This window comes from Drosophila bipectinata, chromosome XL (genome assembly GCF_030179905.1).
Source record: "Drosophila bipectinata strain 14024-0381.07 chromosome XL, DbipHiC1v2, whole genome shotgun sequence".
NCBI lineage: Eukaryota > Metazoa > Arthropoda > Insecta > Diptera > Drosophilidae > Drosophila > Drosophila bipectinata.
In genome coordinates this window covers 10,029,124-10,168,233 of record NC_091734.1, presented here as the reverse complement: position 1 = coordinate 10,168,233, position 139,110 = coordinate 10,029,124, and the positions used below count along the sequence as shown (strand labels likewise).

At 39.3% G+C, this 139,110-nt stretch overlaps 15 protein-coding genes and 2 long non-coding RNA genes across 35 annotated transcripts; 8 read left to right on the top strand and 9 right to left on the bottom strand.

Moving 5' to 3' along the window:
- Positions 1-7,355: 7,355 nt before the first annotated feature.
- Bcat (Branched chain amino acid transaminase) lies at positions 7,356-15,068 on the top strand. Of its 2 annotated transcripts, none has more exons than XM_070279931.1 (6): positions 7,356-7,573; positions 12,508-12,924; positions 13,198-13,428; positions 13,493-13,799; positions 13,861-14,015; positions 14,076-15,068. In XM_070279931.1, the coding sequence occupies exons 1-6, from the start codon at positions 7,523-7,525 to the stop codon at positions 14,262-14,264; spliced, it is 1,350 nt and encodes a 449-aa protein (XP_070136032.1). In that variant the 5' UTR covers positions 7,356-7,522; the 3' UTR covers positions 14,265-15,068. The 2 variants fall into 2 exon arrangements, with proteins under 2 accessions (XP_070136032.1, XP_017089156.2); XM_017233667.3 differs by lacking the exon at positions 7,356-7,573 and adding an exon at positions 9,955-10,331.
- Positions 15,069-15,302: 234 nt separating this feature from the next.
- On the bottom strand, positions 15,303-17,490 carry LOC108120126 (cilia- and flagella-associated protein 58). Its single transcript, XM_017233643.3, has one exon. It carries the CDS (start codon positions 17,261-17,263, stop codon positions 15,545-15,547), a length of 1,719 nt encoding a protein of 572 aa, XP_017089132.2. The 5' UTR covers positions 17,264-17,490; the 3' UTR covers positions 15,303-15,544.
- Positions 17,491-27,200: 9,710 nt separating this feature from the next.
- Positions 27,201-34,688, bottom strand: LOC108120129 (NCK-interacting protein with SH3 domain). Of its 3 annotated transcripts, none has more exons than XM_070282116.1 (9): positions 33,794-34,688; positions 31,761-32,065; positions 31,557-31,706; positions 30,357-31,496; positions 30,104-30,301; positions 29,933-30,041; positions 29,669-29,878; positions 29,427-29,599; positions 27,201-29,366 (listed from the first exon to the last, which is right to left on the bottom strand). In XM_070282116.1, the coding sequence occupies exons 1-9, from the start codon at positions 33,795-33,797 to the stop codon at positions 29,175-29,177; spliced, it is 2,481 nt and encodes an 826-aa protein (XP_070138217.1). In that variant the 5' UTR covers positions 33,798-34,688; the 3' UTR covers positions 27,201-29,174. The 3 variants fall into 3 exon arrangements, with proteins under 3 accessions (XP_070138217.1, XP_070138218.1, XP_070138220.1); XM_070282117.1 differs by having other exon boundaries at positions 31,761-32,062; XM_070282119.1 differs by lacking the exon at positions 33,794-34,688 and adding an exon at positions 32,564-32,583.
- Positions 34,689-35,354: 666 nt separating this feature from the next.
- Gclc (glutamate--cysteine ligase) lies at positions 35,355-42,932 on the bottom strand. The gene is made up of 5 exons (XM_043210135.2): positions 42,772-42,932; positions 38,145-38,784; positions 36,882-38,071; positions 36,639-36,820; positions 35,355-36,571 (listed from the first exon to the last, which is right to left on the bottom strand). Exons 2-5 carry the CDS (start codon positions 38,767-38,769, stop codon positions 36,382-36,384), a joined length of 2,187 nt encoding a protein of 728 aa, XP_043066070.1. The 5' UTR covers positions 38,770-38,784; positions 42,772-42,932; the 3' UTR covers positions 35,355-36,381.
- An 11,772-nt stretch (positions 42,933-54,704) lies between these two features.
- LOC108120120 (nudC domain-containing protein 1) lies at positions 54,705-56,937 on the bottom strand. The gene is made up of 2 exons (XM_017233637.3): positions 55,544-56,937; positions 54,705-55,483 (listed from the first exon to the last, which is right to left on the bottom strand). The coding sequence occupies exons 1-2, from the start codon at positions 56,817-56,819 to the stop codon at positions 54,999-55,001; spliced, it is 1,761 nt and encodes a 586-aa protein (XP_017089126.2). The 5' UTR covers positions 56,820-56,937; the 3' UTR covers positions 54,705-54,998.
- Positions 56,938-57,033: 96 nt separating this feature from the next.
- p24-1 (transmembrane emp24 domain-containing protein) lies at positions 57,034-58,409 on the top strand. Its single transcript, XM_017233640.3, has 2 exons — positions 57,034-57,171; positions 57,254-58,409. Exon 2 carries the CDS (start codon positions 57,411-57,413, stop codon positions 58,089-58,091), a length of 681 nt encoding a protein of 226 aa, XP_017089129.1. The 5' UTR covers positions 57,034-57,171; positions 57,254-57,410; the 3' UTR covers positions 58,092-58,409.
- A 5,008-nt stretch (positions 58,410-63,417) lies between these two features.
- LOC138927176 (uncharacterized) lies at positions 63,418-66,445 on the top strand. The gene is made up of 3 exons (XR_011443712.1): positions 63,418-63,499; positions 65,959-66,147; positions 66,218-66,445. It is a non-coding gene; the product is annotated as an uncharacterized lncRNA (long non-coding RNA).
- Positions 66,446-67,227: 782 nt separating this feature from the next.
- On the top strand, positions 67,228-70,345 carry LOC108120139 (uncharacterized). Its single transcript, XM_070277396.1, has 3 exons — positions 67,228-67,383; positions 67,571-68,296; positions 68,363-70,345. Exons 1-3 carry the CDS (start codon positions 67,228-67,230, stop codon positions 70,343-70,345), a joined length of 2,865 nt encoding a protein of 954 aa, XP_070133497.1.
- A 121-nt stretch (positions 70,346-70,466) lies between these two features.
- Cyp28c1 (Cytochrome P450 28c1) lies at positions 70,467-74,917 on the bottom strand. Of its 2 annotated transcripts, XM_017233638.3 has the most exons (5): positions 74,701-74,909; positions 74,297-74,642; positions 73,826-74,236; positions 73,049-73,172; positions 72,357-72,991 (listed from the first exon to the last, which is right to left on the bottom strand). In XM_017233638.3, exons 1-5 carry the CDS (start codon positions 74,886-74,888, stop codon positions 72,546-72,548), a joined length of 1,515 nt encoding a protein of 504 aa, XP_017089127.2. In that variant the 5' UTR covers positions 74,889-74,909; the 3' UTR covers positions 72,357-72,545. The 2 variants fall into 2 exon arrangements, with proteins under 2 accessions (XP_070134963.1, XP_017089127.2); XM_070278862.1 differs by lacking the exons at positions 72,357-72,991; positions 73,049-73,172 and adding an exon at positions 70,467-70,602 and having other exon boundaries at positions 74,701-74,917.
- A 184-nt stretch (positions 74,918-75,101) lies between these two features.
- LOC138926692 (uncharacterized) lies at positions 75,102-77,920 on the top strand. Its single transcript, XR_011443302.1, has 3 exons — positions 75,102-75,336; positions 77,042-77,240; positions 77,302-77,920. It is a non-coding gene; the product is annotated as an uncharacterized lncRNA (long non-coding RNA).
- On the bottom strand, positions 75,462-76,240 carry LOC108120123 (probable cytochrome P450 28c1). Its single transcript, XM_017233639.3, has 2 exons — positions 75,944-76,240; positions 75,462-75,883 (listed from the first exon to the last, which is right to left on the bottom strand). Exons 1-2 carry the CDS (start codon positions 76,077-76,079, stop codon positions 75,597-75,599), a joined length of 423 nt encoding a protein of 140 aa, XP_017089128.2. The 5' UTR covers positions 76,080-76,240; the 3' UTR covers positions 75,462-75,596.
- Positions 77,921-79,053: 1,133 nt separating the features above from the next.
- Positions 79,054-79,534, top strand: LOC108120117 (protein new-glue 3). The gene has a single exon (XM_017233633.2). It carries the CDS (start codon positions 79,106-79,108, stop codon positions 79,532-79,534), a length of 429 nt encoding a protein of 142 aa, XP_017089122.2. The 5' UTR covers positions 79,054-79,105.
- A 3,805-nt stretch (positions 79,535-83,339) lies between these two features.
- Positions 83,340-103,163, bottom strand: rudhira. Of its 2 annotated transcripts, none has more exons than XM_017233646.3 (8): positions 101,997-103,160; positions 95,272-96,465; positions 94,903-95,206; positions 93,903-94,845; positions 93,529-93,835; positions 93,189-93,466; positions 92,966-93,118; positions 83,340-84,325 (listed from the first exon to the last, which is right to left on the bottom strand). In XM_017233646.3, exons 2-8 carry the CDS (start codon positions 96,105-96,107, stop codon positions 83,805-83,807), a joined length of 3,342 nt encoding a protein of 1,113 aa, XP_017089135.2. In that variant the 5' UTR covers positions 96,108-96,465; positions 101,997-103,160; the 3' UTR covers positions 83,340-83,804. The 2 variants fall into 2 exon arrangements, with proteins under 2 accessions (XP_017089135.2, XP_070137749.1); XM_070281648.1 differs by lacking the exon at positions 83,340-84,325 and adding an exon at positions 86,318-90,746 and having other exon boundaries at positions 101,997-103,163.
- LOC108120131 (uncharacterized) lies at positions 100,680-113,990 on the top strand. Of its 4 annotated transcripts, none has more exons than XM_070281660.1 (8): positions 100,680-100,883; positions 105,857-106,310; positions 106,458-106,642; positions 109,373-109,552; positions 111,282-112,197; positions 112,266-112,678; positions 112,739-113,066; positions 113,128-113,990. In XM_070281660.1, exons 2-8 carry the CDS (start codon positions 106,196-106,198, stop codon positions 113,652-113,654), a joined length of 2,664 nt encoding a protein of 887 aa, XP_070137761.1. In that variant the 5' UTR covers positions 100,680-100,883; positions 105,857-106,195; the 3' UTR covers positions 113,655-113,990. The 4 variants fall into 4 exon arrangements, with proteins under 4 accessions (XP_070137761.1, XP_070137754.1, XP_070137759.1 ...); XM_070281653.1 differs by lacking the exon at positions 100,680-100,883 and adding an exon at positions 104,819-104,921; XM_070281658.1 differs by lacking the exon at positions 100,680-100,883 and adding an exon at positions 104,928-105,029.
- A 2,874-nt stretch (positions 113,991-116,864) lies between these two features.
- On the top strand, positions 116,865-122,226 carry Hsc70-3 (heat shock protein 70 cognate 3). 4 transcript variants are annotated; one of them, XM_017253667.3, is made up of 3 exons: positions 116,865-117,150; positions 119,211-119,361; positions 119,456-122,226. In XM_017253667.3, exons 2-3 carry the CDS (start codon positions 119,237-119,239, stop codon positions 121,299-121,301), a joined length of 1,971 nt encoding a protein of 656 aa, XP_017109156.1. In that variant the 5' UTR covers positions 116,865-117,150; positions 119,211-119,236; the 3' UTR covers positions 121,302-122,226. The 4 variants fall into 4 exon arrangements, with proteins under 4 accessions (XP_017109156.1, XP_017109154.1, XP_070137770.1 ...); XM_017253665.3 differs by lacking the exon at positions 116,865-117,150 and adding an exon at positions 117,425-117,558; XM_070281669.1 differs by lacking the exon at positions 116,865-117,150 and adding an exon at positions 117,515-117,643.
- A 1,449-nt stretch (positions 122,227-123,675) lies between these two features.
- Positions 123,676-132,424, bottom strand: CkIIbeta (casein kinase II subunit beta). Of its 8 annotated transcripts, none has more exons than XM_043209736.2 (7): positions 132,297-132,424; positions 131,350-131,425; positions 130,932-131,034; positions 130,675-130,866; positions 129,975-130,164; positions 129,773-129,854; positions 123,676-124,939 (listed from the first exon to the last, which is right to left on the bottom strand). In XM_043209736.2, the coding sequence occupies exons 2-7, from the start codon at positions 131,419-131,421 to the stop codon at positions 124,871-124,873; spliced, it is 708 nt and encodes a 235-aa protein (XP_043065671.1). In that variant the 5' UTR covers positions 131,422-131,425; positions 132,297-132,424; the 3' UTR covers positions 123,676-124,870. The 8 variants fall into 8 exon arrangements, with proteins under 8 accessions (XP_043065671.1, XP_043065670.1, XP_070133466.1 ...); XM_043209735.2 differs by lacking the exon at positions 123,676-124,939 and adding an exon at positions 126,578-127,980; XM_070277365.1 differs by lacking the exon at positions 123,676-124,939 and adding an exon at positions 126,578-127,977.
- Positions 132,425-132,846: 422 nt separating this feature from the next.
- Karl (lipocalin/cytosolic fatty acid-binding protein Karl) lies at positions 132,847-135,965 on the bottom strand. The gene is made up of 4 exons (XM_017241766.3): positions 135,652-135,965; positions 133,659-133,796; positions 133,469-133,592; positions 132,847-133,263 (listed from the first exon to the last, which is right to left on the bottom strand). The coding sequence occupies exons 1-4, from the start codon at positions 135,802-135,804 to the stop codon at positions 132,947-132,949; spliced, it is 732 nt and encodes a 243-aa protein (XP_017097255.1). The 5' UTR covers positions 135,805-135,965; the 3' UTR covers positions 132,847-132,946.
- Positions 135,966-139,110: the final 3,145 nt, after the last annotated feature.

Genomic DNA, 139,110 nt, shown 5'->3' with positions numbered 1-139,110 from the left:
CCTGCTGATCGAGAAGAGAAGACCAGTCGAGACCTTTTCGAACCAGTTTTGCTTTTTTTTTGGCCAAGAAGATTAATATTCAGAATCGAAAGGCTACCTGGCAACTCAATCTTGTTGGAGGGCGAGTCCCTCTATAAAAAATATAAGATTAAATTTAATAAAAAAGGCTTACTTTTAATGGATGAGAACTTTTATTTTATAAATCCATCTTTCAAAATATCTTTTTTGAAGTCTGGTAGAAGCTGGGCTTTATTTTATTCAAAGTAGTATAATTATAGCTCGAAAACTCGTTGTTTGGCTTTGAAACAAAATTAAACCAAGTCTTATAAACCAAAAAAAAAACATTTAAAAATATGCTTTTGATTTTTTCTGATTTATTTTCTGATTTTTAATAATTATTTTTCTCAAACATAATTCTTGAAATCGGGGTAGTGTTTGTAATTCATTCAATTAATGCAACAAAAAAAATAATTTAAAATAATATTGAATATTTTTTAAAGGCATTTTAAAGGAACCACTAATTCTTCAGGGATCTATAAGTATTTTAGTTTCAAATTAATTCATTTCAACTGAGTTCAGAAGTCTATATAGAAGTCTAAGTGCAAAGTCTTTTTAAACCTGAAATGTTTTCACTTTTTTGTGACTTTCCTTAAAAAAACAAATAATCTTTCTAATTTATATTTTTAGATCTAAACTAAACCTATTTTTCTAGCCCAAAATTAAGCCCACAGAAGCTTAACAGCCATGGCATTACAACTTGTAAAGCAAACAGGGCGTATACGTAATGTGCATTTTGGGATTAAAGAAGACACTTGAGATGATAGTTTAATAGGCTTTTTAGTTTATAAAGGCCAGATTAAACTGGTTACACTACATATATATATATTTGCGATTCTGTTTTGGATCAATATATATATATTTGGGGGAAAAACATACTTTTGCTGACGCACTGCGTCATCTGTCATGCATTGAAATGCGTGAGATAATCCCCTCGCGTCGGATTGGTTGAATTTCTGGGCTCGTCTGCGTCCGTGTTTGCCTTTGCGCTTGAGACAATATTGTTTTTTATTTTAAATACAAATGCATTAATATGTTTTTTATGCTTCTTGTTCTGTTTTTTTTTTTCTTTTAGTTATATAAAGCAGAGACTGAAAGAGCAACACACGCGCAGACAGCCAGGTTTTTACAAACAAAAAAGTGAAAAAAAAGAGCGGCGTCGACCAAAGAGCGCTAATAATTTACGCAACTCACAAAAAAAAAAACCAAGCAAACAGGTGCCACAGATACAGATACAACGATACATAGATACTCCCATACTAAGATACTATTACTCAGATACATTGTTAATGGGCTATGGGTATCTATCTATGTATAGCATTTAAATTGGACACTCGACGACGTCCGACGATCTGACTTTTCGACTTTCTGGCTTTTCGTTGATTTGACGGATTTATTTTGCCAACTAGGCACATTTTTACATTTTTTGTCTGCTTTGTGTTTCTGGCAGTTCGGATCGGGTTTTTTTTTACACTTTTTTTTACTATACTTTTTTATGCCATATATTTTTTTGTTTCTGAATTTTGAGAGCCACGCGCAAGTAACTCAAAAATACATTTAGACACTCTAGGTGGGTGTTTCTTACAGTGTGTGTGTGCACAACTCTTTAGCGTTATTTGATCAAAAAAAAAGTTGAAGAAATATGATAAACTAAGAATGCTTTCTAGTTCTCTGGGGATATGGGTCTTGATGATAGAGTCTCTAAGAAGTATGCTGTGGTTTTTGTTTTTAAAAATCAAAGGACATTTTTTGGAAGGGATATTAACTAAAATTTACACAATAAAATAGGTAATACTTCTCTTTAATATCAAAGGATATTTTTTGGAGATATATTAACTAATATCTACACAATAAAATAGGTAATATGGTTCTTCTCGAGGTGTTAGTATTCTTATAATCCACCATTTATAGTCTACTATAGTACTTTTTAAAAGTTATACTATAGTTATGTTGTATAAAGTTGTATAAACCTATATATTAATAGTAACATAGTATAAAAAAAAACCAAAATTATAAAAACAATATATTTTACTTAAAAAACATAAACAAAAATTATAGTTCCTATTGCCTAGCTTTAAAAATAGAAATCATATTTAGCAATACATAGTAAGTATTCATACATTATTCATTTTAGAAACTTTAAAAAAAATATATTTAACAAAATAGTAACCATTTAAACTTTTTAGAATAATTTTTCTTAAGCAATAATAGAATAAACCTTAACACTTCTTTTTAATATACCAAAACCTCTCCTAGTCTTTTACTGATTTCCTGGTCTAATACTCCCTTGATACCCTATAAGTTTTGGATGTTCCAACCTTTGTGTACACTACAACTTTGTGGGTACACAGTACACACATGGGGCACAAATTTCGAACACATTCTCGTATATTCTTTAGCCTTTTTTTTTTGCGGAGAGCCGCACGTGTCGCTGACAAATCGGAAAATCAGACCACCACTTGATCGGTTCCATATATTCTACCATATATAATATACTCAATATAGTACCATTTAACTCCTTTTCTGAAAAGGGGGGCTTGTCTCAAGGCACGCGACTTGGCCACGATTGTGTTTTTTTTTTGGCCATAAACCGGCAAACGTTAAAAAGATCGTAAAAAAGCGTTATAATCGAGCTCTTTCTTGGCTTCTTTTTTTATGAACATTTTTGTTCCTTTTGCCCCCAACCTTGAAAAATAATATCTGCCTGGAGAGTGGTAGGTGAGGCGGGTGTGGGTGTGAAGGGGCGATTCGTTGGCGAAAAGAATCAATTAGAGAGATAGTCCCGGCAGCTGGTAAACACCAGAAATTCTGTTTTTTCCTTCCAATCTTTTAGATTTTTTTATTTCTCTTTTTTTTTTGTGCTATTTTTGAATGCCAAAGATCGACAGTGAAAATTAGTGGACAGAGGGGTGTGGGAGGAGGTGGGGGCTGCACAACTGGAGGGCGGGGGTGGGTGTTGGTCGGTACAAAGACCTTGAGCAGCAAAAAATGTATTCGGAGATATACAGACAAGAATATAAAGAAAGCCCGCGTAAGCAAATAAATCACTTGGCAGCGCCTACGATTTCTGGCCATCATAAATATCTATTTAATATATATATGTATGTATATATACGTGTATATATTTGTATATACTTTTAATATAGATTCGAAGAAATCAGTTGACCAGAAGTTAAGCCTTTCCATGTGGAAAAAGGAAATTGATTCGTTGGCTTAAGTTGGAAAGAATTCTTTATTAAAATAACAAGTAGGTGCAAGTGTAAGAATTATAAAACACAAATAAATGGTTAAATAAGTAAAAAAAAATAACCATAATACACAAATTGTATATTTTAATAAGTCTTCTTTGAAATACTTACTCCAAAGTCGTTACTTATACTTTAAAAGAGTTACTGAAAAGTGTTTCTTATTTTTTTTCCAAAAAGGGACCTCAAAATTCTAAGCGTGATTAATTTTAATTAAATAGTTCCATCTTAAACCTATTAAACTTAAGAATTTGGTGTTTTTTCGCATTTTCCAAAAGTCCTTAAAGACTTAAGTCCTTAAGTCCTAAGAATACTTTAAATTCAATTGCAAGGCTTGTTATTTAGAATACTGTTAATAACACAAACTAAAACTAAGAAAATAAATAAAACTAAAGACAAAAAATGTAAGGGGTAATGTATATAAAAATAAAGGTTTATATTAAAAGTTTAGCAAAAAGTTTTCACGATAATTTCATAACAATAAGATAAGAAAGTTGAGATGAGGAAAAAAAATAGGAATTCAATAAGATATTTAAGATTTTTGTTACTTGAAAAAAAAAACAATAAATAAACCACGAAAAGGTACAAGTTTTTCAATTGACTTTTGTTAATTAAGAATATCTATTACAAAACAAAATATTAAGTCTATTAAGTCTTTTTGTTAATTAAGAGTTTCTCTATTGAGAAGCCCACAAAAATCAAATATTATACTTATTTTTTTAATAAAAATTCCAAGTCAGAATGAATACATTAAAATGATAAAAATAAATACCTGCCAAATAAATGTCTGAATTAATGGGCGATGCGTAAAAAAATACTGCTAACGAGAATGGGAAAATAAATCAGAATGATGGAGATCGGGAACGGGAACGGAATCGGGCCCTGACATCCGAACTCTCATATCCCCGGATGACTTGCCGATTCCCTAATCGGTACGGTTGACTAAAATAATAGATAATGCTACCGAGGAGGGGAGGAGAGGTGAGCGGGGGAGGAGGAGTGGCAATGATAAAGCCACATTCATCAACTTGGCCGAACGATCGCGATCATGTGGCTCACAGCGGTTGTCTTTTAAAATATATATCATCCGTTTCCACTTGCCTCTGGAAATGTATCTGTATCGGTATATGTATCTTTTGGTTTTTCGGTTTTTTTGGATTGTTTATCTCTACCGCTTCAGTGACAGCCAAAGCCCCGGAAACGGGTATCTTGTGATCATACTGGAGGGGTTTTAAAGGGCGGGGCAGAGCTGGACTGATAACGAGAGTCCCGTGTTTTGTTTTTTTTTTTTTTTTTTGGGAGGAGGCGTGTGCCTTTCCTGATGACGTCAATGGATCGATAAGCCCCCCAAGATCAGGAAGATGAGCTAACTAACAAGGTTGATTCTCCAAAAATGCTACAGTTTGGGTCAAGATACTCCAATAAAATAAAATTCTAGAATAAATAACACTTTACTTTTAATCTGAAAAGCATTTTCCTTAAACAGGGAGGAAACCCCTCATACAGAATCTATATAACCCATAGATTTAATGTATATACACCCATAAAAATTAATCCTTTATACTAATTATATACGTAACACCCATTAAAATACGTAAATTCGTGGGTATTTATCGAAAAACTGGTCATCCGATCGGAACTGCGTCGTTTTGGAGACCCTTTAGCCCCGAGAATCGTGAATTGTGGAATCGAGAATGTTTTGAATTTGTGACTTGATTTGTTAGTCGATTCCCTGGAAGAAAATCATTCGAGTAGCAATACCCATTTTTAATTCCAATTACCTCGACACAGTTGGGCGCGATTAGGTTTGATTTTGAATCGATTTTGTATTGATTTGACGTCACTGCTACCACAACAGTGCGTAATTGGAAGAATTTGCAATGATTATGATACGATTTTAGAGTCATTAGCATTATAATAGCAAAGACGCCACTGCAGAGGCCTTACTGGAAAAGTAATACAGGGCCTGTCCACCCCAAAAGGGCGAATAATATTTGCAATCACTTCTAGAGGGAAAACCGCAGAAAACAACAAGAATCTCGAATGACGTTGTAAACTGGTGGCGGGCTGTTGTCGTTGTCAAGGTAACAATAACAAAATCTCCTAGAAAGTCATCAACAACAATAAAAACAAAAAAATAACCGAACGATTGTAAAGTCAGTGCGAAAAACAAGTCAATTCAATGGGGTAATATTGTGAGCATATTGCGCATACGCCATGTATTCCGATATGTATCTGTATCTCTTCACTGTATTTGTATCTCTGTTTCTGTGTGTGTGTGTGTGTTGAAAAAGTGGGCCCGTTTCAGACGAACGGGCCTCCAAAACACACACTCATACAAAAATGCCAAGAGAGCGAGATACGACACACCCCTCCATCTCACAGATACAAAAAATTGTGTAGCTGTATTTGTATATTTATGCCAATGTATCGCGTCCTTGATCGTAAAAAGTATTGTAAAGTCAGTGCAAGATCTCATTGAGTCATTTTTTTGTGGAATATTTGGTTTTATTTTAGGACATGTGGTCTTCGAAGCCACGTCTTCGATCAGGTGATACTTGTTTTTCTCCGCTCCATGACACCTCCGACTTGTTTGTGTATCTTTCGGTTAGTTACGTGCCCCCCGAAGGGAAATCGTTTATCAACTTGTTGTTTTTTTCGCCAGCCTTTTTTTTAACCCGCTGTTTGTTTTCGCTGCCAATGCCCGGCCAGAACAACAGAAACGTCCAGAAAGCCCCAAATCTGCAGCTGCAGGTTTTCGAATTTCACAATCAATAGTTTTGAAGTTTAAACTTTAAAGGCATAATGGGCATAAAGGGGTATAGGAGGACAATTATAATAAAATACAAAAGATCCTATACATTTTATAATGATCTTTTCTTTAAATTACATTTTTATGGCCATCTTTTGTCTTTCAAACCTTGTAGTGTTTGTAAAGTCCAAGTATTGGAAGCCCTGGAAGCCAGGATCTAAAATCGATAAACGATAGCCTGACAAGGCCAATTTTTTGAACGATTGCCAACACTAGATGATATTTAATAGATTTAGATAAGCCTGTAATAATACATTATGTCTAATTTTTTATAATTTATAATACGTAGATAATTACAAAATATTTTAATATGAATATAATATAAACTGAAACATATTTTATAAACTAGTATCTAAGTTAAAGGACCTTGAAAACTAATTTTTTATAAAAAAGGATCTTAAAAAGGAGGATTTGAGATCCAAAATAATAAGATTAATAATAATAATAATATAATAAGAGTTTTGTTTTATTTAAAAGTCAATGAAATCTAGTTTTTGGAAATAATATTTTCCATACCTTTAAAATATCCCCGAAAAACTTCCATTTACTTGAAGGCCCTTCTCCTTGAAAGCCCCCTCGGCCTGAAGGTCGCCCACAAATTCAAGTCAACGCCAACCGCGTGACCCACTGAACCAGGGACCCCGACCATGGCCAGGAAGGAGGCACAGCCAGAGAGAGGGAGAGAGATATGTACAAAGCCAGAGCGACACACATATTACAAGTGGGCACCGGGCCACTCTCCATCCATTGACCCTCTCGCTCTGGCCCGTACATTGACATTGAACTGCTCCCCGGCATTGATTGAACAACAAAAGCAACCAATTCAAGAAGACGGCTCGCTAATTTATTTGTTTATCAACCAGTTCAGCAGCCCAAGAAGAAGAGCCAGAGAGCGGCCAGAAAGGGGGTCGCGAGAGCGAGCCATGTAATGTAACCAGGAGAGCCTAGCTCTTACGCAGATCTCTCACTCTATTTCTCTTAAGTTACAAGACGCCTGGTCCGGGCCAAGTGGGTGGGCAGAGAGGCAGAGAGGGTGCATACACCGTGCACCTACTGGAATTCTCTTATCAGCCGTCGATCGTGATGCAGCTAATTTAGATATTGCATCAGCCAGGATTAGCGAGGGTCTTCACTCACTCTTCTAGTTGTTGTTGTTGTTTTCGCATCTAGTTACATATGTATGTATGTATTTGTTTTGAACAATCTGTCACAAACACACACACAGACGCTGGGAAATTTTGGCTTATCAGTCCGGCACGGGAAAGTACGACCAGGAAAAACAGGAAAATAAAAAACCAAATACAAAATAAAAAAAAAACATGCGCGTCACATTGCCAGAGGAACACAAGATGAAAATATTCCCCTCAATGATTATCAACTATATCCTTCAAAAACTTCATTTACTCCCATGTTGTATGAAAAAAAGGACATCCATAAGAAGAAACTAAGGAGTAGTCAGGTAAGAAACAAAAAGTGCTCGGAAGGAAGTCCTTCTAGTCCTAGTTGATAGCACGTGTGCGTCTCCTTAATGGATATTTATTCTTATCCTTATCTTCCTTTTTTTTCAATAAATCTGTATGTAACGAAGAGTTGTTATGTTTTATATGTAAATATATTTGGAAAAGTTGATTTTTAGAGTTCATTTACATGTAAATATGAAATTTTTGATACATGATTTATAAGTATTTGATACTTAATATTAAATTAAAGAAAATCCAACAAAACAACATTAAAATTAAGTCTTTAAAGATACTCTTTTATTAATATTGTACTATTTATCGTTGACTTAAGAAGATACTTATTAAATATTTAAGGTATTTCACTAAATTTTAGTTTGAAAATAACACAATTTTCAAAAAGTATTAAGAGGCACTGTATTAAAAAGTATTTTAAACATATTTTTAGCGTTTTGGTAAAGTTTTTAAACCAATAAAAATTGTAAGATAGTTAAAAAACACATCTTATATTCCAATTTTGTAGTTAAGTTTTATGATATTTATAGTTCTGTAACTAAAAAGGCATAACATAATTATATAGTTTGGAAAAAAACCAAAACCATAATTAAAATTTCAATGAATTTTTCCAATAAAAAAGTTAACTACCTACCTAGGCATGATATAAAGTTGTAGGCATGATAGGCATGATATAAAGTTGTATATAAAGTTTAAGTCAAGAAAAAAACTCTTTAATTATATAGTAAGTATGAATGTACGCTACGTACCGCTTGTTCCATTATGTACTTACCTTTAATGGAAACCACACAAGCTCCAAGCAGTACAAACAAGAAACTAGAACCAGAAGACAAGCCGTCAACCAAAAAATCAACTCTTAGCAAATATGTCAAAAAAGCACAAAAAAAAATCCGAAATTCTACAGAAAATAATTCGAAATTGTCGAGGCAAAAACACAAAAAAGTTGCCAAAAAAAAAAGCAAAACGAAAGAAATAAAAAACAAAACTCGGGTCGCCGAAATTGCCGATTGCTGCGCCCAAATAAGTACGCAGCCCATGGGGGGTACACAGCCCGCCACCCTGCCTCCCCCCACTTTTGGGGCAGCAACACAACCCGAAGAACAAGAATCGAAAGCCGAAGATCGATCGGCAAAAGGCCGAAAGAGCGCCAAACTTGAGCAAGAGAGCCGTTAAGGAAACAAAAGATCATTCGATTTTCGGCAATCTACATTTTGGCTACACTGCCCAAAAAATAATAGTAACTGGAAATAATAGTAACTTGACTAAAAATTAAATGATTTAAAAACAAGCAGGAAATATCAACTATTAAATAAATAAATTAAACTAAATTTATATTTAGTTAATCATTTGAGCTCGACGGGGTAACAAATTGTACTTTTTGGTCAAAAAATAAAAAGTATTTTAAAACTTGTGTGGCAAGTACATAAAAAAGCTGTCGGACATAAAGGAAAAAGATTTTTATAGTTGGTCAGTAAGCTCTGAACCTGTAATGATGATGACTATTGATAAAGTTGAGGTGGTCCTCGAAGGCTAGGAAGAAACCTGATGAAAAAGCTGTGGATAATAACTTAACCTTTGGGAGAAAAGTTACGAATCTTTCACTGTCACCAAAGAAAAACGGTAAGAAAGTATTATATCTCTATGTAGACGTTGAAGTTGATGAAAAAATGGGCCACGTTGGCAGCTTTAACTTCTGCAAAGAGATATAATACTTTCTTACCCCTTTTCTTTGGTCTTTTTATTTTTATTTTTTATATTTTTTAGAGCATCTTCTACAATGAATCCAACTAGGTTGACAAAAGTGAGTAATATTAATTACATATATTAATAAACATTTTAATAACTCACATATATTTTTAGGATTATCAGCCACCTAGCCAATTAAAATGAGTGATTCTTAATATTTACAGTTGATGTTGGGAAAACTCATTAATTAAGTAGGTTGTTTTTATAAATTTTCCTTATAACTAGTGCACAAAATCCTGTCACATATTAATATGTATTTCAAAAAGGTTGATTCTACAAGTCAGAAAAAATTGTTGACATTTATTATTTAAACAGGTGATGACTTATTGGTTCAATATATTTGCCAGTCATTCCCTTGTTTATTATATGTATTTTTCAATTTAATTTATAAAAAAACGTATGATGTTTTTCACCATTTTTTTTGTTTGTGTGGCGCAGTGTATGAGAGTGTTCTCGTCCTCTCCCCCGTTAGTTCTCTTAGCGGCCATTGGTGCGCTCTTAAAATGGCGATCAGAGGTAGGCGGGCCAGGTATGAGAGCGGGCTGGGAAGAGAAAGATTACCTGACAGATATTGCAGAGAGCGGCGACTATATAAGGTCGTGCAACCGTTCAGTTCGGTTGAAAAAAGCATAATTATCGTTATTCCTAGTGCGATCTGAAACACATCACCTCGCCAAACAGAGACCACCAACCATTTGCGGACTAAACAATTTATTTTTTTTTGCTGTGATCGAGTGATTCCGAGTCGAGTCTAGTGTGGCAAAGTGCATTTCTGTCAGTAGTTCCCTCCACACGAGCCACCCAACAAATAACTAAAATAACAAAGAAAATAAAGCCAAGAATAAAAGGTGATCGCGCAAGTGCGGCAAAGTGCAAGTGCAGAAAAAAAAAAAGAGAGCTGCACCTCCCCACCCTCCCAAAAAGAAAGAAAGAGTAACGAAAGAAAGTTCAACCGTTACAAGCGACAAAATGACGACCAAAATGGCCATTAACGCAAAGGTTTGTAATCGAAATCGAAATCGGGAACATTTGTAGCCACGCGCGCGCTCACCCGCCACCCGCCATCAACGCCATCAGCGCCACCGCCATCAGCGGCTGCCGAAAATAAATATTAATTTTAACAAGTTGGCAACAGACTCCCCGAATTGGGAATATTCGCGGCTCCGGCTATAGCTTGTATGTTAAATATATGCAAATCATGGAACGCGGCTCTCTATACAATTTTGTTTATCAGTTTTGAAAAAAAAATTAAATAAAAAAGGCAATAATAAAACTGATACAAGCCATAGCTGGAACTTAAATTCAAATAAAAATTAGACTTTTGTTACTTGGTTTTTTTACAAAATTAATATAAATATTTTATAGAAAACATTTGAAAAATCTTTAACAAAACCGTTTTTTTTCAAGAAACAAATTTTCTAAAAACAACTCTAAAAAAGTTTAAAGTTTACTTTAAAGTTTAAACCATATTAATAGTTTCTAACTATATTTCTAAAAATTTCTTTCACATTGAACTTGAAACAAAAAGACCAAAAAAAAAACTAGAAATAATTTTCAAAAAAAATCTTTTTGAAAGGCATACATATAGTAGCTTCTTCTACCCTCGAGAGGCAATCGCTCTTATTTCCAGACAAAACTATAAATAGAAGCCATTAATGTTTTATTTTGGACATTAATGACCGCCAACAGTCTTATCGCCCCCGAACATCGCCCGATAAGCGCCACAGGCAGACATATAGACGACATTAACTATATCTCCCTCTATAATAGACTTCTCATAATGAATTCTGTGTGCCACAGTCTACAAATATTTTGAACCAGTTTTTGGGATCGTGCTCTTCTGGTGGTTATTTGGAATATTTCGATTGGGTTTTTTTTTTTGGTTTATGGCTGATGCAATGACGACCACTACTGACAGCAGTTTTTGTTAGTTTTCTTGGCTTTTTAGTTTTTTTTTGTAGCTTAGCCTATAGTTTGGGCGATTTCATCAGCCAGTGCGCCATCAAGGAAATTCTGTCATCTTTGCATCAGCAATACCTGATTGTGTCTGGTTTTGAAACCGAGTTGGAATCTAAACTGCTGACTCTCGTCTGACCCCCGGTATTATATACATACATATAGTCGAATCTGAATTTGAATCTGAATTCGCAATATCCCCCCCCTTGTATGGAGGGGTTACATCAGTCCAATCTATTCGGCAGTCCGGCCGTAAACAAGATCGTCTGCCTTGCAAATTGGAAATTAATGAATGTGCAAATCAGTTTTCGGGAGTTGGCATTTTTTTTCGGGTCTAGAACTCAAAATTAGCATACTTCACAGGTTTTTTTTTTTTTTTTTGGAATTTTTTCAATTGCGGAAGCTTTATAAATATCATTAAAGTTCAATTCCCTTATGAGATTTTATTAAGAGGAGTTTAATAATTGAAATAAATAGGGTTTTTGGGTGGAGTTGTTATTAAAACTTGGATTTAAGGTTGCCATTTTACTATGGATGGCAGTCTAAGTAGGTTATAAGCCACATGCCTGTAATAAAATATAATATAATAAAAAAAATATAAGGATTCTAGTAGAATTCTATTACAACTTTAGTTCTGTTTTAATATTCTTGGAATAAGTCAAATATTTAGGTTTTTTGGAGCAGTTATGGTAGGCAGTATGGTAGGTGGCGAGGCACATGCCTGAGGAATTCGAGGGTTCTCTAGAATTCTATTTAAACTTTAGTTCTGTGTCATTGTTAGAGTTTATATAGACTGTTTTTAGGTTTATAAAAATAAAAAAAATTGAAAAATATTAGATAAATATTAGTATACTATATAAGACTAAAGAACCCTTAAGGTTTTAAACCCTAAAGTTAGAAGCAAGTATTATACGAAAATTCTTAATTCTTGAAAAAAAATCCAAGAAAACCTTTTAAAATTTTATTAAATTAAAAATTATTTACTTATTTAGCTTGTAGCCTTTGTTTTTATAGTTTTTTAAGTAAAATATTTAAAGAATAATAGAAAATGAATACATTTTTATATAAAAGAACCCTGACAACTTAGTTTTTAAGAAGAGAATCTATGTTTGGAGAAGACTAGTTCTTCCTTTACAAAATACTATAAATATTTTAGAATATAACTATTAAAATTAATAAGATCTTAATAATTAATAAATCTCTTTTCATATTTTTTCAGGATATTTTCCGCAACCAACACCGCCTTATCCGCTTCATCGAACAGTCCATCCGGCTGTGCAGCAACCAATCCCTGAAGGCGGCCCAGCAGCAACGCGAGCAGAAGACCTCGGCCGACTTCCAGATCACCGCCCAGGTGGACGCCCAATACACCAGCGCCCCGGAGCCGATCAAGCACGACCAGAACGTGGGCGACCAGTTCCGTGCCTCCCAGCTCTCCGTCCGGCTGGCCGCCCCGGAGCAGCTCCAGATGAAACCGGACAGCGACGAGGAGCTGGGCTTCGGCCGGCTCTTCACCGACCATATGCTGAAGATCTACTACCACAGGAACCTGGGCGGATGGCAGCGACCGGAGATCACGCCACTGGAGAATCTAGTCATGCATCCGGCCGCCAAAGTCCTCCACTACGCCGTAGAGGTAGGTTTCCACGGTTGTTTCCAAGCAATCGGTGTTGCTAGGGAAGGCAATGCCTTCCCCGCGAAATCGTGACTCTTTACTCCGGCTCGTGCCTGCACTTCCAGCCGTAATCCGGCAATCCCGTAATCCGACGATCTTTGCAAACAAGTGGCACGTGTGGACTGCTGGGGCTGACGTCAGAACCAGATCGTAGTTGCCATCGGCAGTGGCCTGATGATAATCCAATCAGTGATCTGATCTCTAATCCGTACCTCCCATCGGCTTTAATTGCAGCTCTTCGAGGGCATGAAGGCCTATAGGGGCGTCGATGGCAAGATCCGCATCTTCCGGCCGGATATGAACATGAACCGCATGAATCTGGCCGCCCAGCGCTCCGGCCTGCCCACCTTCGAGGGCAAGGAGTTCGTCCAGTGCCTCTCCCGCCTGCTTTCCATCGACTCCGAGTGGGTTCCACACACAGATACCGCCAGCCTGTACATCCGTCCCACCCTGATCGGCATTGATGTGAGTATTTTGTGGACTGGAACTGGAACTGGAACTTGGAACTAATCCTTACTCCCACTTACAGCCCACCTTGGGAGTAGCCTCCTCGGACTCCGCCCTGCTCTACACAATCCTCAGCCCTGTGGGTAGCTACTTCAAGACAGGATCTTCCGGCGCCGTATCCCTTCTGGCCGATCCCAGCTACGTGAGGGCGTGGCCGGGAGGCGTGGGCAACCGCAAAATGGGCTCCAACTACGCACCCACCATCAATGTCCAGAAGGAGGCCGCCGCCAAAGGACTGCAGCAGGTCCTATGGCTGTACGGCGAGGACCACCAGCTCACCGAAGTGGGCACCATGAACATCTTCATGTTCTACGTGAACGATCAAGGAGGTAAGTGATGAGGATGTGCCTTTAGATCCTTTAGATCTCAACATTCGCATCCCTTTTGCAGAACAAGAACTGGTTACCCCGCCACTGAGTGGCCTGATCCTGCCGGGCATCACTCGGGACTCCATCCTGCGCATGACCCGCCAGTGGGGCAAGTTCAAGGTGAGCGAGGCCAACATCACCATGCCACAGGTCTGCGAGCTGCTCAACCAGGGACGGGTAAGTCAAGGATCACCCTCGTTATCCTGTTTTGTGTTAATTTTTTGTTATCCTTTCCAGCTGCTGGAACTGTTTGGCGCCGGCACTGCCTGTGTGGTTAGTCCCGTTAACAGGATCAACTACCTCGGCCAGGACCTCTACATACCCACCATGGAACAGGAGAAGCCAGTCCACGAGCTCATCCGCGAAACGCTGACGGACATCCAGTACGGCAAGGTGGACCATCCCTGGTCGGTTGTGATCGACTAGGGATTCCACATCCTCCTTCTCTGTTCTTCCTGGTCCCACCTTCCTTCCCACTACACACACACACCCCCCCTAAGCAACCGCTCCCGCTCTCCCCCCCCTTCTAGTATTGTGTATTAGTAGGACCGTAGTTGGTTGCTAAACAGCTCGAATTTCGATTAATTATCGGGCGATATCATCATTTAATATATATATCCAATCTGTATCCTGTAAGTTGAGGATCGGGCCATGTAGACCATTAGCCGATCCGACTAAGTTGCATTTAACTGTATATTTATTATTTATTTATGACAGGAATTTAATTGTTTATTGTACATAATTCCAGCTGGTTCAATGTTATATTTATAGTCCTCTATATACCAATTTAATTTTTTTTTTTTTAATATTTGATACATGTTTAGTTTGCAGTAATAGTTATTTGTTTTTTTTTTTCATTTTGCGATTTTACCTTCAAGCAGCATCGACAGAAAAGCAAAAATTACCAACAATATAGATTTAAAAATTTTACAACAAAAATATGCGGATAATCCGCATGTCGGGACATGTCTCGGCATGTCCTGGCAAATCGATAAAAAACCGTACCGGAGACGAAATGCATTTATTAGTGAGTAAGTTATCGAGGCGTTCTTGGAGGTAAAAAGCGGCGCGAGAGTCCGAGCTGTGACTAAAGCTAATCTATACCTGAACCTGTCAGTAGAACCTAGGCCTAGGCTGTAATCCTAATCCGAATCAAGCTGTATACTATATCTTTACTCTTTACCTTAGTTGTTAAGTGAATCAAGCTATGAATAAACGAAGAGAAAACAACCTTAAAGGATTTCTTTTTGGGGATTTTGGTTTTGGGAAAACATTATTAAATTAAGGGTTATAAAATAACATTAAAAAACCTTCAAGATCTATATCAGAGTTAGCTGTCAACCTTAGCTTTTAAGGCATGTGGTTCGTCACCTATGCGAACTGCCTACACTAGGGATGATCCTCAAAGCCCTGAAGAGAAAAATTAGTTATCGATAGTCCCCCAATTTTAAATTTTGGCGCCGATAAGTCTCATAATTTTAATGCAGTTGAAATTTATTGCTTATTTGGTCACACTGATTAGGAGCAAGCTTTTCGGAGTACGCCGCTTCGGAATTTTTCGATTTCCAGCCAAGATGAAGGATATATTGCGGTATGTTGTGTTATTCCTACTAAGAGATCTTTTAAAGTTTCCAAACTAAATCCAACAAGGATCTTCAAAATAACAGTAAATGGATTTGTGGCAAACAAGGTAGAAAGGATACTCTCTACTTGGCCAGATTAAAGGCTTTGATCTCGTCCGGGGTCAGCAGGGAAGAGCGCAGAGCGAGGATCACTGCACGCGGCTGCTTGCTCAGGAGCTCCATTCGCTCCGCGGCCACCATCTTGTCCTCCATCTCCTGGCAGTCGTAGACTCGCTTGTTAATCTGGTGCATCTCCTCGATGTTCTCGGCCCGCCGCTGCTTCCTCTCCTCGATCATGACGGCGATGTCCTTGTACGCCTGAACGTCCAAACGATGGGTATTCTCGGCCTGGGCCACCTGGTTGCGGTACTGGCGCTCTCCGAAGCTGGTGGGTTCCTTCGGCTTCAGCATGCCCTCCTGGATGGCCTTTTCGCGGAAGAACTTCTGCTCATCCCGCTGGCTGAGGAGCTGGTCGCGGATCTCCCGCTTGAGGGCCATCTTCTGGCGGGCCTGCTTCAGGGCCAGCTCGTTGTCCTTGGCCTTGAACTCGCGGATGAGCAGGTTGGTGATCAGCTGCTCCCGGGCCTCGATCTCGTGCTTGATCTGGCTCAGCTGGAAGCCCAAACGGGCGGCGTTCATGTCCCTCGCCTGGATCTCGTCGAGGCGCCGCTTCTTCGCCATGCCCACGTAGGTGGCGGTCACCGGACCCAGTGCATCCAAAATACCTCGCTCCGGTTTGCCCTTCGTAGACTTTGCCGTGGCCACCCGTGCGGCTCGGCTCTGGGCAGCAGACGTTTGCAGGGCATTCATCAGCTCCCGCCGGTTCTTGTCCAACTTTATGGCATCCTTGATTCGGTCCTCCTCCACCTTGGCCAGGAACTCGCGCCGCTCCCGCCGCCCTTCCTCGACCATTGTCTGCTGGTCCTTGTGGCGCTTGTTGCGCGCCTCCGTTATCTGGACTATTAGGTCGCGCCGGAAGTTGGACGCCTTCAGGCCCTTATTCATCTCCTCCGCCTTGCGCTCCAGCTCCAGCTTCCGCTGCTCTGCAATCGCCTTGGCCCGCTCCGTCTGCATCTTGTCCGCCCGCTGCCGCTCGTTCGCCAAGATAGTCTGCCTCACGACCAGGGCTGTATTCGCCTGGTCCACCTCCGCCTTGAGCTGCCGGAAATTAACCACATTCCTGTGCAACTGGATGCGTTTGCTGGCCGCCACCCGCTGGCGACGCATCTCCTCCGCCAGGGCAGCGGTAATGGCGCCGTCGGTCCGCTCCAGCTGCTGCTTGGGATTCATGTGGGTGTGCCGGTCGGCGGCCAGTTCCTCCACCTGGAACTTGATCAGCCGGAAGAGCGAGTTCTCCGCCACCGAGTTCTGCGACTTCATACGGCAGGCCTCCTTGTCGTAATCGCATCCTGTGCCTGGTAACGGTTTCAAGTAGCTCAGCATGTTGGGAATGGGCTCTTGGGAGGCGGTGGCGAAAAGTGAAACTCCCGGATCATCCCAAGCTCCAAAACCTCGTAAAGGAGGCGTCTCATGGTGCGGCTTGCGTGTCCGCAAAGCAGTTCCAGTCAGAGCTGGTGGCCGTGCAGGATCAGGAGCCTCGTCTGATTCTGGTTTGGTTGTCGGTTCTACAGCTGGAGCCTCAGCAGCAGTCGGTTCGGTGTTCGGCTCCCCAGCCGGAGTGGGTGCAGGAGTCACTTTCGAGGCCGATTCAGCCACCGTTACCAGGGAAGGTGCTGGAGCTGGAGCTCCACCCAAAAATGGTTCCGTATCCGGGTCCACGTCGGCCACATCAGTTCCGTTCATTTTGATACTTTTTTGTTTATTTCCTCCTCAGGAAAATATAACTCTTGAGGAAAAGGATCAACTACCGAACGGAAAATACCTAATCCAAGGACTGGATTTTGTCGAGACTTGGTTTTCAACCCGCTGGGAGTCTTTGTTTAAGTTTTTGTGTGTTAACTTAACGCTAGGAGCTACCCCGACTGAATGGAGTGGAAGTTTCTCCACAACTACCAGGATTGCTTGAGATGACAGCTTTTGAAAGGATAGAAGTGATTCGGTAAGAAAACCAAAAAACACAAATTAAGAGATTAGCAAACTATTTAGAAAAATAAATTATTATATACATGATGTAATAGATAGAATAATAGTATTTAACTTAAATTTTAAAAAATAATTCATTTCATACATATAGTATGTCAAATAACTATTTTTACATCTACATTTATAGCGACATCTGTTGTTAAAAATGTTGGGATAAAGCGACATCTTGTAACCAAAACATTTGTCCCCAGATGACACTTTTGTGTTTCTGTAATGTAATATTCTGTAATGTAATGTTTTTTTTTTAAGCACAAAGATATAAATTATTTTTTATATTAGTTTTAACGATTTAAAAAATTAGTTTTTAGTCAGAACAATTAATGCTATAACTTTCACGCTTTGAAAACTTGTAACAAACTGTAGACCCAACTTCTTTACTAAAGCTTATTCTTTAAATAATGATCTAAATAAGTTTATGATCTAAAAAGTATACGCTTATCCATAATACGATATAGTCTTTGTAATAAAAATAGGTATAAAGTGTATACCATAATAGAACAAACATATAGAATATTATAATCAGAAGTTTTAGCTATCCTTTTGAGACTAAATACTGCACTAACTTTTCAGTTTCAAAAAGAAAAACAGATTTTTTTTAGAACAAACCCAAAACATCAAAAACATCTTAAAAAAGCTTCTAAGAAACAATTTTGAACTAATGAAAAATAATAATGTGGAATAATAATAAGGAACTAATGATAATAAAAATAATGCCAACAATGTCTTTCAACTATTACTCTTTTATTTTTAAGAATGTGGTCAATTCTCCATTTTAACTCAGCATTTCATCATTTCAACTAAAAAAAAAAACCTACTAACACTTTTGTTTATTTTCTTGAAAGGGTCATAGCGACCATATTATGTATATTCTTGATCAAGATCACCTCCAGTTGATAGAAGCATGTCAGTCTGCCTGTTTCTACTACATTCTATAGCTGCCATATAACTGATTGGAAATTCCACAACTATGTATCTCTAATAGGGAATTGGGATTTCCTATAGAATTAGGATCTGCCGACTATATCTTATGTATTATGAAAAACTATTCACACGCCTCCAACTTTAAATAAGTTTTAAAATTAAGCCGTTGATTATATTCACTCTAATTTTTATAAAATTATGTATATTGATTTCGAAAACGCTTAATTTTAAAACTTATTTAAAGTTGGAGGCGTGTGAATAGTTTTTCATAATACATAAGATATAGTCGGCAGATCCTAATTCTATAGGAAATCCCAATTCCCTATTAGAGATACATAGTTGTGGAATTTCCTTTTACATTTTATTTTATGTTACTTGAACAAACCCAATATTTTAAATATCGAATACTAATATTTTAAATATCGAATACTAGTATTCGAATAATCGAATACATCATTATGTGCTGTGAAAAAGTTTTAGACTGAACTTTGGCCTTTCTGGAGAATTTTACCAATATATTTAAAATCTGTGGATAAGCATATGTTTGATACTCAACGATTCCCATATTAAATATAACTATTAAGCGCTTAAAATAAAATAATTTGTTGCTTTTAAAAATTAACTAATTAAGAGAAATAAAATTACACCCACAACTACAACAGCGTCATCTGTTGATAATTTCCTTTGTATTTTTTGGCTAATAGATGTCGTCTCGGTCAAAAATTATAACCATAGAGAGCTCCAAATCTTTTATTGGTTCTCTTTCTCGCCGTGTGAGGGCGCTTATAGGAAGCTACAGTTATTTCATTCCCAATACAGCAACCGTTATTTACACATGGTCAGTATGAAGCTATGCTTCTCTAATTGACTTGAATTAGAAAGAGATATGTACGCATATGAGGTCGTTTCTAACCTTGTAATATTAAATTACAACACAAATATTACAACAAATAGGTACACCAAACAAAAAAAAAAAAAAAAAACAAAAAATAAAATATCGGAAATATTTTTTCTGAATTTCAGGCTAGCTTAGGTGCAACCTTTGAGAATCGAGGAGGAGGGCGCTATTTTTAAAATAAATTATTTTTATTTTTTTATTGAATTTCTACTAAATTAAAAACATTTTAGGCAATGTAATAGGTAAAAACGGTTAATTCTTGTCTTCATTGATATTTGATTTCCTGTTGCCCTTAAAATTAGGCAACGGAAATATGAGAAAGTGGCTATATCGCCTCCAATTCTTATCCGATTCTTGCGGGGGATACCTTTAACGATTTGCTGATCGATTTCCCATCAATCTGCATTGAAATCTCGACACAAAATATTTTTTAGATTTTTTTCAAATTTTTCCTGGGGAGACCCCTTCAGAAAGCGGTATTTTGGAATATGCCCCCTTCGAAGACTATATCTTGGCCAATTCTTATCCGATTCTTGCGGGGGATACCTTTAACGATTTGCTGATCGATTTCCCATCAATCTGCATTGAAATCTCGACACAAAATATTTTTTAGATTTTTCTCAAATTTTTCCTGGGGATACCCCTTCAGAAAGCGGTATTTTGGAATATGCCCCCTTGGAAGACTTTATCTTGGCCAATTCTTATCCGATTCTTGCGGGGGATACCTTAAACGATTTGCTGATCGATTTCCCATCAATCTGCATTGAAATCTCGACACAAAATATTTTTTAGATTTTTTTCAAATTTTTCCTGGGGAGACCCCTTCAGAAAGCGGTATTTTGGAATATGCCCCCTTCGAAGACTATATCTCGGCCAATTCTTATCCGATTCTTGCGGGGGATACCTTTAACGATTTGCTGATCGATTTCCCATCAATCTGCATTGAAATCTCGACACAAAATATTTTTTAGATTTTTTTCAAATTTTTCCTGGGGAGACCCCTTCAGAAAGCGGTATTTTGGAATATGCCCCCTTCGAAGACTATATCTCGGCCAATTTTTATCCGATTCTTGCGGGGGATACCTTTAACTATTTGTTGATCGATTTCCATCAATCTGCATTAAAATCTCGACACAAAATATTTTTTAGATTTTTTTCAAATTTTTCCTGGGGAGACCCCTTCAGAAAGCGGTATTTTGGAATATGCCCCCTTGGAAGACTTTATCTTGGCCAATTCTTATCCGATTCTTGCGGGGGATACCTTAAACGATTTGCTGATCGATTTCCCATCAATCTGCATTGAAATCTCGACACAAAATATTTTTTAGATTTTTTTCAAATTTTTCCTGGGGAGACCCCTTCAGAAAGCGGTATTTTGGAATATGCCCCCTTCGAAGACTATATCTCGGCCAATTCTTATCCGATTCTTGCGGGGGATACCTTTAACGATTTGCTGATCGATTTCCCATCAATCTGCATTGAAATCTCGACACAAAATATTTTTTAGATTTTTTTCAAATTTTTCCTGGGGAGACCCCTTCACAAAGCGGTATTTTGGAATATGCCCCCTTGGAAGACTTTATCTTGGCCAATTCTTATCCGATTCTTGCGGGGGATACCTTAAACGATTTGCTGATCGATTTCCCATCAATCTGCATTGAAATCTCGACACAAAATATTTTTTAGATTTTTTTCAAATTTTTCCTGGGGAGACCCCTTCAGAAAGCGGTATTTTGGAATATGCCCCCTTCGAAGACTATATCTCGGCCAATTCTTATCCGATTCTTGCGGGGGATACCTTTAACGATTTGCTGATCGATTTCCCATCAATCTGCATTGAAATCTCGACACAAAATATTTTTTAGATTTTTTTCAAATTTTTCCTGGGGAGACCCCTTCACAAAGCGGTATTTTGGAATATGCCACCTTGGAAGACTTTATCTTGGCCAATTCTTATCCGATTCTTGCGGGGGATACCTTAAACGATTTGCTGATCGATTTCCCATCAATCTGCATTGAAATCTCGACACAAAATATTTTTTAGATTTTTTTCAAATTTTTCCTGGGGAGACCCCTTCAGAAAGCGGTATTTTGGAATATGCCCCCTTCGAAGACTATATCTCGGCCAATTCTTATCCGATTCTTGCGGGGGATACCTTTAACGATTTGCTGATCGATTTCCCATCAATCTGCATTGAAATCTCGACACAAAATATTTTTTAGATTTTTTTCAAATTTTTCCTGGGGAGACCCCTTCAGAAAGCGGTATTTTGGAATATGCCCCCTTCGAAGACTATATCTCGGCCAATTTTTATCCGATTCTTGCGGGGGATACCTTTAACGATTTGTTGATCGATTTTCCATCAATCTGCATTAAAATCTCGACACAAAATATTTTTTAGATTTTTTTCAAATTTTTCCTGGGGAGACCCCTTCAGAAAGCGGTATTTTGGAATATGCCCCCTTGGAAGACTTTATCTTGGCCAATTCTTATCCGATTCTTGCGGGGGATACCTTTAACGATTTGCTGATCGATTTCCCATCAATCTGCATTGAAATCTCGACACAAAATATTTTTTAGATTTTTTTCAAATTTTTCCTGGGGAGACCCCTTCACAAAGCGGTATTTTGGAATATGCCCCCTTGGAAGACTTTATCTTGGCCAATTCTTATCCGATTCTTGCGGGGGATACCTTAAACGATTTGCTGATCGATTTCCCATCAATCTGCATTGAAATCTCGACACAAAATATTTTTTAGATTTTTTTCAAATTTTTCCTGGGGAGACCCCTTCACAAAGCGGTATTTTGGAATATGCCCCCTTGGAAGACTTTATCTTGGCCAATTCTTATCCGATTCTTGCGGGGGATACCTTAAACGATTTGCTGATCGATTTCCCATCAATCTGCATTGAAATCTCGACACAAAATATTTTTTAGATTTTTTTCAAATTTTTCCTGGGGAGACCCCTTCAGAAAGCGGTATTTTGGAATATGCCCCCTTGGAAGACTTTATCTTGGCCAATTCTTATCCGATTCTTGCGGGGGATACCTTTAACGATTTGCTGATCGATTTCCCATCAATCTGCATTGAAATCTCGACACAAAATATTTTTTAGATTTTTTTCAAATTTTTCCTGGGGAGACCCCTTCACAAAGCGGTATTTTGGAATATGCCCCCTTGGAAGACTTTATCTTGGCCAATTCTTATCCGATTCTTGCGGGGGATACCTTAAACGATTTGCTGATCGATTTCCCATCAATCTGCATTGAAATCTCGACACAAAATATTTTTTAGATTTTTTTCAAATTTTTCTGACCCCTTCAGAAAGCGGTATTTTGGAATATGCCCCCTTCGAAGACTATATCTCGGCCAATTCTTATCCGATTCTTGCGGGGGATACCTTTAACGATTTGCTGATCGATTTCCCATCAATCTGCATTGAAATCTCGACACAAAATATTTTTTAGATTTTTTTCAAATTTTTCCTGGGGAGACCCCTTCAGAAAGCGGTATTTTGGAATATGCCCCCTTCGAAGACTATATCTCGGCCAATTTTTATCCGATTCTTGCGGGGGATACCTTTAACGATTTGTTGATCGATTTTCCATCAATCTGCATTAAAATCTCGACACAAAATATTTTTTAGATTTTTTTCAAATTTTTCCTGGGGAGACCCCTTCAGAAAGCGGTATTTTGGAATATGCCCCCTTCGAAGACTATATCTCGGCCAATTCTTATCCGATTCTTGCGGGGGATACCTTTAACGATTTGTTGATCGATTTTCCATCAATCTGCATTAAAATCTCGACACAAAATATTTTTTATATTATTTTCAAATTTTTCCTGGGGAGACCCCTTCAGAAAGCGGTATTTTGGAATATGCCCCCTTCGAAGACTATATCTCGGCCAATTCTTATCCGATTCTTGCGGGGGATACCTTTAACGATTTGCTGATCGATTTCCCATCAATCTGCATTGAAATCTCGACACAAAATATTTTTTAGATTTTTTTCAAATTTTTCCTGGGGAGACCCCTTCAGAAAGCGGTATTTTGGAATATGCCCCCTTGGAAGACTTTATCTTGGCCAATTCTTATCCGATTCTTGCGGGGGATACCTTAAACGATTTGCTGATCGATTTCCCATCAATCTGCATTGAAATCTCGACACAAAATATTTTTTAGATTTTTTTCAAATTTTTCCTGGGGAGACCCCTTCAGAAAGCGGTATTTTGGAATATGCCCCCTTCGAAGACTATATCTCGGCCAATTCTTATCCGATTCTTGCGGGGGATACCTTTAACGATTTGCTGATCGATTTCCCATCAATCTGCATTGAAATCTCGACACAAAATATTTTTTAGATTTTTTTCAAATTTTTCCTGGGGAGACCCCTTCAGAAAGCGGTATTTTGGAATATGCCCCCTTGGAAGACTTTATCTTGGCCAATTCTTATCCGATTCTTGCGGGTGATACCTTAAACGATTTGCTGATCGATTTCCCATCAATCTGCATTGAAATCTCGACACAAAATATTTTTTAGATTTTTTTCAAATTTTTCCTGGGGAGACCCCTTCAGAAAGCGGTATTTTGGAATATGCCCCCTTCGAAGACTATATCTCGGCCAATTCTTATCCGATTCTTGCGGGGGATACCTTTAACGATTTGCTGATCGATTTCCCATCAATCTGCATTGAAATCTCGACACAAAATATTTTTTAGATTTTTTTTAAATTTTTCCTGGGGAGACCCCTTCACAAAGCGGTATTTTGGAATATGCCCCCTTCGAAGACTATATCTCGGCCAATTCTTATCCGATTCTTGCGGGGGATACCTTTAACGATTTGCTGATCGATTTCCCATCAATCTGCATTGAAATCTCGACACAAAATATTTTTTAGATTTTTTTCAAATTTTTCCTGGGGAGACCCCTTCAGAAAGCGGTATTTTGGAATATGCCCCCTTGGAAGACTTTATCTTGGCCAATTCTTATCCGATTCTTGCGGGGGATACCTTAAACGATTTGCTGATCGATTTCCCATCAATCTGCATTGAAATCTCGACACAAAATATTTTTTAGATTTTTTTCAAATTTTTCCTGGGGAGACCCCTTCAGAAAGCGGTATTTTGGAATATGCCCCCTTCGAAGACTATATCTCGGCCAATTCTTATCCGATTCTTGCGGGGGATACCTTTAACGATTTGCTGATCGATTTCCCATCAATCTGCATTGAAATCTCGACACAAAATATTTTTTAGATTTTTTTCAAATTTTTCCTGGGGAGACCCCTTCAGAAAGCGGTATTTTGGAATATGCCCCCTTGGAAGACTTTATCTTGGCCAATTCTTATCCGATTCTTGCGGGTGATACCTTTAACGATTTGCTGATCGATTTCCCATCAATCTGCATTGAAATCTCGACACAAAATATTTTTTAGATTTTTTTCAAATTTTTCCTGGGGAGACCCCTTCAGAAAGCGGTATTTTGGAATATGCCCCCTTCGAAGACTATATCTCGGCCAATTCTTATCCGATTCTTGCGGGGGATACCTTTAACGATTTGCTGATCGATTTCCCATCAATCTGCATTGAAATCTCGACACAAAATATTTTTTAGATTTTTTTTAAATTTTTCCTGGGGAGACCCCTTCACAAAGCGGTATTTTGGAATATGCCCCCTTCGAAGACTATATCTCGGCCAATTCTTATCCGATTCTTGCGGGGGATACCTTTAACGATTTGCTGATCGATTTCCCATCAATCTGCATTGAAATCTCGACACAAAATATTTTTTAGATTTTTTTCAAATTTTTCCTGGGGAGACCCCTTCAGAAAGCGGTATTTTGGAATATGCCCCCTTCGAAGACTATATCTCGGCCAATTCTTATCCGATTCTTGCGGGGGATACCTTTAACGATTTGCTGATCGATTTCCCATCAATCTGCATTGAAATCTCGACACAAAATATTTTTTAGATTTTTTTCAAATTTTTCCTGGGGAGACCCCTTCAGAAAGCGGTATTTTGGAATATGCCCCCTTGGAAGACTTTATCTTGGCCAATTCTTATCCGATTCTTGCGGGTGATACCTTAAACGATTTGCTGATCGATTTCCCATCAATCTGCATTGAAATCTCGACACAAAATATTTTTTAGATTTTTTTCAAATTTTTCCTGGGGAGACCCCTTCAGAAAGCGGTATTTTGGAATATGCCCCCTTCGAAGACTATATCTCGGCCAATTCTTATCCGATTCTTGCGGGGGATACCTTTAACGATTTGCTGATCGATTTCCCATCAATCTGCATTGAAATCTCGACACAAAATATTTTTTAGATTTTTTTTAAATTTTTCCTGGGGAGACCCCTTCACAAAGCGGTATTTTGGAATATGCCCCCTTCGAAGACTATATCTCGGCCAATTCTTATCCGATTCTTGCGGGGGATACCTTTAACGATTTGCTGATCGATTTCCCATCAATCTGCATTGAAATCTCGACACAAAATATTTTTTAGATTTTTTTCAAATTTTTCCTGGGGAGACCCCTTCAGAAAGCGGTATTTTGGAATATGCCCCCTTGGAAGACTATATCTTGGCCAATTCTTATCCGATTATTGCGGGGGATACCTTTAACGATTTGCTGATCGATTTCCCATCAATCTGCATTGAAATCTCGACACAAAATATTTTTTAGATTTTTTTTAAATTTTTCCTGGGGAGACCCCTTCACAAAGCGGTATTTTGGAATATGCCCCCTTCGAAGACTATATCTCGGCCAATTCTTATCCGATTCTTGCGGGGGATAACTTTAACGATTTGTTGATTGATTTCCCTTTAACTTCTGGGAATACAATATTTTTTGTCAAACATTTTTTGCTTTAAAAGTTAAGCAATTTTTTGATATAAAATGACACCTACAAATTCAACAGCGTCATCTGTTGACAATTTCCTTTGTATTTTTTGGCTAAGAGATGTCGCCACGGTCAAAAATTATAACAATGGAGGGCGCCAAAATACCCTTATTGCTTCTGTTTATATCCGTGTGAGGGCGTTTATAGGAAGCTACATTGTTTCTCCCAAGACTGCAACCGTTATTATCTACACACATATCTGCTATTTAATTTGAATTAGAAAGAGATATAAATAGGTAGATATATGAATAAGGGGGATGACCTGAATCGATCTAAGTTTCAGATAAAAAAAAAAAAAATTTTTTTAAATGTAATCCTCAATTTATTAACAGATCCCCAATTACAAAAAAAATACAACACAAATATTACAACAAAAATAAAAGCAAAAAAAATACAAAAAATAAAAAATCGGAAATATATTTTCTGATTTTCAGGCTTGCTTAAGTGCAACCTTTGAGAATCGAGGAGGAGGGCGCTATTTTTAAAATAAATTATTTTTTTATTTTATTAAATTTCTACTAAAATGAAAACATTTTAGGCAATGTAATAGGCAAAAACGGTTAATTCTTGTCGTCATTGCTATTTGACTTCCTGTTGCCCTTAAAATTAGGCAACGGAAATATGAGAAAGTGGCATTTTGAGAATATGCCCCCCGAAAGGCTATATCTCGGCCAATTCTTAGCCGATTCTTGCGGGGTAAAACATACACTCCTAGGGGGACTCTCCAGGATGCGTGTGTCCCCATTCGGATTTGGTATTCAGCCAAAAAATAATCCTTATTTCAAGAAAACATCCTGGACAAGTGGGTTCAAAAAAGACCCAAGAAAGTTAATCAGACAATTATGAAATAAAGTTATCCACCCTAGGGGATTATAATTAGACCAGATTATAAAATATTGTTGGGATAAATATTAGCAAATAGTTAAATTTAATTTTTATTTTGCATTTATTATTTCGTTTCTTACAATTGCAATTTCGATTCGTTACATTTTGAATGCGTTGCTTTAAAACTTGTATTTTTGTTTTGTATTTTGTTTTTAATTGGTTTTTTTTAGGATCTCTGTTTCGTGTTTAAAAAATGAGAAGTTAACAATCCTTAAAATGAACTCTATTTGCTTGACTTAAAACGTGTTTTTGTTGTTACTGTTAACGAAGTTACTATTAAACATTTATTGTTGCTTGTTTTTATTGCTGCTGTGCTTACTGCACTTTGCCTCATTGATTTTATTTTAATTTTTATTTTATTTTTAGTGTTTTTTTGTTTTTCAATTGCCAAGAGTGTTTTTTTTTAATTCAAAATCGAAAGGTACAATTTGTGATTAATATTTAGGCATTGATTCAAAGACAATTGCTTTTCCTTTCCCCCAGTTTTAGTTGTGGGTTTAGATTAGTTAATCCATACATGTTAATATTATTTATATATTTACTTGTAAATATCAGTATTTTTTTTTTGTTATTAAACTTGGCAACCTAAATTCGTTTTGCACCAGCCGTTCTTTATGTTTTTTGTTTTCAGAAAAATAATCAAAGATTTGAAATTGAAAGATGAGAGTGTGTTTTAATATTCTGCTCTTATGTTTTGATTAAAATTTGATTCCTAAACAATTTAACAATGCCTAACAATAAACTTAATAATAGATAAAAGTTTTGACCGATTTTCGATTTTTGAAACGTCTCACAGCTACACTTAACAACACAATAATATATAATCATAATTCAAAAACGTTTTTTTTGGAACAATTTAAAATTGTGAATTCGAAACAAAGTCGAAGGCATAGAGATCTGTATCTTGTGTTTAAAACCGATGTGGGGGGGAGGGGGAGGGTTTATAATATAAACTTTATATAGAGAATAGATTATAACAAACTTGGTTTCGTTATTTAGCTTTGAATAGAGTGAGATAGAGAGATACATAGAGGGAGAGACAGGTATGATGATGCGTTCTGCAGTTCATTTTCTAGATTCATTTTTGTAATTGATGCATTATTTTTTTTTTCAACTTTTCCAATCAATATTGTATATGTATTTGAGCTTTAACAATTGTCAATGGTTTCTTGTTCGGCTTAGTACTCCTCCTCATAGATTATATAAACAAATTCAACATTATATGCTCGTTTTACCTTTGAATTTCGTTTTCGTTTTCGATATCGATTTCGATTCTGCTAGCTGCAAATACTTGTTTTTTATTATTATTTAGTTTATTCTTTTAAGATTGCAATTAACCCTTTCGTTCTTGGATGTATATTTTCGTTATTAGGTGTATAATTAGGCTATAAATATTCAAGTCAAGTCCATCCAACTGACTTGCTTCCTTTAGGCTTTACTCTTACTTGGGTTTTACATATCTCAAAATTGTTGAATTCCAAATAATTTAATTAATTTAATAACTACAAAAAATTTAAAAGTGAGGCTCAGATCATCCTAGTTTCTCGCTTAAAATGTCCCTGACTAAACTAGTCTAAATTAGTGAAATGATCTTGATCTATATAGACCTACGGGTCGATAAATGATCGTAAGACTATACTGGCTACAGCTCCCCCTTGTCTACAGTCCTACCTCCTATCGTTCCATGCAACCTAGTACCTTCTTACAGACTATGTTCATAAGATATATGGTATATATATATATATATGTATGTATATATATATGTTAGTGTCCCTGGGAGGAGGGGCTAGCCAAGACTGACACTGAGAGACTGAGAGGCTGAACAAATGCATAACAATTCGCTGATCAAAGTTGAAGTTAAGACTTTACGGTTGGCTCGCTTTTCCGGCTCGCCTCACTAGCATTACGCTTTATAATTTTGATCATCCCGGTCTGACGGGATCTGGATTTTTGGTTTGATTTCTGGTTTGGATTCGGCTCTGGTTGGCTCTGGTTGGCTTAGGCCTTGAACAGCTGCGGGAACTCGTTGGCTATCTCCCGGACCAGCTGCTGGTCGGAGGCACTGCACTCCGTCTCCTCGCAGAAGATGCGCGTGAAGATCTTCATGAGGTCGTGCTTGCGATGCTGATGCTCCTGGTAGTTGGTGTTCCGCAGAATGCGCCGGCACAGCTCCAGGTAGCAGGGTCGCGTCTGAAAAAGGAACATATCACTTGTGTGCCTTCTAGATGGCCTCTTGTCCTCGATACCTACCGTACTGCCGGCATCCAAGTCGGACAACTGCCGCACCACAATATCGATCAGGACCTTGATGTCGTTCGTGTAGAACATTCCCGCCGTATCCGAATGACTGAAAATGTCGATGAACATGCGGAGCACCGTGTTCATGTGCTCGTTGGGATGCTTCAGCAGGCGTGTGGGGTCATCTGGGAGATCCAAAATCAAACCATTAGCTGAATAATTCATAATCCAATTCACTTAGCAGATGGACTCACCCTCACGGTTGAGCAGGAGCAGTAGTTTCTCGGTGAAGACCTTGGCGGAGGGCAGGTTCTGCATCGCCTCGATGATGACGTTGAATGTGTGCTCGCTGAACTGCTGGTTGAAGGCCAGTATCAGGGCAATGACCATGTCCACCAGCAGCTCCGGGTTGTTGCCTTCCACGATTTCCAGCAGGAAGCTGGCAAAGTGCACGCCCAAGTAGTCTAAGACAAGGATTCATTAGACATCTTCTAGTCATCTAATCCTCATAGACTCACCTTGATGGTTGACTGGCATGGGCTGGCCGAGCGAGAATATAATGGTCAGCATCTTGACAAGCTGCTTGAAGCGATCCAGGTTGGAGAAGTGGGTCTTCATGTCCTCAACCTGGAGCAGGAGAAGGATATGATTAGTGTCCAGTCCAAGGATATGATAGTAATGATAATTACAATTTCCAGAGGCAGCACTGAGGTCAGCAGAATGTCCACGATGATGTAGTCCAGATGACAGGCGGCAGTGAAGGTCTTCAGCAGCAGCTTCTTGATGGACCAGCGCGTCTCCATCTGGTAGTATTGGACCAGGTTGATGAACATCTGGTACTGGTCGCAGGACATCTCGTAGCAGCTTATATTCTCATCAGCATTGTTCTAAAAAAAGGCAAGGATATATCAACCTCCCAGAGGATCCTCCCAGAACACTCACCAGAATCTCGACCAGCTCTTCTAGGAACTGGATGATGTCCTCCTCGTCTTCGTAGAGCATCCAGGTGCGCTGCTCCGTATCGTTCTTGCAGTCGGCCAGCTGGGCGAAGAGGTACTGCAGCCGTTTGGCATCGTGCGTGATGCCGAGCAGCTCCTTGGGCGTGGCCACCTTGCCGGTGACGTGAACCGCCACCGCCTCCAAGTAGGGATTGATGGCGCCATTGTATAGCTGCTCCAGGCTGGTCAGCACCACGCGCAATGCCTCGCAGGAGAGGTCGAAGCTGAGGTTCGTGTTCCGCCGCAGGGCGTCAACGATCTGATACACATCCGAGGACTCCACCTTCAGCTGCCCACCTCCCGCTGCTCCGGCGGCACCCTCCTCGCCGCTCCGGCCGCCCAGACTCCGTTGCCGCGGCATCGACGAACTCTCGATGCTGTCTAGCGCCTGGCTGTTCTCCGCACTGTCTCCGTTCGCCTGGCAGGCGTCACTAACGTCTTCCGACTTGTCCGCCGCCGCCTCGTCCGGCTGCAGGTCGTTGCCCAGGCCACCGTTACTGCCCCTCCGGTTGCCACTGCCGTTCCCGATACTGCCGCTCCGCAGGGCCGAGGCCGAGGCGGACGCGGACACCGAGGCGGAGACAGAGGCAGTACTTCCATTCTGCGCCTTGTGCTGGCTCGTGCTCGGCTGGCTGGTCTCCTTGTAAGTGGTCACCACGTCCTCACTGGTCGTGGTGGTGGTTGTGGTCGTTTCCGAGGGCTCCGACGTGATGCTGTTGTCCTGGGCCACATCGGCGTTGGATTTGCTTGCTGCCGGGACCGCTGGCGGCGGAGCGGGGAGCGGCTGTTGCTGCTGAGGCGTCTGAATGGTGCAGCTGCCGGATACGGAGCTGCTGGCCTGGAACTGGATGCTGCCGGTGCTGGGCGACTCCACCATGCCCACCGCCGGACTGGACATGCTCTTCTTGCTCATATCGAGGCGTTGGGAGCCGCCGCTGCTTTGCGGCGGGGGGCTGTGCTGGCGGCGCTGGGAATGTGATTGCTGGTGGGGATTGGGATGGGGATGCGAGTGCCGGTGGCTGCCCTTGTCGCTGTAGCTGTGCGAGTAGGACAGCGAGGAGTCGCCGTCGCGTTCAGAGCTCTCCTGCAAATGGGAAAATGTCTAGAGGATTGCTGTTTCTGGAGAGGATTATGGATGGAATACCGCATATAGCCGCTCCATGGTGTGCTTCTTCTCGCGCAGTCTGTCCAACAGCTCGTCCTTGGACATGATGCCATTGATCTCGTGCTCCGTGCACTTCTCCAGCGACTCAATGGAGGAGTTGAGGAAACTGATGAGGAAGTCGTGCTCCACCTGGAGGCAGAAAGCGGTTATTGATGGGCCATCCAGATACGCCATGCTACTCACCTTAATCTTCATTACGTAATTCGAGGGCACAAACCCGATGTTGCCCTTCATGCTGACCACCTGCCACCAATTGCGCTGGCGGGCGGAGGTCTGGTAGAGGATGAAGTACTCGCCCTCATCGAAGCTGATGGTCTTCGGGTAGACCGCCTGGAAGTCGTACAGTGCCTTGAGCATTTCGATGCCGTTGTCCGAGCCGTTGTTTCCAATTTCCGTGCACTGGCCGCCACTGGCTTTTAGTCCTGTCCCGGGTCCTGGTCCTATTCCTGCTCCAGAACCGTTACTTCCTGCAGGCGATGTGGGAGCTGCTGCAAGGATATGATGAAAATATTAATTATAAGGATAACTAGGATGGTTAGGATTATAATTTTTGGGCTGAGGGCGTCGGCACTCACACACACACACACACTAACACACACAGAGACAGAGACGTGGAAAATGGGAAAATCGGAAAATGCAGCAGCAAGTAAAGTTCACTGCCGAGGGCCAAATAGCAGACTGCCGACGGTTATCCTTTTCCTTTACCATTTATTTATTTATTTTTTGTTCTTTTACTTGAGGGGGTCCTTTTGCATCAAACCCCACACACACACACACACACACACACACTGCCCACTGCACACACTGCAGGACTCTTCTGTGCACTCTCGGCATACACCAACACTCCCGCAGGACAACAGCAATGCCAAGAGGCAGGTGGAATTTTATAAGAGCGCTCCCCCACACAGGAAGAGGAAAATGCAATTTTCATATTTTCATGCCATCGCACCGCCCAGCACCGCCTCGCCGTGCCTTCCTTTTCTTACATTTCCGTTCCTTTTTCTATTTCTGTTTCGGTTCCTGTCTGTGCTTGCTCTGGTTTCTGGTTTCTGGTTTCTGCTTTTTGGTCCTGCAACAACGCCTTGCGCTTTTGATCCTTTTCAGCTTACATTGTTTTCCTCGCCAACTCACACCCTCACACCCACACATACATGGAGAGAGGCACGTGCCTCTGTGCAGGCTTCTGCGCTCTTCGCTTTCCTTCTTATTATCCTTGTTGTTGTTTTTGTTGTTGCTGCTCACGGACAAAATCTCAACACGGAAAAATCCGTTTCAAAACACTCGCCCCCACTGCCCCGCCCACTCTCTCTCTCTCTCTCGCTGAGTGGCACTATCTTTCCATCTTTTTCCCGCTCTCCACGCGCGCGCGTCCTTATGGGGACACTGGTTCTCTCCCGCTCTAAAGCTGAGCTTTTTTCTTAGGCCTGGAACTAGTTCATGGTTGGACCACTTAATAACGGTTTAAATGCTTAAATATTTAATCTTTTAATGGTAATAGAGAGGAGAAATTGGAATTATTGGTTGGTTTTTGATAAAATATGTTTTCTTTTTTTATTTATATAAGTTTTGGAATAATTTTTTATTTTAAATGTTTTAAAAATGATTGAAGTCAAATAATAATAAAATAAAGTATAGGGATATGTTATTATAAAAAATATTAAGAATTTGTTAGCTTTAAGCAATTTAAATAATAAAAAATGTTTAAAACTACATTTTTATTAAAAATTCTTGCAATTTTCTTTAAAAATTTCTTAGAATCATTAAAAGAACTAGTTCTTTGCAGATCTTTTTAGAAATTAGAAACCTTTTAACAATTTCATTGTATTTATAATTAAAATTAAGAACTAAAAATACATAAAATATCAAAAAAAACTTAACAAAAAAATAGAAACTAATAATTTGTGTGTATCTCAAGGATCTGTCAACTGGAATTCATAATTTCTGAAGCATTCTTGGCCAAATTCCAAGAGCATGTGGGTATTGTCTTTGGTTTTTATCCTTTTCCTCCGTGTCACAGATTCCGGAACTTGTCGAAGCACCTGCTGGACTCTCACCCACACATCCACGCCCACTTCCGCCGCCCATCACGCACACACACACACACACACAGTCTAAACATACTAATCGCATACAAATGTATGCAAATGCGACAAAAGGACACAAACAAGAGCCCTAAAGGACATAAAAGTAAAGAAAAAGAAAGAAAGCCCACTTACCCATCTTTTAAGGCGCACCTTTTACTGAAATTGTGTTTGTCAGTTTTCGATGTTGTTGTTGTTGTTGTTGTCTATCCTTCGCCTACTCCGTTGAACCCCTGCTCCTTCCGCTGCCGTCCAAGGACGTTTGCATATATTGCAAGTCAAGGAAGTTCTCGTCCTTCCGATTCCAAATTCCCCTATTCTTGTTGTTGTTGTTGTTTGGGTTGATGGGCGTGTTTGCTTAGTTGCGCTTTGTGCTCGATTTCCTGTTTCCTTTTGTGTCCTTTTTCCACTACAACTACTAACTGGCAGGACTTGCTGCGTTCAGTGGCATCATTTGTTGTTGTCCGGTCGGCAGCTGCACCCGAATGTGACTCGCCACCCCGTAAATTCACTTGATTAATTCCGATGTGCGATGTTCTGCTCGGCAGATGCACTTGTTTTTATGTTTTTCTTTTTTTTTTTGTCTCTGGTGGGGTGGTGGGTGGTGGTGGTAGGGGAAGTTAAGGAGGAGCCTTCGTGTATCTCTCTCTCGGCAGGCACACACACACACACACACCAAAGGATGAACCGGAAGAGTTGGGTGGACCAAAGTTACTTAAAGCAACGACAAATTATCATTTACACCGCAGCCTCCACCCTAATTAACTGTAAAGCAAACACAAACACACACACACTTGGGGAAGAGTGTTAGCGGGGAGCGGCCTAACGGTAACACTGGAGTTTGTTATCCTTTTTAAGGACTGGCAGTATTCGTCTTTTTAATTTTAACAAAAAATTTATAAAAACCAATCACTTAATAATCACATAAGAACTTATAAGAACTATCCCCATAGCAGAATTTTATTTATCAACAAACACGCTTGCTTATCCAATCACTTTTGTTTTTTTTTCCTTCATTTTTTTATTGTTTTTCACTTTTTTTTGTTGTTGCTCAGATTCCACTAGAGATGGCACCGGCCTTGCTCCCCATTTATCGAAACCCACACCTCCACAATCGATATCTTTGCGATAGTCCAACGGTTCTTGGCGCCAAATTTAAATTGCAAAAGTTTGGTGGTTTTTTTTTTTGCAAAACAATTTTTATTTTTTTTTTTTTATTATTTTCTTGCATTGAATATTAGTTTCATTTTTTTTTTTTTGGTGTGGGTATAGTACATACAGAGTGGTTCTATGGGGTTTTCGGTTGGGGACAAGCAAATAAATGGATCTGTATGTTGTTTTCGTTAAAAATGTTTAAAAAAAATGTAAATTAAATGCCGCACACATCTTACAAATTGGCTAGCAAATTTTGGTATAACTCTTTGCCTGTGGCACACATAGTTTTTACACACGCGAACATAGTATATATAGTATATATATATATGTGGTTATATCTGACTACCTTCCGAGCACTTCTGGCAATTCGCAATTTCCTATTTTAGTCTAGACTAACATTCCTAGGGGGGATTGATAACGGTATATATATATAAGTACAGGGTTTCGTTACAGAAGGCATTTTATCAAAGTTCCCTCGATCAATCGGGGGATGTATATATATGTATATATAGTGTGTATATAGGGAATACATTTCAATTAGTTAAGATTCAACAATTTTTTTATCCGTTTATTTGCTTGCTTGTGGTCACAATAGTTGCATAAATGGGTAAACCATAATAATTATATCATAATGGTGAAAACAATCACATACACAATAAATTATAATTGCAAAAGTTCGTTCATCTCAGTAGTGTTTAGATTTTTCTTTTTGCTTAGTTATAATATATCTATTTTGTTTTTAATAACATCAGGCCACTTTTTAGACATTTTTTGTTGCGTGGTTGTGTTTTACATACATATATCTATTTAAAAAAAAAAAATAATAATAATAATAAAGTTGTGTTTTACTTGAAATTTTTATAAGAATAATCATAATAAATATATATATATATATGTAATTAAACGAAAACAAAACAAGAGCCGGCTCTCAAGAGGACCTCCTCCTGCTCCCATTATCATTTTTTTTATTTTTTTTTAGCTATGTATTTTAGGTGTTGTGGAACGGCACTTGGTTGAGATTTATCTTGGTTTTGTAGTCGGTTGGGTATGGTTAGTAATATATTGTAATTTTCCACTTCTAACTATTGCAATCGGTTCGATTTTAGGACCTTGTGGCGGCAGAGAAGCCTCGTTTCCTTGATGCCCTATATGCCCTATATCTGGTGGGCTGGCAGTCCGATTATCCTCTCCGCCTCCACGTGCTACCGTCTATTTTTTTTTTGTAGTTTTTTTTTTTTTTTTCAGCCGCAAAACATTTGTCCACAATTAGGATTCCGGTGCACACACACACTAATTGTTATTCTTCGTTTAAATTATGCTATAAAAATAATATTGATAAATGTTGCTGCTTCTTCGCTCTGCACTTCCGGTTGCAATTTCGCTTCCGGTTTTGGTCCACTCTGCTCAGCGCCCAGCTATGCCTCGCCTTGCATCGCATCATGTTACGCTGTTACATACATCACCATCATATCATCATAACATCTCAGGGACCCACAAAACCCGAATCACATTCGCCACCGGCCGACGCGGGCCAGCTGCGTTGGACGCGTCCGTAGCGCGCTCCTCAATCATTTCTCCTCGCAGCACCCGTTCTTGGCCAGCTGCTTCTGCAGTGCCGGCGGAATGAACTCTTTCGTCTTCGTCTTGGAATGATAGCCCTGGCCGAGCAGTGCCGGCTCCACGTGCTTGCCCTCCTGGATGCTCTGGATGCGCTTCAGCAGATCATAGTTGATGCTCTCGCTGACCACCGAGTCTTGCCTGCAAGAGAGAGAGATGGAGAAGATTAGAGCACGTGAGTCTAGACTCAACCATGAGGGTAACTTACTTGTAATCCGGATGACTGAGCACCTGCTCACGCATCCAGGTGGCCGTGGTGATCAGCTCGCCGGCGGCACGCTTCTGGATGAAGCGCAGATACTGCTCGATGGTGCAGTGGGTGTCGGTGTCCACCTCCATGGACTGCAGATAGCTGCGGATCAGCGGCACCAGACCCGGAAATACATTGGGCTGTGGAACAGATTAGCATAAGGATTAGTGCTCCAAGGACTCAAGTCCAAAGGGGACTCACCTTTCCGTTGAAGATCTCGTTGATGGAGAGGAGCTGGAAGAGCTCGTTCTCCTCGTCATCGGTGTCGGTGTGATCGCTGTCGGTGCCATTGGAGAGGCCATTAGTGGAGCCGTTGGTGGTGCCATTGGTCTTGCTAGTGCCATTGGTGGCGGCGTGTCCGTTCAGCTTGGGACCAGTGCCATTGGTGAGCGGCTCATCGATGTCGCCGTTCTCGCTGCCACTTCCGTTGGCCAGCCCGTTGCCGTTTCCGTTCTCCAACACACCAGCTCCTCCTCCGTTCAAAGTGGCCTTGCCATTGGCCTGAGCCTGAGCCTCGGCCTGAGCCCGAGCATTGGCCTTGGCGGCGCGCTGCTCGGTGGTCTTGGAGGACTTGCGGAACCAGAACTTCTCCTTGCGGCAGGCATCGCGCTTCTGGGCCGTCTGCATGTTCTCATCCACCTTGCTGATCGGTGTGAGGAAGTTCAGCTGGTACGAGAGGATGACGCGAGTCAGGAGCACCACAAAGCAGACGATGGCCGCGTTCTCAAAGTCACTGATCTGGGCCTCGCAGGGCCGGAACTCGACCCGCCAGCCGATGGAGCTGTTGGGCGGCGGTGGCTTGAAGCGCATGGTCTGCCAGTTGGTCGACTGGATGTTCTCGAAGTGGTCCGTGTCCTCGTTGTCGTTCTGGTTGACCTTCTCGCTGAACAGCGACACCGTGTCGCGAATGAACAGATGGGCCACGTGCTGGGCCAGCAGATGGTCGATTCCGCCGTCGATGAGTCGCTGGTAGACGGCATCGTCGTAGGTCAGCGGCACGTCATTGTACTTGGCCCCCTCCGGCGAGAGGTAGGAGTCGATGGAGTCGTAACGCGACTTGGCGATACGGAACTTCTGGTTCTTCAACGGAGCCAGGCCGCGCTCCTCCTCCGTGCGGCAGTCCACCGAGGAGCTGATCACGTTCCAGCGGCAGTCCGATTCGGTCAGGTAGCCGCGGTAGATGGGCGAGGCGGCCGTCAGGGCCAGCATGATGGGGCACAGCGGGGCCAGCTGGTCGTAGAGGCGACGCGCCTCCGTGATGTTGCAGGCCTGGAAGGTCAGCTGCAGGCAGCAGCAGCCCATGCCGAAGCCCATGGCGTCCAGCAAAACGACGTCCGGCTCTCCTGGCGGGGCTCCCTCCACGGGCAGCTTGGTCTTCACATCCTTGAAGACTGCGTGGAGAAGGATAAGGATAAGTTAAGGATTCGGATTCGGATCAGTATTCCGTCCAAGACTGGCACTCACCCTTTAGCTTGATGGACACCTTCTCGCCACGACGCTTGCGAATGTTACGGGTGAGGGTCTTGAAGCGGGGATGACCCGGAAAGATGGCCTCGTCCGGGAAGTAGAGGGACCTGGCCGAGCTGAGCGGATCCTCGGGGCGGGGCTGGGCCAGCGGATAGGTGAAATTGGGGGCACCCAGGCGCGGGAAGTTGGTGATGGACATGACGCACTCGTCGCTGCCCAGCAGCTCGGTGACCTCCTCGCGGCGGTAGCGCATGTTGGCCTCCACCAGGTTGAAGTGGGCCATCAGGCCGCCGAAGGGCTTGCCGGGCGTGCCCTCGATCATGTAGGCACCGTACTCGGGACGCCACAGGGACTTGACGCCCTTGGGATCGGCCTGCTCCTTCTCGTTGAGCTCGGCCAGTAGGTCCTGGGCGCGCAGTGCCACACGGGCCACCTTCTGCTCATCGTCGAACTTGACGATGATGTACTCCACCTCGTCGCCCCACTTGAGGATGTCGCCCTGGCGATCCTTCAGTCTGTGGTAGAGGTTGATGAACTGATTGACTCCGTGCTCGCGTACGTGATCCGCCAGCGCCTTGGTCTCCTCCCAGGAAAGTGGACTGCCCTCGCTCAGTAGACCCATTTCTGCTGTGTGTTTCTGGCGAAGATCAACGGCAATCGGAAATGAAATAAAAGACAGGAAGTATATTAATTGGAGGCCGATTATCAGGAGGAGGTGGTCGGCTAATGTTTCAACACTCTTAAATTTGAATTTTGAATTATCTTCTGAACATCTCGCATCTAAATCGTAAATGGATCTGTATCTGTATCGGATTCTGCCTTCCGTCCCCTGACCTGACCCGACTTGGTCTGTTCGAATCCAAGTCTAGTTTTCTGATGACGTCTTAGATGGAATACCCGGGCTGCTAAGACTACTGCGCCATAACTCAAGGAATACACTCACGGTGGGCATAATAGGATCTGAATACAGATTTATATAAGTCCATCTAGGTACTATCTTATCTAAATAATAGGACATAAATATATAAACCTTTCGTATCATAAAGATATAACATATATCCCTATAAAAAAAGCATGCTTTTTAGGACTTTGCTTTTATGACTAACAGGCCCAGTTTCTATGGGAAAACCCCCAAGACAAAAATAGTAGCCTTAAGAATGATAATTAAGATAATTATCTAGCATTTTATAACAGGATTTAGAAATAAAATAATAAAATTATTAATTTTTTAAGAGAAAAGTTCAAAAAAGCATTTTTCATTTAAAAAAAGCATGCTTTTTGTCACTTTTTGGGTCTATAGGTCCAATTTTAATGGAAAAACACTCAAAAAGATACTAATATTAGTCTAAAGAATAATTATCTAACATTTTATAGAAAGGTTTTGAAATAAAATATTGAACTAATTCATTTTTAAGTTAAAAGGTTGAAAAACCTTATTTCAAGATAAAAAGCATGCTTTTTCTGACTTTATGAGGGAACTAATTTTTATCCAAGAGATATAATAGTAACTTCTGATTAGCTACCAATTATAATAATTAAAATCATATCATTAAATAATAAATCATTAATAGATTTAAAAAAAAAAGCGCAAATCTCTTATAGAAAAAAGCATGCTTTTCCCGACTTTATCTCAGAGGCTATTTTGTTGGGGAAAACCACCATGATGGAAATAATAGTCTTTAGAATGATAAGCTAGCCTTTTATATGTGTATATGTTTATTTAAAATAAACAAAAGATTATACTAAGCAATCTTATTCCATTAAAAAAGCATGCTTTTATAAAACTTCCAAGGCTATTAGAGCCAATTTATGAAGGAAAACCCCACAGGGTTATAGCAGTATCTCACGATATGATTATCTTTTAATTTAGAAGAGTTTTTTTGAGAATAGATGAAAAAGCATGCTTTTTTGGGCTTTATCTCTAAGACTAATAGATATCATTACTAAAAGAAAAGACCAGGGCCATATTAATATCTCAAGACATGATTATCTGCCACTTTTTAGGGGTTTAATGATTAAATCCTCAATGAATGTACTTTATACAAAAAAATATCGAAAACCCTTTTGAAAAAAGCATGCTTTTTGGAAATTTTATGAGTGGGACTAAAGACGTAATTTCTAGGGGAAACCACCTCGAAGCTGAAATAATATACTATCTCTAGACATGCTTATCTAGCAATTTAGAAGAGGTTTAAAGATTAAATAATAAATGAATAGAAGCTTTAATGGATATAAAATCTTTTTAGAAGAAGCATTCTTTTTGGGAATTTGTCTCCACTATTTACGAAGGGAAAAACCTCTTAAACCTCTCCAATGTTATCTGAAAAATGATTAGCTATCACTTTTAAAGGGTTGTCTGATGAAATCCTCAATGAATATAGTTTCTAAATGTAAAATCAAAAACCCTTTTTGAAAAAAGCATGTTTTTAGTAGTAGTTTCTGGTTTAGAAGGGAAAACCCTGCAATCTATAATTAAAAATGAAAACAAAACCCTCTAGAAATAATTATACATTTATGACTGGCAGTGTAGAGTATAGTTACCCTGAAAGTCATTCAATTCCTGATATTCATTCTATACACAGTGTTTCCGACATTGCATAATTCCACAATCGACAAAAAAACAAAAAAAAAAGCAGAAAATGCAATCGATGCAATTGCCATTTTCAGTTTGCAATTTGCAGTTGGCTGTTGGCAGTTTGCAATTTGCATTTCCACGAAATTGCATAAACAATTAAATTAAGCAAAGAAGGAATTTAAACAAGTTGATAAATTAGAAAAAAGTATGCGACGAAATCGAGATGCCCTCACATTGAAAATCTTAAAACAAAAATATAAAAAACTCCAATCATAAATAAAGGTTTATGTTTTTGATTTATGATTTTAAAAATATTTAGAAATCCCTGTTGGGTTAGGTCGGGATTCAATTTCAAAATTATTTGAAAAAAAGCATGCTTTTGTGTTCCGAAACTTGAGAGTCAAAGCCTCCGCAGTCAATGCCCTTACCCTTCCCCAAAAATCAATTAATCAGCAGAACACACTGTACAGGTGGCTTGGGTTAAGGGGAAAGGTATACGACATATATGTAGTACTGAGTGCATTTGTTCGATTGTTCCCCTCGGTTCCTTGGACTTGACACTCGCACTCGCACTCACAATTTACAACATTTGACTCAATTAATTGATAAGCGGCAACTAGTAATCAAATAATTGATAAGATGCCTTCTCTCTTTCTGTTTCTGTTTTTTTGGGGTATAATTCCACACACATGTGTGTCCGATTCCGATCCGAAAGTAAATAAATACAAATATTTTATACATTATATATATATGTATATATTTAGTAGCCGTGCGACAGGTTGCCGTGCGCCACTCGAGTCTGATTGAATCATATTTTGGAGAGGTAGGTGCTATGGGTGCTACGATTCGATTGCTGCGCAGATTTACGACCCGACACTCTAGGGTCCCCGAAAAAAAAATAACACTTCAAATAGAGGTGGTTATTCAGAGCTACAATTTCCCAAATAAAAAACAAAAACAAAAAAAAAAATCAAAATAAAGCAACCAAGAGGAGCCATGGCCTGTAATTTTGGACCAAAAAACCAAGCGAATTATATTGGAATGTGGATTCGGGTTCTCAAGGTGCTGCTTGTGCAAGATATCAGGTTGACAGGTTGGCCAATTGGAAATCTAATCCCATTCCATACTGTTCTGATATATGTACTTATATATATCGAATCGCAGGTTCTATTTTAGGGGGGTTCAATGAACCAAAGTCGGGCCTGTTCTTGAAGTCGAAAGAACCCCTAAAAGGGGGTAAGGTAAGGGATAAGGTAATAATGTTTTACTAAATAAAAAAATTCAAAAAACTATTAAGAAAGTATGAGTAACTATAAGAAACTACTATAATAATAGATATAATATAATCCTATATTACAACTATATTAATATAGTATTAATATAGTATTATAGTAACTATATTAATATAGTATTATATTATATTACTATTACTATTAAAAATATATTAAGTTAATTTTAATAAATAATATGATATAAAGTTTCCTTTTTTGAAGCAAGTGTTTTTTTTAATAGCTTTGGAAGTGTATTTTTAATACATTTTTAAACAAAATTTAATAAAAATTATGTCTTAAACTTTAAGGAATGTTAAAGTCTCAAAAAGAAATTCGTATAATGATTTTTTAAAAATTCGTAGCTAAAGATATTTGTCTTTATCTTTAAAAACTTTATAATAAAACTTTATCATTTAAGTTTTCAAGTTTTTAAAGTGAATAAGGCCTTTGATGTAATATATCTGTGTATTTCACAATTATTGAATTATTATCAAGAAAACTTGATTTAGTTCAAGTTTTAAGTACTAAGTTTGAATTAAAAAAGTATTTAAATTTTTTCATAATTTTTAAATGAATATCCGAACCATAATCATTAAAAAACAACTGTTAGTTTTAAGAACTACCAAAAACCAAAGACCTTTACACTACAAAAAAATTTAACTTCATCCTCAAAATAATTTTTAGTTTTAATTTAAAAAACTTGTATATAACTTCATTTTAAAAATCACACTTGTAAAAAAAAATAGAGCACTGTTATTGGTATTCGAGGATGTAGTACCTTTTTATTTCGAGTGTATTGCACTAGTGATGTCAAACACGGACCGCTTTTCACTTCCGATCCGGATCAGGGCACTACTTGGCTTAGTATTTGGTTTGAAAATGAATGGGTGGGTGGTTGGGTGGGTGGTAAGTTGCCACAGCTGGCTGCTTTTTGGTCGCTCCACGGCCGAACCCCGACTGAATTTATACTCGGCCAGACTCCAGCTTATGACGGGCCAGGCCTCAGCTGGCGTTGCTGCCGACAGAGCAGCAGCAGCAGCAGCGGCAGCGACGACGACGGCGGCAGCCACGAGGAGTCCAACTCGGAGTCATGAATCCATCAATGGAAATGGATAGGAATCGGATCAGCAAAGAGTCAGGGCAGGGACTTTTAGCTTGGGTCTCTCTATATATATATATATAGTCCGTATCTCAATACGATCGGTCGTAAATGGAGGAGCACGGGACGTACTCGAAACCGATTCAAGTGCCATTATAATTATTTGCCCTCTAATTTATTGTATTCCATCAAAGAATAAAGAATTTTTTCGCGAATCTTTTTTGGTAATCTCTCGAGTGTAGGTTGCTGTTCAGCAAAGGGTTTATATTATATATCATATATATATATATATATTATAGCATATTTATAGATCGGTTTTGGTGATATTTTGATTTATCACCTATAGCCATAACTATAAAGATTGCGGGATCGGAAGGAGGAGGAGGAGGAGGCCAGTACCTGTCCACAAAATACTCGACGCGACATCTTTGAATTGTAAATAACTGCCAATCAAGTTTTTGTAGCTTTTTTGGGAGAGGAAAGGCATAGATTTCATTTCGTATTGCCCCCAGTATATCATTCAATCAGAATCGATTCGATTCGATTCTAAATCCGTACATGATTCAATGATTGAAAGCTCCGTTCGTCCGGTGGCAGTCTCGGATCGGATCATTTTCACGGGAAACTTTGGCCGGAAAGCAAGTACCAGTAACAGTACCAGTACCAGAGAAGTACTTAACAGGTGCTATTACCCAGGTGAGTCTCCATTTCTCGGAAGGATTGAGAAACTTAAGTAGTATGTAGTAATAGCCACATTCAAGGCCATTAATATTATTTCTTTATTTATATATCGATTGTCCAATACCCGGCTTATCGTCACCTGTTTTTGATTTCAATTCCAACTAGTTAATTAATCTATTTATACCAGCTGACTCTATTCCTATAGCTTTCTGCACTCCAGGAATTTTCTATCTCTGGCTGGCAACCGTCAAAGTGGAAAAACAAACCCTCAAGTATGCACTCCAACATTGAGGTACTCTTCGTATCTCAATCTTTCCTGATTTTCAGATGGTTCTATATAGAACTATCTTATATATACATAGGGGGTATGTGTGGGGGGGGAATAGGTGCATAGATGGGCCCGCTTGACTGCCTTTTCCTGATGGCTTACTGCGATGCAAATGCGCTTAGATAAGTTTCAATTGCACAAGCATGTCGCCTCCCCCTACAGACCCAGTCCCAGTCCCAGTCCCAGTTCCAGGTATACCCACCCGGAGGCATGGCGGTTAGATAAGCGGGTCCCAAGTACCTCTCATTTGGTAATTGCATTTCCCAGAGGGAGGGGAGGGGATGGGAGGGGACGGGTCGAGGAATGCTTACGGAATCTTAATTTTTATCTTTCCCACTGGATTAGGCCAATTACTGAAAGTTAAGACTCTTTCCAACTTAATGGCCTTTTATCAGTGAAACCATTCGAAATAGAGATGACACAAGGGCGGCTAAAGGATATATCGGATTTTTATCGGTTTTGGAAATCTTTATAGAATACTGATATTCAGGTTCTAATGGTTTTGGTTTTATTTTTTTCTCGATTAAATACGAAAACAAGAGATACTTTCATATAACCTTAAAGATAGCAAAGGATATACCAGCATATATCGATTATTTATCGATTATTAAAGTCTTTATAAATTTCTGAAGGCTAAGTAGGTGCTTTTTTGGTTTTAAATTTTACAATATAATTTGGAAAAGCTAGGCATAAAAAAGCATCAAGAGACATACCAGGATATATCGATAATATATCGATTTTAGAGATCTTTAGAATTTATTTAAAGTTGAATCTGGTTTTAGGTTGATGGTTTCATTTGTTTCTATATAATTTAGAGTAGGAAAAAAGCAATATTTCCATAGAACACCAAGATATTAAGAGATAGATCGGAATTTATCAAAATTTTATCGATTTTGGAGATACTTGTAAAAGAAGGAGTGTAGAATACGGTTTTTTATGTGGTTTCATGTGTTTGGTAATAAAACAGACAGTAGTAGAGACAGATAATATAGAGAATAACAAAAATAAATCCAAAAAGGCTGGTAATTTAAGGGATTTTCTGAAATTAATCGATAAATTTCGATAAGTTTGATAATAGTTGTATTTTTTCTTAGTTTTTCAATCATTTCCATTTCGTTTGTTGAACCTAACCTATCCTAACTAAAATATTTCTTATTTGGCAATAGATCAAATAGCTATTTGTTTACTAGTGTTAAGAGGAGCCCCAAAATAAAGGTCGTACTCCAATGAGCTCCTTATGGAAACTGATTTTATTCGGTGAAGTTCTCTTATAAGTACGGTACATGAAATTCTTAAATCTATGTGTTTAAAACTACTTATCAACGCACTGCACGTTGACCTGCTATGCGACACTTTCTCCAGTGCGATAAGCGCACCACTTATGTATTTGTTTGTGTTAGGCTGCAGGGGATCGGTTTTAAACCATCTGTTTGACTCGTATTTCATGGGTCCGATCCCTTGAAACTCTAACTTAAGAATTTCTATAAAAAATAGTGTTCAATGCTTGAACATTCTGGAAAGGGCCACAAAAAGAGGCGTAAATTTGATGTGTTTTTGATTAATATTTTTTGGATAAATTTGATGTTACTTTAACCTTTTCTTCGATTATAATTTTTAGTGGACTGTATAAATGTTTGTTTTTGTTCTTGTATTTTGTTAATACATTTTTTTCTTTTAATAATTTGTGCAAGAATTATTTAATTTGAATTTTAAATATTTTAAAATTATTTAAGCTTTTATATGTTATGTTCAACCTAATGTTTGAACATCCTGCAAGGGGCCACAAAAGTGCCTTAGTATATATATTTTTTTATTTGAGATTTACTTTGAAAAATTTATTTTTTTTTCGATTTTTTAGTGGACTGTAGTTTTTAAATTTTAGTTTTACTGAGGGCTAATGTTTTTTTAAAATTGCATTTTTTTTAAGCTTAATTGATAATTATTACCTTTTTTGTCAAATTTTTTTTTTTTAACCATTAATTTTTAAATTGTAAATATTTATTTTTTTAATTTCTACCATACCATACAGTTTTTTAAATGTTCCTTTTTTGATGCGTGTTCCTCCTGCAGATGATGTAAAAGGATCCGCCCTGGATGCTTCTAATGGTGTAGCTGGTTGTTTTTTCTGCCGCTGATGTTCTTCTACTCGCCGGTGGTCCTGCCGCAGACGTTGGTCCCGCCGTATAAAATGCCAAAGACTTTGGCTGTCGTTGTTCCCAGGAACCCGACTTTTTGTTTTTGCTCGATATTTGGCCTCGAACACGCCGTATATTATTTTCAATATTTATGAATTTCCGGTGTTGTTCCGAAAAAACATACGTTTTTTTTTTTTTTACACAAGTTGTGTTTTTAACTCCTTGCGCCGTATCGCTTTGGAGATCCGATGGCTGAATTCCAGCCCAAAGATTTTCAATAAATATTCCGACTCAGGCCTCGGATAGCCCTGCGCTAAACAAAAAACGCACTTATTGCTCGATGGCAATTCTCAATCTCTGTGTCCCTTACCACTTGGGGGGAAACGACAGAGGACTACGATTTTACACTGAGCTCTTTTATGCCCAGTTCGCAGCCATCTTAGCTACCTTTGACTGACTGTGTCAATGCACATCTAGCCACTATTTAGGTGCCAATTTTAATAGGAGCCCCAAAATACGGTTGAGAATACTCCTTGAGCCTTTTTTTTTTTTTGACTCATTTTTATAATTTTTTTTTTATTTTATGCCCATTGTGCATTTATATAATTTTATTCTCTGTGTCCCTTACCTCTTGGGGGGAAACAACAGAGGACTACGGTTTTTAAACTGGGCTCTTTTTTACCCAGATCGCAGTCTTATTTTTTAGCTACCCTGGGCTGAGCATTTTTTCTACAGCCACTTATAGGTGCCAGTTTTTTAACCCTGAGGGTCTTACCACAAGGGGGAAAACGTCAGGGTGCCCCGAAGGACCAAATGTTAAGAGGAGCCCCAAAATAAAGGTCGTACTCCAATGAGCTCCTTATGGAAACTGATTTTATTCGGTGAAGTTCTCTTATAAGTACGGTACATGAAATTCTTAAATCTATGTGTTTAAAACTACTTATCAACGCACTGCACGTTGACCTGCTATGCGACACTTTCTCCAGTGCGATAAGCGCACCACTTATGTATTTGTTTGTGTTAGGCTGCAGGGGATCGGTTTTAAACCATCTGTTTGACTCGTATTTCATGGGTCCGATCCCTTGAAACTCTAACTTAAGAATTTCTATAAAAAATAGTGTTCAATGCTTGAACAACTAGTTATGCCTAAAATTTTCCTATATAAGTCTTAATTAGTTTCAAGTATTTTAATAAATTTCTGCCCAAAATAAGCTTTTATAAATAGTCTTTCAGAAACAAAAACACATATTTAACCAACAAATCTCAGTAATTTAAGAGATTATCTCCCCTAAGTCTTTCCTAAATACATAACTATGTATACCTAACTACATCTCATAAACAACTTGTATCTCCAAGATATTACCTCTATATCTTTCACTATCTCAACGAAACTGTCTCTCATGCTTAGGCTTCAATTGTTAAATTAAATCAAACTATAATTTAATTTTATAATTAGCAAGAAAGAGCACCTTTCTCACGAACTGTGATATTATTTTGTTGGGGGTCCCCTTGTGAGAGATCTCCTCTTTGATCTACCTGCTCACGCCGAGTATGCTAATTAATTTGTGAATTAAAACGTTAGCACGTTTACCTCGCCTGCTGCGTCAGATACATAGATACATAGATACACTTGGCTATCCAAGGCAGATGGATCTGTGAGTGTCAGATGCGAATGCGATTCTTTGGGAAGCTCTTGACCCACGCAATCAAAATCGCCGAAGGGCAGTAGCCACTTTTCTGTTTTCATTTGTTTTTTTTTTTTTATTTTCTGCCTTGTCATATGAAAACATACCCCCCCTAAAAACGAAGCCAAAAATGATACCAGCCTGTGAGTGTGTGGCAGATTTTTTCGGCAAGTGTGATGAGTCACCTTTTTTTGTGGAAGAATTGGACTTTTTTTTTGACGGTGCAGTAAGTGATTGACAGACTGACTAACTGACTGACTGATAAGAGTCATATTGGCCAAAAGCTGATTACAAATTATCGTTTCGAGTGAATTCCGCAACAATATTTTTGGTAATTGAAGGTTTTCCCTGAGAAACGAACCAAGTGGCCTTTCAAGGGCCTTTCTTTAGATTCTTTGGATGAGATATCAATCACCAGGACCCTATATAGAAACTAAAACCCCCCGATAGATTATTTAAATTCCAACTTTACAATTTATGATCAATTTTGTTATCAAAACTGAACCTTATCGTGCCATAGTTCCTCTCTGAGATTAATAAATCATCATGAAATCGTTGGTATTTATTATGAAAACTATAACGCCACTAAATTATGTTTTTTTTTAAATTTGTTTTTAAAATATTTCTTTTCTCAGTGTAGCCAGATAGAAAATGCGGAAAGAAGCAATAGAAAATTGCAAACAAATACAAACATTCAGGGTCACGGCTAACGAAATAGAAAACAAAAACCAATTCTCTTCTGACATCTCTCGGATTTTTCAGAAGAATTCTTCTTTTAGTTGGAAAATTTAAACATCAACATTTTTTGAGTTTCGAATTGAATTTCATGAGAGAAGCATAAGGAAGTGCATTGGGAAACAAAATAATAATAAGATAACAGCCAGATTACGCATACGCCTCATAAACCGACTCGGCGTCGTCTCCGTCGTCTCTCTAGAAATTGCGACGTAATAAATTCTATTTGGCCAACAAATTCTCAGACAATCAGACAAGTGGAAGGGGCGGGTGGGTGGTTAGCCCTATTGAGGTTCCAAGTTGCAATGCCAGGGGGGTGTATGACTGTATGCATATGGGAACCAGGACACTATTCCGTGTGTCGCGGAATTTCAAATCTAAGAATTAAAAAAAAAAAGGAAATTTATTAATTCACTAATTGATGGAGGGATGGAGGGTTTCCAGAGGGGGACCACAAATTAATTATTCAAAGTGAACTTAATTTTTAATGACAGTTTGTCATAAAAAAAAAAAATTAAAAAGACTTTAAAATTCATATCTCATAAATGAGGCTCGAGAATATTTTCAACAAATTTCCATCTAGAATACAAATCTTTGTATATATCTCTCTCTCTTTGGGGTTATATTATAGAAATTAACAAACGTTTATTAAAATGGCAATCACCCCATAAAATACCCCCCCTTTCCAAATGACAGGAGCACGTGTTCTCTTCCGATTAATCATTTTTGGGGACTTTATTGTTGTTTCTGTTGTTTTTTTTTTGAGATGCACTTGTGCAAATATATATATATATATAATATATATAGAGACTATAGAGAGACTGCCTGCTGGTGGTGGCATCTGCGGGTTTAATTGCGTAAAATAGAGTGCAAATAGCAAGTGTTTGAATAGCACAAGTGACGCACTCTATTCTGGCCACAAAAAAAATAAAAAACAAATAAATAGAATCTGCAATCAGAGAGGGGTATGTGTGGGAGTGGATGGCTACAATTACACAATTCGCCAAATGAGGAATATATATGGAGTACCATATTCCGTCATCTCACATGACACATTTGCGCAGCCAGATGTGTTTTTTTCTTCAAATGTTATTGTTTCTAATGAAATATGTAGTTCAGATTGTTAAATATTTACTTGCAATTCAAATAAACAACATTAGACCAGCCCCCCAAAGGCTTATAAAAGCCAAGGTGTTCCGGGCCAGTGCCTTCAGTTGGTTAACTAACTCTTTCTGGTTACTTTTGTAACTTTCTTGGCTGTGGAGTCCTTGAGTTTAGTTTACAAATCGTTAAATTAATAAAACAATCAACTAAATGCCAGTGCAAAACAACAAAAGCCGGTCATAACAAAATAAAAAACAATAAAAATAAAAAATAATAATACAAAAAAACGGTTAACAAACATGTGACTTATCGCATTTGGTTGCTAAAATTTATTTCCTGGCGACGACACTTAATTATCGAGAGGGGGGGACTTTTAGGGGTTAAGCTTTTGTTTTTTTTTAAGGGGAATTATTCTCATTCTCATTACAGGATAAACCCAAGAATTATTGAAATTCTTTGAAATAATTGAGTTATAATTAGTGTGGTGTTAGGCTGGCAGGACACCACTGGGTGGGTTAATAAAAGACCACAATCGGAGGTAATATGGCCATAAAAATAATGGTCGAAAATGAATTGCGCCTCAAAGAAATTCCGACCACCAGAGGGCGGGAGGGAGTTCTGACCCAAGGGTACACCGGGAAAAATAACTAAGATACTCTTAAAAATAATAAAAAAAATATATTCATAGTTTAAAACACTTTAATATTCATTATTAAGTTTAGAAATCTACAAAAATAGTCATCTTTCTTAGTAAACAAAATTATTAAAAGTTTTCTAGTTTTAAGAAGAAAGAAAAATGATTAAGTCTTTAAAAATAATCCCTTCAAAAGACTAATTTTAATTAAAATGTAATAAAACTTTTGTTTTTTAGATAAAACTTTCAATAATGACTTTAGTTTTATTGAATAATTTCAAAAAAATTTTAACAGTAAAGATACAAAGTAGTTAACAAAACAATGATTAAGAAATAAAGTTTAATTTTAAAGTACTTTCAAGATTAAATTAAATTCAATTTCAATAAAAATAATATCTGATTAATTGTCATTATGATTAAGCTCTAAAAAGTCAGCATGATTTATAAGAATAGAGCAGTTTTTAGAATTAAATAACAAATGATGACAAATAGTTTAGAATCTGCAATAATCATGGTGAGAAGTTAAATTTAAGAGGTCTTTTTTAAGACCTTTATAAAAATATAAAATAATAAAAAAATGTAGGACAAATTTTTATGATTTATGATAAAAGAAATAAGAAACTCTATGAATCAAATATTTATAGATTAAAAGGTTTGAATTTTTTCCCCTAATTTTATCATTAAGAGTATTATTATAATTTTTAAAGTACAAATTTTCCATTAAAATTAAACCAAATCACCATTAAAACTTATTTTTAACGAAAAACTAAGACGATTTACGATTAAAAACGATTTTCCAACAAGTTTCTTTCAGTGCAAAAGGAAATAATAACTAATATCCTTTATTTTAAGACCTTAAAAAAATAGTTCCATCATGCTAATTAATAATTATAATAATTAATTACAATTAAGATAAATAAAAATTTCTTTCAGTGCATTTAGACCTGAAGTTGCGGCCAGGCCTTTCGGTGCGTGACAATGGAGGGGGATTAGACGGCTCAATAAATGCGAACCTGAGGCAAGGCCGCTCAAGGCCACCTATCTGCGCGGCCACTGGGCGTATGCGTAATGTACTTATAACCCGTATCGCACTCTATACATGTTGTTTTGTATCTATTACTTTGTAACTCTGCTTGTGTATCTATTAGATACTAATGCCAGTCATGGTGCGATAATAATTGCAAATGTCACAACAATACAGCAACAACAACAACATTGAAGAGAGCTTTGATTGCTTTTCGCACGTTGCCTGATATCGAAAAACAAACAGTAATAATTGATCGTGATGCGTGAGTGAGCGAGATGGCTGCTTCAAAGAGAGGTAGTTAGGTAGGTAGGGGGAGGGGGAGGGGGAGTGGAGCTTAGGAGCAAGCAAGGGCACGCGAGAGCGAGAGTGAGTCATGTGAATAATTCGTGAGATATTTCTGCATTCTCATGCTGATAGATCAGGAATACAGAGGTGATATGTTGTTTTTGTTTCTCCGCTATCTTCTTCTTGACTTTCTCATTTCCTCACCCACTATTTCTCCGCTTCGCTTTGCATACTCTGGTGAAATACCCAGAGCCCCGTTCTAAATTGGATACTTGACGCTCTCTTAGCACCGTTCTCTTACCATCTTTTACTCTCCTGGGATCTTTATCACAGCGGAAAAGGAATACCCCCACATGGCGTATGAGCAATGTGTGACGTCACTCAATTATTATGGCTTACTCTGGACTATGGAATGACTCGACAAATCTAGTGGTATTAGTGGAAAGGGGTGGTAAGAAGGTGGAGGAGGAGTATATAGCCACTCGATTCTATTTTTTATTTTCGATTGGTCACGCCAGTATGCCTCGATGTATGGGAATATGCCAGAAGTTTCCACCCAAGGTCGCCTGCCAACCGCCCAAAAAAACAACAACAAAAACGCTGCGGAAGCAATGAAAAGGGGGAAGTGTAAATCGCATGCACATAAATTTCTATGGAAAAACAACAACAACAACAATAAAAAAAAAACTAACTACGAATGTCAAGGCTGTAACCGCAAACCAACTATGGAGAGCGGGTACTTAAAATCGAATTGCCCGGTAATTACAGACCCAGAGACCACATAGAAAATCAATACAAAATAGTTGACCGGCCGGGTAATTACGCATTTACAAATATTACCCATACGAAACAATTATAAACAATGCCAGTCAAGGAATTAGATTAAAAATATATATAAAAAAAAAATAAACTAGTTTATACCAGATAAGATTTTAGATAATATTTCCTAGAAACAAAATATATTTATATCTTTTAGATTTCTTGGAAATACCTATTATTTCCACCTCTGGTGTAGGCTGGCCAGACCAAGGCCTTGCCACTTTGACCCCCGCAAGCGAAATCATTATAAAACCTGCCCAGTCAGCGATTTAAAATCGTGTTCATTAAAAAAAAAATACAAAAAAAATTGTGGCAGCCACAACCAAATTAAAAAAAAATTAAAATTACAACAAAAATAAGAGCCACACTGGGTAGCACACTTACCGGCAAAAAAAAAGATGAAAAAAGAAGTGGGGGGGGCCGCTCAGCTGTTGCTTTGGCGACTCGGTAATCAGAATCGAAGGAATATAGCGGCACAACAAATGTGACCTCCTTTCGGTCTCTTTACTGCTCTCTTAGTGTTTCACTGCTCCTCCTGCTCTGCACTTTTCCACTCACACTCTCTCTCTCTCTCTATCGCTCTTGCGGCACGATTTGTGGGAGGCGGGAGGTATGTGTGTTTGTGTGTGTGTGTGTGTATGGTGTTGCTGCAGTTGTGTAATCTGCAGTTTGCCGAATTTCCCGCTGTTTTTCTCGTGTTCTCCCCAACAAAATTAATTCACGATTCACGATTTGTGGACTCTTTTTTTTTAGCTAATCTTGCTAAATCAAATATTCACAATAAAAAAACACAAAAATGTGCGGGGCAGGTCGCGTGTTTTTCTTTTTTTTTTTTTATGCTATCCCCTGCGGTCTCTTTTTGGGATTTTCCTTCCTTTTTTACAGCTGCGATTGCGGCGTCAGCTGCTGGGCCTGCTCTTGTAAACAGATATTATTATATGTCGGATATAATATTGCTGGTGGGAAAAGGGGGCGAGATGATGGATGTGCAATTGGTGCGACAGGTTCTTCTTGGCTTGTTAATAATAGAATCTGTGGCTGCCACCGGAATCGAATCCGAATCACGGTCGAATTTTTATTTTTTTTACGCGAAACGTGCTCCCCCGTCCGGAAAGGTTCTTTCCAATTGGAAACCACTACGAGTGTGTGTGTGTGTGTGTGCAAGCGAGTGTGCGCTGGTTGGTGTGGGTGTGTGGAGCGTGGTGTTGGGTGTGCAAGAGTGTGTATTTCACAATAATTTTTTACATTCGGCTCCAAAAAAACAAAATTTTTTTTTTAAGATAATTTCTGTTTACCGCCTAATTGCACTAATTAATTTTTTTTGATCGGGTTATATGTATGTATAGATGTGATATTGCGTTTCCTGCCGCCAAAGTGTAAACGCGTAAACAGCGCAGCGCGATATTAACACAAACGAATTAAAACGCTCCACTTTAACGCGCGGCTATTTATGTAAAAAAACAACGTACGAAACCTTAAAAACAACAACAATTTACACTGGTGTGACCAGGTGCTATCGGTTTGAAATATACTAAAAATGGTATTAAAAGTAGCACATTGTAGGAGAATTGCCCTTAGGCTGGTCACACTACCATATGAAGCATTTAACCCATGAATGCCGGTACACTTTGAAGAAGGTTCTGGAAAAAATAATTTCATAATAATGGAAATACAATTTAGGATATCAAAAGATACATTATCCCTGTAACATTTTCATTCTAAAGGAGTATGGTTTTGAAGGATTAAAGGGTTTAATGGTTCCTAGTATGCTTTTAGGATGGAAATTAATTGTTTTTCCAAAAGTAGTTTGTATTTTAGTTTGTTTATTACCTTTTAGTTTGTAGTTTAGACTTTTTATTATAAAATAAAGGATTTATAATAAAAGTATCTATCAATATTGTTGAATTATATTGAAGAAAATGGAGTTATATTGGAAGAAACTTTAAAAAGCTTCCACCAGGACCTGGATTTATGATTTAAAAAATTAATAACATTAATAATTTTTATTTCACAGATTTCTGGTGAAGGATTTCCAAGGATTAGTTGTAGAATCTATTAAGTATCATCATAACCATCCATATGTCTTTAAATTTAAGTAAAAAAATGTAAAAAAAACCTTAAGATTTAATAAACTTTTAGATATATTTCTCAAAGAACTATCAAGATCTTGATAGCTGGCTCTTTATTTTATCAAGACTCTTTAAGAAATAGATTTTAATTCTTAAGATACCATTTCCGCCAATGGTAATAGTATATTTAACTAAAACTAGGATATGTTACTGCTGTTAACCTAGACTTTGTTTATAACAAACGAACCACAGATTTTAAATGGTTTCTTTCCTGAAATATATGTATGTATATGTATGTATGGGGTCAGGGGTCAGGTGCCAGCGGGCACAGGACTAGGACCAAGGAAATGCGTTTATTGTCAACGACTAATTTATATGGTAACGGTAAAGGTATAGTAGCAACGTTACACCTGCAGATGCAGCAGGGCATACTCAGTCAGAATAGTGATCAGGTTGGGGGCCGTGGAAACGCCGATGATGTCGCCGACGGTCTCGTCCAGGGTGACCAGGCTCTGCTTGCCGACCACCACGGGCGGACCGTTGCGCCTGCGCAGTCCCTCGGCGTTGTCGTGACGGGCACGATAGACGAGGACGTGGCGATAGCTCTCGCAGATGGCCACGAATTCCATGTTCGGGCAGCAGACGGTGTACTTTCGCTCCGCCTTGGAGGCCTGAACGTAGCCGAAGGCATGCAGCTGTCCCTCGTGGCGCACGTTCCATTCGTCTGGGCGAGTGGGCTGGTACATCTGCAGCCAGAGGGCGGCGTCCACGCCCTGGCGAGTGGAAAAGGCAGGCGGAAAGCCGGCACGCAGCGTGGTGTTGAACAGCAGGGGCGTCGAGCCCATGAATATGGTGTGAGTGATGCAGCCAGCCGGCAGGTTGAAACGAACTGCAAGCGAGTGGGAAAAGTTTCATAAAATAATCTTCCATTAGATAGCTCTTGTCTTACCCATCTTGATCTCCTCGTCTTCGAAGGGAACATCGCACTCCTCCACTGGATCCTCCAGGTTGGGTATTGGCAACTGTGGATCAGGCAAGGGGTCAGCTTCCTCGGCGTCGGCGTCCATATCGCTTTCGTCCGGACCGGTGCCCTCCTCGATGAACAAACGCGGCCAGCGCAGTGGCTCCTGCTTAATCAATGTCAGCTTGTTGGGGCCAAAGCTCCAGGTGGTGAGCTCGTTGTCCACACGTCCGAACAGGGTACCAGCAATCAGCACCCGGCCCAAGTGCTCCACGTGCACCGTGCTGGCCGTGCAGCGAATTTGAAAATCAGGACGACGCACTTCCCCATCCAACGGAAATCTGATCGACAGCTCATCGTCAGCTTGGGCCCACGAAAAATTGACCGCAGCTGGATCGGCACCGTTCTGGAAGGGGATGACGGGTTCTGGAGGGACGGCCGCAGCTTCTGCAGCTTCTCTTTGGGCCGGCGTCTGGACATCACGGGTGCTGGCAATGATCAGGGACTCGGCACGCGGCTCAAATGCACAGTATAGCACCGATCCGATAGTCTCCAGCTTCTGACAGACTGTGTAGGACCATTCATCGGATCTCGGGGATAGCGTCCAGCGCCCCCAAGTCAGATCATTGTAGTGGACGGTGTTGCGGCGTGTCTGTGTCGCATCCGTATGGCGATGTCCAACATGTGCAGCGACTAGAGAGATCTGTTTACGCTCCTGCACCATGTCCAGGCGAGCGTCGTAGAGGACCTGACCACGGTGATCCAGTCCATTGTCCACAGGGGTGCGGCTGATCCGCTGCCACATATCGTTGCCGGTCCTGGACCGATCGCCTGTATCTATCAAATGGAATGTGTTGATGCCGTCGCAAATGACCAGGTAACGCTCCGACACAAAGATGCCCGAGTAGTTGTAGTCGCCAGGCACGTGGGCATAACCGTCGCCGTGGTCCATCCTGTCCAGGGTGAACACGACACGCTGTCCTCGCGTCCGTCCACTTTGTGGATCGTAGACGCACTGCACCAGTTGGTGCTTCTCGTTCATGAAGTAGGAGGCATACCGCATCCAGGGGTCGCACCACAGCAGGTTGTGCTTGGCGAAGAGTTCCAAGTGCAGCATCGAGTACTGATTGACGTGCGGCTCCAGGCGGAACGGGTTGGAATCAAAGTTCTGCCGCAAAACCGGCACCGGGTCAAAGGAAAGCTTGTAGCCATCAAAGTTTGGGCAGAGCAGGCTGCGGTCCATGCGCAGCTCCACCACCTGCATTTTTATCGAGTTCGGTTCACTGGCTTTAATAAAAGAGACCGGAAAAAAATGTAACAAAAAAATCTAGATGCAAGCTTCGTTCGAAATATGGGAACGAATGGGTCGGAACACGGAAGTGTCAGCTGGAAGGGAAGTTGATTCCAGGGCTGGCACTGCCAACTCGATTAACGAAATTTCTTCGCGCCCAATCGATAGTCGCAACTTTGAAATTCCGATAACACTTACGTGTTCTTCCAGTGTTGAAGAGTGGGCCGCAAAAAGAGTGTTGACACGTGTCAGAACATTTGGTGTTTTTATGGGAATTTTTTTTTTTATTAAAGTAGCAAACAAAACGTAATCCGGGCGACCACTGGTGAGTACTGCCCGGAAAAAGGGCGTATGGAGAAAGAAGGGCCTCCTGGTGGGATGAATCGTTGATTACTTGCCTATTGCAGCTGGAAAACGGATCGAATCGCTGACGGGAGGCGGCGAATTCATTAATAAAGTAGAATAGCAAAAAGTAAGGAGGTTGAGACACCAGCAGCTGCTTCGTGGCAGCGGAGTACCGAGCACATCCACATACCAAATAGCCAGCCCAGCCCCGCCGAAACCATGGTGGCCACCAAAAGTCCAACACATATCCGGTACAACAGCAGTCCGGCAGGCATCCTACTGGTCTCCACCCTTCTGGTGGCCCTGATGCAGTGCACCAGCGCCGTGGAGTTCACTTTCGACCTGGCGGACAATGCCGAAGACTGTTTCTACGAGGAGATCACCCGCAACACCAGCGCCTACTTCGAGTTCCAGGTCTCTGCCGGTGGCCAGCTGGACGTCGACGTCCATCTGAAGGATCCGCAGGGCAAGGTTATCTATAAGCAGGAGAAGGCCACCTTCGACAGCTACCAGTTCGTGGCGGAGCTAACTGGCGTGTACACTGCCTGCTTCGGCAACCAGTTCTCGGCCTTCTCGCATAAGATCGTCTACGTGGACTTCCAGGTGGGTGAGGAGGCGGCTCTGCCGGGCGTCGATGAGCACGCTACGGTGCTCACCCAGATGGAGACCTCGTCGCAGGCCATTCACAAGGGCCTGAACGACATCCTCGACGCACAGACGCATCACCGTCTCCGCGAGGCGCAGGGCCGCAAGCGCGCGGAGGATCTCAACTCGCGGGTGATGGTCTGGTCATCGCTGGAGACGGCCGCCGTAGTGCTGATCGGTCTGGTTCAGATCCTGGTGCTGCGCAACTTCTTCACGGACCGCAAGCCCAGCCAGGCCCACTACGGTCGCCTGTAAAAGGGCACTCCCCTTTTAGCAATAGCAGTTAGAATCATGATGGAGGATTAGGAGCATCGGGAAACATCAGCAGGAGGATTAGCAACAGAAACAGCAGTGCCGCATCTCAATCTTAATTTTTCGACATTTGTTTAAGACCTGGCGTTGGGAGGACCACTCTCGGCTCAACGTATCCATTCCCTTGGGCGTTTCTTTTTGGTGTAACCTGGCCCCTGACATTTAATATTATTTTGTTGAGACCCCACCCGAAAACAGAAACAGTTTTTTTTTTGTGTAAAATACATGCAAATGCAACCATAACTCTGATAGCTAAAACTATATCCCCTGGTGTTTCATTTGGGGATCCTGTGCTGGAATTTCATCGTCGTGGCTTTTGGATATAGTGGATTATGGTTGAAAGAAAGATATTCGATCTTTGAAGAAACACTTGTGTCAATACGGCCCACGGTATGAGTAAGTGGGGAGAGAACAAATGGATAAAAGAGTGGAGAATAGAGAGAAGAGAACTATTTCTTTTGGAAGAATTCATAAAGACAAGAGTGATATAGCTTCCCATTATCTTAGTCATTTTTAAGTCATTCTTTGAGGGACTATCAACATCAGTCCAGACACTAAAGATCTCTATTACTTATCTTATAGGGTTCCTATATTACTGGAGAATATTCTTTGGGATTTTTTAGCGAAAACTTAATCGCTTGGAGTTTCTTTAAAGCTATATATTTTTTTAAAGATTTTTTAAGCTTTTAGCTTTAATATTAGGCTTATTCCAAACCGAAACGGCTTAGAAACGGAGTAACAATTATGAATCAGGGCTTTACTTCCCATCGATCTATATCGAAATTTAAGAAGTATAAATTTTATCGATTTTTGCCAAAAAATTATGATACCCTCCCCTTTGAAAATTTACGAAAATTGGGCTAAGTTTTCGATGGCCAGATTTTATTAGAGAATTATAGTTCATAAAGTTCTAAGACTGGGAAGGTATAACATTCTCTGATTGGACAAGTATGAGCCAAGTTAAGACTAGTTTGGCTTAAAAAAATCGTATTTGGGCGGGTTATATAATACATAGATGCTTTTAGTCAAAATTTCAACTTTTCAGACACTCTTCAGCGAATATTTCCTTTATTTTACATCCGATTCCAAAACTGAATACCATTTATGAATCAGGGCTTCAATATCTTTAAAACTGTAATAAAATATGAAACATACAAATTTTAAAGATTTTTATCACATTTTTATGATGAAACCCCTTAAAAAAATTAGGAAAAATGATTAAAAGTTATAATTGCCAGGTTTTTATTGAAAATGATAGTATTTAAAGTTCTTAGTTCGGGAAGATATGACATTTGTGGATCTGTCAAGTATTAGCCGAGTTATACACTTTTTTGATTATATAATTTTTAAAAAATGGACCAAAATTTGGATAATTTTGAATTTTCTCAAAATCTTAATATTTCCCACACTTTTTACGCAATATTTTATGTATTTTGCAACTAAATCAAAAGAGGAATATCATTTATGAATCAGAGATTCAATTTCGATATTCATACATAGATCATTAAAATTTTTAATTTAAAGTTTTAAAAAATTTTCAACATTCTGTCAAAATTTGTATGTATTTTCATTAATTAGTACTAATTTGTTGGTCTCGAAACAAGCAAGAACAGAGAGAGATAACATTCATAGATCTACCCAGAATAAATGAAGATGTAGCTATGATACCAACCCCTTATAGGCAGATATTAGACCTTAAGGGTCTTTCATTCCTAAATATATTTTCTAGAGTTTTGAATCCTAAAAAATACACAATTTTAAACACAAAAAGTAGCTCTAATAAATATAAATAATAAAAACAGACAACCACTTCAAAAATAAACAAACTTTGTGTTAATAAAATAAAGTTCCAAATAAAACCAATTAATTTTGGATCATGGAAATACCTATATCATCTGCTGTAATCTTGTGTTTTGAGCATTTAAGTTCCATCTGACATTAATCTTTCTAATTGAAAATATATATCTTATCGGCTTTTGGCGTTTTTGGGAGAGTTACTATACCAAAAAAAGAAATACCCCTCATTAAGGTAGGGGGGTGATAAGATTTCTGGATTCCCACATTCGAGGGATACATATGGTAGAGATATATATGGCGGAATAATGCGATTGGGAAACCGAATCGGATGCGCGTTACTAAACGATAATTATGCAAACACAAAATTATTGCCACTGCTATGATAATGATATTGTATATTATAATGTCGCCTCCGAATAGATTCAATAAATCTTATTAACTGTTTTATGTACAAAACTGTCATCTTTCCATTGACTGACTCTGCGGAATTTCGCACACACGATCGAGATGTATTGTTAATGGCGGGATATTGCCAAATTCGGATCTATTCAGGCACAAAGTGTATATATAAATAATATGCTAATTCCGGCATTTGTCTTCATGCCAATTAATAGTATTTAAATCGGTTCGAAACAATGACAGTGACACATCGTAGTCGGAGGCTTTATTGCTCCATTCATCACGAAAATATATACATGTATTTAATAGAGATTTGTAAAAATACAAAAAATAGATGAAAAGTTTGATAAAAATTGTGTTTTTAGGAGGGAAATTAAAAAGGAATTTTGAAATTCTAAAGAAAATTGATAAATTTGTTTGTTTAAGATGGATTTAGAGATAAATAATATGGCTGTTTAAAGAGTTTGTATAGAGCTATTCTTATAAGTTATTCTTCTTAAAGAAAGACTTCAATTAATATCCTTTTGGTTAAAAACTTCATTTATTAAACTTCTACAGTGATAACCAAATTCTTAGATTTTGTATACAATTTTTAAATTTAATTCTAAATTATTTTCTAGCTAGTTTACAGATTTTCAAGCCAATTAAAAGATTTCAAGAGCTACCGAACTTTTAGAGATTTTGAAGACCTTTGGTATGTGTTTTAAACTTTCAAAATATATCAAAGTATTTATAAAATTTTTCAAAAAATTCAAAAAAGATCTTATGATAGAAAAATGGTCAGATCATTCACAGATCTTCTTAGAAAAAAGATCATTCTTAAGATACTTACCATATCTAAGATTTTAAAGGTTACTGTGGTATTTTAAGATGCTGTTTTAACAACGGGTAACAAAAAATTATCATACTTTCAAAAAAAATAGTGATATAAATATAAAAAATAATAGTAAAATAATAATATAAAAAATAATCTTACCAATTGCAAAGAAATCTTGGAACTTGGGTCTTGAAACCTCCATATCTCTTGTTCAATGCATGGATGACCCAAAAAAAAAAACAAAAACGTTTTGGCCCAAAACTATTTGGCTTGGCAACGGCCAACGTAAACACTAGCCAAACGGCCAAATGGCCAATAGGCCAATAAGCCAATAAACTGAACAAAACCAAAAAAAAAAGAGCCAAGTGAAAGGGAAGTTGGCCGAGGTGTCGTCTGAAGGACATGTGTAAATGAATTGTCAGCGGATCGATTGATCGATGCCAGAAATGGGGTTAATCAAACGTAAACGCGGTTTTCATGCCAATTATCCACATTTAATAATAATAATAGTAACCTAATAATAGTTAATAATATGTAGTAACGTGAGCCATCGTCGAGGGTAGACACGTGTCTCAAATAATAGACAATATCTGAGAAATAAAACCGCCTAAAGATCTCATTAAACAGCAATTATTTCAGAGGGTTAAGAGCAGGCCTAGAGGCTTAATAGACATCTGTGTTTAAATTAGAAATTATATAGAAAATATCACATCAATATCAAATCATTTCAACATTTATTATTGGCATGGCCCAATAGACGATGCCAATCAATGAATCGTCACTGTTGGGGCTCCGACCACGCCCCATACTACCTGGTGTGTGCCCCTCTAACCCATGTCTCGGATGACCCCCTTTTGACTTTCCGGCGGTCGCCGCTGTGGCTGCCGGAGTCGCTTCAGGTTTTATGTATCAATTAGTTGTCCGACGACACTGCCACCATCCGTCAATGGGGCATCATTGACTGCCAGCTGCGAGGGCAGTTCAAGAGGTCTCCCATGGTTGTTATTGTTACTTTAAAAAATAATATAAAAAAAAATAATATATATATACATTTTAAACATTTCAGGTCGTTGCAGAAACACGGATGGTTTTGAAAAACAAGCTCTGCTAAGGTCAGTTTTGGTTGGCTGGTATGAAGTAGTCTCTGAACTATATGATACTTGGTACTACATATTATGTACTTCTTGTTCCTAATGAAAGGTTACTGTTTTTAAAATAATATTAATAATAAATTATTCTAAACTATTTTTCATATGATGCAAAAAACTTAGTTTTATTCTTAAAGCATTGATAGAGTCTCTTAACTATATCATACCCGACACTTCTTACATATTCTCACAATAATTACCTCTTTCCTATTTAAATTATAGTATTTCTGTTACTAATACACACTTTTTTAATATAATTAATTTTTTTTTTAATTTAAAATATATGTAAACTATTCTTTTTGTTATAGAAAAGATGCATATTAGCTAAGTTATTGTTGTAGCTTTGATAAAGTCTCTAAACTATATGATACTTGGTACTACAACCTCATCTTCTTATTGAAAACCCATATTCTGTTACTATTACTCATTGTTTAATTAAACGCATATATTTAATAAATAATAATAAAATAAATTTGCATTTAAATAAGAAGTTAATATAAGAAGTTCACGTTATGGTAAGGGCTATGAGTTATATGATACCCGGCACTAACTACCTGGTTACTAATAAACACTTTTAAAGTTTAATAAACTATTTGTTTATTTATTCCTATGATGAGCTTCTTATGTTGATTACTAAAATTCATTATTATGATTCTTAAGAGCTTCTTATGATGATTACTATAATTTAAGCTCTAAATGAGTCTTTAAGCTACAGTATACCCGATACTACCACCTAGTTCTTTGTCTAAAAAAAGTACTTTTTAAGTAAGAGAGTTCTAGAATATTTTCTTGGTAGATCTGATAAAGAAAACCCACTTTTAACTATTTATTTTTATGTTTTAGAAAAAGCCCAATTTTTTCCCAAGTCTCAACTTTTGAAACCACCCTCTAAGCACACGCATTTCTCAAACAAATATGTGAGGAAAAAAAACTCGATTTGGTTTCCTTTTTCTTTGCCTTTTCATTTTCATTTTATTTATTTGTATTTTTTTACATATATATGTATATTTTTTTTAAAGTTTGTTTATCTTTATCAGTCTCTTGGCTTTGCCAAATATTTCGACTGCTTGGCTTTTGTTTTCTTGTCTTTTTTTTTTGTCGCTGCAAGGGGTCACCCCATGGTGGAACTTGCCACAAATATTGATAAATATCTTAACAACAACAAAAAAAATACAAGACATAAAAAAAAGGTATGTAAATCTAGCTGAGGATGGCCCACTAATGGGTGGCGATGTTTGTTAATGCGAATATATTTATTTTCACGAGTAGAATGCACGAGTGAAAGAGAAAGCCATATATAAATTGGATAGAGATGGCAGTAGCGAGAAATTAAATAATTAACAAGCCAGGCAATATGCATATCGAATTTTGTTAGTTATGCCAACCGAATGCAGGGGCACACACTCATAAATAAATAATTATGTATCGCCGATGTTAATTCAAATTGATCGAAAATTTATGAGACCCCAAGAATCGCCACGAGAGGGCCTAGGAAATACTACTAGGTAGGATGAGATATATGGTTTTTGGGGTATGGGGTGTGGTGTCCATTTCCAAGCCCATCACTCTTCCCCCCCCAGGGCAGTTTGGCAATAATTATTACAACACAGTCTAGTCACTAATATACCTCGACTTGGCTTAAATATCGCCTCATAAGCCACAACTAGCTTGGCTTTCTGTTTAGCGTATTTATGCTAAATAAAAAATAAATTTCTTTTCGATTGGTGTGTGTTTTTTAAATGGGAATTTAATTTGTTTAGTTTTTTTATTTATGTTTTTTTTGCATCCGAAATTATTATAACTTTCTTTGAATATTAGGAGCTCTAATATGGTATATAATACCTGGTACTTCTTCCTTAAAGAAGGTACTCTTACTCTACTCTGTATTCTTATATTTTCTTTTCTTCTTAAAAGTTACTTTTTAAAATTAAACTTGAATTTTAAAAGTTTTTTCTGAAGTCCTTCTAACACTTTTTATAAAATTCTAATAAAAATATTGAAGAATAGTCTTCATTCTTTGGAAAGATTTTCTTTAAAAATTTATAACAATTTCAAATATTTTCTATGATGATATTCTATTATTCTTTTATTTTTCTATTCTATTAAAACTTTTCTATATATTTTTTAAGGGAAAACAATCATATTTCTTTACAATTTTACTTATAACATGTCAAAAATATGCATATATCTTAATCATTTAGCCAACAATAGGTAAAAATAAATAATATCTATGAGAAACCCCATAAATAAAGCTACCTCCATTGATGGAATGGGTCTTGAAAAACAAAGACTTACCCAATCCATAAATAGGCCCATTAAAAACATTGTTTTATTTAATCAATTTCTGGGCATCTTGCTTGGATTTAGGGCTCGCCTTTATTCGATTCGATTCGATTCAATTCAATGTTATTCAATTATTTGCATGTCCCGCCTTTGTTAAACTCACTGTCTCTTTCGTATGCCATCAGGCTGTCTCTTTTGTTCCCGTTTTGGCCATTAGTAGCTTTGGAATTTGTCGACCAAATATGCATAAAATATTTGGCCCAAAGATGGGTCAAGGTTTCCAAAGATATCGAGGGCCTACAAATAGAAAGTGGGGGGTTTTTGGTGGGGGGGTTTTATGGATCTATTAGACTTAGAGGTAAGGGGAGTTGGTAACCCCCCGGAGCGAATGCCATGGGAAAATTACATGGCTTTCTGCGGAAAACCGAAATGAAAGATGTCGCTGATAATGATTATACAACTCCAGAGCGACCAGTTCGATGGGATTTGTTTGATTTTCGGTTTTCAGTTTTCAGTTTTTGAATAGACCTGTATTTTGGCCATAAAAACTGTCGAAAAGGTTAACCTTTAATGCGTAGGGTTACCTGCCAGACAGCCCTTTGTGTTCAGGTGCTTGCCATTCAATTTCACTTTCAATCAAAAACACAAATCGAAATAACAAAACTGCTTTATGGCATAATATATGGCCTAAGATTGCAAATACTTTTTAGGTATTTTTTTTCATAGTAATATTTAGTAAAAATAAGTAAAGGTATTATAAACAATATTGTAAAAACTTTAAGTAAAGATTAGATCTTAATATAGGTCTTTGAACTTGAATAGATCTTAATAAAAGATTTCCTTTGTATTAAAAATGGGCTTCTAAGAGGTAAAAGGAGGTTTAAAAGGATTGATTAGGATAAGGTATATAGCGTACATATTTCAGAAAGATTAGGCCTTGAGATAAAAATCTACAAAAACTATTCAACTATCATTGAAACTCTCCATGACTTAAAACATAGATACATATATTATAAAGGGAGTTATTTTCTAAAAACTAAAACAAAAGTTCCTAAAGCTCTAGGTCTTTAAAGGTATATGCTATAAGGTATAAGGTATATGTATATCATATCAAATAATATATAAATATAGGATTTGAAACGTAGATACAAAGTTTTAGGAGTTCCTTTTAAAACCCCTACAGTTTTAGGTCTTTTAAAGTCTTTAAAGTTCAGGAAATAATCATAGATCATGGACCATATATGGTATTTGATTCAGAAATATCTTAAAATCTAAAACATATCATATAATACATAAAAACCCTAAATATTTATTCTTTTACTTAATTTAATTAATTTTTAAACTAATCCCCAATTAACTCTAAAAGTTACGCAATAAGGTAAGCAGGTGGCATTTTTGGTGGCAAGCTGAGGTGAAGATTTTGACCCAAAAGCCGACCTCAAGATACCATCCGGAGGTGGGACGACATGCTTATCAATGTTTAATGTTTAATTCATGGCCCCATCGGATACCATCCGATCCGATCCGATCCGACACGCATTTGCTAATGACACATGTAATATTTCCTCTTTTTTTCATCTTTTTTTGTTTCTATTTTTTATTTATTTATTTTTGGCAAATGTTAGAGCCACAGCCCGATATTTAGCAAACACTTTGCGAAACTACTGCATATGCAAAACAATCATAATAACCGGAAATCCAAGGTGTCCAATAACGAGCTGCAATCCCGGTCCAGACCTCAGCAGACCCAGCTGTCCGGGATTATGCAATACGCCGGAGAACAGACCGGAGGTTGACTGATGTAGCGATTCGGGGCGTATTAATTACATCCGGTCTGAAGGCACGGGATTGAAAAGGCACTTGGAAAAAAATTGTATATTTTAATAAAATATTTGTATATTTAATTATGTATATTTTGATATTTTTAATAAAATAATAAGACTTTTTTAAAAAGAGTTGTTTTCAAAAATCAGTTTCAAAGGCTTTTTTGAGAAATTCTTGTAAAGATTTTCAAATAGTTGTAAAAAGAATATTAATGCAAAAAATTTATAAAATATTAATAAGGAAAATGTGCCCAAGATTTTATAGTTTTTTGTATAAATATACATATATTTTTAAATATTATTATAAATATTAGAATAAAAAACCTTTTAATGGACATGCTAATGTTGTTTTCTCATTTTGAATGTTTTACTAAAACTGCCTTGAAAATTGTCTTAAATTAATTTTATGATTACGATTTTATGTTTAATATTTATGTCTAAGATTACCTTAACTTTGAAATATTTTAAACATTTTTTTAAGTTTTATAAATTAACCCACCAACAGCCTCAAAGTTGCTTCCAAGTTACTTCCTAAATACATGTGTTGGCTGCCTTGTATCTGCAATATTGGCCAATACAACTAGCCAACTTATTTAAACGGTTTTCTGTTTGTTTGCATTTTATCAAATACCAGGCCATGTGTTGGTTTTTGTTGGACTTTGGGGTTTTTTTTTGGATTTTTTTTGGGTGTAGTAGAGCGGCGATAACTCAATAAGCCAAATCTGCATTTTCGGGCGAATGTTGCGTAGTGTTTGCCGAGCGACTCGTGGATGGGTTAACGAAAGGCCCATCTTTTGGTAAATTAGCGAATGATGATGATGGGAGATCGAAGACTGAAGATGCTCCAGACTAGTTTTGGGAGAAGAGGCGAAAAAAAAAAAACATATAAAACGCAGGTATCGGGTCATTGGGGGCATCATTGTACGGTTGGAGATCGAAGCTCAAGCACCACCGACTTAAAGATGAATGTAAGTGGTGCCCACACAGGATGATTACCCCTAAGGATTACTAAGGATATCTATAACTCAGTGATATAATTATCTTAATTTTTTTTTCTGTGCATAAAAAAAAAACCTCAAAAGTTTATACCAAAAAAAAAAAAAAGCAAAATTCAAACAACAAAAAAAATGTTTTCTCGTTCGTTTCCGGTTCAAGTTCTTTGGCGCCTTCATTGCGATCGCCATCTGCGGGATGTGTGGATTAACCCAAGCGGATATATCGCTCAAGCTCCGACAACAACAACAACAACAGCAGCAACAACAATCTCTGATTCAGAAGGAGCAATACTACAAGACGGGTGGCTTCCAGGAGAGCAATTATGGCAACTCCGGCTATCAGATCTTCGAGGTTCACAATCCCGTTTCGGGTCCCGGTCAGGCCTACTTGCCGCCCACCTCCCACCAGGGTCATGATGATGGCCTGGATGTGTCCTTCTTGGGCTTTGCCGACGCACCAGCTCCTGTGGCTTCTCCGGCTCCAGTTTCTGCTCCAGTTCCGGCCCCGGCTCCTGTCCAGGCTGCCATTCCGGTGCCCTTCCCCTCGAACTACCAGCACGACTTTCAGCGCTCCAAGCCGGCTGCTCCGGTGGGCTACAGTGGTCAGGCCTACTTGCCACCCACTGCAGCTGCCCCAGTAGTCCAGCAGCAGGTGCAGCAAGTTCATGTGCAACAGCAGCAGCAATATGCCTCTCAAAGCTATCAGGCACCCGGATATCTGCCACCCACCACCACCCAGGAAGTCACTCAGTCTGTGCCCCAGACAGTCTCCACTTACCAGGCTCCGGACTACCTGCCGCCCACTGCCACACCCGTCCAGCAACAGAAGGTCTTCCAGGCCCCAACTTATCTGCCGCCAACTGGCAACTCTGGCACCTCCGGCCAGGTGGTGACCACTGGATCCTCCAGCCAGGCCGAGTACCAAGCACCCGGCTATCTGCCACCTCAGCAGCAGCAACAGCAAGCCCAAGTGCAGCAAGTGCAGGTGCAGCAGCACCAGCAACAGGTGCAACAAGTGCAGCAGGTACAGCAAGTGCAACAGCAACAGATCGCTCAGACTTCTGGCCAGAGCTATCAGGCTCCTGGGTATCTGCCACCTGGTTATGACTTCTCCAATCCCGATCCCCTCCCAGAGGCTCTGGGTCAGGCCTTTGGAAGCTCAGCCAGCGTTGCCCCAGCTCCAGTCCAGCAAGTTGCTCCTGTGCAGCAGATTGCTCCTGTCCAGCAAGTGGCTTCCGTCCAGACCACCGTCCAGAGTGTTGCTGGCGAGTACCGTGCTCCTGGCTACCTCCCACCTGGCTACGATGAGCCCAGGACTCCGTCCCAGCCTCAGTCACTGCCACAAGTGCAACAGATACAGCAGCAACAGGTGCAGCAGGTACAGCAGGTGATTGTGGCACCCACACAGGCCACAGTGGCTCATCCTGGAGCTCTTCCCGATGGCTATGATTTCGTCAAGCCCGAGAACTCCGAGGCAGCCATTGCCGAGCTCCACAGCCTCCAGACTCAGACCAAGTTGCTCAAGGAGCAACAGCAGAGGCAGTTGCAACAGCAGCAGCAACAGCAACAGGTTGTGGTCCAGTCGCAGGTACAGGTCTCCAGACCTCAGCAGTCTGAGGATATTGTCTACGGACGTCCCAAGCAGCAGCTGCAGCAACAAGTCCAGGTCCAACAACAGGTGCAACAAGTCCAGGTCCAGCAACAGGTGCAACATGTCCACCATCAGCAACAGGTGCAGCATCAACACTACACGGCTCCTGGCTACTTGCCGCCCACGGTTGCAGCTCCAGCACCAGCTCCTGCCCCAGTTCGGGTTTCCGTGCCAGCTCCTGCGCCAGTTCCTGCACCCGCTCCTATCCCAGTCTCCATTCCAGCTCCGGCTCCAGTGCCAGCTCCAGCTCTAGCTCCCATTTCCCTGCCCGCTCCGGCACCTCTTCCCATTCCAGCTCCAGCTCCCGCTCCAGTGCCAGCTCCTGCTCCTGCCCCTGTGGTCCATGCAACATCCTACCAGCACCAGCACCAGCAATACAGGGCTTCCGGCTACCTGCCACCCGTGGCCAGTGCTCCTGCCGCCCTGCCTGCTCCAGCCCCCACCCAGGTGACTCACATCCACTCCCTGAGGAGCTACATGAACACCGTCCAGCCCTTCGCCCGCTACGCCCAGCCAGTGCGCCAGCAGCACCATCACATCCACCATGTCCAGCACCAGCAGCAGAAGCACCAGCAGCAGCAACAGGTGATTGAGGTGGCTCCCATGTACCGGGAGCAGTCCAAGCGTCCGCGATTCTATGCTCCGGCCTATGCCCGCCAGCAGGTCCAGCAAGTCCAGCAAGTCCAGCAGGCTCAGCAGCACCTGCACCACCACTACCACCGTGTGGTGCAGAGCCAGAAGCTACAGCCCGTGCCCGTCTCCATTCCTGCCCCCCAGCCAGCTCCGCAGACCCTCAGCCTGAAGGCGCAGCAGTCGCTCCAGAAGTTCATGCCCAAGGACGTCCAGGTGGCGGTCAATGTGGCGATGGCGGCCACCGCCCCTCTGCCAGCCCCCGTCGCCCTGCGTGGTAGCTCCCGGGTGCGCACCGTCCAGATCGTTAAGCCACACGCGACGAGGACCTTCAAGGTCCTGGAGACGCTCGACCAGGCCGGCGTCAAGACCATCAAGATTTTGGGCGCCACCAACGAGCAGCCCCAGGGCAGGCATCACGTGGTCAAGGTCGTCACCCAGAACGCCCACAGTGGGGCGGAGACGCACGTCCAGACGGTGAAGATCTTTGATGACTTTGGAGCTCCAGCCGCTCCAGTGGCTCCAGTTGTGAGGCAGATCCAGCAGCAGGTCCAGCAGCAGAACGGCTACCTGCCTCCCGCCCGGCCAAGGACCCGTATCGTCCGGCAGGCCTCAAAGCCCCTGCGCCTGCATCCCGTCGCCAGCCTGCACTAGGGGATCGGGTCAGAGGTCAACTCCCAGCACTGATTAGTTGTAAAAATCACACATCATCAAGCGCTAACTATTTTTTTTTCTCCTCCGATTTGAAACGATTTCTTCCACAAAAGTAACTTTATTTCGCATGCATTTCCATTGGAATTACGGATCACCGGATCACCGGATTACGGAATTACGGAATTACGGATTTGTCGCTGATTCATTCCCGGACTCTCCACATACACACACATTTTCCAGCCAAAACCAATCCGGACCTGCAATCAACAGAAAATCGAAATCAAATCATTTGCATGCAATATTAACGAGCGACTCGAATTTCTTACCTAATAAATAAATATATAATTACGTAAAATATATGTAAATAATGTTGTGGTTTTAATGGGCGGATTGGAGAGAAGAAAGGGATAGGGGGACTTGGAGAATTGGTAATTGGGGAGACCTTGAATTCGTAATGGGAAGTTGAAACAAAGAGCTTGTCACAATATTTATTTATTCTTTAGAAACCGAAATGAGTCAAGGTTTTTGAATGCAATTTTTAAGTGGTATAATAGGGAATTTTCAACAGATATTTTTTTCAGATTTTATAGACCTATAGACTCTAGATAATTTGTGGATAATTTTATTATATTTTTATTATCTTGTTATATGTTTTTTTTACCAATAGCTTTTCCTTTCTAATATTTCTTTTCTTAATCTTTAATTGCCCTTCTCGAAACCCCTCTTATAAAAATTATAAAACATAAACCCACATATTTAGTAAACCTATAATTCGAAATCAAAGATATAAACATGCAACACCTCTTTCCCGCCCATAGACTTCCATAATTTAAAGCTTTTTAAATGAAAATGAAGCCCTTTGATGAGTCTCCTAAAAGGTTTTGCAATATACTCTTTGATATACATATGTATAGACCCATGATCCGATGTGAAAATAGATAATTCAGTATTTATTCGTGATGTCTCTCTGTCCCATGATTAACTGGCCCGAAGGCGTGTCCAATCCCCCAATGAGCGTGACCTTCGCAATTTGGTTTCATTCGGATTCCGGATTCCATTCAGTTTTTGGGTCTCGGCGATGGGTTTTCGATTTCTTTTCAGCTTCCGCTCGGGAAAAAGAGGCGTACGATTTCAGTGAAAGGTCTTAGCAGAGTTACAAAGGTTGGACTACACTGCCACAAAAAGTTTCAGACTAAATGGTGTTTAAACTTTGGAGATATAAGCCTTGCTTTGGAAATTGGTGCCTAAACTATATGATATATAGACGCTGGAATGATTAAGAGGGGTACGATTTTACTGAAAGGCCTTACCAGAGTTATAATACATACCAAAAGTTTCCGACTAAATGGTGTTTAAACTTTAGAGATATAAGTTTTGCTTCGGAAAATGGTTCTTGAACTTTAAAGATTTTATGATATATAGACGCTAAAAAGAGAAAAAGAAGCTCAATTCTAGTGAAAGGCCTTACTAGAGTGACAAGGTCTATAATATATACCTACCAAAAGTTTCAGACTAAATGGTGTTTAAGCTTTGAAGATACATATATTATATGGAGAATCAAACGTTTTAGCTTCTGGTTAAAAAAAGATAAGTACAATTTTGGTAAAAGCTCTTACCAGAGTTATTAAAGTTATAATAAATACCTACCAAAATTTTTAGACTAAATGGAAGTGTCAAATATTAGTTACTAGTATGAAAGGCAAAAAAAAAACATTTAGTTCTAGAACTAGAAGAGAACAAGAACTAGATGTGTAAATTAAAATACTATATAGTATATATACTATTATACTATTATACTATTACTATTATATTAGTACTATACTACTATTAAATCATAGCACACATTTTTTTGGCAAGTTATTTTTCCGAGTGTATGAAATGTAAATGCATTCAATGCCTCCGCGAGCGCCTATTGATGAATGGCCTCTATTTGGACACCCGTCGATGACACAATTCCCCAACAGAATGTCATCCACTCTATTGAGCCCCAAAGAGTCCAAACAACTCCAAGTTAACTCTTAAATTTTTATTATAGATCCATCGTTACCAACATGTTATCGTTAAATCACAAAACAAAAAAAAAAGTAGTGCATATGGAATATGATCGGAGTGTTCTAGCTAAGGTCCTATATGAGGATCTTAAAAAGGCCATGAGGTAGGGGGCCTATTTATGGAAGGGGTCTACGAAGATCGCCAAATTTTAGGAAATCTTGGCCGAACGCGGTTCAAAGTCCAGCCAGATGCCGCCTTTGTGGACGCCGACAAAGATATTGGGATCCAGTTGGTTGCCCGCCAGTGTACGGGCATTGGTCTTCACCTGGAACCGCTGGACGATGACCGCCAGTGCGGCCTTGGCCATGGCCAGGCCCAGACGCATCCCGACGCACTGCCTCGGCCCGTTGCCGAAGCCCAAAAATACGCCCTGCTGCTTGAATCGCTTGAGTCCGCCATCGAGGAACCGCTCCGGTCGGAACTCGCCTGGCTCCGGATAGAAATCAGGATCATGGTGTAGGCCGTACACCGGAATCATCACATTGTCGCCGGGACGGAGCTTCACCGACTCCGCCTTGTGGCTGCCCAGCAACTCGTAGTCCCGGGTACAGGTCTTGGATGCCCACCCAGAGGCCGGATACATCCGGAGGCTCTCTATAAGACGGGATTGGAGGATGGATGGGGTTTACTTCGTCCCTTTGTAGCACTCACCATTAAAACAGGCACTCAGGTAGGGCAATTCGATTAGAGCGTCCAAGTCGAGCAGCTCCGAGTCCCCACCAGCCCGATCCAGTTCCTCCAATAGCCGACGCTGACAACCCGGATAGCGTCCAAGCTGGCAGGACATCGTAGAAAATCAAATCAATGAGATTCATGTGAGAATGTGAGAAAGACTACAACGTTTCACAAAACACAATCGCAATAATATATATTTTAGAAAATAATTTTGATTTTTCGGGAGCTGGTGAGTTGGTGTTCACCGATTGAAAACTTAGAAATGAATAACAGTCTACGAGATCTAATTTGAGGGCTATACCTCTCCAGCCTACTACTATTGGAGATTTCAAAAATTAGAACTCAAGGACTACTTGTATAGGGAGAAGGGTATATATGATACCCGGTACGTTATACAAACTCTCAGGCAATTTCAATAAAATTATAGTTTTAAAAGAAACTAAATCTTAATATTTAGAATATAAAGCATACTCTCGACTATTTAATTTAAGACGAGTTGCCACAAAAAAGGTGGACCCATGGGGAACAGTCTACAAGGTCGTCATGAGGAGGATTAAAGGGCAAGAACACCTTAGGTCAACATGCCCTACCCTGGTAAGGAACATAGTGGAGTCACTGGTCCCAAAGCACCAAAAAGGGAATTTATACCAGCTGATGATATTTTTATATCTTCTAGACTCTCAGATCTCTTAAGATCCTATTGGAGCACCTCTATAAGTCCATAAGTAGACCTATTTCTATCTAAGAACTCACCAAAAGCAAGCACTGAGCAATACTAGTAGAGGTGGTGTCCAGACCATCAAACATAAAGGTCATGGCATGAGAGATCAGATCCTCCTCGGTGAGGTTGTGCTCCCTCTGTAGCTCCAGGAGGTGGTTGATGAAGTCGTTCCTCTCCTGGTGATTGGAGCGACGGAGGCGAAGGGCTTCGCTTATGACCCCGCCCATGAAGCGGTCGTATGAGCGTGGAAAGACCTTCGGACGGAAGCGTCTGGGCAGGTTGGGGAAAAGACCAGAAACTGCTCCGGCGATGGTCAGGCCTATATTTTCGCTGGACATCTGCTGGTTCTGTTGTACCACTGGGAGGGGGTCCTTGCTGAAGCTTCGAGCCTGTATGCCCAGGACACAGTCGAATAGGACTTCTCCCGTGAAACGGAGACCAAGCTGGAAGAGATTTGAGAAAAATTTTAAAACCGGAAAGCACTTCTCCAGAGTGTTAGTTACATCAGTTCCATCATAAGGTCCTCCGCCTGTCGTATCCTTGGTGAGAAAGTCGCAAAGATCCCGGCAGACACGCTCCATGATGGAGTGCAGAGTTCGGATCCGACCGTTGGTCATCAAGGTGGAGAATATGGCTCGTTCCCGACGCCAATCGTCGCCCTGGAGGACAAAAGGATTGCGGGCGATGAGCCGGTCCTTGGCTGGGTCCACCATGCGCGAGGCATCATTATCCTCGAAATGCCGAAAGGCACTCACGAAGATCTCGGTAACGAGACGCGGTTCCAGGATCAGTAGCTTGGGAGCTCTCAGCAGGAAGCATCCCACATAGCTGTTTGTCTCACGATATCGCCTGTACATCAAAATAAGGATTATTATTAGTCCATTAGTACCGGGAATCATACTTTTACATATAAATATCCTGCATATCGATGGTAAAGTGCTGACGCGGCCATATTACATTGGGAAAGGATCCGAGAAGTGGAAAGACCTTGGGTTCCAGCACTCCTCGCCGCCGCCAGTGGCCAAAGTTGGATACCAGGAAGCCATAGATCAGCCCCAGTAGCGTCGCAAGTCCCAGTAACAGCGATCCGAGCATGCCGACAACGCACACGATACTGAAACCCAGAGGGTGATTCTAAATCGGGGCGGTGAGTGGGCGGTGGGCGGCACGAATCGTTTTGGGGTAGCGTGTTTCCCGAACCCATATGATGGGCTACTACTCTACTACTATATCAAATAAGATGTAATAGTTTGCATGTCTGCGGCTTCATGGAAGCTCAATTATCGAATTAACTGCCAAACAAGTTCAACTGCTAAGCAAATAAATTGCTAGTTTCTGAGAAAATGTAGTTACTTTGGACTCAGGCACTCAGATCTCATTAGGCTTACGTGCTATAATGATTGATATATTGACTTAATAACAATATTATGGGAAATTCTTTAGATTCTTTAGCAAAAATTCATACCTTTTAGACACCTATATACTGTACATACAACAGAGGCTCTTTGAGTTTGTTGTCCTTGTCACGGTCGCCATAAAAAAGGTTTGTATGTCTAATTACTATTTGTTTATGGGCATTTCCAGGGTCTATTTGGACACCCATCGGTAACATAATTCCCCAACAGAATGCCATCCACTCTATAGAGCCCCAAAGAGTCTAAAGAAGAGTTAACTCTTAAATTTTTATTAGTGGTCCATCATTATCATCAAGTTATCGTTAAATCACAAAACAAAAAAAAAAGTAGTGCATATGGAATATGATCGGAGTGTTCTAAGGTCCTATATGAGGATCTTATAAAGGCCTTATTTAAGGCCATTAAGTTTGGGCCTATTTATGGAAGCGGCCGGCCTACGGAGACCCCCAAATTTGGGGAAATCTTCTTGGCCATTCCCGAGGCCCAGGAATACGCCCTGCTGCTTGGACCGCTTGAGTCCGCCATCGAGGAACCGCTTCGGTCGGAACTCGCCCGGCTCCGGGTAGATATCAGGAATCATCACATTGTCGCCGGGACGGAGCTTCACCAGCAACTCGTAGTCCCGGGTACAGGTCTTGGATGCCCACCCAGAGGCCGGATACATCCGGAGACTCTCTACAAAAAGCCGGGATTGGAGGATGGATGGGATTTACTTCATTTCTCTGTAGTACTCACCATTAAAACAGGCACTCAGGTAGGGCAATTCGATTAGAGCGTCCAAGTCGAGCAGCTCCGAGTCCCCACCAGCCCGACCCAGTTCCTCCAATAGCCGATGCTGACAACCCGGATAGCGTCCAAGCTGGCAGGACATCGTAGAAAATCAAATCAATGAGATTCATGTGAGAATGTGAGAAAGACTACAACGTTTCACAAAATACAATCGCAATAATATATTTTTTAGAAAATAATTTTGATTTTTCGGGAGCTGGTGAATTAATGTTCACCGATTGAAAACTTAGAAATGAATAACAGTCTACGAGATCTAATTTAAAGGCTATACCTCTCCAGCCTACTATTATTGGAGATTTCAAATATTACAACTCAAGGACTACTTGTTTTGGGTTTTTCTTCAAACTTTTAATTTTAAAAACGAAAGATGGTATTGCAGTTGGGTTAAAATACTTATATAAGTTTCCATTTTACATTTTATTGAGTATATGATAACATAGTTTTATATGTAGTTTATTTCTTTTGTCACGGTCGCCATAAAAAGGACTTGTACGTCTAATTACCATTTATTTCATAGAAGTTTAGGTTTTTCTGGACTTTATATTTATTTTATAATATTAAAAACATAACAGAATAAGTATTTTTAAGAGCAATAAGTATTTTTGAAGCCTTAAAGAGAAATAGTTTAAGTTTTAAAGGAATTTTTTAATAATAAAAGTACTACATAAGTAAGCACATACTCTTAAGTAAGCACACACATAGGTGGCTTACGGACAACAAATCAAATGTCATGGATCCCACAGATCTCAAAGCCCATGCCCGCCTGCCTGGCAACCCTGGACGGTGCTCTTAGCCTCTCCAACAATGAGAACAATGGGAACACTTAATTCAACAAAGGGGGGCCATTGTGGCGAATGCTGCGTGCGATGCTGTTAATGTTGCTGTTGTTTTTTGCAAATAAATATTTATTTATTTTTTTTTTTTTTGCCATTTGACGGCCTTGGTTTCGGGGAAAGCAGAAGAGGAGATCTAAAAAAACAGAAACACTTGCGAAATCTAATCCTTTTCTCACATAATATTAATTATCTCATGTTTTATTTTTAGACGACTTTAAATGGTTGAATGATCAATCAACTGATCTGTAAATCATAACTCTCTCTCTGGGGGATTAAGTGCAGTAGTCCCAACCATCAATCATCAAAAATGGTACAATGATGGATGGCACACAACATGATCTAATACCAAAGAAAACACTAAAAGAAATTAAAAGATGATGAGTTTCTTTCATAATCTTCTTCCAAAAGTAATTTTCTTTTCTAACATAAGTTTCTTTCATTTTTCATAATTTTTTATATTTTTTTTAGATTTTTTGAACAATTTCTTTCAGTGCCCTTGTCCATCTACACTCACCGTTGACATTGACCTTGTTTGGGGACCAGACCAGTCTCGGGATCGAAACGGAACCAATTTATTAGACCTCGCCACAAATGATATAATAAAACAAAGTCAAATCAAATCCACACAGATCGTCTGAGCTTGGCTTTTAAGTATCATACGAATAATATTATATAAATTATATAGTTCAAAGTACAGAATGTAGTCATAATGATCTTTAAGATAATGTTAGGAAAGGTTTAACATAAATTATAGGAATCTTATACCTGTATGTATGTATCTTTATGGGTCTTATTAACACATTTATTTAAAAGGGACCAGTTCTATACTATCTTTGTAGTTATTAAATCATGATATAGAATCTGTCTGTACATATATATAAGTCTGCAACTTTTTAGAAAATCCATTTAGTAAGGAACTAGTATATATATGTAAGTATACTATATAACAGGAACGACATATAATTGTTTTGAGTTCAAAATAAAATAAAGCTCAGAAGAGCTTCAAGAAAATTCAAAAAAAGGCCCATACCTTCTTTATTTTTAAGTTATTATAGTATCTACACAATAATCCCTAAAGGAATCAAAAGGAATCAGGAATATATATATATTCCTTTTATAAAGGAATTTTATAAAAATGATTTTCGTGTCTAACCAAAAAAAAAAGGCGTTGGGACATCTGATGACCAAGAGATTTGTGAAGAAAATCCTTTCTACCAAGGAAATAGTAAAAAAGCTATGATAAATTGCAATATCTATATGATATTCTATATCTATTTGAAAGGCATAAATAATGTATTGTAATATTCCATTATTAGATCTATTTTATAAAATATCCCAGAGGATTTCACAAAACAGAAGACTATGTAGAAATAAGTAAATAAGAAGCTCCAAAAATTAGGTCTATAGAATCCAAACACATATAGAGTTAGAGTTAGAGTTAGGTCTATAGAGTTTATGTCTAAACAGATAATGGCCCAGTTAATGAATATCAGAAAGGTTTTTTGAAAAAATATAATAACAAGGATAAATGGAGCATTTTTTTATAGATTTTAGATTTATGAACTTAAAACGCATTTCTTTCAAAATAAAGATATTTTTGATTATAGGGTTATATGGATTATAACCCTAGGATTAGGGATTGGGATTAGGGATGATTATAGGATTATATAGGGGTATATTTTTTATAAGATAAGAAGTTACATTTCTTTTAAGAACCATAATATATAGACATAGATACCATGTAAAATTGGTTTTTTCTTAAATATTAATCGAACTCTGATGTTTAAATTATAAAACGATTTTTTTAACAAAAAACCCTCTGCTAATGATTACTATTTTAAATATAACTCTATAACAGAACCTAAACAAACCACGTCACATCACTAAAAATAATTAAATAAAGAAACTGATAAAATTTTTGGTAGTAGGTAGTACTTAGTATGGCCTACTATTATTAGAGACTGGTAGTCTTATTAGAAACCCTCTTGGGGTATTGGGGTTTTGGCAAATAGTGCCAAATTTCTCTTTCCTGAAGAGCAAATAGAATGGATATTTCGAGCGTGTTTTGTGCAAACACATCTTATTGAAACAAGAAAGTTATAGAACAGAAGGCTATGTTTGTCCAGATTAAATAGCTTGTAGATGCTGTGGATAGATGTGGATCTCGGGAAGTATAAAAGCCACCAACAGAACCCCAAAAGAAGCACAGTTCTTGGATAATCTCATCCAATTCAATCTGATCCGATCTGATCTGATCCTCTCTAGCTTAAAAATGCGATTCATTTGCGTTTTGATCCTCGCCTGCCTGGCGTTCATAGTGGATCCGGCGTTAAGCGCCACCACCTCTACCACCCCCCCGGCTTCAACATCCGACCCGGCGAGCACTCCGTCAACCGCCACCCCGACCTCTAGCTCCACCCCTAGCACCAGCTCCACATCCACCTCTTCAAACTCTTCCACGACCGCCACCACCGAGGCCACCACCACCACCACCACTACCACCACCACGACAGCGGCCTCCACCTCCAAGTCTGGCAAGAAGAAGCACACTTACCGCCACAAGAACGTTATAAAGAGGGGCAAGAAGGTCACCAAGACCAAGACGAAGAAGGACAAGAGCAAGGACAAGAAGAACAAGAGCAAGAAGAGCAAGTCCAAGAAGAAGGAGTCGAAGAGGAGGAGCAACCGCCGCAGGGGCTAGACATATCCAAACCCTCAGATATACATCAAGGATCATCCCAGGACCCACAGACTATTGTGCAAACTCTCTTGAATAATATTAAAATTTTTTTTAAAAATAAATAAATAAATAAGTTTTAAACAAAAACAAATTATAAGAGTGGTATTATTAGGAGGGCTATACCTTCAAAATGGGACTTTCCCCTATAGGGCCCACTCGGATGTCTATATCTTCCCCAATTCTGATCCGATTCTCAAGCGGAGTGTTTTAAACGATTTCTGGGTCGATTTCCCACCATTCTGCATCAAAATCCTGGGACAAAATATTTTTTAAATTTTTTGTCCATTTTTTGTGATGGGGTCCCTTCACAATGGGACTTTCCCCTATAGGGCCCACTGCGATGTCTATATCTTCCCCAATTCTTATCCGATTCTCAAGCGGAATATCTTAAACGATTTCTAGATCGATTTCCCACCGTTCTGCATCAAAATCCTGAGACAAAATATTTTTTACATTTTTTGTCCATTTTTCCTGATGGGGTCCCTTCCAAATGGGACTTTCCCCAATAGGGCCCACTGCGATGTCTATATCTTCCCCAATTATGATCCGATTCTCAAGCGGAATGTTTTAATCGATTTCTGGATCGATTTCCCACCATTCTGCATCAAAATCCTGAGACAAAATATTTTTTACATTTTTTGTACATTTTTCCTGATGGGGTCCCTTCAAAATGGGACTTTCCCCTATAGGGCCCACTGCGATGTCTATATCTTCCCCAATTCTGATCCGATTCTCGAGCGGAGTGTTTTAAACGATTTCTGGATCGATTTCCCACCGTTCTGCATCAAAATCCTGAGAGAAAATAGTTTTTAAATTTTTTGTCCATTTTTCCTGATGGGGTCCCTTCAAAATGGGACTTTCTCCTATAGGGCCCACTGCGATGTCTATATTTTCCCCAATTCTGATCCGATTCTCAAGCGGAGTGTTTTAAACGATTTCTGGATCGATTTCCCACCATTCTGCATCAGAATCCTGAGACAAAATATTTTTTACATTTTTTGTCCATTTTTCCTGATGGGGTCCCTTCAAAATGGGACTTTCCCCTATAGGGCCCACTGCGATGTCTATATCTTCCCCAATTCTGATTCGATTCTCAAGCGGAGTGTTTTAAACGATTTCTGGATCGATTTCCCACCATTGTGCATCAAAATCCTGAGACAAAATATTTTTTACATTTTTTGTCCATTTTTCCTGATGGGGTCCCTTCAAAATGGGACTTTCCCCTATAGGGCCCACTGCGATGTCTATATCTTCCTCAATTCTGATCCGATTCTCAAGCGGAGTGTTTTAAACGATTTCGGGATCGATTTCCCACCATTCTGCATCAAAATCCTGAGACAAAATATTTTTTACATTTTTTGTCCATTTTTCCTGATGGGGTCCCTTCAAAATGGGACTTTCCCCTATAGGGCCCACTGCGATGTCTATATCTTCCCCAATTCTGATTCGATTCTCAAGCGGAGTATCTTAAACGATTTCTGGATCGATTTCCCACCATTCTGCATCAAAATCCTGAGACAAAATATTTTTTACATTTTTTGTCCATTTTTCCTGATGGGGTCCCTTCAAAATGGGACTTTCCCCTATAGGGCCCACTGCGATGTCTATATCTTCCCTAATTCTGATTCGATTCTCAAGCGGAGTGTTTTAAACGATATCTGGATCGATTTCCCACCATTCTGCATCAGAATCCTGAGACAAAATATTTTTTACATTTTTTGTCCATTTTTCCTGATGGGGTCCCTTCAAAATGGGACTTTCCCCTATAGGGCCCACTGCGATGTCTATATCTTCCCCAATTCTGATCCGATTCTCAAGCGGAGTGTTTTAAACGATTTCTGGATCGATTTCCCACCATTCTGCATCAGAATCCTGAGACAAAATATTTTTTACATTTTTTGTCCATTTTTCCTTCAAAATGGGACTTTCCCCTATAGGGCCCACTGCGATGTCTATATCTTCCCCAATTCTGATTCGATTCTCAAGCGGAATATCTTAAACGATTTCTGGATCGATTTCCCACCATTCTGCATCAAAATCCTGAGACAAAATATTTTTTACATTTTTTGTCCAATTTTCGTGATTTCGGGGTCCCTTCAAAATGAGACATTCCCCTATAGGGCCCACTGCGATGTCTATATCTTCCCTAATTCTGATCCGATTCTCAAGCGGAATATCTTAAACGATTTCTGGATTGATGGATTATATCCATCCCAACAGATCCAACAAAATTAAACCATTCATCGTGAGGTTTTTTAGTTTATGCATTTATTTATAAGTATATGGTGGTGTCGAGTTCGAAAAACGACTCCGCAAAATGAATTCTATGACACATTAGGTTATACAAATGAATTAAAAAAAGTTCTTTTTTTTGTATATATATTTTTTAAGCAGTTTTTTCTCCTTTTGTTTAAATTTTTGATTAACTAAGGGGGGAGTAGGGAGTAAGGAAAGACATGCGATGACGTGAAATGAACGTCGAATAATATATCGAATAGATATATATATATAGGTTTTAAGTAAATTGTCTGCCAATTTGCGACATATATCGTATGATTAGGGGCGTATATATGAATATATATATATATATATATGTGAAGTCATATCGGCGTACTAACTTAGGGAGCTTAAAAAAAAAACATAAAACAATTTGAAATAGAAATACAACATGAAGACGATAGTTTTCAAGTATAAAAAATATGTTTGTTTCTTCTCCTTCAACGTTTCTTCTGTTTTCTATTCTTTTTTTTCAGTGTTTTTTTGTTTTAAATATATATTTAATTTTTTTTGTTTGTTTTGTTTTGTATATAAAATTTGCAATCTTCTATCCACAACCTCAACCTGGCCAGCAGTATGCGTGTGTGTGTGTATGCTTTTAAGGTTTATCTTTTTTTGTTTATTTTTTTGTATCTATGTATCTATTTAGTTTTTATTTTTTAATAAATTTTTATTCTCAGTGATCTCAGTTACTCAGTTTTTTGTTTGTTTTTGGAATCAGGAAGCGGCAACAAGAGCCAAAAAAAAATCTTATTGCTTATTTTTTTTTTATTTGGGATTGCGTTTCTCAGAAGGCTTCTTTCTTTAAATATATATATATGTAAATATATATATATATATTATAATATATATTCGTATCTATAGTGTAGATTCATAAAAATATATCTGAATATGAAGCTTGAATTTTTTGTATGTTTGTATTTTTTTGGAGCGATATGGATATGTTTTTATTTTCAATGTTTATAATGTTGTTCCGGTTTTCGATTTCTCTCTGGTTTTTTTGTTTTTATTTTTGGAATGAATCTTTTTAAGAATCAACTAAAAAAAAAAAAGAAACTGCGAATGCTGAAGGCAGAATCAAGATTTGGAATTGGTTGGTTAACTGTTACAGGCAGAGGTCCTTTCCATCCAGGATCCTCTGGCAGTGCTCTCACAATGCTCTCGATAGTGGGATGTTTCAAACTGGACTTGGTTCTCGGTTCACATAGAAAAAGTATAGTATAAAATAAAGTATATATATATATGTATATCTTAAAGAACATAAATGTTGAGGGGAAAAAAACGTTCATTTCTTAGACTAAGGTAAGTAAATGGAGTCACTATTCTATTACACATTTCATCGTACTTTTTCATCATACATATAGTATCCATATATTTTGTGGTTCCTCTTGTGTGGATCTCTTGTTGCCATTTGCTAATCATATTTATATATATTTAATATTGTATTGTATTTTCGCCTCTTTCATTTCTCATCTCACTATTCTCAATCTTTTTTTTTTTTGTTTAAATTTTATTTTAAATATCACGGCATTCAGCTGAGGTCTGATCTGATCTATTTCTTATGTTTATATATATCGTTTTATTTTTAATTTTTGTTTACCTTTTTTTTTGCATTGGCATTTCACATTTTAGTTTTCATTGTAATTTGTTTTTAAAAAGAGAATTTTTCAAAATAAACAAAAATCCAAAAAAAAAGAAAGCCATTAACTAACACAGTTGCAGATACAGATACAGATACGGTTACAGAAACAGATACAAATACAGTTGCGAATGTGTGGGGTTACAGATACGGTTGTGGGCTGCTAACGGTAAAGGATACGGGGAAGAACAAAAGCACCAAGAGACGAGTTTTTTTTTTGTTTTTCTGGTTTTTTTTTTTTTAAGAAGGACGCGGCTTGAAGAGATGCGAACATATGTTTCGCAAATGGAGCTGGCCGGCCCGCTGCATTAACTCTCACAAATTCCGCCGGGAGCCCCGCTCCCTCTCCTGTTCCTGCTCCTCATCCTGATCCTCATCCTCGTCATCATATAAGCCGACGGCGTCACCCCCTCCTCCAGCTCCACCGCCACGTCCTCCTCCCATTCCAGCACTCTCGCTGAAATGCATCAGATTGGTGTCCATCAGGCCACCGTTGGTCAGACTCAGTGGTGGCGACGACTGGGCCGGCGGTCCCTCCAGCGACAGGCGACTGTTGGTGCTGATGCTGCTCATGCTCAGCTGATCGTCGAAGATCTCGATGTTCACCACCGTCGACAGTTCGCCGCCAATGCCCTGCTCCCCATACGAGTTCCGGATCGGATAGGAATCTCCTCCGCCAGACTCGATAGTGGCATCCGACTTCTGCTGCTGCTGCTGATGGCCACCGCCTCCTCCTTTGGGATTCAGGTTGCCTTTGGTTGGGATTATGTTGTTGTTGATGTTGTTGTTGTTATTATGGGAAAATCCATCCAACTGGTCCTTGGCGAAATAGTGACCTGGAAAGGAGATACGGTATAAGGTTATTTGCGGGGATTATTATTAATAATATTATGCTTTTACTTATTATATTGCTAATAATATTACTTATTGAATTATTTATTATTTTATTTATAATAATGTTTATTAAGTTATTCATTTTGTTATTTATTATATTATATTATGGTCTATATAATTAGATACGATGATATCCAATAGCAACGAGATAATCTTAGTTCTTGGTTCTTTCTTTGTTTATTATACTTTATACTTTATTATTATTATAATTTTATTTTATTTAAACTTTTCTTGCTTTATTTTTTGCTTTTTTTTCGGAAGTGGTATTATTCTTTGGACTGTGATTTCGAAAGTGATTTCACAGCAACACTGACTTGTTACTAGATTTTAAAAGACAACTTAGTTAAATCAGTAAAATCAGTAAAGTTTGCTTATTAAAAATAACCAGATTGCTTATCTAAAAATATCTGTATTTTTTTTATATACTGGAATTAATGGTGATAATCATAAAGATTTTATAGATTTATGTTTTATGAACTTTAAATATTCATAAAAGAAAGAGAATTATGGCAATTTCTTCTTATGGTAATTGTACCATTTCCACCATATATCTTGCCACCATACCATATACCAATAAACTTTAAATTTTTGGCTTTAAAAACTGTCTAACTCTACATATTATACAGTTTTTAAATCCAAACATTTAAAATTTTAGCCAAACCTTGAATATATAAGAAGAGATATATAAAAAGGATATATGTAGCTTAATACAAAGAAGTTATGTTCTTCTGGATCTTCTTAAGATAAAAATATATGTAGATCAGTGGTCGGCACCCCAATACATTGATACGTTTCACACATTTATACTGTGTGGGTGTGGCAGAGAATCCCCTCGGGATAAGCCCGTGCCGATCACTGATGTAGATACATATACGCATATCCTTTTTAAAACAACATACCGCCAAGCGAAAATAAATAAAAGCGACATACATACATATATTTTATTTAGTATAGTAGTTATAATAAAGTAATTATCTTGCTTATATAGCATATGTAGCTCAGCAAGATAATATATTTCTTAAAACGACATAACTCCACTTGGTAACTTAGTTAGTTACTCAAAGTAAGTAAGTCAGATAGTTACACTTAGTTAGTCTATTTAGTAACTCCACCAAAAACAAATACCAACATTATCCCCGATTTCATAAAACCTGAAAAGTAAACCCCCCATTCCAAAAAACAAGAAAGATTTTTAATCAGATTTTGTTTTGTTTTTAACTAAAATTGCATTTATTTAATTATACATCGTTTAATTAAATTAAATTTTAGTGTTTAGCGATTTCCTTGCCTCATTTTTTCAATTTTCAAAACCGTCTATATCCATTTCTCAATCGTAAATCATAAATACTGCGAGTTAGATATAACTTTATATATATATACACGAAAACAAAAAAAAAAATTGGATTTTCTTCTCTTTTTTTTACAATCTTAATTAAAAAAAAAAATTAAAACAAACTCAAAAATAAAAAACGAAACATAAAAAAACAAAAAAGAGGAAATTATAAAGTAAATTCCTACGAGAGACCATTGCTATTAAATTAAATAAATTAACAAATACAGTAAAATATTGATGAACAAATAAAAAAAAAAGAAGGACTTTGAAAAGGGTTGGGGATAAGGGGGCGGGGCACAATTAAATACGAGAGTCCTTGGAGAGAAAACTTAACGAAAGCCTGAAAACAATTTCTAACAATTGTGACATTGGACAATTAGTGTTTATTGTATATTTTAGTTTTGGGAGCCATTAGTTCCGGATCAGTTTACTATATACTGACCGATTAATGGTCCTGTTTCTTCCTACAGGATATATAGCTGCATGAGTGTGTGTGTGTCGGTGTGTTGGTGTATGTTTGTGTGAGTAAGCTGGGGCAGGATATCAGTTTTAAAAAATTTCTAGCATTTTCTGGTAAATTATTTTCTGTTTTTTTTTTGTGTGTGTTTTGTTTTTATATACAATTTGAGAGCATTATGTAATTATTATAATTATCTTTATAATATAAGTGTTTGTTTGTGTTATATAATTATGTATATAATTTATAGAAATATGTATAGCTAACAATATAACTTTGCACATAAAAATTGGTTAGTAATTAAATATTTTTTGTCCATTTTTTTTCCTTGTGTATTTTTTTTTATCGTTTTTTTGTATTTTAACGAATTTCTACAGTCGTTTTTGGGTTTTTATTTTATTTTTTTTTTTTAAATTAATTTTAACATTAAAAACTAACTTTTTGTTTTCTGTTCTCTTTTTCTCGATAAATCACAATTTTTTTTGCAGTGTTTTGTGTATTTTGTTTTGTTTTTTTTTGTTGTTTTTGTTTTTTGTTGTTGTTGTGTTTACTGAAGAGTGATATATTTCTCATTTTTTTTTTTCTAGAATCTGTTTATGATCCTTGCAAGGATCTAAGCCATTTTCTGGCAAGGATTCCAAGGGGAGGGTAGATCTCCTAAGAGAGAGTGAGGGTGTGAAGGGGGGATGTTTGCTGCTGTCTCGACTTGGCTACTGTCCGCTGCTTCTGTCCGGTTTTAGGACCTGATCTTCTGGTCCTACTCCCGGTCCTGGTCCCGGTCCTGGTCCTGGTACTGAACCTTGTCCTTGTCCAGAATCTGGTTCCCTAACCGGACCCTGTGACGGCTGGGACAAAAACGGCGGCGACTGCTGCAGCGCCTGGGCGGTGGCTATCCGATGGCCGGGATCCTCCCGATTCGCATACAGATGCCACAGGACCACCAAGCTGAAGACGCACAGCAAACAAATCGCTAATTCTTATCTCTTGCGGCGCTTCGTCTTTTTCTTTGTGGCACTCGGCGGGCTGGCCACGCCCACCCCCAGGCCCACAGCGGTGACGCTGCCGGGGGCGGCGGGAAGCGACGAACCGGCCGTTCCACTGGCGCCCGAGCTACCAGCACCGGCGGAGGCTCCACCCGCGGCCTGGGATACGGTGCCAAGACCCAGACCCGTGGGATCCGGATGAACTGTGGTCTCCACACTGCTCTCCTCCGCCGAGGACGTCGAGGAGGAGGTGGCCGCCTCGATGGCGGCAATAAGATTGATCTTGTGCTCCAGTTTCTTGGTCTTGAGCTTGTGCGGCGTGGAGCTGCTCGTCGAGGAGGAGCCGTACACGAGGTTGTCGTCGGAAGTGGTGGCCGGCACGGGTCCTTCGCTGTCCGTTGTGGTGGAAGTGGTGGTGGTTGCGGTGGCCACCAGGGCGCCCATGGCAACGCCACTGCTGCCGAAGTGAAGCAGGTCCTCGGGCAGGGATTGCTCCGGTTCCGGTTCCTGCGGCTCCAGCTGCTCATTGTCCTCGGGCGTGGTCTTGCTCCCGCCTTCCGGCATCTCTAGCTGGGAATCGCACATGCTGACACTGATCAGCGGACGCAGTTCCTCGTCATCCGGCTCCCTCTCCTGCTCCCGTTCCCGCTCGCGCTCCCTCTCCCGCTGCTGCTGCTGGAGCTGGAGCTGCTTCAGGCGCTTGTGCTTCTTGCTCAGTTTCTTGGCCGGCTCCTCCATGATGACGATCTCCTCAGAGCCCGAGGAGTTATTCGAAGTGGATGTGGACTTCTGCAGGGCCAGCGTACTCAAGGGCAGATACTCTGGTTCCGGTTCCGTCTCCCCATCCTTCTCTAGTTCCAGCTCCTGGTCCAGGTCCTGATCCTTGATCCTCTCCTGCTCGTTTTCGTAGTGCAGGGAGCCGCAAAGTGCCAGGACCAGAGTCTGCTCGGTAAAGCCCCTGGGCGGCGGGGAAATGGTTCTGGGAATCGCTGCATTCTCCAGCAGCGGACTCTCGAAATTGATCAGACTGAGCTGGGTGTCCTTGTCCGCATCCTTCTTGGACGCCCCCAGCGGTTCCAGGGGCTCCAGAGCCGGCAGCGGTGGCAGTGCCTCTAGTGGCTTCAGGCCACTGAGAAAGTCCTCGAAATTGTCTTTGACAGCCGCAGCCCCTGGCGACCGTGACTCCTCCTTGGGTGGAGTGATCAGTCCGGGCAATAGCTTCTCGTCCCGCTTCTTCTCCGGACTCTTGGTGGTCTTCTTGTTGCCCAGACTGGGATAGTCCAGGACTGCCGGCAGTTTGGCTGGTGTCTCTTCGGCGGAGACTCGTTTCCAGGGACTGGCGGGCAGGGGGACAGCCACTGGTTTCTTGAGAGGATTGGCGGCCGTCTCCACGACCTTAACCACATAGCTGGAGGCGGAGGCGGAGGGTGAATCTTGCTGGGGTTTCGTCTTCTCTACAGGTTTCTCCTTCTCCAGGGTCTTGCCCTTTTTGTCCTTCTCCTTTTCTTTCTCCTTCAGCTTCTTCTCAGACTCTTTTTCCTCGCGTTCTTTCTCTTTAAGCTTCGCTACCTTTTCTCTTTCCAATTCTTTAAGCTTTTCCGCCTTTTCTTTCTCCTTCTCCTTCTCCTTTTGCTTTTCCTCCTTTTCCTTTTCTTTTAATTTCTCTTCTTTAATTCTTTCCTCTTTCTCCTTCTCCTTGATCCTTTCTTCCCTTTCCTTCTCTTTAATTCTTTCTAATCTCTCTTTCTCCTTGAGCTTTTCTTCTTTTTCCTTCTCCTTAAGCTTTTCTTCTTTTTCTCTCTCCTTCAGCTTCTCCTCCTTTAGCTTGGCTTCGCGTTCCTTTTCCTTGAGCTGCTCTTCGCGTTCTTTTTCCTTCTGTTTTCTCAGTTTTTCCTTCTCCTTTTCCTCGCGCTCCTTCTCCTTGATCTTGGCCTCTCGTTCCTTTTCCTTCTGCTTCTCCTCTCTTTCCTTCTCCTTTTGCTTCTCCTCCTTGAGCTTCGCCTCCCTTTCCTTTTCTTTGAGTTTCTCCTCCCGTTCCTTCTCCTTGAGCTTCGCCTCCCTCTCCTTTTGTTTCTCCTTCTCCTCTCTCTCCTTTTCCTTGAGCTTTTCTTCTCTTTCCTTTTCTTTTTGCTTCTCCTCTCGTTCCTTTTCCTTGAGCTTCGCCTGCTTTTCTTTTTCTTTTTGTTTCTCCATTTCCTCCTTTTCTTTAAGCTTCTCCTCGCGCTCTCTTTCCTTCTCCCGCTCCCTCTCTTTAAGCTTCTCCTCGCGCTCTCTTTCCTTCTCTTTCTCCTTCTCTTTGCTCTTATCCTTGCTCTTTTCGATTGTCATGGTTGCTGTGGCTCCCGATGTCTGCTTTCTCTTAGTTACCACCTTTACGGGCTGAGGTTCCTCCTCCTTCTGCTCCTCCTCGGTGTCCTCCTTATCCCAGGAATCTGCCACCAAGGGCTGCTCCTCTTCCTCCTCCTCCGTCTCGACGTGCAGACTCAATCCCTGGGCACTGGCACTGCTCACCATGACGGCCGCAATGCTTCCCTTGTTGGCCAGCAAGCTGTCCGCATGATCCGATTCCCCATCCGACTCTTCGGGCTTCTTCTCCTCGGGCTTTTTCTCCTCGGGCTCCTTCTTCTCCGGAGCTTTTAGAGCCACCTTTGACTTGCCTCCCTTGGATTTCTTGGTGGACTTCGTCAAGGAAATGGTGACTGAAGTGGCCTCGTCCTCGGAGGTACCGCTCCCGCTCTTCTGGCTGGAGCTCTTGCCCGGATTACCCTTCGGCTTGTTGAGATGAGACAGTTCCGCAAATCTCTGGGCCTGAGCAGCATCCTCAGCAGCCGCCAAGGACCTCAGGGAATCCTTCTGTTGTTGTTGTTGCTGCTGCTGCTTCTGCTGCTTCTGCTGTTGTTGTTGTTGTTGTTGCTGGATCTGGAGCTGGAGCTGCTGCTGTTGGAGGACCTTGTGCGATTGCTTCTGGGTCTTCTGCTTCTCCTTCTGGACCAGCACCTCGTCCACCTCCTTGGCAATGACAGGCACTATCAGCTTGTTCCCCAGGACCACTGGGGGCTGGCAACTGGCCCCTGCATCCGGGGCCTCCTTGTCACCCACGTCCTTCTCACCCTTTGCCAGGAGCTTCCGTCGCTCGACCGGATCGTTGCAGAAAATGGCCACCACCGGCCGGAAGAGGGCCTCGTCACAGTTCTCATGGATAACGGTCTCCTCGGCGGCCAACTGGCCGACCACCTCGTCCAGCATGTCCGTCTGCAGCTCCCCGGAGATGCCGGCATTCAGGTCCGTCACCGTGCCCAATGGATTCACCATCTTCTCCACCCGCGAATAGCTACAGATGTTCGGCAGCACCGAGGCCAGGGCGGCAATGGCGGAGGCGCCACCCTCGACATCCTGCTCCTGCTCCTCGGCCTCGTCCAGGCCCAGATCGTTGGGGCTCGTCTCGTGCTCGGCCAGGGCATCGTAGTAGCAGGCATTATCACAGCTAGTCACGGTCGCCATAGCCTCCACGCTGCCGGCTGGCGAGGATCGGCCAGGGCCCGAAGCGGAGCGATGGACGTAGTCGGAAGCGATCGGAACTCCGGAACCGGCTGGAGGCGGGGCAACAACGGTGGCACGGACAGGGCACGGGGCACACACAGAACACAGAGCGGAGAAAAAGAGAAAATAGAAGAGAAAACAAATTATGAGAAAAAGCGCATCATTTTTTGTGGGTTTCGTACAGGAAACAAAAAACAAAAAGCCAAAGGCGGAATTTTGATTTCAGAGTTTCAGAATTTTAGAATTTTTTCATTTTCGAAAATGTTTAATTTTTTTAAATATATTTATTTGCATTGTTGTTTTGTTTTTTAATGATTTTTCTTGAATTTCTATTTTTTAAAGCTGTTGGAGCTGCGAAAAATGTCTTCAAATATTTGTATTTGGAATTTTTTACATTTTCTTGAGCAGTTGATCGACCGAAGCGTAAAAAAAACACTCAAAAAAATTAACAAAATATGAAATTGAACGTGAAACAGAAAAAATTAAAGTTTTGAAATTAAAATTTTGTTCATTGATTTGTTTTTGTTGATTTTGTTTTTATTAAATTTTATTTATTTTATAATTATTTTTTGTATTGTTTTTTTTTTTTAGTGTGAAAACGAAACGAAATATATAAAGAATTTAAAAAAAAATGTTTAGAAAAATAGCGTGACAAGTACACGATGTTGCATTGATTTTTGGGTAAATAATAAAGAAAACTGGAGAATATAAAATTGGAGTTTTTCGTGAATTTTGTAAATTTTTTTTGTTGCGTTTTCGAAATTATTATGGCTTTGGCTTTTTATTAAGAGATTCATGTAGATTAATGTGCTCTTTCCTCTCAACTGTTCTCTTCCCACCCGCTCTCTTTCGCTCTGGCCCTCTGGCCCTCCACCCATTCGCTTTCTCTCTTCATTTCACAATCACTCTCTAGCCGTCTCACTCGCACTCGTGTAATGAAATTACTTTCTTTCGAATTTTTTAGGATTTTTTAAGAATTATTTAAAAAAAAACATAAAGAAACCGAAGCCACCGACCAGGAGGTTGAGAATTATAGCAGCGAAAACACAGAGAGGTGGAAAAAAAGAGGTGTGCTATGCTAGTGTGGTGAGTTTGGTGGAAGAAAGCATTTTGAGGTTAGGGAGGAACCTATAGAGAAAGTTTCAAAGGACCCTTAGAAAGCAGTGCACAAAGGTCAAGGGGTTAAACAGCGACCAATGGGGGCAAACAGGTGTTAAGCGTATGTGTGCTTGTCTGTGGGGGGCAAAAAGGTGTGGTGGATTTTTCTTTTCTGCTGTGATCTAAAAATTTTGTTAGCTTAAATTTAGAATAAATTTTTTTTTTTTTTTTATAAAATATTTATCAATTTTTTTAAAGGCTAAACAACAAAAAACACCAAAAGAAAGAGAGAGAGTTTATGGGTTAATTTTTCATAAAAAATTCTCATTTTTTCCAGCTAGAAAAAGTAAAAAAAGTTCAAAAACTAAGAGAGTTGAAGAGAAAAAAAAAAACACCAACTTACACCACAAATACACACGCACACACACACACACACACAGAGAGGCACACTTGTACAAAATGGAGATCAAGGATATGGAATTAGGCAGATGAGGAAGCAAAAGTAGCATGCTTTTGGGGGGTTAAGAGGTTAAGGGTTAAGGGAGTCATGGAGAGAAAGAGAAGGGAGAATGGAATGGATCATCAGAATTATCATTATCATCATGATATATCATTATCATCATTATCATTATCAACAACCAACAACCAATGCCAATTTCGTGGTGTTTCAAGTCCTTTTTTTTTTTTTAATTTAAAAAAAATTATTATATTCTTTTTTGTTTTTAAAAAACACCAAAAATATTTTTCGAATTAAACATTTTCATTTTGAAAGCGTTTTGGAAATTATAAGAATTAAAAAATATATATAAAATGTATGTTTCTTTAAAATATATATGTGTGTGTGTTTTTAAAACAAAAAACATTGATTTAAAATTTAAATCATAAATTAAAAAAAATTAAATTAATATAAAAAGATTTTCAAAAACATCGAGAGATCAACGAAATAGCTTCCAGTTCCAGGATCTGGGCTATCGGGACTCAAGCCCTTTATCCTGGGGGCTGGAAAGGATAACAGCGTCCTTCCCAAAGCCCCCAGCACAGAGGACCTATCCCCAAACGGACCCCATCTCCAGGAACCATCAGCTCTTGTACAAGAAGAGTCTTTCAACATGCTAGTAAGTCTATATGAAGGATGTCCTTTATCCTGCCAGGACTTGGATCAGCCACTCACCGGATGTCTCGCGTCGCGCCGCCGCCGTTGATGGCGATTCCCGCATAGCATCTGCCAGATCCTCCTTGAGACGCGTGTCCCCATGTCCGTAATCCGAATCCAAATGGCCGTGCCGGAAGCGATCCATCAGCTTGGGACTCTGCTCGATGCTGCCTGGAAGTCAGAGGTAGGATTAGTAGCTGGAATCATAAACCGAGGAGGTCCTGCCAGCTCCTCCACTTACTGTATGAGCCCGATTCAATGAGCACAGGCACACCGGCACCACTGCGACTTGTCAGGGATGAGCCTCCGCCGCCACCACCCACGCCGACTGCTCCCACCGAGGCGGCAGCTGCGGCGGCGGCACTCAGCGGCATGTTCAGGGGACTGGATCGATCCTTGGCGGCACCAGAGCCAGTGGCCAAGGATGAGGAGCCGGCTGCTGTGGAAGGCAGCGTTGTGCTAGACGTCTTGGTGACGCCAATCTCTACAGCCTCCGCGTCCACATGGTTCAGGTTGGAACTGTTGGGGAGACGAGCATTACTAAGGATTCTAGATCCTTCCAAAGGAAAGAGAGTCCTTACCCACTGGGCGTGTTGTAGTTTTTGAAAACAAACTGCGGTCCCATCCAGAGCCGACGATGGGGACCCGCATGCGTGATAATCTCCACCTGGGCTAGCCAGCTCTCGGCCCGCTCGTCCGGCTCGTCGAATTGATGGGCGCTGTCCAGCAGGAGGCTGGCATGGCGATCCTTGATCAGCCAGTTGTCCAGCGCCAGCGGTGGTTTGATTTCATGAGATCCATCCTTGCGCCTGCCCAGATTCCACTGGGCCCGGGCCTCCACCTCCAGTTCGATGGGCGTGTCATCACAAATCTTCTCTTTGGCAACATCTACACAGGACAAGGGGATAAAGGATTAAAAGGATATCCAGGACGGACAATCAAAATAGAAACTCACTTGAGGGTAGCTTCGTGTCCAGATCGTACTGGATGAGCGCCCCATGGCCGGCCATCACGAAGAGCGAGTCCACCGCCTTTCGCTGGACGCGATGCGGTGCCTCTCTGGTCGCCGTGGGCGGTTCCAGTAGCCAGGATCGCGACTTGGCGAATATGGAGCAGACGCTCAACGGCTTCCCGCTGTCGTCCGAGAGCGAGGAGAGGCGCTGTCGCTGCCGTTGGCTGCTACTGCCGCCGCCTCCGACCCCTCCATGAACGCCCGAACTGACACCCGAGGTCATGCCGCCGCCGACACCGACACCGCCGCCAATGCCCACGCCCAGGCCCGCCGATCCGGGCGGTGTGCCCAGCGTGAAGGGCTGACGCAGCTGGGCCAGTGGCTGGACCACCGATGGCCGCGGGTAGGGGGGCAGCGTGGGATTGTGGTACGGCTGGAGCGACTGGACGAACGTCATGCTCTCCGAGTGCGAGATCGGGGAGCTGGAGCGACCGTCGGCGCCCAGCCCGGCGCTCCGATGGAAGCGCGACAGCTTGTTGACCACGTGCAGCGAGGTGTGGGTGCGAACGCCCATGGCGCCGCCGTAGGGCGTGATGGGGAAGACGTGGGTGGTGCCGCGCAGCGTCGACACGGCCGCCCAGCGCGAGTCCAGCGAGAAGGCAATATGTTGCACCTTGGCGCTCGTATCGCCCCGATGCAGCACGTACAGGTGGTGCACGGCGGCCAGGCTGCTACCCACCGGATGCGGCTGCACCCGGAACACATGGAAGTCATGACCCCGCCGGTCGGCCGTAAGGAGCAACATCCCGGAGCTATCAAACTCCATGGCCACCAAAGCCTCGCTGTGGGCCACAAAGTGTGCCACGATGGGATCGCCGCCAGCTTGGGCGCCACCACTGGAGCTCAGCGGTGTCCCCGACGTGGGACTATAGTCCTTGACGGGATGCTATGGATGAAGGGATTAGTTTAGGAACTCCAACTGGTTCTCATACCTCCTACTCACCTTGACATCGATTATGGTCACCACACCCGACTGTTTGGCATCCGGTCCACCGCTAGCCGAGTCGAAGCTACTGCTCTTGGAGCTGGCGCCGCTGCCGGCGGTGGTGCCTGTGAGTCCGGCGGCCACCTGCTCACCAAACTCCCGCAGGCCCTTGCCCAGGGACTTGGCCGCGTTGAGCACGGTGGCGGTGTAACTGGGGACGCCCTCGCCGTCGCAGCCGCCGCCGCTGCGCTTCGAGTGCAGCAGCTTGTGCTCCGCATACGCCAGCCAGCGCGGTCCCAAGGCAATGGGATTGGGATTGATCCTGAAAGGAATACACACAACCAGAATAAGGATATGTCTTGGAATGGCTCTGCAAGCCGAACTCACCCCGGGCTGGGATAGCAGGTGGTTATGGTAAGGCGGTCCTCCAGCGTCCTGGCATCGAACACGGCTATCCGCTCGTGGAAGGTGATGACCACCGCTGACCGGTTCGCCTGGATGTCCAGCACGGCGTTCTTGAACTTGATCGTCTTCACCTGGGCGCCCGTCTTCAGGGAGACGAAGTTCACGGCACTGAATTGGGCGGCCGCCGAGGATGCGGGTCCTGCTGAGCCGCCACTGCTGGCCAGGCCGCCGCCTAGTCCCGATGGGCCGCCGGATAGAAGACCGCTGGCCGCTGCGCTGCCGCCGTCGACGAGCGCCACCAGAGGACGCTTCTCGGCGAAGCCATCGACCGGCTCGTCCGCCCGACCGTTGTCATCCAAGGCGGGGGCTGTAGCCGGCGTGGGCAGCACCCGGAGGGCAGTGACAACGCCGTGTCGCCAGGAGAGCACCTCGACGGCCTCGCCGTTGGCGGGAATGGCCCACACCTGGACGCCCAGGCCGTAACCAAGGATGAGGAGGAGCGGCGGTGCCGCATTCCCCTCCAGCTCCCAGTCGTCGCCGAACCGGGGATCACTCACATCGGCACAGGTCTCGAAGCGGGCCCAGGTAATGGTGTCCTTGGGATCCTGCACCGGCTGATTGGCCAGCGTGACATCGTTGATAAACCCGATGGCCGAGTCCAGGATCGAGCGATCCGATACCGTTTGTGGTGGCACAACGGCGGGCACAGCGCCACGCATTCCGCCGGATCCCGATCCGGCCCCGGACCCCGACCCTGAACCCGATCCAAGGCCGACGACAACGCCGGAGGGATGGCGGCGTGGCGAGTCCGCGGACATGATGTGGCGGTGCTGGGGATGCTGTCCGGAAGGTATTGGCCGGATGCTCTCCGCCGGAGACGCTCCTCTTTAGCTGCTACCACAGCTGCTGCCGCTGATGCAGTGCCTCCACACTGGAGGGCAGTGGATTGGCAGTGGGTGGGGCTTCCTCTAATCCTCTCTAGTGACCCTGCTGGCTATTCCAGCTGTTCTCGCTGCCACCGGAGACACAGTGTCTGTGATCTGCAGTTGCTGCTTCTCCTTCTCTCGCTATTTGGTGTCCCTTTCTATCAGTCGCTCTGTTTTGCTGCTCTGCCTATTTACTCTCGTTTGCTTCTTCCTCTGCTTCTGCCTCTTCCGCTGCGCGCCTTGTTGTCAACTGCAATGGGAGAGCAAAAAACAATAAATAAACAAAATTGATCTCACACATACACCTTTCCACCCAGCCACCCAACCACTCTCTCCGCTCACTCTCTCTCTCTCTCTCGCTTTCTCTCTATTTGTACGTGCAAAGGGCATTGGGGTGGACCTCAACAGGTGAAAGCCACTGTAGGTCTATAAATGGGTAGCAATTAGACATTCTTTGTGTTATCATATGCTTTTGCAAGATAGCTTTTAAACAAAGCAGACAGGGTGGCAGTTTGGCTCTCCCTTTGTTTTTGTTTTTAAAATTGAAAAAAAATATTTTTAATGCGTCGGGTTTCAAGCTTATAAAAAGATAGTTGTTTTGTTAGTAGTAGTAAACACTGCGCACCTGTGCGTAATCCTTGTATTACAAGGAATATCTTTCTGTCGTTATTAATTATTAATTTTTATGAAAATATTACATTTATAAATAAAAATATCAGGCTTTAAAGGTTTATTTAATTATAAATTATTCAATTATATTCATACGTAATATTCATACGTAGTTACCACTGCGTATGAGTAATATTGTTTACTGACTCAAAAATATTTACTTTGAGAAAGTAATTTAAATTTAATATTTTATATATTTTTAAGCAAAATCTTTACATATTTATTTGTAATTCTACGGTTATACCTACAACTCATGAATAAAACATACTTTTGAGTGCATGTGCACGTGGAAACCACTGCGTATGAGTAATATTATAAACGTTTCAGAAAGCCCTATTTTAAGAACGTAATTTATATTTTTTAATACTTCATGTTATATTATTTTGATAATTTCATATAAAGAATAAATAAAAGTATAATTATAAGTAAAAATTCATCTTTTTATTGAAAAAAAATGGTTTTTTGAACCCACTGCGTATGAGTTATACTCCCAAACCTTTTTTAAAAACTACATTTTTTCAGCGAAATTTCTAAAGGTGAGAAAATATATAGAGTGAAATTTATACAAGTGGAAACTCACTAATTAGACCATTTATTGTTTAAAACTAAAATAAAAGCTTAGTCTAGTCTAAGGTAAATCTTCTTTGGAGGATATTTGGTCTACAATAGGTCCACCCTTTAGGTGCGCACTTCGCAGTCTCTTTCGTTGTGCTTCGTTATTCCGTTTTTTTTTCCCTTTGTCTCAATCAAAATTTCCTCAATCTTGGCACCACCACCACCACCTACCCCCCACCACCCCTGCAGCCACCCACTTGGTCTTACCACTTTATTAGCGAATTACGTGTACTTTCTGTTTTTGTGTTTATTGTTTTTAAGTTTTATTATTATTCAGTTGTTATTTTATCTTGTATTATACATATGTACATATGTATGTATTTATGTATTTCTCCCCCCTTTGCTTTGGTCAATTTCAATTACATGGGGCGTAAATTAAGTGCAATAAAACAACAACAAACTAAACTGGCCAACAAATTGAACAAATTGAAGCTAGTGAGGAGACAATAGGCCACCCTAGTGAGGAGACAATAAATAATAAAAAAAAAAAATTATAATTAAATAAAAAACTAATATGCCCTCGGTTTATTATAGAACTAATGGGTATTATGTTTTTTTTTTTTACTAAAACAAGCTTCAAACAAAAACAAAAACAAAAGCCCCAAAGTCAGGCAGCCATCATCAGGCCATTGCTTCAGCTTTTGGTTTTTGGATTTGGTTTTGGGTTCAGGTTTAGTTATATCAACAGCTGCTATATAGCCTTTAGCTTCTAGTTTTTTTTTCTTTTTTTGGTTGGAGCTTCTCTTGTTTCTGTTTCCGCTCCGTTTTCGCATCAAATTCGCAGTCAGCAGCAGCAGCAGCAGCAGCGAATGGGGGGCGCAACAGAACGCAATATGCAAACACAAAGAAGTTTTTGGGGGGGAAAAAAAAGCTTAAATATATTACTGAAAAGTGATTGGTAATCAAAAATAGATATTACCAAGCCTTACAAATTAAATAAAAAAAAATAAATATGATGCAATAGAAATAACTGTTATTTTTATTTTATTTTAATTTTTTTTAGATTTAATAGTTCTCTCTACATGGGTATAAACAATTAAAAATCCCCTCCCTATGGGACACGGGTGAACGATCCCCATGCATGATTACTCAAGTTACGATTTAATGCAATTTTTTTTTTTTTTTCGAAAAAAACTTTTCCAGCTGCGCACACACGTGGGTCAGTCCCTCGGCCCCCCACCCGTGTGGGCCTTATAGATAGAAAAATGAGGTAATTAACAAGCGAAACTATAAATGCATATAGTACTTAGTATTCGCAGTGGCATCAGGAATTGGCAAATGATAAGACACGACTTACAAAATGATTCAAATTGCGAAATTCAAAGAGAGAGAGAGAGGGAGAGAGAGAGGATATTCCAGAAAACAAAAAATAAATGCATTTTTGTAAGAAATTGAAAATAAAATTTAACCCCCAATCTCGATAGGCATCTCCAGTCAAGGGTTAAGCCGAAAAAAAACGGTATCACAAAAGCTTATAGTGACGCACGAATGACAAAGGAGGATCAGGGGTGAACAAGGGGGATGTTATGGGTGCTGGTATGCCTACACAGTAGGGGGAGGGAACATGTGAAAGGGGTACCGTTGCATACGCTGCATTCCTCAATTGGGTCGGCACACGCGCACCAACAAAAACAATAACAAAAACAATAACTGTAACAGCAACAAGCCCGTTCAAAGCAATGTCACACGCACAGACAACACCCATTGCTTGGAAAAGTCAAAGAGAAACTAGGGAGAGCCTCCCCCTCAGGCCATCTCTCTTGCACTCAACCCCATGGGGACATTCAGTAATGCATTTGTCTTTGTTCAGCAATAGGCACTATTTCATGGCTAGAATTCAATGTTAATACAGTCCAAATTCCATAAAAACGCTACAAGAATATTTAAATTATTATTTAATTATTAAAAGTTAGTTAGGGGAAAGAAGGCTAAAGGAACTAAGAGAGAGAGAGAGAGAGAGATCTTTAAAACACGGTATTAACAGTTATTTCATCAAAATATTTAATCCCATTTTCGACTCACTCTCTCCAAGACAATGATTCGGCGGACAAAGAGAAATAGCTCACACACACGACTGTACCTTATGGTTTTGCATTTTTGCAAACAGGTGTTACTAAAAATACACCACAACAAACACACACACACACATAGACTCATTCAACTGTGAGGTATGCATTTTGATTACCGTAATTCGTAATAAAATCATCTATGTATTTTTTTTTTTTTTTTGGGCAAAGCACTTTTGATTCAAATATCTCTCTTTAGCTCTTTAGGTAGAGTGTGTTTATTTGTGAAACGGATCCTATATAGGCATAAGTTCATCAACCCAACCAACAGCTGATTATTTCGACAGATTGCAAGTGAAAACATATATACATACATACATATAACTTCCATAAAAACAACGTCGATGATGTGAAATACAGTATATCAGCACACGCCCCCCTCCACACCTGTGCCTAACACCTGGTGATAAGGCAACTGCGTTCGCGTCCCCCCCCCCCCAACCTTTGGCAGTCCTTGGGCGAACAAAGAAACCCTCCTCGGGGCCCCTAGCTAGATAAAACTAACTAGCATGCCTCATGGGAGAGGTACAGTGTAGCATGGATAGGGAATAACTATTATTATAGAAATAGTGTGAGGAGATATAAAATATTTGTATTATAATATAAATTAAGAGCTTATTTATGACTTAATTAAAAAAGGAAAGACTATGATATCATCGCCTTATTTAAATCTTAAACTTAAGAGCTCTATTTAATCGGGTTTTTAAGAAGTTACTAATTTAGTGAAAGTTAAAGATTTAAGATATATTTAATATCTTTAATAAATTATCCTAAAAAGAGACCCCCTCCTGTTCACCTTAACGAAGTCTACCTGTACTGTTGACAGGAAGGAATGCAATTTTCGCTTTTTTTTTCGTATTCTGTCTTTGGGGCTTATTGTCAATGCCAATCCGCCCACTTGGCCAAACATTAGAACCCAGATTGTCAGATTTTTTTTTTTTTTTGGCAAACATTTCTATTTGGAGGTATGTAAGCAAAAAATATTTTTGTTTGAGGGATGGGTAAAGGGGGGTGGGGGTGGTGGGCAATTGAAAAAAATGTCACTTTTAATGGCATCGGTTGATGTGCGTTTTAATTTTGTAAATGAAGCGAAAATGAAATACAAAATTTGTGTCATCCAAATACTTTTGCTTTTGTTGTTATTTTCGTTTGTTGTTTTTGTTATTGTTTTTTGGCTATTGATACAATTTTGAAAACAAAGAGCCAAAAACACAGCAATTATCAAAATATACGTACGTACAGAAGGCAAAACCAAGTAACAAAAGAGACAGAGCGAGAGGGAGGACAAAATGAAAACAAAAATCTAACAAATACAACTGTAAGTCCAATAACAACAAAACACACACACACACGCACACACAGATGCACTTGAATGCACACAAGCACAATAACGGCAACTCAGCTGCAAGGCACTGTGGGACATTTATTTTTTATATAGCTCATAAAATAATATTTGATTTATGAAAGTATAAGATATAATTGAAACAAATTTAAATCGAAAACTTTTTAATATTATATTAATATTTAAAAAACTAATATCCCATTATATCCCATAGTGCAACGAAATGTTGTTTTGCTCTCTCCCACTAGTTCTACCTTGCTCTCTCGCTGAACTCTCAGCACTGCACAGTGGTCTCACACAACCTAAAGGTCACTGTATATATTTAATATAACTTGAATAAAATAATATGATTCATTCACAGTGACATTTTTTAATTGGATTAAATAACTCTTTGATGGAAAGATACTTTAAGATTATGTATTCAAAGTTATTTGTTTGCGATAACAATATTGTTTATTAATCAATATTTTTGTTTCTTATCACACTGTAACCAAATATATGTTTCACTATCAGTGTTCGTTTCGTATAGTTTGCTTTGTTGTTGCTCTTCGTCGTCTAATGCGCACCAATATTTCCCACTGCGTATATATGTATATTGTATTTGTGGTGTCCGTGAGCAAGAAAGAGACAAAAGTGGCGAGAGCCAGCTAGGGAGAGCAAGCCAACGAGTGTATCTGTGTGTGTTTTTTTTTTTATTTTTTTTTTTCATCATTGTTTGTGTTTTGAAATATTGTATTTTCGCGTCACAGCCAAAACAAATTTCCACTACTTTTGACATTTAAATAACTGCAATCTCTAGGTGGTGTCTTATAACCAGGCGTACTCTTTCTTTGCTTCTTTTTTCTATTTCATTGCCATTGGCAGAGCTATTAGCTCTTTGTTTTACACAATTTTTAACGCCAGCTAAGTAGGAAGGGCGCACACAATAAACAAATAGTTGCATAAATATACAAAAAAAAAAAAAACTTATTTTTTTTTCACCTACGTTATGTACACACACACATACACACTTATTCGCACATAGATTTTCTTTTTGCGCGTCAAACAAAAACATCAGAAGAAGAAACTTGAAGAAGAAGAGCCACTTACCACTTGCGTTGTTCCGTCAGCAGAGCAGCTGAAACACAACAACACAACAATTCCAATCGTTCCGGCCACTCGTTCGATTCGCCCGTTCCCCGTTCTCAGTTGGTCCGCTTGCTCTGGCCGTGTAGAAGAAGAGCGCGCGCAAAAACAACAACACAAACAAAAATCATATGTTTTCAGCTGCTGGCAAGCTGACTCTCTCTCTCTCTCGCTCTTTGCTTTGTTGTTGTTGATCTCTCTCTGTGTGTGTGTAGTTGGAGTGGGGAGCGGGGGTGGTTGTCTGTTGTCTCTTGTGTTCCTTTTTCGTTAGTTTTGGAGGCGGCAGCAGCAGCAACAATCTCGAAACTCAAACTGCGTTTTCAATGTTTCGTTTTCCCCCCCTTTTTTTTTTTATTATATTTTTGTTATTTGTAATTTTGTTTTTTTTTTTGGGTTTTTTTTGGTCTACCCTTTCGCCTTTGCCACGCCCCCCGTTGAAAATGTTTTAAAAGTGGGCTGTTGCGGGATAATATGGTGCTTTACTCTTGTTCGCCTTTTCCAGCTCACAGAAAACTTTTTCGTTTTGGCTTTTATTATTATTTCAAAATCGCTTCTCTGCCTCTGCTTGTGCCTCTGCCACCGTCACTGCCGCTGCCGCCCTCTTGTTGGCTTTGCTGTGCGCACTGTGAGCGCACCAATACAAACACAACACGTTGCTACTGCTAGTTTTGCTGCTGTTATTGTTGTTGTTGTTGCTTCTGCTTCTTCTTCTCGATAGCATACAAATTAACTGCGACATTAAGTCGCCACTGATGTTTTTCTGATATTTATTTATTTGTTTTTTTTTGTTAAATAATACAATCAATGGCCGTTCACTTATTTTACTCGTCTGGATTTTATGCGTCGCAACAACACAAAATGTAACCAAAAAAAAAAACAAAAAGAACGAGTCCTGGCCGAAAGAAAATACAAAAAAAAAAACGAACGATTTTTCACCAGACTGGCTGCCTAGTTGTGCAGTTTTTTTTCGGATTTTTGTGTAATCTTCAGCAGGGGGGACACTTTCGCACACAATCTATTATATAGTATTTATATTTTGGTTGTTGTTATTATTATTTTGATTGCTGGCCTGTTTCTATCTAGCTGCGGTAGTAGTGACTTTGTTGTTGTTTGTTTTTGCTATTTTAGTGTGACCGTCGCACAGGTTAGTCGAAATACCATACCATTTCCACAACTACAGCTGGTTTACGTTGATCAACACTGATTTTTAGTTGCCGCCGGAAATCCTTTTCAGTTTTTTTTTAACATTTTGCAGCACTGGAATTGGGCTATATAAAGGGAATCCGTTTCCCTATCAACTGCATTCGGGCTTCTGCTTTCCGAATGACAAGTCTTTATTTTGTATTTTATTTTATTTTTTATTATTTTTTCCCAAATTTGGCCTGTGTTCTTGGAAAGTGGTCATAAATATCGAACGCCTTTGTGATATTTATTCTTTTTTCCTTTTTTTATTTTTATGCAGTTGGTTTTGGTCCTCGTTTGCTGACTTATCCACATTTGGATTTCTTAGTTTTTATTTTTTTTATTTGGTTTTAATTATTTTACCTAGCATAGGCTATAATTTTGACATACAAAATTGAAGGCCAATGGTTTCATTTATTTATAATCAAATAACATAAATATATTCTTTTTTGTAAAGATGTAAATTTTTAAACTGATTATTTTTTATTTTTATCTTTATTTTTTACCTACAATGGGCCATAGTTTTGGCAAACAAAATTAAATGCCAATGATTTTGCTGACTGATTATGCTGATTATGATTTTATGCTGATTAGAAATAAATTATTTTATTTTTGTTAACCAAGTTGGTACCTGGCACTTGTACAGATCCGGATGGTTACCCTAAACCTAATTTATAATTTTTTTTGTTAAGAATAAATTTGTTTATGATGAATATACCTGAAATATAGGTTTTGGAAGATAGAACGAAGGTTTCCTAATTTACTGATTTTTTATTTGTTTTCTTAGTTATTTTACTTTTACTTTTTTTTATTTTACTTTATTTGTTTTACCCAATATGGTCTATTTTGACAAACAAAATTAAAGGCCAATGGTTTGTCTGACGAAAGAACGACGGTTTCCCAATTTACTGATTTTTTTTGTTTTCTTAGTTAATTTGCTTATTATAAAAAATGCTTATAAAAAGCTTTAACGAAACCTTTGTATGTATGTATGTATGTTACATCAACATAAATTTTTGTTTCATATTAAAAAGGTTTTCCCTGCATTAGAAACGCCCTGGTGATATACGGTGATGATATTTTTGATATCTGGTATAAAGTAAAGGGTCCACCACAAGTTTAATTTTTCTACATACCTTGGAGCTTTAGAGTCTATTAGAAATGTCGTCGAGCTTCACTTCTGATAATGGATTTCGAGTTTCTACCAGTACTTCGTGTGAGGATGATTTCTTTGACTTTCTTTGGAGGTCCTATTCGGCTCTATCCATTTATTTATATCCATTTATTATCTCCCCATCGGCCTTATATTCCACTCCTTTCAACACCATTTTATAAGCATCAGCTTACTATATACTATAGCTACTATATAACTGAGTTCATATATCAACTTTGGATTCGCGCCAAGTTATATCTTGTATTTACTTTGCTTTTCCCAATGACCGTTAAAATTCCTAAAATCTGTATAGATTATATTATATTTCTATAACGACTAGAATTTTTATAAAATCATAGCTTTTTTTAAAAAAAAAACTGTGGCAGCCTTACCGAATCACAGATCTGGCAGCCTTACCCCATCTCTAGAAGGTGCTATCGATAGTTTGTGAAAAGATCAAGTTATCGACAGCCCTGGCTAGAATAGTTTTCGACATCCCTGGCTCAAGCGCCCCAAAGCGCCGTAATAAAACCAATACACTAATGCCCATAACCGTAAGTCGCTCCACCGACCTGCCGGCGACGGCTAACCACGGACACCCGGAGCTCCCAGCAGCATCCAGCTTAGCGCATTCCTCAACGTGCCATTTATCCCGTTATCCTGTGCGGCTGCTGTTGTTATTGTTTCTGTTTCTGTTCGGTTTCTGTTTTCGGTTTCTGTGTGTTTGCTGTCTTGTTGTTATTGTTATTGTTGTTGTTTTGTGTTGTGTGTGTTTGGCAAATCGGCGAATGAATGTTCCAAGATAAATGGTTATATGTTGCAAAAAATACTATACATTTTTATATTTGGGTCACACAGTAGTATGTGTGTGTGTGTGTGGCGCTAGTCGCCTTCTGTGTGTGTGTGTGTCAAGTGTTTGTGTGTGTGTAAGTTTCTATAACATCCATTTTCCTTAATTTCTTTTTACTTTCGTTTTCTGTTTTTTTTTTCTTTTCCTTCCTTTATTGCTTTGTGGTGTATGTCGATTTGTTGTTGTTTTTATTTCTTCTTCTTGAAACGCACGCGCTTCTTCTGCCGGCGCAACTAATTCGATTTATTTATAAACGTAAATTTAATACAAAGAAACAAAAAAAACAAACAAAACACATTCATTTCTTTCAATATTTGTCTAAAATAAGAAATGCAGTGTCTGTATGTTTTTATGTGACCTTCGGCTTTCCTTCCTCCCAATTTGGAACTGGCTGTAAAGGATATACAGCATGTCCTTTCCCAAAGTGTGTGTGTGAGAGTGAGAGAGAGAGAGAGTGAGGAAGCAGATGTCCTGCGATAATGCAATCAGATCCTTTGGGGGCTGCTGCTGCTGCACTTTGTACAACATAATTCGATTTGTTATGGCCCGGTTTTACAGTTTGAAAGCCACTGACAACAACAACAAGAAGAAGAAGAAGAATTAACCTGGGCCACTTAACTTTCATTAAAAAAAAAACAGGCACACCCGGCGGTGGAGCGGAGCAGGAGGTGGCCAACCCTACCAGGAGCCGACCAAGCAAATCAACAAATACCAGCACAACGGCAACAGTGACAGTGGACAGTGGACAGTGGACGAGGAGGTAGCCAGAGAGAGAAAGAATCCCCCCAATCAGTCTAGTCAACAAAGTAGACCAAACTTGGAACAGCAGCACAAACTACTAAACCAAAAAAAAAAAAAAAAAAATAATAAGAATTAAAATAACCAAGTAGCTCAGGCTACCCAGGTGACAGCTAGCAGGCATTAGCAAAGGTTTAAGGTACATCATCAGGACATCCCAGAAAAAACATAGAAGTCAAGATGCGGGTCGTGGCGATGGTCAGCGGCGGCAAGGACAGTTGCTACAACATGATGCAGTGCGTCGCCGAGGGCCACGAGATTGTTGCCTTGGCCAATCTCCATCCCAAGGATAGAGGTGAGTACCGAAACTAGAACTCTTCTATCTTCCCACCATTATAAGGTGGGTGTGCCACAATTATCGATGGTTATTATTATTATTGAAGACGTTGTTTGCCAAATCACTTACCACCACACTTACCTTGATCTATCGCCGTCGTTTCAGATGAACTGGACAGCTTTATGTACCAGACAGTGGGCCACATGGGCATCGAGATACTGGCCAATGCGATGGGATTGCCGCTATATCGTCGCGAGACCAAGGGCAAGAGCACCCAGACCGGCAAGCAGTACGTGCCCACGGACGATGACGAGGTCGAGGATCTATATAGTCTGCTGGAGACATGCAAGGTGATTTCAACAGGGAGATAAGAGCTGGGAGCTTATGTACTCTATGGTTGAGGGTATTTTGGTTTATAGGAAGGAGCTATTATTATAAAAAGGATCTAGGCTTTAGGTTTAAAGCTCTAACAAGCTTAAATTCTTACTTTAAGAAACCTTTGAAAGGTCTATTTTGTTATCCAATCGATAATGTTAATTTTTTTGAAAGTTTATATCCCTAATATTCTAAGATAGATTCTAGAAAATCTTTAAAAGATCTTGGTTAGTTAGCTTAAATATTAAAAAGATCTTAAATCTTATAGCTTAAACCTTTTAATCATTTACTTGCCGATAAATTCTATATATTTTTGTTGAAATTAGCGTTAATTCCCTTATTTTAAATTTAATTTGATTTAATATTTAAGGAAATCTTCTTTAAAATCTTGATAAGATCTCAGTTGGGTTTTTAGCTAGTCAGCTTAGGGATAAAGTATATCTTAAACCTTTTTATTATCTAGTTTTCGATTAATACGATATATTTCTTAAAAAAGAAAAATAATATCCTTGTTTTGAAAGAAGATTCTTCAAGAAATCTTATAAGATCCAAGTTATCCTTTTAGTAATTCAGTTTACAGATGTAATATGTCTTCATAACTATAACTTAATTCATTTAAACATTTATTTATCGATAAATTCGATATATTTTTCAGAAGTAAGCGTTATAGTACCCCTATTTTAATTAAAAGTTCTTTAGAATCATTGTTAGTTTTGAGTTAAGTTATTAGTAAGTCTGTTTAGAGATTAAACAAGTCTTAGGTTCTACTTCCAACATCTGGTTAGCATTTCCGATTAATTCGATTAATTCTGTTTATTGGAAAATAAATCCTAGTACCTCCCCATTCCATACCTTCCAGTTACTAGTAATTATGATATTTAATTCTGAGGAATTCCACCACCCAGAACAAGTTGCCAGTCTGGTACCGAACCAGATATCGGTAGATATATGTATATATATTCTCTAGTAGAAACTGATCGCCAGATGGCCAATAGCTTTGATAGAATCTCGAAATCGAATACTCCAGTTCCAGCCACCAGTTGGCAACTGTTTGGTGGAAAATCAAATTCGATAGCCAGACCTTAAGATATATATCCAGAGTCCAGAGTCTATTTCTATGGAACCTGTTGCATGCCTCAAGGCTTTGTAGAGTATCTTGTTGCAGCTACTAGAAGATACTTTTCTTTCCTTGTCCTTGGAATGAGAATTGCAACTGAAAGCTACGTAATCGGGTTGTGGGCTGTATGGGCTGTGGGCTGGTTGGGTGGCAAGTAGAGGAGGGTAGTGGCATCGGTAATCTTATCGCGATTTGCGATTCCCGAACCATCGAGATGGGACGAACTTGCTGGTTGTCGTGCACGTGAACCGTCCATTCCAACCCGAGTTGAGTTAAAAAAAAAACAGAAAAAAAATAACAAAATACATAAATAAATAAATAAATATGTGTGCTGAGGTTGGGGTTGGGGTTGGGGTTGGGGTATGGGAGCCAGTAATCTGCCAGCACAATTTGTTTATTTACCCCCTCTGATAATGGAAGAAAATCGACCGGCCAAGGAGACTTAATGATGATTACAGTTTGGCAGTCGCATTCAATAATTAAATATAGTATTATCTCATTCAAACTGTAATTGCAATTATTTTTATTGTTGTTATTTTTTTTATTTTTGTTTTTTTTTTTGCATTTTATTTGCTTGTTGTCTGATAGCTTTTGTAAATATAATTACATTAATTAGAGTATTTATATATATATATATATATAAAATGTATATATTTTATATTTTATTTACATTTTTAAGTGAATAACACAAAGATTAAGAATTAAATTCATTTTGAAGATACTGCCTGCGTGGCTGTTTAGTAATTTAAACTTTAAATACAGAATTTTAGATTTTATTATAATTATTAAAGAATTTTAGCTATAGCAACTAAGGGCCTTAAGCTATTTTTGTATTTTAGTTACTAGATTTTACTGCTAGACTAGATCTAGATCAAGACTATTATTATAAGTATTATATATTATAATACTATGCGATATTATATTATATTATATTATTATAATCAAGTATTATATATTATAATACTTGATTATAGATCAAGAGTATTATAAATATTTGTATATTGCTAATAAAAAGCATAGATTAGATAGAATAGATGAAAATATAGTGATTTTGAGTAGAAAAAACCGGCTCTTAATAGATAGTAATCTTCTAAAATCTTTCAAAAAGTATTTAAATTTTAAACATTTATGGATTTCGGTTTCTATAGAAGATATATAGAAGATTAAAGCCTATAGTAGATACTATACTATATACTATAGACTATAGACTAGATAGACTATAAAAGCAAGTTTTAAAAATTATTTTATTTAATTTTGTTATTAAAAAACTTTAATTTTTAATGAATTCTCCCAAAAACTGCCCAATCTTTGGGTTCTTCTTTTAGTCTCTTATTTTTCCCCGATCTTTAGCTTTATATTACTTAACCATTAGACCCCTTAGACTCAACGATGGTATCTGTATCTGTCATAAGAACATTCGTTAAAGGAGTGCCCTCAGCAAAAATTAATTAAATAATAAAAAAAAAAGATAAGTAGATAGGTTGGGGAATTTCTACTTGAATTCTGAAAAGAAACAAGTACATATTTAAGTGCAAGTGATTCATTTTTAATAAAAAGATAATAATATATTAAAATTCTATTTAAACAGAATGAACTACAGGTCGAGGCTGTGGCCGTGGGCGCCATCCTTTCGGACTACCAACGTGTCCGGGTGGAGAACGTCTGCAGTCGCCTCAGCCTGATATCCCTGGCCTACTTGTGGAGGAGAGATCAGACTGAACTGCTGCAGGAGATGATTGACTGCCAGGTGCACGCCATCATCATTAAGGTAACTATTAACAGACCTCTCTATATACATCTCCATCCAACCTGGTTTATTGGTTACTACTACTAGACTGTTGACTTTTTCTAAAATTAGTCCAAGCAAACACAGGTGAAAAGCTCCGGTCAACAGAACCGAATGCCAGCCGATCGGAATGTACTGATCTCAGCGCCCCAATGGATCTAGATTATGTCTGGATCGGGAAATAATATCATTTACAAATAATTGTAATTAGCGATAGGTTTGTTTATTAGTTTGAAGGTTGGGGATAGCTATAGGATGATGTTACTATTAATAGAGTTTCAGGGGATTATTAAAAAATGAGTTATAATTGGGTTATAATGAGTTATAATGAGTATTTAATTAATAGGGATGGGTATAGGATGATATTATTATAATACATAGGGTATCAGGGGATTATTAAAAAATGGGATATGATCTGGAAATTATACCATTTGTAAATAATTTTAGTTAGAACTATGATTATTTATTAGTTTTAAAGGTTGTAAATGTTTAGAGATCATAAATACGGATAGGTATATTATGCCTGATGTTACGAGGAGTATATAGAGTACCCCTAATACTACTTATATTGAAAAATTTATTATATTTGGTCTGATTTTGTATATCTTGAAACCTGTTACTAGTTAAGAGTTAGGGAGTGTTTAGAAATCATAAATAGGAATAGGTATAGGGTAATATTATTAGTAGGTAGGTAGTAGTATTAGTAGGTAGGATATATATACTGGTGATATTAATGGTACTATAGCTTCAGAATATTAAAAATTGGGATATAATTGCTTAAATCCTATAGTTCTGAAAAGGTGGCTTATGAAGATTAAAGTAGTATGAAGAAGTATCATGACTTCTATGAAGTGCATAGTGGTATAAAGGTTTAAAGTAGATATAGGATGATATTACTAGTAATAGAGTGTAGACTTATCACATATAAATGGAATAGCATTATATATGTATATATTTTATAGTTCTTAAAAGCCTGGAATATATACTATAACCTGGAAGGTTTGGACTTTTTAAAGATAGGAATAATATATAGTGGTGGGAATACTACAAAAGGTACTAGAAATAGAGCTATTATTTTAAATTATTATGATATAGATCAAGAACATATGAATATAGAATACCTATGATACTGGGTTTTAGGGTAGGATACTACTTACAATATATGTAGAATAATTAGGATCGGTTATAGTTTACCTAAAAGAATAGATCTTATAAGGTTTATTGTCAAACTAAACCAGTTACTGGTAGAAAAAGATCCAAACCTTTAATAGCTACTAGGAATAGGACTAGAACCAGGAGTAATATTAGGAGTAGGGCGATAAAAATACTATTCTTTTTAAAGAAACTATTGCTGGAACTTCAGATCCAATGGTATATCTCCTAAAAGTATAACTCTTTTGGAAGATATGGTCTTTTATAATAAAATATCATACAATATCAGTTATTAAGATTATTTTATAAAGTTTTAGTTAGGATTAGTTAGGACCTTGGGAATTAAAGTTCCAAAGACCCTAAACAATGTCAGTCTGAGAAAGTACCAGGTATCTATAGCCCAGAACCTTGGGGTTCCTTATATATATAGTATAATACATATAAAGCCAACTTTTCAGGCCACTTCCTCAACCAGAACCTCCTTAATCCTTCCTATTCCCTACAAACTCCATGCCCTGGAAGTAAACCCTTTTTTAATCCTTATACCCCCTTGTTATAGGTGGCCGCCCTGGGTCTTGTGCCGGACCGGCACCTGGGCAAGTCCCTCCGCGAGATGCAGCCCCACCTGCTGAAGATGCGCGACAAGTACGGGCTGAATGTGTGCGGCGAGGGGGGGGAGTACGAGACCTTCACCCTGGACTGCCCGCTCTTCCGCCAGCGCATCGTCGTCGAGGACATACAGACGATCATCTCGAGCGCTGATCCCATCTGCCCGGTGGGCTATATCAACTTCACCAAGCTGACGCTCCAGCCGAAGGAGGCGGCGGTGGGCGTGGCCGTGAGCGGCAGTGGCATCGGCAGCGAAGGTGTCTTTGTGAAGCGTTCCCTGGACTATATAAGCGATCTGAACGAGTCCACGTACAGTGATCTGAGCGATCCGGACTTTAGTGAGACGGAGCTGGAGCTCATTGAGAAGGAGAACCGTTTGCGAGAGTCGCTCAGCCAGAGCGAACTGATCTCGCGCAGCAACTCGTTTGGGCGCCATCTGGCCGCCTCGGCTTCCGCTTCCGTTACGGCCAGCGCTTCCGCCTCAGCCACCGCCACCGCCTCCTCGCCGATACCCATTGTCACGAAGAGCGCCAGCGTCGACGAGCCCACGACGGCGATCACGGCAGCGGTGGGTGTATGCTCCCCGGCCAGTGCCTCCGCCTCCGCCTGTGCCAGCACCTGCGCCTCTATGCTGCTGACCACCGGGGATGTCAGCAGCACTGCCGCCGTCTGTGGCTCGCTGTCGCTGGCCATCTCCTCGCTTGGGCTAAGCGCCAATACCTGCTGTCAGGTAGCTGGAGGAGTTGGCCCAGGAGCCACCCAGCCGCCGAGTCCATTGAAGTACGAGCGGGAATTCCGTCCACTGGCTAACGAGGCCAGAGCGGCGATCAATGCCAAGGGCTGGATGTGGCTGGCGGGCATACAGGGTATCCACACTAGAGTTACTATCCCCATCTTCCCAGAATCCAATCTAATCTTTTGAAATCTCTTCCAGGCTGTGGACCAGATGGCATGGAGCAGGGAATGCAACAGGCCCTGGACACTCTAGGGGATCTGTGCCACGGCAAGGGGTACGAGCTGCAGGATCTGTGCTATATAACGCTCTATGTGCGCTCCATTGCCGAGTATCCGGCTCTGAATCGGATCTACCTGCGCGCCTTTGACTTCCATAATCCCCCGACTCGCGTCTGCGTCGAGTGCCCGCTGCCCGACGGCTGCCATGTGGTGATGGAGGCCATTGCCTACCGCCAGGCCATCGCCGGCTCGATATCCAGTGCCGAGGAGCGTGATCGCGAGAGCGAGGAGACAGCGGCGGCGTTGCTGAACGGACGCCGCAACACCATGCATGTCCAGGGCATCTCCCACTGGGCACCTGCCAATATCGGACCCTACAGCCAGTCGACCAGGGTGAGCCTTGCTATGAGATTCTCCTCATCCGTGTCCTGATGACCCAGATATCCATTTCAGATCGGTGACATCACCTATATCTCTGGCCAGATCGCTTTGGTGCCCGGCAGCATGACAATCATCGAGGGCGGCATCCGTCCCCAGTGCAAGCTCACCTTGCGCCACATCAGTCGCATTGCCAAGGCGATGAATGCCCACGGGCAGCTAAGGGACGTCGTCCACGGCATCTGTTTCGTCACCCATCCGGCCTTCATCGGAGAGGCACGTCGTCAGTGGGAACGGCGCACTACTAACGCCATCATGGACTACATTGTGCTGCCGGCACTGCCCCGGGAGGCGCTCGTCGAGTGGCAGGTGTGGGCCCACACCCACAACGATCGTTTCGACTGTAAGGGCTAAGGGATAAGGGGATAATCATAATTTAGATGACTAATAAGGACTCTTTGTAGATGAGGAGACGGGCTGTTCGGTGGGCGATTATACCATTTCGATCCGACGTCGCTGGAACTATGAAAACAATTGCGCTGCTATCGTTTGCTATGTGTCCACCGGCCTGGCCTCGTCCACCACCCAGCTGACGCAGCTGAGCGACGACATCCTCGGCAATCACTGCCGCTTGGCGCAGTCTGTCAGCGCCGAGCACATGGACGAGATACTCACATACGTGGTGAATCGTCTGCTAAAGGACTATCCGCTGGCCAAGAAGCCATCGGTCAATACAACCACACCGCCGGCCACGCCTCTGCCGACGCCAGGCGGTGCTGGCGGGGATCAGCATCAGCCACTGCCGGCCATTCATCTGAAGCTCTTCTACCAGGTGAATGCTGCACCGGCGGCGGAACTATTGTTGCAGGCTCTGCACGATTTCCGTATCAAGTGCCAGGATACTGCCTCCATTGTCTATACGGTCCTGCCCGCCTGCAGCCTGCACAACTTCAGTACGTTCCTGTCCATATGCGGTGTTAGGCATGAGTAGGAGGAGCTCTGAAGACTAGACCTGGGATGGAGGAGGAGTAGGAGTAGGAGTAGGATCGGTTGCAGAGATCGCTTTGGATTGACAACAAATCGCAGAGAGCGGATAGTAATCTTTGGATAAACGCCAAGCCAGTTTGCCTTTAAAAAAGAATCATTAAAAAAAAATATGGCCAACTATCAAGGCCGATAGAGCTGCAACAACAACAACAACAACAACCTAAACAGGAAAAATAACCATTTATTATTTTTTTTTATTAACAAAATAATGCATGTTCCTTTTTTATTATAAAAAAATATCAAATTAAATTTGAATTCTTTTTTGAAAAGAATTGCCATATTGATGTCTTGTTCGAATTATATTGTTAATGATAGATTCTGACATGTTTAGACATGTTCAGACATGTTTATGTATGTCCTTGGATTACTTTCCGCATCATCGCGATTGAAATTCTATGTTTTGCAAAGCACAAGGATCCGAGACCCTGCCAAAAATTCAAAAAAAAAAAATTATATATATATCTATATATATATATAGATGATGTAAAAAAAATAAAAGCAGCTTGCCCACGCGCTTGCTTCTTTGTTGATATTGTTAACTAGCAGGTCCTGCAGGAGGTCCTTCCTGTAGGCCCTATTTATAGATTAGTCGCAGTTTCGGACCAAAAAAAACCCCCCAAAAACCCCCACAAAACCCTATCCCCTCTCTTCCGCCCCCCCCTAAAAGAAGGATCTATGCAACTCAAGTGTTTCAAAAAGTTAAAAAAATTTATTGTACAATTATAAATGCAAACTCTTATATATATATATTATATATAGTATATATATATATGTATTGTACATAAAATGCAAATCTCTTTTGTGCACTCTATTGCCAAAAAAAAAAAAAACTCAAAAAACTGTAACTATACTCTTATACAAAAAAAAAAGAAGAAAAAAAACTATTAACTATTAATCGTTTTTCGATGTGCTTTTCTTTATGCTCCGATTTTTTATAAACATATATATATATAAATTATACTATATATATTGTACATCTCAGCGACTTGTTCATTTCCTCCTAAACTCACAATTTTTCGACCAAAAAAAAAAAATTCAAGACGACAGCAACTTTTATTGGTTTTTTTTTAAGTGTCGTTAAGCTTTAAAAACTAAATTAAATTAAAAAAAAAAACTGCACACAAAAGGTCAAAGGGTTAAATATTTTCCCTTAAAAAAAAAAAACTGCGAATTAAGCAATTTCGCCATAAAGAAACTAGTTTTTACCGTCAATATATTATAAATATTTGATTCTTTTTTTTTAGATATCAAATTGAGAAAAAAAAAGTAGAGATTATTAATAAAATTAATTTCTTTTCTTTTTTATTGAGGACTTGAAGTAAAAATGCGTCCAAAGTTTATTCAGCACAATTAAAATTTATTTTTTGGTTCAATTCCAATTAAAAAAAAAGAATTATTAAAACAGACATTTTTTAGTGTAAGATACAAATTATAATGATGATGGGACGCTGAGCGGGGGGTATGGATAAATAAAAAAAAAAACAAAAGATTATTACATGCTATTATATATTGTTATGAAAATATAATTGATAATTGATTGAGTGTCGAAAAAAAAACAAAGTAAAAAAAACATAAAAAACAACAAAAACCAAAGAAATATCTGGGCGTTTTTTTTTTGGATTTTTATTCACGGGCGGATGCCAAAAACCTGATAAAGTGGATTGATTTCTGGAGCTCGTTGGAGTGTTCGGGAACACTCTATATATATGCTATATGTATTTCTTATCGGCAGTATGTGGTTTATGGAAATGGAAGACAGTATCTCTATAAAGAAAGAACTGGCAACTCCTGGTATTTTTTTAGAGATACGTGGATCTTTCTTTTTTTCCAGTTAATCAATAAAATTAAGTTTAAAAACCATTTTTTATGTTTTTGTTCTGGGAATTACTTATGATTCAACAAATATGCATGAATTATATAGAAACTTTAATGTTTTGGGGATTTTGGTTCTAAAGACACTAAAGTATGTATAGATTTCTAAAGTTTTAAGAACTTTTAAGTTTTAAAAAACGATTTTTTCGAAAACTTCAAGCAATCTTTTAAGTTTTTAAAATCTTTAGAGACTAAATTAAAAGAAAAATAACAAAATGGAAAGAGATTTCTAACGTTTTGAGAACTTTTACCTTTAAAAAACGATTTTTTCAAAAACTTCAAGCAATCTTTTACGTTTTTTAAATCAAAAATTAAAGAGATTTCTGAAGAAGAGAGTACATTCAAGTTTCAAAAAATGTTTTTTTTTAAGTTAAAGTTGAAGCTTTTACATATTTAGAACCTAAATTAATGAAAATTACATCAGAAAATAAGGTAGTTCCACAAAATGAAGATTTCTTTATGAAATTTTAAGACTTAAAATTGTAAACAATATATTTTTAAATTTAGAAAAATTCTTGAACCTTTAAATTTCCAGTATATATGCATAGCTATGAAAGATTGAAGGAAGATAGTAATATTAAGGTCTATTATATGTCTTCTATTAAGAACAAATAATGTTTTAAATGAAAAACTTTCAATGAAATTTAAAACTAAGAAATTTAGGCTTTAAAAAATAGTTACAAGAATCTACTTTCATTTTTTACTTCCTTGTATATATACTTCCTTCCTTATATACATAAGTCACCAGACTATATCTTTATACAGAACTCTTCACTTTTTTAAAAATGAAATATTTTCTTTAAAGTTTGATCTCATTTTGAACAAAAAACTGTTGGAAAACCCATAGTTACATTTAAAAGACAATTATTGCAGACACATTTCTAGTAATAATGACCTACTAATATTAACGGTAAATATCTAGATGGCTCTAGTATCTTAACGGTAAATCTGGCCAATGTACACGTCAGTGCTTACCCAAAGCTTACGCATATTTGCATCATACCAACACCAATTTCACCTTCTGCAGCCAAAGAAGCTCGCCAATCAAACAAAAAAATGTTTGGGTAAACAAACAGAGAGCGCCAAGCTCTCACTCTCTCTCTCTTGCCACTCACGGTCGCTGGCTTACGCTCTCTCTCTCGCTCTTTGGCGAAATTTCCAGTTGGGGGGGAGCTTTCCAGTCCAATCAGAAGGCCCGCTTCGACTGACGTGTCGCACACGTCAGCGTTGGGGGGCCGTGGTTGAATAAATAGCCGGTGCACGGGAGAGCCAGACATCATTTTCAAAACAAAGTACAAGGAATAAGCAACACACAGCATATGAACGAGAGAAAAGTGCAAAATAAAACGCTAATATTCCGAAAAATATAGTACATATTAAGAAACAAAAAGCTGTGACAAGAAAATAAACAAATAATAATATTTCCATTTAATTTATAAATTATTTAATAACGAAACCAAAAAGCCAAAAAGACATCAAAGACTTAAACTCGATTATAGAGAGAGAGAGCAAACAAGTGACAACTACTTAAGTGAAATTTTTTTTTTAAATAGTTTTAGTTAGCAAATGTAAGTATAAATCTTAAAAGTTTTAAGTTATGAATGAAAAAGTTTGTGTGCTTTATTTTTTTTTTTAATGTGTAGCTAGTGAGTGACTTAGTAATTTATTAAGCAAGCCGATATATTGAGAAAAAACATTTAAACCTATTGCTAGAGATAATTTTTAATTCATAAAAAGCCCATTTGAAATTTCCTCCCCCCTATTATTTGAAAAGCAGTTAGTGATGGACCGTGTTCGTTTTGCAACACTGTTTTTGTACCACTGACGTGTCTTTTCGGCTCCCAGAGTTGTATGTGAGTGTGTGTCAGTGTGTGTGCGTGTAGAAAGCACCGGCAAAAAGCAGAAAAGTAGCCACATTCACTCTGTCAGTTCTGTTTGAATCGGTCACATCTGAAAAAAACTTCAAAGCAATAAGTGTAAGTGGGAAAGCAGCTAACAAAAAAATACTTAACAAATCATATATCAAGATATAATCACTGCTCCATCCGGTCCAGGATATTCGTGAGTAGCTTAAACAAAAAAGGACACATTTGAAAAAAGAACCAAATAAAAGGCAAGGGCCAAAAGTCGCCATGTTGGCAGAAAAATCTTTTGGGCCCACAAAAAAGTGGCCAGCACGTGCCCAAAAATAAATAAATCTCATGCGGCCGGCTGCATTTTTATGCTATTTTTTTTTTGTAATTTCTGCAATGCCGCCGATATAGTGACGTGGTAATCCGGACCCGACCCGAGCCTCATTTGAATATCGGTGACGCACATTTATTGGCGCAGCATAAGCCCCCTTCGAGTTCATTCACCGCTATGCTGGTTACCTCACTCCCTCCATCTAATAGTTTGCTTGAATCATAGTTTTTGTTTAAATCGGTTTTAAAAAAAATATTGCATTTAAAATTTAATTTCAATCTGGACGAGCGTCTGCGCAAAAAGCTCTTCTTCTTTCCCTCTGTCCGTCTCTACGTTCGTGTTCGTGTGTGTCGGTGCGTGTTTGTGTGAGTGCTGCAAAGTACACGTCATTTCCACAGCGTACTAGTACTATATGCCAGGGCCCGAGCAGATTTAAGCTCTTCCGTGTGTTGGGGGGCCGGAAAGTACACGTCAGTGGTTTTGGGCCAAAAACAAAAAAAATAATAAGAATCTTAGGCAGATATTCAAAAACCCAGATATCCAAAGTGCGTGTCTGTGTGCGAGTGCGAGCGGGAGGGCGATAACCAAACAGCTGTGCAAAGCCATTTGCTTGTTCTTGTTTCCATGGCTCCGCAGACTTTCTCCAAGAAGAAGAAGCAGACGGCTAGAAGTGGCTAAAGAATTTCAACACACTGTGAAAAAATATTAGGACTCGAAAAAGATTTTAGTTAGAAATGAGTTACTTGAGCTTTAGTTATTTAACTTAAACTTTTATTTTTTAAATTTAAATATTTCATTTAGTTTGATTAATTTTTATTAGTGTAGTTGACCAAGAAACCCGTTCTTTCTCTCGCCGGCAAGTGGCTTTCTTTCTCTGGCTATCGCTCTCTCGTACTCTCTTACTCTCTTAGTCTTGAGCAACAGAAAGAAAGAACCAGAATAATGTTACACGTACACAAATTTTCTGTTGTTCTGCTGCCTCTGCCGCTGCCGCTGCCAAAGTCGGCGTCGGTCAATGTCAGCAGCGACATATAGAATATTGGGCACTTTTTAGCCGACGCTTCGATTCTCTCAGGCTTTAACTCTTAACTGGCTTAACACTTACCGGGCAGTCGCCGAAGCGGACGGTTGGGCTCTTGATCTTGGATCTCGGAATAACTAACTAGTACAAGGTAACAAAAAAGCCAAGAGAGAGAGAGAACTATACGATTATTCCATGCCAAAGTGGCACACCTAACGGTACCTGTTGACAGTCGTTGACCAACAACGTCAGCAGTTTCTCGCTAAGGGAGAGAGAGTAGTGCCATGTGCCTGTGTGGGTGAGAGTGTATATATGTATATGGATGTGTGTGTGTGAGGTTGACGTGTACAAAAAGCCGAGTTCGAAATTAATAATGGAATTAATATTAATATTTAATATCTTTTATATATATTTTCTTTACAGTTTTTTTGTTTGAAAAGATATTCAAGATGAGGTTATGCATATTGCTGGCTGTTGTGGCCTTTGTCGGCCTCTCGCTGGGCGAGGAGAAGAAAGAAAAGGACAAGGAGCTCGGAACTGTGATCGGAATTGATTTGGGAACCACATACTCCTGGTAGGTGATATTCATAGGACTCTATTTGTGCCACGTGATACCTTCAGTTTGAACTGTAAATTATAATGATGCCCTTTCTTCCATTCCATTGTAGTGTTGGTGTTTACAAGAATGGACGTGTTGAGATCATCGCCAACGACCAGGGTAACCGTATCACGCCCTCGTACGTGGCCTTCACCGCCGACGGTGAGCGTCTGATCGGTGATGCCGCCAAGAATCAGTTGACCACCAATCCCGAGAACACTGTCTTCGATGCCAAGCGTCTGATCGGACGCGAATGGTCCGATACCAATGTCCAGCACGACATCAAGTTCTTCCCCTTCAAGGTCGTTGAGAAGAACTCGAAGCCCCACATCAGCGTGGACACCTCCCAGGGCGCCAAGGTCTTTGCTCCCGAGGAGATCTCCGCCATGGTTCTGGGCAAGATGAAGGAAACCGCTGAGGCCTATCTGGGCAAGAAGGTCACCCACGCTGTCGTCACTGTTCCGGCTTACTTCAACGATGCCCAGCGTCAGGCTACCAAGGATGCTGGTGTGATTGCCGGTCTTCAGGTGCTCCGTATCATCAACGAGCCCACAGCTGCTGCCATTGCTTACGGTCTGGACAAGAAGGAGGGCGAGAAGAACGTGCTGGTGTTCGATTTGGGCGGCGGCACCTTCGATGTCTCCCTGCTGACCATTGACAACGGTGTGTTCGAGGTGGTGGCCACCAACGGTGACACCCATTTGGGTGGTGAGGACTTTGATCAGCGCGTCATGGATCACTTTATCAAGCTGTACAAGAAGAAGAAGGGCAAGGATATCCGCAAGGACAACCGTGCTGTCCAGAAGCTGCGTCGTGAGGTCGAGAAGGCCAAGCGTGCTCTGTCCGGATCCCATCAGGTGCGCATCGAAATCGAATCGTTCTTCGAGGGCGATGACTTCTCCGAGACCCTGACCCGTGCCAAGTTCGAGGAGCTGAACCTCGACCTCTTCCGTTCCACCCTGAAGCCCGTACAGAAGGTGCTCGAGGACGCTGACATGAACAAGAAGGATGTGCACGAGATTGTGCTGGTCGGTGGCTCCACTCGTATCCCCAAGGTGCAGCAGCTGGTCAAGGACTTCTTCGGTGGCAAGGAACCATCCCGAGGCATCAATCCCGATGAGGCTGTCGCTTACGGTGCCGCCGTCCAGGCTGGTGTGCTCTCCGGTGAACAGGATACTGATGCTATTGTCCTTCTCGACGTCAATCCTCTGACCATGGGTATCGAGACTGTTGGCGGTGTGATGACCAAACTGATCCCTCGCAACACTGTCATTCCCACCAAGAAATCGCAGGTGTTCTCCACCGCTTCCGACAACCAGCACACCGTCACCATCCAGGTGTACGAGGGCGAGCGTCCCATGACCAAGGACAACCATCTCCTGGGCAAGTTCGATCTGACTGGCATTCCACCGGCACCACGCGGCATTCCCCAGATCGAGGTCTCCTTCGAAATCGACGCCAACGGCATCCTGCAGGTCAGTGCCGAGGACAAGGGCACCGGCAACAAGGAAAAGATCGTCATCACCAACGACCAGAACCGTCTGACTCCCGAGGACATTGATCGCATGATCCGCGATGCCGAGAAGTTCGCCGACGAGGACAAGAAGCTCAAGGAGCGCGTCGAGTCCCGCAACGAGCTCGAGTCCTATGCCTACAGCCTGAAGAACCAGATCGGTGACAAGGATAAGCTGGGCTCCAAGCTCTCCGACGAGGAGAAGACCAAGCTGGAATCGGCCATCGATGAGTCGATCAAGTGGCTGGAACAGAATCCCGATGCCGATCCCGAGGAGTACAAGAAACAGAAGAAGGATCTCGAGGCTATTGTCCAGCCGGTGATCGCTAAGCTGTACCAGGGTACCGGTGGTGCTCCACCACCAGAGGGCGCTGATGGTGATGAACTCAAGGATGAGCTGTAAGGTGGTGTGTGTGTCTCCACATCCACATCATCATCATCATCATCCACTGCAGATCAGAAGTGTTGGAATGAAATCAGACTGATAACAAATTATAAACAGCCACAGCAAGAGATGTAACTAATTCACACAACCACCCACACCACCACCCACAACCACACCACCCTACACCCCTGCAGACAATTCCCCCGCCCATCCATTCGACCTTTAAGGCAATTTTTCCACAAAAAAACAACAACAACAACAAATTCTCTTTATAACGATCATTTAATTTTTTTTTTTTGCCTAAATTTTAAAATTTAAAGTATTTTTTTTTTTTGATTTGTAAACGAGTGTTCCTCTCGCATTCCACACAATGTCGCCACTCGACACGCCCACATCCTGAAACTGCCTCCATGAACACACACACACACATCCCCCCCCCCCAGCTAGCCCCCTCGTCCAGTTAGCTGCTTAATTATGTGAAAAACTGTAAATTTTTTTTTTTATATATAAATGTATGCATAACTGTCGCAGATCAAATAGGGATTATCCATTATCCTGCGGATATGTAACAAAAAAAAAAGAAAAAGAAAAAAAAGCAAAAACACAAACAAATGTTATATGTATAAGTGAGTGTATGTGAGAAAGAGATAGAAAGAGAGGAGTGGGTGGTGGAGGAGGAGAAGGAGGAGGGAGCTGCAGGGCGTGCGGAGAAAGCGAGACATGGCGACAAAACCGTTAGGTCGACGATGAGAATGCAAAAAGGCAACAAAAGCAAACCGGAGATAGAAACCACAAAGAAACAAAAACAAAAACAAAGCCACTAGAGCACCGGCCCCAACACCAGCCGTGATAGCTTCATAAAAAAAAGGATTCTTCGATTTTACGAAGAATTTTCTAATTTATTTAATAATAAAAATAAACAAAAAAAATTAAAAAAAAAAAACTTAAATATATATTTTTGATTTTTTATGGAGGGAACAATTCTTTGGGGGTGGAAAAAAAAACTTAAAAATAATAGCATCTTTTGGTACGTTTTTTTCTCGCCGTGTAGCACCATATATGCATCGAAAAATATATATTTTATTCTCTCTTTGGGAGGAATAATTGTTTGGATGGTTTTTCATTATTTTTTATGGAAATTAATCCGTTTAGTTAAGTGAAAATGTTATTATTTTTAACAGTGTAGCATGCCATGGCCCTACAAATATATTGTATATAGTCTTCCTTCTCTTTTGTTGGATGTTTGTTTTTAAACACAAGGAACTTCAAAATAATACCAATTTTTGGATATTTTGTTGATTCTTTTGGATACATTTTGAAAAAAATACTTAAAAATAATAGCTAGTTTTGTTTTTTAAGGAAAATGCTATAATTTTTATCGGTGCAGCATTCCATGGCACAACAATAACTTATATAAAAGTAAGGAACTTCAAAGCAATACCTATTTTTAGGATTTGCGTTAATTCTTTTGGATAATTATTGAAAAAAAATACTTAAACAAAATAAAAAAATGTCTCTTTTATGTTTAATACTTCCTTGGAAGGAACAATTTTTGAATAATGAAAAAATGGAACTTCAAAATAATACCTATTTTCCTCAATAATAAGTATTTTTGTTGGAAATATTGATGTTAAGATAAATGTAGTATCTTTTGGTGAAAGATATTCCATAATAGGTATTTGTAGTATCTTTTGGTCAAAGATATTCAATAACATTCCATTATAGGTATTTTTTTTGGAAATTTTTAACTAAAGAAAAATGTAATATCTTTTGGTGTAGCGTTCCGTGTCACGATGGTGTTCATATCGATAGTCTTTGATGCGATAGTCTTTGATTCGATAGTCTTTGATTAGATAGTCTTCAGATCTCTCTTATCATTCTCCTCGGGTATCAGTTCTTGATTTTTCAGCTGATATGGATGTTATGTAATTATGGTGAATAATAATATACCAGTCCGTACAGAAGTCCAAGGAAAATAATGATCATTCGTTGTCATTTCCGGTTCATACGCCGCGGTTGGCGGTGGCGCGATACATGTTCTACCTTCTAAATTAGAAAAGAAAAAAAAAACGAAAAAAAAAAAAAAAAAATGGAAATGGAAATTAGAAAATAATGTTAATTTTTAAAGAATTTTCTTTTTTAAGAAAAGCGCATACCAACACTTTTCATACATACATATATTTCAAGATTGAAATATATTTTGTGCCAAAATTATTGTGATTTTCCACAAATCTGGAATAATATTCAAAGCTCCATTTAGGAATCTTCTTAGGCAACTTTTGAATATTATTATCTCTGAAATTCAATTTTAGGTTAATTATTTATTAATAAGGATAGTTTTCCTATAAGAAAGATATAGAAAGTTATAACTAAACCCAAAAATAAAGTCATATTTCTGGTTTTTATAATTTTTATTATTTTCTTCATTTTTTTTCTCTCGCCTCATCATCATCATCATCATCATCATCATTTCCTTGCGCATCAACCTTCTTCCTCAGTTTTGCTACATAATTCCTTCGATAACGGTATTATCATTATCTTCTCTCACCAGCCAACTGCTTTATCGAAAGCAGTTACGCTTTCTCAGTTTTTTTTATTTTTTTTTTTGTTTTTTTTTTTGTTTATCTTAATTATTCTTAAATACATTAAAAAAATACATAAAATATTTTGTTGGTTTTCTGATTTTTTTCTTTCTTTGTTTTTGTTTTTGTTATAAATAACAGTACTGTTCCCTGATTTCTTATCGAATTCAATTAAATCAAAACAATCGATTCGATTCGAAATTGAATTCGAAACTTTATTCGAAAAATGGGAACAGGCTGTGTGTCCGAGGGTGTCTGTGTGTGTGTGTTTTGTGTATATATATAAATAAGCTAACGGTATATTGTTTATATGTTATGTATATATGTACTTCTATATCGTAATTATGCACTCTCAGATTTCGAAAAATGGGGGAACCGACTGCCGATCGAATTTGTTTTTCGAATTCGGCTCACGTACAGTTATTTCATTATTCATGTTTATTCAAGTTCTGGTTTTCGGGAAGAGAAAAGCAGGTATGTAGGTTGGTAAACAAAAAAAAAACAGGAATAGTCTGGAAATCGCACGGGGGAGAATGTGGGATAAGATCAGAAGATAGGTTAAAGAAGTTTATCGGAAAAAGAGGTGGGTTTACGGCCACTTGACTAAGTATTTCATTAAAGACTATTTTCTAAATTGTTTTTAGCCGCTTCACTTAGTAAATAAAATGCAAAGAATAAATTTGTTGTTGTTGTTGTGCTCCCGATTCTCTCACAGGTGCACTCTGTAACTGCTGTATGTGTGTAATGTATCTGTATCTTTTTTTTGTTTTTATATATCTTTTCGATCCAGCGCTGTTGAACTTGAGATGTTGGTCCTTTTCCTGGCTATCATATTTTGTATATATCTGGGTTGATCGTTAACAATTTTCATCCACAATTATCCTCAGTGTATAATCGTATCTGTGTATGTATGTTTGTATCTTTATATCTGTGTTTGTGTATTTAAGTCTGTTGGTGTGGATCGACTGCTGGACTGCTTGCTCGACTCTGCACTGCTTGAACTGCTTAGATACGCTTTGGAATCGTTTCGTTGATATTCTCAGGGTCTTCGTCCTTAGGGGGTTGACCACGTTGCTGTTGCACACGGATCACCGGATTAACCAATTTTTTATTCATTTTTTTTTTAAATAAATACATAATTAAATCAAAAATAAAACAGACATTACAAAAAACGAGGAGTAGAAAAAAGAAAGCGGAAGAGAAAGAAGAAACATACAAGTCAGTTTTTCAATAACAATACAATTTTTTCGAGCAAGTTCTCAACTTCTAAATCGATCGAATTTGAACCAATTTTGATTTCGCTAGATTTTACGATCAATATAGAAAATTGTGGAACATAAGCTTTGAAATTATGGGAATGATATTAATGCGGATATGAAAGGGACAACGAAATAAAAACATCTTCGGATCAGGCGAATATTATCATATTCTTGCAGAAATTTAAAAAAGCATTATCATACAAGATTAAAAATAAATATTTACAAAATCATTTTAAGAAAGAAATAATATTTAAAAATTAATTATATGATATTGAATTGAATGTAGATGATCCAAGGGAAGTATATGGGAAATCGGAGCTGTATGAGGATGTCTTTTCAGTTTTAATGGGAGAAGTCCTTTCCCCACGAAGCCGTTTTATTTTGTTAGCTGTCTCTGCCTCTCCTAAAAATATTTTGTTTGTCTTTACACATTTTTTATATGGTTCTTAAAGTTAAATATTTATATATTTCTTTATTCTTATCAATAATGCAAGCAGTGCAAACAATATGTCGGATTTTTTGGGCTGATGAGATGAGTGTGTTTGTGTTTTATTTTTATTTTTGTAGCTTATTTTGTTTAATTATAAAAGTAAACCAATAATTTAATATATATTAAGCATATTTTTTATTGTTTCATATATCTAATTTGTTGTGACTTAATGGTAAAAATATTTGCAAGCCCAAGTCTGCGGATTTCCGGCGGATGTTGCGGCAGCCATATTGGTTTTCGGTTATGAATGGATGACAGAATCGGGTCAGGATGACAACAGATCTCCAACAAATAGTAGAAGCTCTCAAAAATTCTAAAATCAAGGATTCTGAAAGGTGTCTTACTCTTAAGTTGAAAAATCAGGTTTTAAAATTCGAAAAACTAATTCATTTTTTTATTCAAACGTCCTAATGACTTAAGAAATATTATTTTATGTCTTTAACTTAGATATTAAGCAACGTTTTTTTGAGTAAAAAAAAGAGTGTGTTCTGCAGAAAAATAAGATTAAAGGATAAGAGCTTTATTCGGCCTCCGCCTCGGGATCAGGACGACTTAGGATCTCCTGACAGAGTGCTATGTAATCCTAGAGATAATGGAAATTAAAAATTTGACCAAAAGAAATGGGTTTAGATAATTTTATAAAAAAATAAATGATTTGAAGCACGTAAAACACAAAACAGTGGTTACACTTTCGATTTTATTTTTTTTTTAATTAGGGAACGGATGATAAACAAAAAACAAAAAAATCCTATATTTTAAGATGAAAAAAAATTAAAAACCCTCCCTATTAATTGGAAAAAAAAATAGAAACTATTATTTATTTAGGAAAGGGAATTGGCGAAATGATAGACTGCATTTTGTATTAAATATCAGTTTCGTTTTTATTTCAGTTATTATTGTTATTATTACTTTTGTTCTCCAATATTTTCACGTTTCGTTTATTTATTTTCTTTCTCATCATCATCATCATTATCATTATCATTATCATCATTATTAATTGTAAACAGTTTTCTGCACACTTTCAGATTAACTTATCAACGGTCCTCGCCTACTATCGATCTCTATATAGATTTCCATATATATATTTTCATTTTTTTTTTATATTTTTTTATTTTATTTCTAATTTTCTTAAAAAACTTTCTCGTTTCTTCACTTCTCGTTTTATTGTTTGTGTTTTTTACGCAATCTTTTTTTTATTGGGGGCACGCTAATATTCCCATATCGATCTTAACAACGAAAAAAAAATATATTTAATAATAAAAACAAATTGCGTTTAATTTGTTTTCTTTATGTTTTTGGCAAAACCTATGCCATTCTACTTTAGTACAATTCGGAAAAAAATCTCTTGATCTACAATATAATTAGTTTATAATTACGTAAGGGGGGAGGTGTGGCGGGCGGAAAAAAAAAAAAACAACAAGAATAAATATCTTAAGGGGGGTAATTCAGTTATCCAGCAGAATTGAATTTGAAAATATTCTGAATATTTGGACCCTTAAGAAACTAAACTATACCGATTATGAATGCTGCTACAATTGGCTTCGAACTGCGGAATATATTTTCATATAAAAAAAACACTACTGAACACACACTGCTGCAATGGAATTTCAATATTTTTTGTAGTTGCTGGCATTTCTTTACTTCGTTTTTATTAAATTTCGTTTGCAATTCAATTTTGGGTTTTTAATTTTTCTTTTTGATTTGATTGATTGTTGAACATGGTCACACTATAATTATTGCTTTTGCGAACGATAAGGCAACACTTCTTGCCGTTATACAATGTGTGGGCGAGTGAGTGTGTGTTTGTGTGTATGGACATGTTTGAACATGTTTGCATCTCATCTGTTTACCACCCACATAACCTCAACTTTTCACTTGTGCGTTATTTTCTGGTGAAAGTGGGGAGGTGTGGGGGTGTGTGGGGGAATTTTGGAGGCGTCGGGTTGTTGCATGTTTGCGTGTGTTCATGTGTGCTATGCTTTCTCTTGTTTTTTTGTTTGGCTCTCTTTCTCTCTTGATTCGTTCGTTCGTTTCGATCGTTGCGTGGGATGCTGCGGCTGCTGCTCTCTCTCTCTCTTATATCCTCCATTATATCCTTTGTTCCATCCAGGCGGCAATATTCCTTCATCTTATACCATCATATATATTGCCTGCTCTGCTACATGGATTGCGAATGTCTATATGTTGATGTGTGTGTGTGTTTGTGTATATCATGATTGTGGGAGTGGGAGTGTGGTGGTGTAATTATGAGTGATATATATCTTGATTCTTTATTTTCATTCAGATTATCCTTAGGATTTCTTGCTTGCCGGCGCTGGCTTCGGGGTTTTCGATGGCTTATTGGTTGGAGGAGGCGTTACTTGCTGCTACGGGATTTATACAGGGTATTTATTAGCTTTTTTTTGTTTACATAAATGCTGATCGGTATTTGCTTTTCTTATTTTGGAAGTACTACGTTGCTTATAATCGTTGTTTTTTTTTTTTTGTTCTAAATTAAATTACTTTCCTACTCTCTCTCTCTCTCTCTCGCTCTTTCACACTTTCCCTTCAAACTAATCCTCACATTACTGCTTCTATATATCCTTGTTTAACCCTTACTTGTATTCTGTATCTGTTTCTATTTCATTCTTATTATCCTTCTCTGTCTAATTCATTACTGAGTTACTAATTTTTTTCTCTTTTTTTTTGGTCGTGTTGCACTGCCAGTGTTATGAAACTCCACACAAAAACAATTATATATATTTTTAAGGTGACAAAACAAAGTGAACAAATTACTAAATAAAATATACAAACACACAAAAAAAATTTGATTAATTGACTAAGACATGAAATTAATTCGCATATATAGATACATGTACGTGTGAGGGGAGAAATTATCGGCAATATCGGCTGATTTAAGTTAAACACAATTAATTGCAAATATTTTTGTAAATATTCAAATATTTGCTCACATTTACATATATATATATATACACTAAAGATTTGCTTTATGTAAAAAAAAATTTGAAAAAACTATAAATTTACAATTAAAAAAATTTAGTTAATTAAAAGAATTGAATTTAATTAAAGTGAGGTTATTATTATTTTATTTTTTTCGAGTGTGAAAGAGTGTAGGTAGAGTATGCTTGTGTCTGTATTAAGTTCCTTGCTCTTGTATCCTTTTTCTCTCGATCTCTCTCTCTCTCTCTCTTGCAAAAATATAAACAATTTGATGTATTTTTTTTAAAATTTTTTTTTTTTTTTAATATTTGTATAAATGAATCTTTGCTCCTGGCGTTTAAAAAACTATCTCAATACAGTTGTCTCTCTCTCCGTCTAGCCCGACTATTTCTCTCAGTGTGGTTATTATGGTTGTAGTTGTAGTTGTTGTTGTTGCTACTATTGTTGTTGTTGTTGTGGCTGTTGCTGTTGTTGTTGTTGTGTATTGTTGTCTATTGGTCTTCCCGTTGTAAACTATTATTGTTTATTTTTTGTATGCAAGTTTTTTTTTTGTAAATGAATTATATATTTATTTTTTTTTTTTGCATGCATATGTGGTGTGTGTGGTGTAGTTGTTGTTGTTGTTGTTTATTTATTTTATTTTTGAATTAGTTTTTCTACACACAATGTTAGGAAATCGATCGAACAGATCGATCGGTTTTCAGATCGAATATATATAGACAGGCAGAGACAACAAATTCCGATTTTGAAATTGAAGTTTTTGTTTTTTTTTTTTGTGTCGGATTGAATCATGTATATATGATTTATATATTTAAGATATATATATATGTATGTTTTTTTTGTATTTTTCAAGGTGATGATTGTATCATTGATTGATTGATTGATTGATTGGTTGGGTTGGTGGGTTGATTTGTTTTTTTGTATGTGTGGGGAGAGAAAATAAATAAAATAAGATATAATATATATATATATATATATGCTTAGTTGAATTGCGTATGGATGACGATTTTGATTTTGGATTTTGCTTTTTTTTTTTGGATCGGTATTTTTTTTTTGGATTAAAAAACGATAAAACAAAACAAACAAATAAATGAAAAGGAACTCATAATACGAAAAAAAAAAAACGTTGAAATGAATAGCAGAGTAGTCAAGGGACTTGGGCATGTGGATATTAAATATTTATGTATATATAACTAGTTAATGATTTTTTAAATTTACCGCTCGTAGTGGCATTTTGAAATTGGCTGCTGCCTGCAGCTGAATTTGATAAGCTAAGCTGTGTATTTTAAAGCCATACAGCCTGTTGCAGATAATTCGAGTTGTCGTTGGTTGGTTGGAGTTTTGTAGTTTGTTTTTGAAAAAGAAATAAAATACTTTTAATATTTGAAATATATTAAGAAGCATTAGTGAAAAAACTCACCGTGGAACAAACTGATTAGTAGGACGCTTGGGACGATATTCGGGATGCACCATAAAGAGCATGTGTGGAAATCCAGTGCCGAAGTAGGCGCCATCGGTGTGGTGGTGACGCGACGATTTTGGTGTGTAAACATCAATGCACTTGGGGCAATAGGTCTTCACCATTGCCTCACCGGGGATGTCGGACAGACCTGGGGGTTTAACAACATTAATAATTGATACATTTTGCAGAAATTATAGCAAAGTACTGTATTAACAAACATCTCCTATTCATTTCCTCTATAAACAACCTTCTAAAGTATAGTATTTCATTACGTGGTATTGAAAGTATTGCCTTTCTAGCTTTTAAACTCTACTGATTTTGTTTGAATTACATATTCTGAGAACTCCTTATCATTTGAGCTTCCTATATCTTGTATACATTTGATGGAAGATATCGTTTTTTATCGACTAAACAGTCGAGTCTTCAATAACAAACTGCCACAAATAAACATATAATTCTTAGTATTAACTTTTAAACTAAAGGAACTAAAGGAACAACCATGTGGCCTTACTTTCTACTTAATATTACAGTTCGTTTGTACAATACTATAGTATAATCTTAAGATTTAAACTAATCATCATAACTAAATGACTTCCTGAATCTAGTAAGACTTCCTGTAACTGAAAAGAATTCATTAGTTTTAGAACAAAATACATACCCAAGGGCAGCATGGGCTGGCTTTCGCAATAGACACGTGGACAGTGCCCGAAGTCGCCAGTTTGATACTTCTCGATCATCTGGGCGATGCCGCGATTTGTTAGTATATATCTAGCATGAATTAGGCCGTAGAGCATCTCGGCAGCCTGCTCGGTCATGTCCGACTGTAGTGGATTGTCCTCAAGTTCATCCTCTGTAATATAAAAGAAGAGAGTATTAGGTTAGTCCTAATAGTTCATGTCTTTAGCGAGTACTTACCCGGCTCCAGGTCCAAGATCATGTCCAGAGCCTGACGATAGTTCGGCACCTGCTCGTTCAAACCGGTTAGATTGAACTTATCCTGTATATAGTCCTCGTCCACCTAGAAATATGATATTTTGATGAGTGTTACATGAAGATGATCGGCTTAAGCTTTCGGGAGAAAAGGCAGTGTGTGGCACAGTAAGTTTGTGAGTGAGTTTATGGTGCCGCAAGGTGGGGCAATTTGGGGCCCCAACTGTACACACACACACACACAAGCTGGCAGACGCCTACACACGTATGCGACGCTCAGGGCTGCACTTTGCAATTGTTGCACTTATGTATGCACCGCCAATAGCGCGCGCTTAGATAACAAAAAAAAAAAAAACCCAAAGGGGGGGTGATATTTTAAGTAAAGAATTAGTTTAAGACTTACCTCGCAAAAGAATTCATTGCCACGAAGTCCACAGAACCAGGTGACCCAGGAGACTTCCTCGGAGCTACTCATTTTACTGCAGATTGTGGGGGATGAAGAGGATGTGGAGGGCAGTGTGTGGATTGGATCGGAAAAAGCGAATCAAATTGGGAATATTTAGCACATTGGACAAAAATTATCCTGTACAAACACACACACACATACACGCGCAGGCATGCATGCATGCACTACCACAGGCGCACACACACACACACTCGCATACACACAGTCACACGCACAATATTACATACATTAGGGGGATTATTTTGCGTAATTTGGCCTGACGAGCGGAATTTATTGTTGAAATACCATAGAACGCGGTGGGCGGCGGTGGCGGCAACGGAGGGTGGCGGGGGGTAAATGAAGCGTTTGAGAGTTTTGTCCACGAGTTTTTTTTTTTTTTTCGGTGGATCTTTTTTTTTTTTTTTGAAGTGCTTGCTGCTACTGCTGCTTCCTTCTTTCTTTTTTTTTTACGTCCGCTTCTTGTTGCTTGCACACACCTCCTCACTGGGTCTTATGGGTTCGCCGAGATTGTTTCTCCACTTGATATTTTTTGTTCAATTTTCAAAGTTGAAGTTTTGTCGAAATATATTTTGTGTGTGTTCACGTTGCGGAGATCACGCAGTATATGGAAAAAAGGGAAATGAATTTTTTTTTTTTTAGCTCGTATTTTGACAAGCGCTCGTACAAAATGTGCCGAGCAGTAAGAAGAAGCACACTGTGGAAATTGAGAAAAAAAGAGACACATATACAGGCAGACACACATACAGGCACACACACACACAGTCGGAGTGCGAGCCACACATACAACCGTACACTCTGCATGGACGCACATACACGCCTGCTCACGCTCCGCTTTAATGCACTATTATTATTCGATTTGCGCGGCCGTACACCCGACCACTCACCTAAATTTATAATAATTTCACGAATAAATAATATAATATAGTAATTTTGCAGTGCAGCAGAACCGGTAAAGGCAAATATTGTAGCGAAGACGGACCAGGTATGCAATCACGTCTATCGATAGCTCCAGCTATCGATTAATGGCTTCGGCACGCATTCAACCGTTTTTCAACACTGCTGTTGCTGTGATTTGCTTAAATACATTTTTAAACTTTAAGATTATTAAAAAAAAATTTTATATTTTCATGGCCTTTGAAATCAATTGCTACTGTAGTGAATTACTTAGGGCACTTAATAATCTTGTATTGTAATGCCTTGTATAAAATTGTTTAACACTGGCAACGTCTAAAAGAACTTTAAAATCCACAAATTTTTTTGAGAGTAAAATATATTTTATTGGCTCATTAAAGTTGGCTAATAAGACAGCTTTTAAGCAATCTTATGTTAATTCCTATTGTTTTTATGTACTTATTGGTTATTAATCGTCGCCATTTGACAGTGTTGTACAAAAAGTGTTACCGTTTTATGGTTGCCAACTAATTTGAAAATAAGTTTTAGCTTGGCGGGCTTTTTATAGGAAGTTAAATATGCTAAATACTTTTCTTTTTTTTTACAGAGAAAGTTATACTGATATTGATGCGTGGATAGTTTGTCACAGCTTATTGACAACTTTGAATATTTCTCTGGCATTCTGCCGTCCATTAATCACATAGGCTAAGGGATCGTCCTGACTGGATTCCATCAGATTCTCGCACGAACCTTGACCGATGTTAAACATGAACGACTTGTCGATATCCTGCGGCAGCTTTTCCCTTAAAAAGTTGATCTCGTTTGGAGCCAACTCTGTTTTGCGGGCCAAAAGCAGTGCGGAGAGGTAGCGTGGGTGCTTTTTCTTCTCGGCACAGTGCATCACCAATCCCCAGGTGTCGTAGTCGGTGTCTAGCACATAGGTATTATAAACGCCTTCATCTGAAAGAGGATTAAATTAAAATTATTGTTAGTATTATTATGGAAAAATTTCCTTAAAGATGCAAAATTGAAGCCGGAAGCGGGAAAATAAGAAAACCATAGCATACTTTTTAGCGCTTATTAAATTTTAAGAGTAGCCTTACTCCTTTTTCTTTTCAAAATTGTTTATATTTAAGGATATTAATAGGATTTTCAAGATACTTGCATATATCCTCGGTGTGCTGCCAATGACCGGGCTCCTCGAACTTGGGTATCATCCAGGTGATGTTGCCCTGGAGTTTCTCCCGCAGTGGATCCTCCGCAAATATGTAGCTAAAGTTCATCGTAATCTACATATATAGAATATAGGAGTTAATTAAGAAAGTTTAATTAGGATAACCAATAAGTTTACTCACATGCTGATCCTCCTTGGAGAAGGAAAAGTGACTGCGCATGCAGGCGTACTCCGGAAGCTCCTCCGTGGAGGCGTAGTACTGAACCACGTGCCAGCAGCCCATCATCCGTTCCATGTCAAAGTTTCTAATAGCTTTGACCTGAAATTAAAAAAAAATTATAGTTTATAGACTTATTCCCTCAAGGGCTATATAGCTATAAAAATAGTACCTCCAAAGGTCAAGGTTGTACCCCTTCCATGTCAAGAAAATTAAATAAAAATGTAGGCCACCAATGTTTTGGTTACCTTTCTCATTAACGTGTATGGGGTATTAGCCATTTGCATTGTTTACCTTGGCGGTGGGCGAAAGAGAAGGGTGGTGGCCAATGAAAGGTGGAGAACATAACCGTTTGGAGAGAGAGAGAGAGGGAAAGAGCAGGAGCGGCCACAGCAGACGAAAGCCGTTAGCGCTGTCACCGTGATTGACTGCTGACAGTTCATTGAGTAGTCGATATCGCTGTCTTTGTCTGCTGTCTCATTTCTTTCGCCGTCTCTGTCTCTTTCTCATCCAACATCTTTCTCTTTCGCAGTCGGAGTTGCAGTTGCAGACGCAGTCAGTCAGCCTCTGATTGATGCGCCTCAAAAGCGCATTGGCCCGCAATCGCCGCCCCCCATCCACTCCCCATTTCGGCGCCTCCTGCCACCTTCTCTTCTCTCCATCACCCCCCAATCCCCTTTCGCTGCGTGCGTGTGTTTTGTCTATTCTTCTTGATTGTTTTCTGGCGGCTTTTGGCTTTCGGCTAGCTTATTTTACTTTGAAATGCACTTACAAAAAAGGGTCCTACCCTTATAAATTATATGAAAATAAAATAAAAATAAAATGCCAAAGTCACATTAAGAATAAAAGCCCATTATTAGACAAAACTATTATTTTAAGAAACAAATTAGAAATATTTTTTCAAGTGCACTGCCTGCACCTGCACCTTGCAACAAAGTGCAATTGTCGCCGCCAACGGAGATGCAGACAGAGACAGTGGAGGAGGAGGAGGTTGGCAGAAGTGGGGGGACTGTCGGAGAGACGACGTCTGAGCCACTTAGAAAGTGTGATTGATTTTGGCATCGGTGTGAGCCCATTTCTTCTGTCTTGCTCTTTCTGCGCCTCACTTTTATGTCCCATTCATTCTTGTCGCTAGAGATGGAACGTGCTTGCTAGCCGATTGAAGGTGAAAACTAAAGGTAAACAGTGATGGTACGATAGGTCAGACTAGCAGATACCCTATGATTTCCTTTTTAAGTTCATATTAAGGTGGTTTTGTTAAAAACTTAATTTTATTTAAGGGCCTCTTGATTTTAAAATATATTTTTAAGACTGAGTAATTATTATTTCGAATAAATAACTCCCAAATATATAACTTTTGTGACTGATATTCTACGAAAAAGCTATAGGATTTGTGGCTTTGGTGGACTTTAAAGTTTAAACCGCAAGGGGACCGAGTTACAGGTATAGTTTGTCAGTTTGAAATACCGCCATGGGCCATAAACTTGGCCAATGGCTAGTCCCCCCCCCGCGCTATGGCGGATGGTGTCATCTCCGGTGTCTTGAAATATATGAGTGTGTGCGCTTGGAATACGTGATGAGCACGAGCCGGGGGAATGGCTATGGGGAACAATGGGGAACGGCAATGGGAACTGGGATTGGGCCGGGGATGCTCTCCTCTGGCGGCTGTGATTAGAATGAAATCGAACTGAAGCGCTGCCAAAGAAAGTGATCCAGTTAGAAGAGGCCGGGAACGTGACCAGGGACGGGACCAGATACGGTCAAGCTGCACCTGCACCCAAATCGAATGGAATCTTTACTGTTTAGATGTCTGGTGTCCCAAATCTAATATTTTGTAAGCTTCCATATAATTGAACTAAAATCTGAACTTTACAACACTACTACATGAAAAATCACGTTAGCTAACACTGGTAATCCAAAAGTTTATCCTTCAAATGGGAAATATTCAAATATTCACCTTGGGACATTGATTTCTGGGACCGGAGCGCCTTCTCGTCTGGTGGGCATTGCTGTTGTGTCTCGTCCAAGGACTTCCCTCTGCAACGACCAGGAGCTCAAGGATCACCAGTAGACTAAAGGCGAGGAGCAGGAACACGCCCTTCCTGTCCATGGCTGGGGGTGGGAATCTCCTCGCGGATGTTGGGAGTATTTTGCTTAGATGGCGTAGCTAATCTTCCGCCGGATTCCGACGCACGATCGTTACGATGCTTTCGGTGGCACTGCGACATCTCAGCGGGATGCAAGATATGCGCGACATTAGCGACGCATTCGTCTCCAGAAAACGGCAACGGACTCGGATGTTTTTGCGGATAAGGGCTATGTGCTTATTGCCACAGCGTTCTATGGGAATAGCTCGGCTCCGGCTCTGGCTCATTATCGGGAACTGGAAACAAGTGCGACAGTACTGAGCATCTTGGCTGCTTTATATGATTTTGGCTATATCCGGTTTTGATTATAATTCTTGTTAAATATTTAATTTATTTTAGTTTTTTTATAGAAATAGTTTTGTATTAAAAGGATGGTGTTGTAGTATTTTTTATAAATTTTAAGAATTTTAATATTTTAGCTATTTGAACATAAAAAAACATATTTTAGATGGTAGAAATACAAAAATTATTTAATTTTTAAATTAAATATAATGGTAAAAAATAATCTGAACTGCATATAGAGTTTATAATATTATTTATATATTATTATAACTTAATTATATGTTAGTTCGAGGGTTTTGGATAAAATAATATCTTAACAAACTTTAATTTTTATTTAAAATTTTCAAAATGTCATCACTGGTGATTTTCGGTGAAGTCCCTTGGGTTTATCTTGGTGTTAGTAATATTTCCTAGTACTCTATTCATATTAAAAGATAAAATAATAGACAGATTAGAAAATCTTAAAAAAAGTACATGATTTAGAATAAATAGCTCGAAAGATTTAAAATAGTATCTATAATCGAACTATTTTTCTTAATATAGATAGAAATAGATAGCTTTCTTAACTATAAAAATATGTTTTTTAATCCTAATAATTTGTTAAAGTAATACTTTTTGTGATAAGGTCTCATTGTGTCTCTTTTGCTTGAATTCTTCTTAATTAAAACACAACTAATATAATTAATTAATGGTAAAATAGTATTAAATTTTTTTCTTAATAAAAAGTTTGATATTTAGTTGAAGGGTAATTTTAATACGATACCCTTTCGTCATAATTTGGAATATTTTTATTGTAATATTGGAATTTAATCAACGAGAGCCTTCCCTCTGCCCACTCCCCCTCTCTGATGCTCCGATCGTGATGGCTCTCTTTTCCAAGTGCGGGTGAGTAAGTCGGTCTTATCAATTAAAAAAAATATATATACATATATGGAATATATGTACATATGTATGTACAATATTCCATGTAAGTATGAATGAGTACTGTGGTAGTGCCATCACAGCTACATCCGTTCATAATTTAAATAGATGCCAATGCCTTCCACATATGTACTATATAAATAAATAATAAAAAAAAAATAAATAAATAGCTATAGAAGTCTGGCCTCGGATCGGTGGACTTATTTTTGGCCGCACTTGGTGTGTACTTGGAGTGTGTGGCATCTTGTTTTCACTTGTCGTCGCGTGGCTGGAGATTTCCAGGTTTCCAGATTTCCAATGCGACAGCAACTTTCTCGCTGCAGAGAGCGAAATTTGGGCTGGCTAGCGAGCCAGGTACCAAAGGGGGGGGGGGGGGGGGGGGATGCTGATGGGGAGGAGAAATGAAAGATAGAGAAGGAGGGGCACCTGCGAGGTGGTACTACCTGCGTGGAACAGGAAACATTTTAATAGCTTGAAAATTTATTCTTTACGATCGCCAGAACGAATACTGGACGCTGGACACTTTCTCTTTATTGCGAAACGGGTTGCGCTGCATTTTCACTGGACACTGGACACTGGATACTGGATACTGGACACTGGAATGAAACTGGACATCCTCGGATGGATCAACAGCATCTTCTTCTTCCGCCTGCGTCTGCGTTTGCGTCTACGTCTGCAGGTCTCTGTCGCAGCCACTGCCTCGGCTGTCTCTGCCGCCTCGTCTTCTTCTTCTCCTTAAGCTTCAGATTCAGCTTTAGCTCTTCCTCTTCACTGTTTTACATTTATTGCCGCTGTTTTTTTTTTTTTTTTATATTTTTTTTGCACAGGCGTCTGGTTTTTTGTTGGCCAGGCCTAAAAAAGCGGCGCAACTTTCGTCGCCGCATTGCGTTGCGTTGCCTTGCAATGCGATGCGTTAGCGGTCAGTTCCGGCTTCTACGCCAGCAGCTCCTTCTTTCTCTTTCCATCTCTCATTCATAGCATGTCTTCTTCAGTTCCTTCTTTTCGGCTTTAATGCGCAAGTGCAGCGCAGCCCAAACTAAACAATGCAACAAGTGGCAATTGGGGGAATATGTCCCTGCCCCTTGTTATTCCTTTGAGAAACCTTTTTTGGCGCAAGTTCTATTAGAAATTAAAAAAAAATAGAACAGTTTTTTTGAGTATTTCATAAAAACTATAAAAAGTTTTTTCTTCGTTTTTTTTCAGATGACCCAATTTCTTTATCAATAATGTTATGTAAATTATATGCATACATAAATACCATGTATGCCATGTACATATGTATACAACTCTCTATTGATAGCTTTATTTTATATATAAATTCAAATTATGATTTAGAAATAGAAGATTCTTTATAATTTAAAAATCTATAAACATATTTGTGTTACAGATTCATAAGTAATCCACAAAAAATAGTCATTAAATGAAACTTAAAAAATTATGTCTATATAAAAACCTAATCTTACCATAAAGGTTATTTTTTGAAAAGGCTTAATAAAAAATCGAATAGGAAGCGAACGCATGTACAACACTAGAAAATAGTGTTAATCAACACACTATTTCCAAAACCTACCACAACGAAACCTACCAGGAGGTGGGTTTTGCTCAGAAATTGCCTATAAAAGGGGAGTCCCTCGTGAATAATATTCAGTTAGTCCTTTGGCTTAAAGCCAAAGGGTTCTAACTCAACCGTCTTTATTATTTTATTTTTTTCCTGGGTCTCATTTAATCAGCTTTTCTTTATTTTCTAAATATTTTTTTCTTTATTGTACCTTCTTTCTTATAAGTACAAAATATCACCCCACGTTTTGTTACCTGATTTTTTTATTTTTGAATATTTTATCCAAAATATTCGATTTTATTAGATTTCTGATTTTACTTATATGAGATTTAAGTTTTGAAGCCTGATTTTCTTATTATTTTTTTAAATATCTGAAAACTATAGACATCTGATTTGTTTTGCTTTTTATTTCCGTTATCGTTATTGTGTACTACATCTTGTAAGTACAGAAGATTACACCTCTGTTTTATAATTTTTTAACTATTATTATATAAATTCTGCTAAATTC

Excerpts from the sequence above, each read along its gene's own strand:
- Bcat (XM_070279931.1), top strand. The coding sequence starts at position 7,523 with ATGTTGTATGAAAAAAAGGACATCCATAAGAAGAAACTAAGGAGTAGT. Across the intron at positions 12,925-13,197 it reads TCCTCCACTACGCCGTAGAG|CTCTTCGAGGGCATGAAGGC; the intron begins GTAGGTTTCCAC and ends CTTTAATTGCAG. Across the intron at positions 13,429-13,492 it reads CCACCCTGATCGGCATTGAT|CCCACCTTGGGAGTAGCCTC; the intron begins GTGAGTATTTTG and ends TCCCACTTACAG.
- LOC108120126 (XM_017233643.3), bottom strand. The coding sequence starts at position 17,263 with ATGAACGGAACTGATGTGGCCGACGTGGACCCGGATACGGAACCATTT.
- LOC108120129 (XM_070282116.1), bottom strand. Across the intron at positions 29,879-29,932 it reads CATGCCAGTCAACCATCAAG|ACTACTTGGGCGTGCACTTT; the intron begins GTGAGTCTATGA and ends TCCTTGTCTTAG. Across the intron at positions 29,367-29,426 it reads ACTTGGATGCCGGCAGTACG|ACGCGACCCTGCTACCTGGA; the intron begins GTAGGTATCGAG and ends TTCCTTTTTCAG.
- Gclc (XM_043210135.2), bottom strand. The coding sequence starts at position 38,769 with ATGGGTCTACTGAGCGAGGGCAGTCCACTTTCCTGGGAGGAGACCAAG. Across the intron at positions 38,072-38,144 it reads GGTGTCCATCAAGCTAAAGG|TCTTCAAGGATGTGAAGACC; the intron begins GTGAGTGCCAGT and ends TTCTCCACGCAG. Across the intron at positions 36,572-36,638 it reads CTCAGTCATCCGGATTACAA|GCAAGACTCGGTGGTCAGCG; the intron begins GTAAGTTACCCT and ends TCTCTCTTGCAG.
- LOC108120120 (XM_017233637.3), bottom strand. The coding sequence starts at position 56,819 with ATGCAGGTGGTGGAGCTGCGCATGGACCGCAGCCTGCTCTGCCCAAAC. Across the intron at positions 55,484-55,543 it reads AGACGAGGAGATCAAGATGG|TTCGTTTCAACCTGCCGGCT; the intron begins GTAAGACAAGAG and ends ACTCGCTTGCAG.
- p24-1 (XM_017233640.3), top strand. The coding sequence starts at position 57,411 with ATGGTGGCCACCAAAAGTCCAACACATATCCGGTACAACAGCAGTCCG.
- LOC108120139 (XM_070277396.1), top strand. The coding sequence starts at position 67,228 with ATGATGATGGGAGATCGAAGACTGAAGATGCTCCAGACTAGTTTTGGG. Across the intron at positions 67,384-67,570 it reads CCACCGACTTAAAGATGAAT|TTCTTTGGCGCCTTCATTGC; the intron begins GTAAGTGGTGCC and ends TTCCGGTTCAAG. Across the intron at positions 68,297-68,362 it reads ACTCTGGCACCTCCGGCCAG|CAGCAACAGCAAGCCCAAGT; the intron begins GTGGTGACCACT and ends CCACCTCAGCAG.
- Cyp28c1 (XM_017233638.3), bottom strand. The coding sequence starts at position 74,888 with ATGCTCGGATCGCTGTTACTGGGACTTGCGACGCTACTGGGGCTGATC. Across the intron at positions 74,237-74,296 it reads GACCTTATGATGGAACTGAT|CTTGGTCTCCGTTTCACGGG; the intron begins GTAACTAACACT and ends AATCTCTTCCAG. Across the intron at positions 73,173-73,825 it reads TTGCTCAGTGCTTGCTTTTG|CTTGGACGCTATCCGGGTTG; the intron begins GTGAGTTCTTAG and ends ATGTCCTGCCAG.
- LOC108120123 (XM_017233639.3), bottom strand. The coding sequence starts at position 76,079 with ATGTCCTGCCAGCTTGGACGCTATCCGGGTTGTCAGCATCGGCTATTG. Across the intron at positions 75,884-75,943 it reads CCTGAGTGCCTGTTTTAATG|AGAGTCTCCGGATGTATCCG; the intron begins GTGAGTACTACA and ends GGCTTTTTGTAG.
- LOC108120117 (XM_017233633.2), top strand. The coding sequence starts at position 79,106 with ATGCGATTCATTTGCGTTTTGATCCTCGCCTGCCTGGCGTTCATAGTG.
- rudhira (XM_070281648.1), bottom strand. The coding sequence starts at position 96,107 with ATGTCCGCGGACTCGCCACGCCGCCATCCCTCCGGCGTTGTCGTCGGC. Across the intron at positions 94,846-94,902 it reads TGACCATAATCGATGTCAAG|CATCCCGTCAAGGACTATAG; the intron begins GTGAGTAGGAGG and ends CTTCATCCATAG. Across the intron at positions 90,747-92,965 it reads GGCGCGACGCGAGACATCCG|CCGGTTCCGGAGTTCCGATC; the intron begins GTGAGTGGCTGA and ends CCCCGCCTCCAG.
- LOC108120131 (XM_070281660.1), top strand. The coding sequence starts at position 106,196 with ATGCGGGTCGTGGCGATGGTCAGCGGCGGCAAGGACAGTTGCTACAAC. Across the intron at positions 106,643-109,372 it reads GTCTGCTGGAGACATGCAAG|AATGAACTACAGGTCGAGGC; the intron begins GTGATTTCAACA and ends CTATTTAAACAG. Across the intron at positions 109,553-111,281 it reads TGCACGCCATCATCATTAAG|GTGGCCGCCCTGGGTCTTGT; the intron begins GTAACTATTAAC and ends CCCTTGTTATAG.
- Hsc70-3 (XM_017253667.3), top strand. The coding sequence starts at position 119,237 with ATGAGGTTATGCATATTGCTGGCTGTTGTGGCCTTTGTCGGCCTCTCG. Across the intron at positions 119,362-119,455 it reads TTGGGAACCACATACTCCTG|TGTTGGTGTTTACAAGAATG; the intron begins GTAGGTGATATT and ends ATTCCATTGTAG.
- CkIIbeta (XM_043209735.2), bottom strand. The coding sequence starts at position 131,421 with ATGAGTAGCTCCGAGGAAGTCTCCTGGGTCACCTGGTTCTGTGGACTT. Across the intron at positions 131,035-131,349 it reads GCAATGAATTCTTTTGCGAG|GTGGACGAGGACTATATACA; the intron begins GTAAGTCTTAAA and ends TCATATTTCTAG. Across the intron at positions 130,867-130,931 it reads GATCTTGGACCTGGAGCCGG|AGGATGAACTTGAGGACAAT; the intron begins GTAAGTACTCGC and ends TTTATATTACAG.
- Karl (XM_017241766.3), bottom strand. The coding sequence starts at position 135,804 with ATGGACAGGAAGGGCGTGTTCCTGCTCCTCGCCTTTAGTCTACTGGTG. Across the intron at positions 133,797-135,651 it reads CCAGAAATCAATGTCCCAAG|GTCAAAGCTATTAGAAACTT; the intron begins GTGAATATTTGA and ends TTTTAATTTCAG. Across the intron at positions 133,593-133,658 it reads TCTCCAAGGAGGATCAGCAT|ATTACGATGAACTTTAGCTA; the intron begins GTGAGTAAACTT and ends CTATATATGTAG.